Source organism: Salvelinus alpinus, chromosome 11, assembly GCF_045679555.1.
Source record: "Salvelinus alpinus chromosome 11, SLU_Salpinus.1, whole genome shotgun sequence".
Lineage (NCBI taxonomy): Eukaryota > Metazoa > Chordata > Actinopteri > Salmoniformes > Salmonidae > Salvelinus > Salvelinus alpinus.
Genome location: NC_092096.1, coordinates 63,560,131 through 63,704,309, shown reverse-complemented (window position 1 = coordinate 63,704,309; position 144,179 = coordinate 63,560,131). Strand labels below are relative to the sequence as shown.

At 44.4% G+C, this 144,179-nt stretch overlaps 1 protein-coding gene across 4 annotated transcripts; it reads left to right on the top strand.

The window, feature by feature from the left end:
• Positions 1–33,149: 33,149 nt before the first annotated feature.
• On the top strand, positions 33,150–120,553 carry LOC139534638 (stromal interaction molecule 2-like). Of its 4 annotated transcripts, none has more exons than XM_071333931.1 (12): positions 33,150–34,726; positions 86,560–86,690; positions 98,261–98,372; positions 100,105–100,216; positions 101,880–101,995; positions 102,361–102,538; positions 102,779–102,956; positions 109,828–109,989; positions 113,447–113,547; positions 114,039–114,277; positions 114,477–114,651; positions 115,323–120,553. In XM_071333931.1, exons 1-12 carry the CDS (start codon positions 34,594–34,596, stop codon positions 115,882–115,884), a joined length of 2,199 nt encoding a protein of 732 aa, XP_071190032.1. In that variant the 5' UTR covers positions 33,150–34,593; the 3' UTR covers positions 115,885–120,553. The 4 variants fall into 4 exon arrangements, with proteins under 4 accessions (XP_071190032.1, XP_071190031.1, XP_071190033.1 ...); XM_071333930.1 differs by having other exon boundaries at positions 114,474–114,651; XM_071333932.1 differs by lacking the exons at positions 114,477–114,651; positions 115,323–120,553 and having other exon boundaries at positions 113,451–113,547; positions 114,039–114,178.
• Positions 120,554–144,179: the final 23,626 nt, after the last annotated feature.

Genomic DNA, 144,179 nt, shown 5'->3' with positions numbered 1-144,179 from the left:
TCTGTGTTGTATTGATGTCTGTCCTCTCTCTCTCTGTGTGTTGTATTGATGTCTGTCCTCTCTCTCTCTCTGTGTTGTATTGATGTCTGTCCTCTCTCTCTCTCTGTGTTGTATTGATGTCTGTCCTCTCTCTTTCTCTGTGTTGTATTGATGTCTGTCCTCTCTCTCTCTCTGTGTTGTATTGATGTCTGTCCTCTCTCTTTCTCTGTGTTGTATTGATGTCTGTCCTCCTCTCTCTCTCAGTGTTGTATTGATGTCTGTCCTCCTGTCTCTCTCAGTGTTGTATTGATGTCTGTCCTCCTCTCTCTCTCTGTGTTGTATTGATGTCTGTCCTCCTGTCTCTGTGTTGTATTGATGTCTGTCCTCTCTCTCTCTCTGTGTTGTATTGATGTCTGTCCTCCTCTCTCTCTCTGTGTTGTATTGATGTCTGTCCTCCTCTCTCTCTCAGTGTTGTATTGATGTCTGTCCTCCTCTCTCTCTCTGTGTTGTATTGATGACTGTCCTCCTCTCTCTCTCTGTGTTGTATTGATGTCTGTCCTCCTCTCTCTCTCTGTGTTGTATTGATGTCTGTCCTCCTCTCTCTCTCAGTGTTGTATTGATGTCTGTCCTCCTCTCTCTCTCTGTGTTGTATTGATGTCTGTCCTCCTCTCTCTCTCTGTGTTGTATTGATGTCTGTCCTCCTCTCTCTCTCTGTGTTGTATTGATGTCTGTCCTCCTCTCTCTCTCTGTGTTGTATTGATGTCTGTCCTCCTGTCTCTGTGTTGTATTGATGTCTGTCCTCCTCTCTCTGTGTTGTATTGATGTCTGTCCTCCTGTCTCTGTGTTGTAATGATGTCTGTCCTCTCTCTCTCTGTGTTGTAATGATGTCTGTCCTCTCTCTCTCTGTGTTGTAATGATGTCTGTCCTCTCTCTCTGTGTTGTAATGATGTCTGTCCTCTCTCTCTGTGTTGTAATGATGTCTGTCCTCTCTCTCTCTCTCTGTGTTGTATTGATGTCTGTCCTCCTCTCTATGTGTTGTATTGATGTCTGTCCTCCTGTCTCTGTGTTGTATTGATGTCTGTCCTCATGTCTCTGTGTGTTGTATTGATGTCTGTCCTCTCTCTCTGTGTTGTATTGATATTTGTCCTCCTGTCTCTGTGTTGTATTGATGTCTGTCCTCTCTCTGTGTTGTATTGATGTCTGTCCTCTCTCTCTGTGTTGTATTGATGTTTGTCCTCCTGTCTCTGTGTTGTATTGATGTCTGTCCTCTCTCTGTGTTGTATTGATGTCTGTCCTCTCTCTCTGTGTTGTATTGATGTTTGTCCTCCTGTCTCTGTGTTGTATTGATGTCTGTCCTCTCTCTCTGTGTTGTATTGATGTCTGTCCTCTCTCTGTGTTGTATTGATGTCTGTCCTCTCTCTCTCTGTGTGTTGTATTGATGTCTGTCCTCTCTCTCTCTCTGTGTTGTATTGATGTCTGTCCTCTCTCTCTCTCTGTGTTGTATTGATGTCTGTCCTCTCTCTTTCTCTGTGTTGTATTGATGTCTGTCCTCTCTCTCTCTCTGTGTTGTATTGATGTCTGTCCTCTCTCTTTCTCTGTGTTGTATTGATGTCTGTCCTCTCTCTCTCTGTGTTGTATTGATGTCTGTCCTCTCTCTCTCTGTGTTGTATTGATGTCTGTCCTCTCTCTGTGTGTTGTATTGATGTCTGTCCTCCTCTCTCTGGGTTGTATTGATGTCTGTCCTCTCCCTGTGTGTTGTATTGATATCTGTCCTCTCTCTGTGTGTTGTATTGATATCTGTCCTCTCTCTGTGTGTTGTATTGATATCTGTCCTCTCTCTCTGTGTTGTATTGATGTCTGTCCTCTCTCTGTGTGTTGTATTGATGTATGTCCTCTCTCTCTCTCTGTGTTGTATTGATGTCTGTCCTCTCTCTCTGTGTGTTGTATTGATATCTGTCCTTCTCTCTCTGTGTTATATTGATGTCTGTCCTCTCTCTGTGTGTTGTATTGATGTCTGTCCTCTCTCTGTGTGTTGTATTGATGTCTGTCCTCTCTCTCTGTGTTGTATTGATGTCTGTCCTCTCTCTCTCTGTGTTGTATTGATGTCTGTCCTCTCTCTGTGTGTTGTATTGATGTCTGTCCTCTCTCTCTGTGTTGTATTGATGTCTGTCCTCTCTCTCTCTGTGTTGTATTGATATCTGTCCTCTCTCTCTGTGTTGTATTGATGTCTGTCCTCTCTCTGTGTGTTGTATTGATGTATGTCCTCTCTCTCTCTCTGTGTTGTATTGATGTCTGTCCTCTCTCTCTGTGTGTTGTATTGATATCTGTCCTTCTCTCTCTGTGTTATATTGATGTCTGTCCTCTCTCTGTGTGTTGTATTGATGTCTGTCCTCTCTCTGTGTGTTGTATTGATGTCTGTCCTCTCTCTCTGTGTTGTATTGATGTCTGTCCTCTCTCTCTGTGTTGTATTGATGTCTGTCCTCTCTCTTTCTCTGTGTTGTATTGATGTCTGTCCTCTCTCTCTCTGTGTTGTATTGATGTCTGTCCTCTCTCTCTCTGTGTTGTATTGATGTCTGTCCTCTCTCTGTGTGTTGTATTGATGTCTGTCCTCCTCTCTCTGGGTTCTATTGATGTCTGTCCTCTCTCTGTGTGTTGTATTGATATCTGTCCTCTCTCTGTGTGTTGTATTGATATCTGTCCTCTCTCTCTGTGTTGTATTGATATCTGTCCTCTCTCTGTGTGTTGTATTGATGTATGTCCTCCTCTCTGTGTGTTGTATTGATATCTGTCCTTCTCTCTGTGTGTTGTATTGATATCTGTCCTCTCTCTCTGTGTGTTGTATTGATGTATGTCCTCTCTCTCTGTGTTGTATTGATGTCTGTCCTCCTCTCTCTGTGTTGTATTGATGTATGTCCTCTCTCTCTGTGTTGTATTGATGTCTGTCCTCCTCTCTCTGTGTTGTATTGATGTCTGTCCTTTCTCTCTGTGTTGTATTGATGTATGTCCTCTCTCTCTCTCTGTGTTGTATTGATGTCTGTCCTCTCTCTCTGTGTGTTGTATTGATGTATGTCCTCCTCTCTCTGTGTTGTATTGATGTCTGTCCTCTCTCTCTCTCTGTGTTGTATTGATGTCTGTCCTCTCTCTCTCTCTGTGTTGTATTGATGTCTGTCCTCTCTCTCTCTCTGTGTTGTATTGATGTCTGTCCTCTCTCTTTCTCTGTGTTGTATTGATGTCTGTCCTCCTCTCTCTCTCAGTGTTGTATTGATGTCTGTCCTCCTGTCTCTCTCAGTGTTGTATTGATGTCTGTCCTCCTCTCTCTCTCTGTGTTGTATTGATGTCTGTCCTCCTGTCTCTGTGTTGTATTGATGTCTGTCCTCTCTCTCTGTGTGTTGTATTGATGTCTGTCCTCCTCTCTCTCGCTGTGTTGTATTGATGTCTGTCCTCCTCTCTCTCTCAGTGTTGTATTGATGTCTGTCCTCCTCTCTCTCTGTGTTGTATTGATGTCTGTCCTCCTCTCTCTGTGTTGTATTGATGTCTGTCCTCCTCTCTCTCAGTGTTGTATTGATGTCTGTCCTCTCTCTCTCTGTGTTGTATTGATGTCTGTCCTCCTCTCTCTCTCTGTGTTGTATTGATGTCTGTCCTCCTCTCTCTCTCTGTGTTGTATTGATGTCTGTCCTCCTCTCTCTCTCTGTGTTGTATTGATGTCTGTCCTCCTGTCTCTGTGTTGTATTGATGTCTGTCCTCCTCTCTCTGTGTTGTATTGATGTCTGTCCTCCTGTCTCTGTGTTGTAATGATGTCTGTCCTCTCTCTCTCTGTGTTGTAATGATGTCTGTCCTCTCTCTCTCTGTGTTGTAATGATGTCTGTCCTCTCTCTCTGTGTTGTAATGATGTCTGTCCTCTCTCTCTGTGTTGTAATGATGTCTGTCCTCTCTCTCTCTCTCTGTGTTGTATTGATGTCTGTCCTCCTCTCTATGTGTTGTATTGATGTCTGTCCTCCTGTCTCTGTGTTGTATTGATGTCTGTCCTCATGTCTCTGTGTGTTGTATTGATGTCTGTCCTCTCTCTCTGTGTTGTATTGATATTTGTCCTCCTGTCTCTGTGTTGTATTGATGTCTGTCCTCTCTCTGTGTTGTATTGATGTCTGTCCTCTCTCTCTGTGTTGTCTCTCTCTGTGTTGTATTGATGTATGTCCTCTCTCTGTGTTGTATTGATGTCTGTCCTCTCTCTCTCTGTGTGTTGTATTGATGTCTGTCCTCTCTCTCTCTCTGTGTTGTATTGATGTCTGTCCTCTCTCTCTCTCTGTGTTGTATTGATGTCTGTCCTCTCTCTCTCTGTGTTGTATTGATGTATGTCCTCTCTCTCTCTCTGTGTTGTATTGATGTCTGTCCTCTCTCTCTCTGTGTTGTATTGATGTCTGTCCTCTCTCTCTGTGTTGTATTGATGTCTGTCCTCTCTCTCTCTGTGTTGTATTGATGTCTGTCCTCTCTCTGTGTGTTGTATTGATGTCCGTCCTCTCTCTGTGTGTTGTATTGATGTCTGTCCTCTCTCTCTGTGTTGTATTGATGTCTGTCCTCTCTCTCTGTGTTGTATTGATGTCTGTCCTCTCTCTGTGTGTTGTATTGATGTCTGTCCTCTCTCTCTGTGTTGTATTGATGTCTGTCTTCTCTCTCTGTGTTGTATTGATGTCTGTCCTCTCTCTCTGTGTTGTATTGATGTCTGTCCTCTCTCTCTGTGTTGTATTGATGTTGTCTATTGATGTATGTCCTCTCTCTCTCGCTGTGTTGTATTGATGTCTCCTGTCTCTCTGTGTTGTATTGATGTCTGTCCTCTCTCTGTGTGTTGTATTGATGTCTGTCCTCCTCTCTCTCTGTGTTGTATTGATGTCTGTCCTCTCTCTCTGTGTTGTATTGATGTCTGTCCTCTCTCTCTCTCTGTGTTGTATTGATGTCTGTCCTCTCTCTCTCTGTGTTGTATTGATGTCTGTCCTCTCTCTCTCTGTGTTGTATTGATGTCTGTCCTCTCTCTCTCTGTGTTGTATTGATGTCTGTCCTCCTCTCTCTGTGTGTTGTATTGATGTCTGTCCTCTCTCTGTGTGTTGTATTGATGTCTGTCCTCTCTCTGTGTTGTATTGATGTCTGTCCTCCTCTCTCTCTGTGTTGTATTGATGTCTGTCCTCTATCTCTGTGTTGTATTGATGTCTGTCCTCTCTCTCTGTGTTGTATTGATGTCTGTCCTCTATCTCTGTGTTGTATTGATGTCTGTCCTCTCTCTCTGTGTTGTATTGATGTCTGTCCTCTCTCTGTGTGTTGTATTGATGTCTGTCCTCTCTCTCTGTGTTGTAATGATGTCTGTCCTCTCTCTCTGTGTTGTATTGATGTCTGTCCTCCCTCTCTGTGTGTTGTATTGATGTCTGTCCTCTCTCTCTGTGTTGTATTGATGTCTGTCCTCTCTCTCTGTGTTGTATTGATGTCTGTCCTCTCTCTCTCTGTGTTGTATTGATGTCTGTCCTCCTGTCTCTGTGTTGTATTGATGTCTGTCCTCTCTCTCTCTGTGTTGTATTGATGTCTGTCCTCTCTCTCTGTGTTGTATTGATGTCTGTCCTCCTCTCTCTGTGTTGTATTGATGTCTGTCCTCCTGTCTCTGTGTTGTATTGATGTCTGTCCTCTCTCTCTCTGTGTTGTATTGATGTCTGTCCTCTCTCTCTGTGTTGTATTGATGTCTGTCCTCTCTATCTGTGTTGTATTGATGTCTGTCCTCTCTCTCTGTGTTGTATTGATGTCTGTCCTCTTTCTCTGTGTTGTATTAAAGTCTGTCCTCTCTCTCTGTGTTGTATTGATGTCTGTCCTCCCTCTCTGTGTGTTGTATTGATGTCTGTCCTCTCTCTCTGTGTTGTATTGATGTCTGTCCTCTCTCTCTGTGTTGTATTGATGTCTGTCCTCTCTCTCTGTGTTGTGTTGATGTCTGTCCTCTCTCTCTGTGTGTTGTATTGATGTCTGTCCTCCCTCTCTCTCTGTGTTGTATTGATGTCTGTCCTCTCTCTCTGTGTGTTGTATTGATGTCTGTCCTCTCTCTCTGTGTTGTATTGATGTCTGTCCTCCTCTCTCTGTGTTGTATTGATGTCTGTCCTCTCTCTCTGTGTTGTATTGATGTCTGTCCTCTCTCTCTGTGTTGTATTGATATCTGTCCTCTCTCTCTGTGTGTTGTATTGATGTCTGTCCTCTCTCTCTGTGTTGTATTGATGTCTGTCCTCTCTCTCTGTGTTGTATTGATATCTGTCCTCTCTCTCTGTGTGTTGTATTGATGTCTGTCCTCTCTCTCTGTGTGTGCTGTTCCAGTGGTGAGTGAGCAGGACAGTGCAGCAGCCCAGCTGTACAGTAGACAGGGGTGTCCTGCCAGCTTACGAGCTGACCTTTGGACTCTCATCTTCATCTCTACCACTGAGCCTAATGTAACACACATACATACACACACACACACACACACACACACATAAACACACACATAAACACACAAACACACAGACTAACTGGTCAGCAGTGTTTTTGTAAATGTTACGTATCATTATGTCAATGTTAAAGAGAATGATGTTGAACCTGCTGTTGGGGTTTTTCCCTCAGTCTGCTTGTGTTTGGTCTGAAGCTGCCAGGTAAACACAGATGCTGTGTTTCCCAAGATCTGTGTGTTCTACCCTCTCGTTCACTCTCTGGACCCTCTTCAGTGTTACAGATTCTTACAATCACTTTGGCACTAATTTCAGAACCTTGTGGTCATTTTTCAAAACTCTAGACACAAAACTCAAAACGGTCATCACGTGTAACACAGGCTGTCCAATGTTAAAAACATTGCATTGTGTATTTCATAGCTTTAAAGAAACTTTGCACTTGCAGAATCATTGATTCAAATAACTCATTTATCATGAAATACCATAGGAACATTAATTTAGATCATCCTTTTCCTCTACCACGTTCCCCCACAACTCTCAAACGAGGCCCACAACCACCTCTCAGAAGGGGTGCTTGTCCCCTGCTATTCCTTTGACCACCATGTCTTGCTCGTCTTCCTCGTCTTGCTCGTCTTCCTCCTCCCACTGCTTGACCTCCATTGTGACCTGGATCCCCTGCCGGCTCCATGTTATCGCCATGTTGTTGTTGTAGGTGGATACCACTCATTTCACTATATACTCGTACCACAATGTGAAATCAATCATCAGTAACGAGTTGGCAGCGTTGGAAAAGCAATTACAAGGGCCTGCATTCATACCCTCACCGGCCACTTTATTAGGTACACCAGCGTGTAAACGCAAATAGCCTGCTCCTGCGAACAGCGAATCATGTGGCTGCCTGCAACTCAATGTATAGAGTATATAGAGTAGAGTACCAAACATTAGAACGGGAAAGATGGGTAATCTAAGCAACTTTGACCGTGGTATGATTGTTGGTGCCACACATGGTGGTTCCAGCATCTCAGAAACAGCTGCCCTCCTGGGATTTATACGCACTACAGTCTCTAGAGTTTACAGAGAATGGTGCGATAAACAAAACACATTCAGTGAGCGGCAGTTCTGTGGGCAAAACACCTTGTTAATGAGAGAGGTCAGAGGAGAATGTCCAGACTCATTCAAGCTAACAGAAAGGCCACAAATGCTCAAATAACAGCCGTTTAAAACAGTGGTGTGCAGAAGGGCATCTCTTAACGTACAACACCGTGAATAATTCAGGGTGTTGTGGAGGCAAAAGGGGGTCCTACCCAGTACTAGATAGATGTACCTAATAAAGTGGCCGGTGAGTGTACGGTAATGTCAAATCTGAAAACTTGGTCTGGAAAAGTGGTACATTGGACCATAGAAACAGTGTCTGATAAAGAATGATGATGAAATATTACATCCATAGATAATGTGGTCCAATTGGTTCATGTTCCACGGTAATTGGTGCCAATGGATCTCGTTATCCTGAAACTTTCATGATCTAAACATGGAATATTGTTCGACAGTTTCCATAAAACTACGCATTAAGAGTAATGCAACAGTTACTTATCGTTTTGAGCAGTTGTATCAATTGATAGTTAGATCGTTGTAATGAAATGAATAGACAAGTCATCTCAGATTTAATGTGTTGTTATGTTCTCATTCTCAGCGTGAAAAAACTGAACAGACATTATGATAGCTTCACCAAGTTTATTCTTCGAAGAGGATCAATACAGCTGCATTGGACAAAACATGCTTCCACCACCACAAGTATATATATACCCCAATTTACGCAGTCCTCCTTCTCTCCAACCCTTACATCTGTTATGGTCCGACAGGAAGAGGAAGTGATGGGTAATAAACCATTCCTTCTCCCTTAAGGTGACCTGACCTAAACCCCCTTGATGCCTAAACCAAAGCTCTCCACCCATATCACCTATAGCACTCCTGTGATTGCCTCCCGTCTACCCAGCACATTCCAAAGCCATCTGGCTCCTATAGATAACCATTAACTTATATATCTAAAAACCAGTCTCTATCACTCCTCAGATACTATAGTCTTACCTCTGATGCAGCGTGTCTCTAGGATAGCGATTTTCCTAGTTTTAACCCAGAATCCAACGTTGTGAATTGCATTTTGAAATGGTAATACTTTGAAGTTAAATTGTGTCAATTTGAACAGGTGATTTTAGTTCAATGAACAAATGATCTTAGCTTTATGAGTATTTTATCCAAACAATTGGAAAAAGTGTTAGAGTTTTGAGAAATTTGAATTTTGATCATTGGTTGTGAGTTTTGTGTCTGGAGTTTTGAAAAATGACATCAAGGTTCTGAAATTGGTGTCGAAGTGATTGTAAAAAACTGTAATGACAGGGGTGGAAAAAGTGCCCAATTGTCATATTTGAGTAAAAGTAAAGACCCCTTAATAGAAAATGACTCAAGTAAAAGTGAAAGTCACCCAGTAAAATACTACTTGAGTAAAAGTTTTAAAGTATTTGGTTTTAAATATACTTAAGTATCAAAAGTAAATGAGTATATCAAACATTAAGAACACCTGCTCTTTCCATGAGATAGACTGACCAGGTGAATCCAGGTGAAAGCTATGATCCCTTATTGATGTCACTTGTTAAATCCACTTCAATCAGTGTAGATGAAGGGATGGAGACAGGTTAAATAAGGATTTTTAAGCCTTGAGACGATTGAGATGTGGATTGTGTATTTTGCGTTCGGAAAGTATTCAGACCCTTTGACTTTTTCTACATGTTGTTACGTTACAGCCTTATTCTACCATGGATTAAATAAAACATTTTCCGTATCAATCTACACATGATACCCCATAATGACAAAGAGAAAACAGGTTTTTAGACATTTTTGCAAATGTATTAAATATAAAAAACAGAAACCTTATTTATTTAAGTATTCAGACCCTTTGCTATCAGACTCGAAATTGAGCTCAGGTGTATCCTGTTTCCATTGATCATCCTTGAGATGTTTCTACAACTTGGGGACAAGTCTCTGAACGTCCTTGAGTGGCTCAGTCAGAGCCCGGACTTGAACTCGATTGAACATGTCTGGAGAGACCTGAATAGCTGTGCAGTGACGTTCCTCATCCAACCTGACAGAGCTTGAGGGGATCAGCAGAGAAGAATGGGAGAAACTCTTCAGATACAGCTGTGCCAAGCTTGTACCGTCATACCCAAGAAGACTGGGGTTATATCCTGCCTGGTTGGCCTTGTCCAGGGGTATCGTCGGACGGGGCCACAGTGTCTCCCGACCCCTCCTGTCTCAGCCTCCAGTAATTATACTGCAATAGTTTGTGTCGGGGGGCTAGGGTCAATCTGTTATATCTGGTGTAATTCTCCTGTCTTATCCGGTGTCCTGTGTGAATTTAAGAATGCTCCCTCTAATTCTCTCTCTCTTTATCTCTCTCTTTTTCCTTCTCTCTCTCTCTTTCTCTCTCTCTCTTCTCTCTGAGAACCTGAGCCCTAGGACCATGCCTCAGGACTACCTGGCCTGATGACTCCTTGCTGTCCCCAGTCCACCTGGTTGTGCTGCTGCTCCAGTTTCAACTGTTCTGCCTGCGGCTATTGAACACTGACCTGTTCACCAGACATGCTACCTTGTCCCGGACCTGTTGTTTTCGACTCTCTATCTCTCTACCGCACCTGCAGTATCTAATTCTGAATGATCGGCTATGAAAAGCCAACTGACATTTACTCCTGAGGTGCTGACCTGTTGTACCCTCTACAACCACTGTGATTATTATTATTTGACCCTGTTGGTCATCTATGAACGTTTGAACATCTTGGCCATGTTCTGTTATAATCTCCACCCAGCACAGCCAGAAGAGGACTGGCCACCCCTCATAGCCTGGTTCCTCACTAGTTTTTTTCCTAGGTTCCTGCCTTTCTAGGGAGTTTTTCCTAGCCACCGTGCTTCTACACCTGCATTGCTTGCTGTTTGGGGTTTTAGGCTGGGTTTCTGTACAGCCCTTTGTGACATCAGCTGATGTAAAAAGGGCTATATAAATATATTTGATTGATTGACTCAAGGCTGTAAATGCTGCCAAAGGTGCTTCAACAAAGGACTGAGTAAAGGGTCTGAATACTTATGTGAATGTGATATTTCAGTTTTTGTTTTTAATACATTTGCAAAAATTTCCAAAAACCTGTTTTTGTTTTGTCATTACGGGGGTATTGTGTGTAGATTGATGAGGGGTAAAAAGCAATTTAATCAATTTTAGAATAAGGCTGTAACGTAACAAAATGTGGAAAACGTCAAGGGGTCTGAATACTTTCCGAATGCACTGTACGTGTGCCATTCAGAGGGTAAATGGGCAAGACAAAAGATTTAAGTGCCTTTGAACTGGGTATGGTAGTAGGTGCCAGGCTCACTGTTTGTGTCAAGAACTGTGTATCAAGAATGGTCCACCACCCAAAGGACATCCAGCCATCCTGACACAACTGAAGGAAGCTTTGGAGTCAACATGGGCCAGCATCCCTGTGGAGTCAACATGGACCAGCATCCCTGTGGAGTCAACATGGACCAGCATCCCTGTGGAACGCTTTCAACACCTTGTAGAGTCCATGCCCTGACGCATTGAGGCTGTTCTGAGGGCAAAAGGAAGGTGTTCCTAATGTTTGGTATACTCAGTGTATGTCAGTTATACGTGTGTATGTGTGTGTATGTGAGTGTGTGTGTGTGTGTGTGTGTGTGTGTGTGTGTGTGTGTGTGTGTGTGTGTGTGTGTGTGTGTGTGTGTGTGTGTGTGTGTGTGTGTGTGTGTGTGTGTGTGTGTACTTCAGAATCAAAAGTAATAGTATAAATATTTTTCATTTCTTATATTGTATAAATATTTTGCATTCTGGAAGAGAGGAACTGTTTTAGGGGGTCATTCTGGTAGAGAGGAACTGTTTTAGGGGGTCATTCTGGTAGAGAGGAACTGTTTTAGGGGGTCATTCTGGTAGAGAGGAACTGTTTTAGGGGTCATTCTGGTAGAGAGGAACTGTTTTAGGGGGTCATTCTGGAAGAGAGGAACTGTTTTAGGGGGTCATTCTGGTAGAGAGGAACTGTTTTAGGGGGTCATTCTGGTAGAGAGGAACTGTTTTAGGGGGTCATTCTTGTAGAGAGGAACTGTTTTAGGGGGTCATTCTGGAAGAGAGGAACTGTTTTAGGGGGTCATTCTGGTAGAGAGGAACTGTTTTAGGGGGTCATTCTGGTAGAGAGGAACTGATTTAGGGGGTCATTCTGGAAGAGAGGAACTGTTTTAGGGGGTCATTCTGGTAGAGAGGAACTGTTTTAGGGGGTCATTCTGTTAGAGAGGAACTGTTTTAGGGGGTCATTCTGGTAGAGAGGAACTGTTTTAGGGGGTCATTCTGGAAGAGAGGAACTGTTTTAGGGGGTCATTCTGGTAGAGAGGAACTGTTTTAGGGGGTCATTCTGGAAGAGAGGAACTGTTTTAGGGGGTCATTCTGGTAGAGAGGAACTGTTTTAGGGGGTCATTCTGGTAGAGAGGAACTGTTTTAGGGGGTCATTCTGGTAGAGAGGAACTGTTTTAGGGGGTCATTCTGGTAGAGAGGAACTGTTTTAGGGGGTCATTCTGGTAGAGAGGAACTGTTTTAGGGGGTCATTCTGGTAGAGAGGAACTGTTTTAGGGGGTCATTCTGGAAGAGAGGAACTGTTTTAGGGGGTCATTCTGGTAGAGAGGAACTGTTTTAGGGGGTCATTCTGGTAGAGAGGAACTGTTTTAGGGGGTCATTCTGGAAGAGAGGAACTGTTTTAGGGGGTCATTCTGGTAGAGAGGAACTGTTTTAGGGGGTCATTCTGGAAGAGAGGAACTGTTTTAGGGGGTCATTCTGGTAGAGAGGAACTGTTTTAGGGGGTCATTCTGGTAGTGAGGAACTGTTTTAGGGGGTCATTCTGGTAGAGAGGAACTGTTTTAGGGGGTCATTCTGGTCATTACATCTGCAAAATATGTGTACTCGACCAATACATTTGCTTTGATTTGACACACATACATTCCACTTTGACATTATGGGTTTTAGTGTGTAGGCCCGGGGGACACAAAATCTAAATTGAGTAAATGTTTAATTCAGGCTGTAACACAACAAAATGTGGAAAAAGTCAAGGGGCGTGAATAGTTTCTGTTTATAGGTTCTAATATGTTTCTGAACGTTACCACCTACGTGGCTTCAACTAGGCTCTCCAGTAAAACATAAAGTAAGGGTTGCATGCATCAGTATTTTGGAAGCTTTGCAGTTGATTGAACCGTCCTTCCGTAGACCCTAGACAATGTTTCACACACTGTACATGTAGATATGCACATACATCTTTCATTATACTGAACGCCATAGGCCTAGTTCACCGGACAGGTTTCTACAGTTGGATGCCATCCCTGGGCCATAATAAATTAGCTTGGCTTGTGTTTACCCCATCTTGCCGTAACTCGTCCCGGGGCGCTGTGACCGCCAACGTAATCAAAACGGGTGCGATTTAGCAAAGTTAGCTCAAACAAGAGGGCCAGCTCCCTGTGTGGCAAATGGCTTTGCCCCCCCCCCCCCGTGTTTGTATAACCCAGGGGAAGGACCTCCGCCTTGCCGCAGGCCCGATCAAACAAGGTCCCTGCCGTAGCTAGATTGATCCTCGATGAGATTATAGGGGTCCAGAGGAGGTCTGGAGAGTATCCCCTTCACCAGGTTTGACAGTAGGATAAACAGAGTTACGTTCAGGACAGGAGGGAAAGCAATCTGCTACCCATACTCTATGTGTACCACTGTCTGGGGTCTAGTGTGACATGGAGCTTTTGTATGACATAGAAGGACACTCGCGATATCGTGTCAATGCACAGAGTTTTATGTTACTAGAGTATAACCTAGACGTCTTCAAGGACAGCCTCCAGGTTGTATTAACCAATCACCCCCATCCTCTTACACAGAACACGCCCACTATGTCCCAGATATCAACCATCCATCAAATCTCATTCCCAGTCGGTGACACACTGTTGCCTGCATGCATCCCCCCAGTCCTTCGTGTTATGTAAGGGTAATTGTTGTCTAGCGCAGACAGGCTAATGGATGGACGCCTTTAAGGGTCCTCGCCCAAGAGACAGGGCTTTCCACGGGGTGATGGATGGAGGTGGTGGTGGGCGGCCATTCCTCACCCACTATGTATGGCATAGCCTCCTTATGTACAGTCTCGTAAAGCTGGTTTGAGGCACAGAGGCAGCTGTATGTATACTCAATGTCCCTAAGGTAAATCAAGCATGACAAAGCAGTTAAGTTGGAATGTCAAGGGCTGAAACGTCAATCCGAAAGACTTCTGCAAATATTTGTTGTGGATATATTTGCCATCTCATCTAAAGGACAGGGAGGAACGTTCATGTGAATGTTAAGTTTGATTTACAATTTAAAAAAAATTAAGTTACAAATAAATTATATTGCTAAATATCTTAATTAGTCTGTGAATGGAAATTAGCCTCATATCTAAGACAGTAAAATAAGAGAGTTATTTGTTAATGTTTTAAAGGAAATGTTAATGTCTCAAATTGACGATATCCAGAGAATTTAAAATCTCATCTTTGTGTTTTGAATATGTCTGGGAAAGCCCTACCTTTTGACTCGGACGAGAAACCCGAACCCCATCTCAACTTTCCTCCCCACCGTTCTCTCATTTCCAAAAGTGCTTGAAGTCTGTCAGAGTTGAAGTTGTATTCCTTTTTTCCTCCCTGTCTTCTGTCCCCTCGGTCTTTTATGATAGCCCATCTCAGACCGGAGACATGTCTGATGTTAACTATGTGGAGAGAAGTGTCAAAGTACTTCCCGTTGCACTAACCTCGTCTCCTTGTCTGAATAAATCACTGTCAGGTCAATGTCAACGAGCACATAAATAACAAAATACACAAGGTGATTTAAGGACATCAGACAGTAGGCTTTCTTCAGTAGATTCAGAAAGATTATTGTATTATAAGAGGGAAAACATGGAATGAATGCTGCCATCTTGAATTCAGTGGGGGCTGCTGAGGGGAGGACGGCTCATAATAATGGCTGGAACGGAGTACATGGAACGGCATCAAACACATAGAAACCATAGAAACCATGTGTTTGATGTATTTGATACTGTTTTTTGTCTTCTCATCATCAGATATGTAAAAAGAAAAATGTATATTTAAGTTACAAAAACATAAATGCAGCATGTAAAGTGTTGGTTCCATGTTTCATGAGGTGAAATAAAAGTTTTGTGCACAAATGTGTTTACATTCCTGTTAGTGAACATGTATCCTTTTCCAAGATAATTCATCCACCTGACAGGTGTGGCATATCAAGAAGCTGATTAAACAACAGGTGCACCATGTGCTGGGGACAATAAAAGGCCACTCTAAAATGTGACCGACCTGCTCGATTAGGTCTTATGTAGCAACATTTGAAATTGTGTTTTTTACATGGGATAAAAGTAGAGACTCATAGCTAGAAAATGGTATCATACACTACAGTTGAGGAACAATGGCCAAGTAATTCTGCTTTGAAAGTTGATTAACTTGTAACCCCACTTTTGAGAAAATGGCGCTTGAATGTTTTGGTACTACTATTGGAGAGCCCTTCTTTGTCTACACCCATTCAGCATTGTTTACACCCTCTTAAGCCTTAGCCCCACCCATCTCTTTAAGGGTTCACATGCATGACATCAGCAGCTTGGTGGTCCAAAATAGCATAACTGGTGTATTTTAACACCAATAACCCCATCCGTTTGAACATTAATTTAATATATATCAATCTAGCAAACCAGGCAACTAAAAGCAACTTACATTTTTGTTTGTTTTGTTTGTTTCTAGCTTGTTAGCTAGCTAGTTAAGGTTAAGTCGTTAATCCCAACTCATAATGTTACTTTACTGACTTTATTGTCCCCATGGGGAAATTTTGTTGCAGTGTCATGTACACGTTTAATGTGGTGTTTAAATACAAAATAAATTGACAATACAACTTTCATAACAGTTACATACCAATAAATAGAGACTAGCCTGCTGGCCTTACTGGGTCAATAGGAACATTAGCCTGCTGGCCTTACTGGGTCAATAGGAACATTAGCCTGCTGGCCTTACTGGGTCAATAGGAACATTAGCCTGCTGGCCTTACTGGGTCAATAGGAACATTAGCCTGCTGGCCTTACTGGGTCAATAGGAACATTAGCCTGCTGGCCTTACTGGGTCGACAGGAACATTAGCCTGCTGGCCTTACTGGGTCGACAGGAACATTAGCCTGCTGGCCTTACTGGGTCGACAGGAACATTAGCCTGCTGGCCTTACTGGGTCAATAGGAACATTAGCCTGCTGGCCTTACTGGGTCGACAGGAACATTAGCCTGCTGGCCTTACTGGGTCGACAGGAACATTAGCCTGCTGGCCTTACTGGGTCAATAGGAACATTAGCCTGCTGGCCTTACTGGGTCGACAGGAACATTAGCCTGCTGGCATTCATGGGTCGACAGGAACATTAGCCTGCTGGCCTTACTGGGTCAATAGGAACATTAGCCTGCTGGCCTTACTGGGTCAATAGGAACATTAGCCTGCTGGCCTTACTGGGTCGACAGGAACATTAGCCTGCTGGCCTTACTGGGTCAATAGGAACATTAGCCTGCTGGCCTTACTGGGTCGACAGGAACATTAGCCTGCTGGCCTTACTGGGTCGACAGGAACATTAGCCTGCTGGCCTTACTGGGTCAATAGGAACATTAGCCTGCTGGCCTTACTGGGTCAATAGGAACATTAGCCTGCTGGCCTTACTGGGTCGACAGGAACATTAGCCTGCTGGCCTTACTGGGTCGACAGGAACATTAGCCTGCTGGCCTTACTGGGTCGACAGGAACATTAGCCTGCTGGCCTTACTGGGTCAATAGGAACATTAGCCTGCTGGCCTTACTGGGTCGACAGGAACATTAGCCTGCTGGCCTTACTGGGTCGACAGGAACATTAGCCTGCTGGCCTTACTGGGTCAATAGGAACATTAGCCTGCTGGCCTTACTGGGTCAATAGGAACATTAGCCTGCTGGCCTTACTGGGTCGACAGGAACATTAGCCTGCTGGCCTTACTGGGTCGACAGGAACATTAGCCTGCTGGCCTTACTGGGTCGACAGGAACATTAGCCTGCTGGCCTTACTGGGTCAATAGGAACATTAGCCTGCTGGCCTTACTGGGTCGACAGGAACATTAGCCTGCTGGCCTTACTGGGTCGACAGGAACATTAGCCTGCTGGCCTTACTGGGTCAATAGGAACATTAGCCTGCTGGCCTTACTGGGTCGACAGGAACATTAGCCTGCTGGCCTTACTGGGTCGACAGGAACATTAGCCCAAGATATTTAGGAGGGATATCACACCTGACTACCCTGCATTAATCTGCAGGTAGCTAACCAACTAGATACAATGTTAGCTAGCTAGCTAACATTATGTTATAACTAGCAATGTAAATGGCTCTGAGATATGAATAATATTACGACACAGATCATACACGTAACGTTAGCTAGCGAGCCAGCCAGCTAACATTAGCTAGCTAAATTGCAACGATTTAAAAATATATATATACAGTGGGGAGAACAAGTATTTGATACACTGACGATTTTGCAGGTTTTCCTACTTACAAAGCCTGTAGAGGTCTGTAATTTTTATCATAGGTACACTTCAACTGTGAGAGAAGGAATCTAAAACAAAAATCCAGAAAATCACATTGTATGATTTTTAAGTAATTAATTGGCATTTTATTGCATGACATAAGTATTTGATACATCAGAAAAGCAGAACTTAATATTTGGTACAGAAACCTTAGTTTGCAATTACAGAGATCATACGTTTCCTGTAGTTCTTGACCAGGTTTGCACACACTGCACCAGGGATTTTGGCCCACTCCTCCATACAGACCTTCTCCAGATCCTTCAGGTTTCGGGGCTGTCGCTGGGCAATACGGACTTTCGGCTCCCTCCAAAGATTTTCTATTGGGTTCAGGTCTGGAGACTGGCTAGGCCACTCCAGGACCTTGAGATGCTTCTTACGGAGCCACTCCTTAGTTGCCCTGGCTGTGTGTTTCGGGTCGTTGTCATGCTGGAAGACCCAGCCACGACCCATCTTCAATGCTCTTACTGAGGGAAGGAGGTTGTTGGTCAAGATCTCGCGATACATGGCCCCATCCATCCTCTCCTCAATACGGTGCAGTTGTCCTGTCCCCTTTGCAGAAAAGCATCCCCAAAGAATGATGTTTCCACCTCCATGCTTCACGGTTGGGATGGTGTTCTTGGGGTTGTACTCATCCTTCTTCTTCCTCCAAACACGGCGAGTGGAGTTTAGACCAAAAAGCTCTATTTTTGTCTCATCAGACCACATGACCTTCTCCCATTCCTCCTCTGGATCATCCAGATGGTCATTGGCAAACTTCAGACGGGCCTGGACATGCGCTGGCTTGAGCAGGGGGACCTTGCGTGCGCTGCAGGATTTTAATCCATGACGGCGTAGTGTGTTACTAATGGTTTTCTTTGAGACTGTGGTCCCAGCTCTCTTCAGGTCATTGACCAGGTCCTGCCGTGTAGTTCTGGGCTGATCCCTCACATTCCTCATGATCATTGATGCCCCACGAGGTGAGATCTTGCATGGAGCCCCAGACCGAGGGTGAATGACCGTCATCTTGAACTTCTTCCATTTTCTAATAATTGTGCCAACAGTTGTTGCCTTCTCACCAAGCTGCTTGCCTATTGTCCTGTAGCCCATCCCAGCCTTGTACAGGTCTACAATTTATCCCTGATGTCCTTACACAGCTCTCTGGTCTTGGCCATTGTGGAGAGGTTGGAGTCTGTTTGATTGAGTGTGTGGACAGGTGTCTTTTATACAGGTAACGAGTTCAAACAGGTGCAGTTAATACAGGTAATGAGTGGAGAACAGGAGGGCTTCTTAAAGAAAAACTAACAGGTCTGTGAGAGCCGGAATTCTTACTGGTTGGTAGGTGATCAAATACTTATGTCATGCAATAAAATGCAAATTAATTACTTAAAAATCATACAATGTGATTTTCTGGATTTTTGTTTTAGATTCCGTCTCTCACAGTTGAAGTGTACCTATGATAAAAATGACAGACCTCTACATGCTTTGTAAGTAGGAAAACCTGCAAAATCAGCAGTGTATCAAATACTTGTTCTCCCCACTGTATTTAATCTTTATTTAACTAGGCAAGTTGACTTTCAGACAAAATTAGAAACGTATAATATCTAAAAATGTAGCTAGCTAGACTCTCTTGGATGGACGCTTCTCCCTCTCTGTCACAGATGCCATGGTTGCCCTTAGTTTGAAGATGTAATCCGGAGACAAATATTTTATACAACAGCATTCTGTGTGTTCTCTTTTCGACTCCCTCTGCATATTTGCAATCAAACGCCAGAATTTTCTCCATCTCCTTAGCTATCATACTCTGCTTCCACCGGCATTCCACTGATTTCAAAACTTGGTGCTCCAGAAAGCTGAAAGCAACACGTTTGCAGTTATTTGTGATATATTTCAAAAAGCAGCGTTAGAAAGTATTACCTACACATACTGAGCAGCCCTTTGTTATAGACAGAAGCGAGCTACATGGCAGACCAATCCGAACTCATCTCTTGGCATGTCCAGCCCATCCAATCATAACTAGAGGGAAGGTTCCTGTCTTTTTCTGTGGCTAAACCAATTAGGCTCGTAATTTAACAATTGTATTCGTATTTACAGATGGCATACAAGCTTGGTATTAAGGCACATGGAAGTTCACATGTTCCAGAAGACTTTTCAGCCAAAAAACGCATTTTGATTAAAAAAAAGAAAATTACGTTCAAATGCCTCCCCTGTGAAATAGTGACACTTGAGCGTGACATACGCCTAGTTTCCTGAAACAAGTCACAAATGTGCAGTTTAGTCACACAACACAATGCCATAGATGTCTCAAGTTTTGAGGGAGCATGCAGGATTGTCCACCAGATCTGTTGCCAGAGAATTTAATGTTAATTTCTCTACCATAAGCCGCCTCCAACGTTGTTTTAGAGAATTTGACAGTACGTCCAACCGTCCACACAAACGCAAACCATGTGTAACCACGCCAGCCCAGGACCTCCACATCCGGCTTCTTCACCTGTGGGATCGTCTGAGACCAGCCACACGGACAGCTGATAAAACTGAGGTGTTTTTCTGTCTGTGGGGAAAAACTCATTCTGATTGGCTGGTTCTGCCTCCCCAGTGGGTGGGCCTGGCTCCCAAGTAGGTGAGTCTATGCCCTCCATGGCTCACCCATGGCTGCGCGCCCTGTCCAGTCGTGAAATCCATAGATTAGGGCCGAATGAATTTATTTCAATTGACTGATTTCCTTATATAAACTGTAACTCATTAAAATTGTTGAAATTGTTGCATAGTGTGTTTATATTTTTGTTCAGTATAGTAGTGATGTGACAGATATTTATTTCTTCTGGATTTGAAAATAACTCAAAATAATGATGACTACAACTTTGTGTTTGAAGGTTTCCTGTATCAGGTGAGGGTGACAAATTATCCCTCTTTCATTTCTCTCTCTCTCTTTCTCTCTCTCCCTCTCTCTCTCTCTCTTTCTCTCTTTCTCTCTCTATCTTGCTCTCCCTGTCTCTCTCCCACTTTACTCTTTCTCTGCTTCCCTCTTTCTCTCTATCAACCACTCAGCAGTATGACTATACCATTACCATGTTTTTGTAACACTAGACATAAGTAAACACATCCATACAGTAGCTGGAGTGTTATCTATGTAGGGGGTGTTAGAGCGTATAGATAATGGTTATAATAATAACATGGGCCTGTATATTAATACCACTAGACTAAACTACTCCCTCTCCTACATACACAACCTTCCATTCTAACACATACAGTTTTAGAAAAAAGGTCTCTAAATGGGTTCTACGGCTGTCTCCACAGGAGAACCCTTTTGGGTTCCATGTAGAACCCTCTGGAAAGGGTTCCACATGGAACCCAAAATAGTTATACTTGGAGCCAAAAGGGTTTTACCTGGAACCAAAAAGGGTTCTTCAAAGGGTCCCCTATGGGGACTGCCAAAGAACACTTTTAAGTTCTATTTTACTTTTTTTCCCCCTGAGTGTATAGTTACACACACAATTGTACAGATGTAGGATCTTCATTTGAGCCAGTTTGCTACAACAGGATTTGTTTGTTTCAGTGAAAGATAGTAACTATTTTGCCAAATCTTGCGAGCGGTTTACTGAGTGGCGGTGGCACGAAAGGTTACGCCATCTGTATGGCGGCTTATCAGCTCGGCCCAGGTGTGACCCGATAAACCACAACATCATCAGTATTTGTTGAAGAATTCTGCCAACATGCGGCACAGGTCTGGGTCTACTCACTAAAGAGGCAGTACATCAGAGACACAATTCCATTTTATGCGCAATTAAGAGTTGAACTGCACTCCAATGTGGGAAATTCCACGTCCGATTTTACTGACTGGAATTGACCTCAGCTCAGCCGTTCAAACACAGGCCCCATCTGCCGTGACTCAACAATGTTAACTGAGAAAATCGGTTGATAAATTATTTTGGGGGATGGTGCGGTTGATTGAGCGCCTGTATATTTTTCTGAACATAATGAAACATAATCATTATTTAGTGGGTCTAAGTAATTGAAATGCATTCCCAATCGGAAAGAGAAGATGAAACTACCATGTAAAATCTCCTCTCATGTTGTCGTTTGAAGAACCGAGTTGCCACTTGAGTTTCTGGTATTTTCCCAGTGATTTCTCCTCAGTAGATCTTGGAATGCTAGAGCAAGGCTATGCAGACCTTTTTAAAAATACTTTCTCCTTGAGCGAAATGAAGAAACTCAGAGTAATTTGCCACTGACCAAATAGCATATTAATGTGTATCAGGTAAGCGGAAGTACAAATGTGTATGTGCATGCGTGGCTGTATACTCCGTGTGTGTGTGTGTGTGTGTGTGTATACTTTGTGTGTGCGTGTGTGTTTGTGTGTGTGTATATTTTGTGTGTGTGTGTATACTTTGTGTGTGCGTGTGTGTTTGTGTGTGTGTGTGTATACTTTGTGTGCGCGTGTGTGTTTGTGTGTGTGTATACTTTGTGTGTGCGTGTGTGTTTGTGTGTGTGTGTGTATACTTTGTGTGTGCGTGTGTGTTTGTGTGTGTGTATACTTTGTGTGTGCGTGTGTGTTTGTGTGTGTGTATATTTTGTGTGTGTGTGTATACTTTGTGTGTGCGTGCTTGTGTGTTTGTGTGTGTGTGTATACTTTGTGTGTGCGTGTGTGTTTGTGTGTGTGTGTGTGTGTATACTTTGTGTGTGCGTGTGTATTTGTGTGTGTGTGTGTGTATACTTTGTGTGTGTGTGTGTGTGTGTGTATTTCTATAGTTGCTGCTATGTTTTTTTGAAGACACTGCTTAGCAGTGTTGTAGCTAAGGAGCACCTACAGTGTTTTCTACCTTCTATATCATGATACCAGCTGAAATCAGAGAGAGAAAGAGAGGCTGAGAGAGAGAGGCTGAGAGAGGGGCAGGCTGAGAGAGAGACAGGCTGAGAGAGAGACAGGCTGAGAGAGAGAGACAGGCTGAGAGACAGACAGGCTGAGAGAGGGACAGGCTGAGAGAGAGACAGGCTGAGAGAGGGACAGGCTGAGAGAGAGACAGGCTGAGAGAAGGACAGGCTGAGAGAGAGACAGGCTGAGAGAGAGACAGGCTGAGAGACAGACAGGCTGAAAGAGGGACAGGCTGAGAGAGAGACAGGCTGAGAGAGGGACAGGCTGAGAGAGAGACAGGCTGAGAAAGAGACAGGCTGAGAGAAGGACAGGCTGAGAGAGAGACAGGCTGAGAGAAGGACAGGCTGAGAGAGAGACAGGCTGAGAGAGAGAGGCTGAGAGAGAGACAGGCTGAGAGAAGGACAGGCTGAGAGAGAGACAGGCTGAGAGAGAGACAGGCTGAGAGAGAGACAGGCTGAGGGAGAGACAGGCTGAGAGAGAGACAGGCTGAGAGAAGGACAGGCTGAGAGAGAGACAGGCTGAGAGAGGGACAGGCTGAGAGAGAGACAAGCTGAGAGACAGACAGGCTGAGAGAGGGACAGGCTGAGAGAGAGACAGGCTGAGAGATGGACATGCTGAGAGAGGGACAGGCTGAGAGAGAGACAGGCTGAGAGAAGGACAGGCTGAGAGAGAGACAGGCTGAGAGAGAGACAGGCTGAGAGAAGGACAGGCTGAGAGAGAGACATGCTGAGAGAGAGACAGGCTGAGAGAAGGACAGGCTGAGAGAGAGACAGGCTGAGAGAAGGACAGGCTGAGAGAAGGACAGGCTGAGAGAAGGACAGGCTGAGAGAGAGACAGGCTGAGAGAGAGACAGGCTGAGAGAGAGACAGGCTGAGAGAAGGACAGGCTGAGAGAGAGACAGGCTGAGAGAGAGACAGGCTGAGAGAAGGACAGGCTGAGAGAGAGACAGGCTGAGAGAGAGACAGGCTGAGAGAGAGACAGGCTGAGAGAAGGACAGGCTGAGAGAGAGACAGGCTGAGAGAAGGACAGGCTGAGAGAGAGACAGGCTGAGAGAGAGACAGGCTGAGAGAAGGACAGGCTGAGAGAGATAAAGGCTGAGAGAAGGACAGGCTGAGAGAAGGACAGGCTGAGAGAGGGACAGGCTGAGAGAGAGACAAGCTGAGAGACAGACAGGCTGAGAGAGGGACAGGCTGAGAGAAGGACAGGCTGAGAGACGGACAGGCTGAGAGAGAGACAGGCTGAGAGAGGGACAGGCTGAGAGAGAGACAGGCTGAGAGACAGACAGGCTGAGAGTGAAAGAGAGATGCACAAAGTGATCATCATCGAGAGAGAGAATTGAATTGAATTGAAATTGAGAGAGAGCGAGGGGGAGATGGAAAGAGAGAAATTAAAGAGGAAAATGAGAGTTGAGAGTTGTCTGTCTCTTCTCTGTTCATACTTGTGTTTCTATGTATATGTGTTTATGTATTCACTAAAGTATGTTGTCTTTGTTGGTTAAATGTTTGGTTAACTGTGTTAGTATGGTTCAGTGTTTCTCTGTTTTATGAAGGTTGGTGTGTGTGTGTGCGTGTGCGTACCCACGGCTGGATCTGTAGCAGCATCTCAAACTTGAGGCACAGAGACACACACCACACACACACCAACCTTCATAAAACTCTTTCGAAATGTGGCAGTATTTTAAGCAATGCTTCCATCTAGTGGCAAAATACCGCAAACAAGTTATTTTGGGGCTTTTTGGAAATGAATGTGGCTTCATATAAAATATAATGTTGTTTGTCACATGCTTCGTAAACAACAGGTGTAGACTAACAGTGAAATGCTTACTTACGGAACCTTTTTCAACAATGCAGAGATTAAGATAAAAAAAATATTTGAAATAGTGACACGAGGAATAAATACACAGTAAATAACGAATAACGAGTAAAAATAACATGGCTTTAAGTCAAGTCAAGTCTATTTGTCATATGCACAGAATGCGCATGGTACACAGTACAATGAAATGCTTACCTGCAGGTTCACCCTCGACAATGTGAATAATATAAGGAATAATAAAATAAGCTCAATGGAATAAAATTACACTAATTTGCAGGAATAAAGATACGGAGAAGGCACTCAAATGTACAGTAGGTTTAGAGTAGGGTTTTCACACGTGCCGGGGAGGGGGAGAGGGGAGCAAAGTGTTGAGCTGTAATAAATGGTGCAATAATAGTATGGTCAGTTTGCCGCATTCTACGCGAGAAAATAATATTAATCTCAAGGAGCTTTCAAACTGCAAGTTCCCCACAGGGAGAGAAACACGCCCTGTCATTGTACCACATTCTTAAGAATGCAATCGTGGGAAAACACACCTCTGGAAAGCAGCTGATGGCCACTGTTAAAAGTGGGAGGAGCACAGAGCTTTTTAGGGTCACGACACTTATTTAACTAGCAACAAGACAATGTTTAGAGTTTGCGATCTAGCTAATGATTGGCCCAATGAGGTAAATGCAGATAGCAACCGTCAGTCTATTTTTAGCCACTCTACTGCATCAGTTGGGCTAACGATGATGCTTTTTGCTCAATAGCACACCTGCCTGATAATATGGACCAATATGTTATTGGGCTCATTTCTGGAGGAGGAAATTATATTTTAGATGTCCTTTTAAAATGTCACCAGAATTGACCTTCTCACAGTCATTCTCCCCAAAGAAATTGTAGGTCCCTCCACGACCTGTAAAATGCTGTGATATGTACTTTTGTCAGTACAGTGTCTTCAGAAAGTATTCACACCCCTTGACCTTTTCCACATGTTGTTGTTGTTACAGCCTGAATTGAAAATGGATTAAATTGAGATTGTTTTGTTACTACCCTACACAGAATAACCCCATAATGTCAAAGTGAAATTATGCTTTTAGATTTTCTTTTTACAAATTAATTAAAAATTAAAAGCTGAAATGTCTTCAGTCAATAAGTATTCAACCCCTTTTATTATGGCAAACCTAAATAAGTTCAAGAGTAAACATTTGCTTAAAAAGTCACATAATAAGTTGCAAGGACTCCCTCTGTGTACAATAATAGTGTTTAACATGACCTCATCTCTGTACACCACACTGTAAGGTCCCTCAGTCGAGCAGTGAATTTCAAACACAAATTCAACCACAAAGACCAGGGAGGTTTTCCAAAGCCTTGCAAAAAAGGGCACCTATTGGTAGATGGGTATATAAAAAAAGACATTCAATATTCCTTTGATTTTGGTGAAGTTATTAATTACGCTTTGGATGGTGTATCAATACACCCAGTCACTACAACGATATAGGCGTCCTTCCTAACTCAGTTGCCGGAGAGGAAGGAAACTGCTCAGGGATTTCACCATGAGGCCAATGGTGACTTTAAAATAGTTACTGAGTTTAATGGCTGTGGTAGGAGAAAACTGGATCAACAGCATTGTAGTTACTCCACAATACTAAACTAGTTGACAGAGTGTAAAGAAGGAAGCCTGTACAAAATATTCCAAAACATACATTATGTTTGTAAATAAATGTGACAAAGCAATTAACTTTTTGTCCTGAATACAAAGTGTTATGTTTGGGGCAAATCCAGTAGACACATTACTGAGTGCCACTCTCCATTTTTTCAAGCATAATGGCGGCTGCATCATGTTATGTGTATGCTTGTAATCGTTATGGACTGGGGAGTTTTTGAGGATAAAAAGAAACGGAATGGAGCTATGCAGGCAAAATCCTAGAGGAAAACCTGGTTCTGTCTGCTTTCCAGCAGACACTGGGAGATTAATTCACCATTCAGCAGGACAATAACCTAAAACACAAGGCCAAATCTACACTGGAGGTGCTTACCAAAAGACACTGAATGTTCAAAGTGGCCGAATTACAGTTTTGACTTAAATCTACTTGAAAATGTATGGTAAGACCTGAAAATGGTTGTCTAGCAATGATCAACAACCAATTTAACAAAGCTTGAAGAATTTTGAAAAGAATAATGGGGAAATGTTGAACAATCCAGGTGTGGGAAACTTAGAGACTTACCCAGAAACACTCCCAGCTGTAATTGCTGCCAAAGGTGCTTCTACAAAAGTATGGACTCAGGGGTATGAATCCTCAATAAATGAGCAAACATTAAAAAAAACTATTTTTTTATGGGGTATGTGTAGATGGGTCATTTTATTCAGGCTGTAACACAACACAACGTGGAATAAGTCCAAGGGTGTGAATACTTTCTGAAGGCTCTCTATATAGTGTTTAGGCTAGTATATTATGTCACATCGGGGCCATCTGGGCAAACGGCTTTGTGAGTGTTCACTCTTGAGAGTTTTCCTCACGTCTGCCTCGGAGAGCGAAATCACATGGTCGTCCAGAGCAACGAGAGTCTTCCAGGTTAGTTCAGTGTTGTCCGCCTCGAAGCATAACATGTATTATGGGAGCGCAGCCTCGATGGACATCACACGGCTGGATTTTCCTCTGCAGTCCGTAATAGCCGGTAATCCTTGCCACATGCGCCACACGTCTTCGTTGTCATACTGTGATTCCAGTTTGAGTCTATATTTTATTTGATCCTTTTTGTGTCCCTAATGGATTTTCGGAGTTCGCGCCTGCTTGCCTTGTACACGTCGAGGTCACCGGTGATGAATGCTGCAGTACGGGCCGTCAGCCCGGATCTCACTGTTAATCCAGGGTTTTTAATTGGGGTATGTCCGGATTGTTATTGTAAGTTCAACATCATCAACACATTTCCTGATGAAACCTGTGACTGATGATGTCTAATCCATTGATGCTAAAGGATGAGTCCTGGGTGGATGAGTCTTGATGAGTCTTTGAACATATTCCAATCAATACCATCAAAGCAATCCTGCAGCATTGAGTCCACCTCCTCCAGTCAGCGCCTCACTATTCTCTCTGATGGTTGGTCCTCTTGAGTAGCTGTTTGTAGGCGTGGAGTAGGAACAGAGATATGTGATCTGATTGGCCGAAGTGGGGGTGGAGGATTGTTGCGGATGTTTATGTAAACATGGTCTAGTACACGTAGCTCTCGTGTGGGACAGGAGACATGCTTATGATATTTTGGAAGGACTCGTTTTAGGTTTGCCTAGATTAAATATCCTGCGATGATAAAGACTGCTTCTGGGTGAGAGGATTCTTGCTGGCTAATGGTCTCATACAGTCCGCTGAGTACCACCGTGGTGTTGGCTTGTGGCGGTATGTAAACATTGGTGTTGATAACAGACGTGAATTCCCGCGGCAGATAGTAGGGCCGGCATTTTAACATCCGAAACTCCAGTTTGCGTGAGCAGGAGCTTGGGATGACTTCCACATCATTACACCAAGAAGAGAAAGCTCCTCCCCCTTACTCTTGCCATAGGCCGCTGTTCGATCCATGAGAAAAATGGAGAACCAATCTTTCGGTGTAGTTTCCGTCAGCCATGTTAACTTGAAGACAAAAACACAGCATTCCTTGATGTCTCGTTGTGATGTTAGCCGCACTCTGAGTTCGTCTACTTTATTATCCCGTGATCGGACATTAGCCAGAATAATACCAGGAAGAGAAGGATGTTTTGCCCGACGTTTCAGCCTCGCTCGGAAGCCTGCTTTTCTTTCTCTTCTTAGCTGGCGCTTGCTTCGGTCGCCTTGATCGTGTGATCACATAGCAGTTAAGCCCTTTGTACAGGGCACTTGCTTCGGTCGTCTCGATCGTGTGATCACATAACAGTTAAACCCGTTGTACGGGGGCGCTTGCTTCGGTCGCCTCGATCGTGTGATCACATAACAGTTAAACCCGTTGTGCAGGGACGCTTGCTTTGGTCGCCTCGATCGTGTGATCCAGATGGCCAGAAGAGTTTGGCGGTTGTAGGAAATTCGAACAAAAGCGGCTTAACGTAGAAATACACATGAAATAGCCAGGTGGAGCGGGAGCCGGCATCATACGTTTAAATATGGAGGAATCCAATTGGTTGTCTTTCATTCAGATATAAAAGGTGCATGTGCAAATATACAGCACATTTGGACCCAGAAGATGGTACATGAAAGCACGATGCAACAGTGTCTAACTGTTGTGTGGTTGTAAACGTACCCTCAGGTTGCGTATTGGTTTCAAGTGGATGGTGAGGGCGTTTTCTGGGTACCTCTCCACTGACCGGCTTCTACTGCAGTAGGACTGAATCCTGGGTTACGATTCACTGGAGATAGCTGCAGGTATGGCAGCCCTCATAGAGATATATAGTCACATATTAATAACACAATACACTTTGTGACAGTGCATTCTAGTGTTAAAAGTTAGTTCACTAGTTGCTACATAATTATTTAGATGTGTGTTATATGGTATTATCAAAGGGCTGCATTGATGCTTAAGTGTAGTGAGGGCATTGCCCCTCTCTCCTCTCTCCCTCTTTGGCCTCAGCTGAGGTGAGTGTGCCTTTCACTGATGAGGAGAGGGGGTGAGAGGGGGTGGGTGACTCTCTGGTTCCAGCTCGGTCCGCTTACCACCCACCTACTGGGACGCAAGCAGCCCCCCCCCCCCCCCCCTCTCACACACGCGTGCGCACAGGCACACACACACACTGGCCTCCACTCTGGCCCGGGGTGACTCAAATAGCCCCAGACTCCCAGCACCAGTAACCCAGTCTTCTGCATGCACATGCCCTAAAAACGCTGAGTGGTCATTTCAAACCTCCTGCCCCTCAACACCCTGCTGCCCGCCTTATCCCCCAATAGCCCCGACATGCTCACGGGTCTGTACACAGGTTGTGTGTCTGTCTATGTGTGTGCATATGAGAGAGAGAGAGAGAGAGAGAGAGAGAGAGAGAGAGAGAGAGAGAGAGAGAGAGAGAGAGAGAGAGAGACAGAGACAGAGATAGAGACAGAGACAGAGACAGAGACAGAGACAGAGACAGAGACAGAGACAGAGAGAGAGGTGACATTTTATTTTTACAGACGACACGAAAACATACAAAGAACACATGTATTGAGCATTACTAAGATCCCAATCTGTACGAACCATGAACCCACTTAAGACAGACCGTACACTGTTTCCCCATTAGACTGACAGCCATAGTAAACCTTAAACCAGGTGAACCTCCCACTGTCCTTTCTTACCTCCCCCCTCCAGAATGTGACACACGGGCATCAGGTTGACCTAATGCTAAGATGCTGGCCCACAGTATTTCCTTGCTCATTTACCACCTGATCCACTGGAGAAGGTATCATAACATGGCTTCTTATTTTTAGAGTCAGAGCCGAGGGCCTGAAATATTAGACCCTTTCTGTAAATCCCAAAAGGCCAGGGCGGGGGAACGGCACATTCCCTGCATGAAGCATGCGAAAAGGCAATCTGCAGCAAATAGTGTTTTTAAAAATGTGCCCCTAAAAAGAGTTTCTGGAGAGACTTTATTACATGGAACTTTTTCACTGGTTGGTTTGTGTGAGTCTGCTGTTGGTGTCTGTGTTTTGACAAAATGGCCGCTGACTGACGTGTGTTCTCTTTGACGACCACCCTCACCACAGGCCGTCCTCGCCGACCTTTCAACTATGAAGGTCATGCCCCTCATCCAGATCTTTCTGTTCTACACTGTCATCTGAAGACCTGTGTGTGTGTATGTGTGTGTGTGTGTGTGTGTGTGTGTGGGGGGGGGGGGGGGGTGGGGGTGGGGGGGGGGCATGTTTCCATGCCAACGCCAGCGATCATCCGTCAATCAGAGATGCCAACCACACCTTGTATGAAAAGGCAAAAAAAAGACCTCTGAAACCGTGTATATTCATCCTGCCATATTCCTTTGACTGTGTCAAAGTTGCATGTCCTTGCATTTCTGCATGCTACAGAAATAGTTATTGACATGTATCATATTATTAGATATATTATACAGTATGTAAGTCTAGCCCTCAGATAAGCTAAGCTAACCTAACCTCCTTAAGCTATGCCCTCTAAGTAAGATGATACATACAGTATGCCAAATTCTTGGAACCAGCTTGAGGAGTCCAATGAAAGCTGGATTGCATGGAACAGTATTGTATTGGGTTGTAATTGGCATTGTGAGAGAGGACAGTGGTAGCTATCTACAGTGTGACCATTGATAAGTGTTAATGAAACACTGATAAGTGTTTGAATGGGGTCTTAAAAGTCCTATTTTAGTGAAGCGCACCCTACAATAATAATCCTGTGTTAGGAGCAGATCAGAAGCTGCCGTGTGCCGGGTAACTCAAACGAATTACATCAGTTCATTATCTAGGTCTTAATTCATCATCTTAATAATTAATAGGTCTTAATTCATCATTCTTAAACTAATATTGTGTTTGTTTTTAATATGCAAGATATTATAATAAGACATGACTTGTGTTTATAAGTATTACAATACTACGAGTTTTTGTCTCAGTATTGCTTTATACATAAAACAATTATGTTGTAAAAAATGTTTTAATGGGTTTCTTGAATTATTGCATTCACATTCTATATTTAAGCAATAAGGCACGGGGGGGGTGTGGTATATGGCCAATATACCACAGCTAAGGGCTGTTCTTAAGCACGAAGCGTCGCGGAGTGCCTGGACACAGCCCTTAGCCGTGGTATATTGGGCATATACCAAAACCCCCCGAGGTGCCTTATTGCTATTATAAACTGGTTACCAACGTAATTAGAGCAGTAAAAATACATGTTTTGTCATCCCTGTGGTATACTGTCTGATATACCATGGCTTTCAGCCAATCAGCATTCAGGGCTCGAAACACCCAGTTTATAATTGTATTTGTCTCATCATACTATTTGATCCCATAACCTATTTTATTCAGTTTTGTACCCATTGTCAAATGTATCTGCCCAGATTACGTACGTTTCTTTCTATGTCAATGATATCAATGTCGCTGAGTTAAGGGGATATAAATCAATCATAGCATGTTTTATTTTATTTTTTCAATTAAAATACAATGAGAATAACTGTATATCTACTAGTTTGTATCTTCAATTTGACTTCTCCTCTGTAGAATAGCTTAAAACCTTGACAAACTCATTATTTCATCGCCCCCTCCCCCCAAGATGTAACATATGGCTCCAGGATCTATGTTTGGCAGCCTCCTTCCATTCTGCCACAGCAGTAGCATACTCCATCGTCCAACATAATTAAATGTCAGTCTTCTTATTGGATAGGGTAAATATTTGGACGTGGCGTACTGTACTTTGGCCGCTCACCAGAGCAATGAGCCTGAGGAGTCAGTAGGCAGAATCAGTAATTGACAGGTACCAGCACTGAGCGACTACACATGATCCGCCCCCAGTACACCCGGGCATCTGCGCTGCCTTCCCCCCATCCATTCTGTACGCTCCTATCCAATTATGCTGCTCTTCTTTTTACTGCCCTCCTTCTCTCCCTCATTCCTTCTTCCTTCTTCCCCTCTCTCATGCTGGTCGCTGCGGTCTGGTCATGCCTGCTACCTGTCTAACCCAGACTCCCACGGCCTTTCCTGCTTATCGCCGCCCTCCCCGGGGGCCGCTGGCTTCCCTTTTGGTTTCCCTTCGTCCCACCACTGGACAAGACACCACCTTTGGCTCCTTGCAACAGCGCCCCTTTGGTTGAAACGATGCACTGCAGGAGCGATGTGCCATGATGACTGTTATTCCATCCGTCATCACTCTGGCTCTTCCCGTTGTTGAAAGATTACATGTAGATGGCTCTATCAGGTTGCCTGTCTCACTCACTGTGGCACTCTCAATATAAAATGTGCAAGTATGGTCCAGTTGATAGTAATGATACAGATATGGGAATAGTGGGCCAAATATATTCATTTCAATGTCAAACAAGCAGAGGGGCGGACTGGGACTAGAAATCGGCCCTGGAATTTCTATCACGTCGGTCCATTTTTTTCCTTGAGGCCCCCATAAATAGCTAGATTATTTTGCCTGCCTAAACAAAACAAGTTAGACTGGCCCACTGGGCTAATGATAAATCTGCCCATCTGGCATTTGCCCGAAATGCCAGATGGCCAGTAAGCCCCTGAAGAAGCATCTAAGAAAGCATATTGGCATACATTTTAATTTGTTTTAAGCTATAACATGAAAATGTAGCCTATAATTTGCCACTTTTCGAATTTACAGAAGCCTATATGCATATGAGTTCGAATTTACAGAAAACTATAACCTGCTATATGAGCAGCTAACCGATCGCTGCAGCTGTACATTGTCCATCTGTAAACAGCCCACCCAATTTACCTACCTCATCCCCTTACTGTTTTTATTTATTTACTTTTCTGCTCTTTTGCACACCAGTATCTCTACTTGCACATGATCATCTGATGATTTATCACTCCAGTGTTAATCTGCTAAATTTTTATTATTCACTCCTATGGCCTATTTATTGCCTACCTCATGCCTTTTGCACACAATGTATATAGACTCATTTCTTTTTTTTCCTACTGTGTTATTGACTTGTTTATTGTTTACTCCATGTGTAACTCTGTGTTGTTGTCTGTTCACACTGCTATGCTTTATCTTGGCCAGGTCGCAGTTGTAAATGAGAACTTGTTCTCAACTAGCCTACCTGGTTAAATAAAGGTAAAATAAAATAAATAAAATATGCATATGAGTCATTACTATTAGTCTAATGAAATGTATAGCCTAAATGGGGATATATTAGCATACTGTAGCCTGGCTAACAATTTTCTTCAGTCCATGAATGCAAACTTCCCACAGGGCACACACTGGTTTAATCAACGTTGTGTCCACGTCATGACGTCTGTGCCCAATGGGTCTATGGGCTACTGCATTAAAATCGGTCTCCTAATATCATTTAAAAAAATGTTTTAATTAAATCCGCTGTCATCTGACAGCTAATACTATGATTTTATTTTGTTGCCAATAGGCTACATTACATCTTGTGGGTTTTAGCTCCAAACCCAGTTGTTACTAACCTGATTGTTTATCAACTTATCAACCAACTATCTATACGCATCGTGTATGCTAGATTTTGGTTGGAGTGAAAATGTACAGGATGACTCGCCGAAAACTGGGTTAGAGAGTTCGGGGCTACAGAAATGCTGGCCAATGCATGTTTGATCTATACATGTACGAAACGCTTTCTCCCCCGCGTGTTAAAAAGTGGCAAAGGGTGTCTCGATTAACCAATCACACTCTGCCATGTTGGACAGTCTGACCAATGACAGCGCTCAGCAAGGAGGAAACCGTGGATGATTCGATAAGTGTCGCACGATGGGAAGCAAAACAAAAGGGGAAGTGGCGGATGAACCTCGTTAAGGTGGCGAGAAAACACCCACGAAGTTGCTGAAAATTCCTCTGCTTTGAAGGCAGTTGAACATAGGGAAAAGCCCCGGGGGGAAAGTGAGTCTTTGGCGTGGGCTTCTGCAGTGTTCAGAACACGACACTATGTAACCGCCAAACCCCCATGGCAAATTGTTACTATGTAGCCTAGCATATCATCCCCACGTAAAAAAAATTCCTCCACACATCAGGGAGAGAATAGGCAAGTTCGTTTTGAATCGGCCGGTGCCCCGGGTGAACCGTGTTTACGTATTTTGGACGATTCCATTCGTCCTAAAGAGAGAGATACCATTCCGGGGCAGCGGGCAATGCAAAACGAACTCGCTCAATCCATTTGCTGTGGCTGATGTCAAGTGACCGACTTCCGCCCCATGTCTTCAGTTCTGCATCAGCCGGCAAGCAGTTGAGAAACGACGCCAGGGGAGGTAGACGGACAGATGTTGTCAAACGAAGGAATGGAAACCTGACATTAACTTTGAATAGGAAAAGAGAGTAAACGTCGCCGTGGGCAGCTGTCGTATGTGGACGCGGTGGTGAACCTGGAGGGAATAGGGCGACAGAGAGAAGCTGATGAAAACGTTTCATTTGAGGAGGCGGACCCCTGACTGCGTCTTCGATATGCTGAAAGCAGGCCCGGTGTGTTCATACTGTATGTGGAAGTACAGATAGGCTACAATTTTGTCTTTATTCAATCATGAGGATCGGATACATTGTACTTTAAACCGCGTTGGACACACCGCGTATTATTTCCTGGCCGCGAGCTAGAGCCAATTTATTTGGTCGTGTGTTTTTTCAGATAGAAGATACCATACTTCTACCCATTTGCACTTTTTTCTTTGGAAGTTGACTTTAAAGTAGAGTATGCTACCGGTTTGTCTCAGAGCTAGCTTTAAATCGTTCTATAAGATCTGAGTAACGGATGAGGGGAATCGCTTGAGGTCTAGCCTACTTCATGCCACGCACCTGAGCAGGCCTATCATTTTTGGATGGAGTTTTGAAGTACTATGGCCTAATTTTTGACGTTGCGAACACTTGAATTAGATACCTTTTGTAGATAGGCCTAGCCTATTCATTGTCATTATCTATAGCCTATAGATGCAAATAGTGGAGCATTTCTAAACACCAACAGCTCCTAGTCTATTTCGCTGTTATCTATTCATATGTGGTATTTATCTAAACACAGCGGGTTTTTTAAAGGTGATGCATTTTATCTAACTGTCGTCTGACGTTTCATTCTTGTGGCTCGACATATTCGAATATTTATATCCCAAACGCAATTCTCCGGGTAGTCTTTACACCCGGCGGAATCCTTGGACAAAGCGTTCCATTTCGGAATAGCCATTATTTTTGTATTTATTCCCTCTTCACACGGAAAATAATTAGTGGCTTCCCCCACAATGAGTTACTTCTACCAAGCAGTGCTTCTATTGCTACGTGGACTCGTCATCTCTGCGGTACTGGGATTGGAAAGCAGTTACTCAACCGATCTGTCGACCCGTGCTTCTAATGCCGCAATTGTAGCCACTACAGGTAAGTGTGCCAATCCAAGATACACTGTTACCGATTATTCACGCATGTTTATCGCTTCGCATTCTCACATAATGCCACCCTGACGCACAGTCCTTCTGAGAGACTGATGGTAAGCGGGAGTTGTGTCTACGTAGGCAGTCACCTTTCCCCCCCTAGCTAGCAGGTTGTAACGGGCTAATGTGATGCTACCAGTGGTGTGGTGCATGGAGAAGTCGGTATACTGTCATTTTGTCAAAACATTTCTAAAAGGCCTCCCGGCAAGGAAAGGCTTGGAACGGTTCTACCTGGAACAAAAACGGTTCTTCATAAGGTTCTAGATATCACCTTTTTTCTAAGAGTGCAACCGAAGCTGTACTGTATATGATAATAGTATAGGCTAATAGTATAGGCTAATAGTATAGGCTAATAGTATAGGCTAATAGTATAGGCTAATAGTATAGGGAAATAGTATAGGCTAATAGTATAGGCCTACTATTGAAATGGATAAATGCGGCTGTCCGCTCATTCACAGGATTTCCCATTGTTTTCAGGTTTTTGCTCTGTCACACTGTTTTAATAGAAAGAACATCCAACTTTGTTCTAAGTCCACAACAATGCTTAAACCACCTCAGACATCTCTAAAGGCATTTTCACACTGCGTTGTTCTTAGTCCCAGGCTATCTTGGGCTCCCGAGTGGCGCAGCGGTCTAAGGCAATGCATCTCAGTGCTGGAGGCCTCACTACAGACACCCTGGTTCGAATCCAGGCTGTATCACAAACGGCCGTGATTGGGAGTCCCATAGGGCGGCGCACAATTGGTCCTGCTTCGTCTGGGTTTGGCCGATGTAGGCGTCATTGTAAATAAGAATTTGTTCTTAACTGACATGAAAGTAAAACATTTTTTTTGTCCTGGGTTAGACTGGCCTTGGGCCAGTTTAGCCTGTGTTCACACAAACATTTATTTACCCTGGACTAAACTTTAGCCCTGGGCTAAGGATTCACACGTATATTCCAAAGCCCTGGGATAACTGACAAGCACAACATGCACCCAACATTCTATCTCTGTCTCGCACCAATGTTATAAGCAATAAGACCGTTATTAACACATTTTTCCCCCTCTTCTGGATTAGCATTTGATTTCCAACAGTGATGGTTTGTATAAATGTTACTGTCTAACCTCGGAAACAATGTTTTGAAATTCGATCTCGCCCCTGTACAGAGAACGCTGTGCAGTGCACAAACGAGGCATCAACTTTTCGGATTCAGGCCGAAATCATACAATAAGTATTATCTTGGATATATCCAATTAAATGTCAATATAAAAGCTATGGAAACAGAGGAAAAGGTAGCTTTTTCTGTCCTTCGAGCTGCAGAGTTTGGGGGAGGTTCTACTGATGTTCAGTTTGAGAGGGAGTGCGAAGATGAGGAGGACCAGGGGGAAGCTTGCTACTGCTTGAATTGATTTTAATAAAAACAATATGTTTCGTTGCCCATAATGAGGCTATTTATGAGAGTTATTGACCTCACAATAAGCCATTTTCAAGTAATTTACACATCTTCCATCACTATGATGCGGCAGCTGCGGAGATGGACAGTTCATGGGTGCTGAAAGTAGGCTAATTCGAGAAGATTTAAACATTTTAATTTGACTTTATGCTACTAACAACAAGAGGGCCTTGTGTTGGAGCCCATTTCTTCCTATTTAAGAAGAGGTAGGACTACCTGTTTGATATACAACATTATAGTCGACTATCCATGGACTTTGTCAGCCAATTCATTCAATCACCGTGCACCTCTTCAATAGCTCCGTGTCAGTGAAGAGCTTAGTGTGTTAAGTTAAAACCAGGGCTTGAATTGAACGGTGTATGTGAGGGTACTGTGGGTTTTGTTAAAGAAAATGTCTAAAAGCATAGGCCTACCCTTTGTTAGCTTAAAATAAAACAAAAAATATTGGACCTGATTATATAAAGCGATCTATAACGACGCTTTAGTTCACAATGCTTTGAACTAGAAACAAGCTGTAAAATGTCGGTGCGGGGCGGCAGGTAGCCTCGTGGTTAGAGTGTTGGGGCGGCAGGTAGCCTCGTGGTTAGAGCGTTGGGGCGGCAGGTAGCCTCGTGGTTAGAGTGTTGGGGCGGCAGGTAGCCTCGTGGTTAGAGTGTTGGGGCGGCAGGTAGCCTCGTGGTTAGAGCGTTGGGGCGGCAGGTAGCCTCGTGGTTAGAGTGTTGGGGCGGCAGGTAGCCTAGTGGTTAGAGTGTTGGGGCGGCAGGTAGCCTCGTGGTTAGAGCGTTGGGGCGGCAGGTAGCCTCGTGGTTAGAGCGTTGGGGCGGCAGGTAGCCTCGTGGTTAGAGCGTTGGGGCGGCAGGTAGCCTCGTGGTTAGAGTGTTGGGGCGGCAGGTTTGCCTCGTGGTTAGAGTGTTGGGGCGGCAGGTAGCCTCGTGGTTAGAGTGTTGGGGCGGCAGGTAGCCTCGTGGTTAGAGTGTTGGGGCGGCAGGTAGCCTCGTGGTTAGAGTGTTGGGGCGGCAGGTAGCCTCGTGGTTAGAGCGTTGGGGCGGCAGGTAGCCTCGTGGTTAGAGAGTTGGGGCGGCAGGTAGCCTCGTGGTTAGAGTGTTGGGGCGGCAGGTAGCCTCGTGGTTAGAGCGTTGGGGCGGCAGGTAGCCTCGTGGTTAGAGTGTTGGGGCGGCAGGTTTGCCTCGTGGTTAGAGTGTTGGGGCGGCAGGTAGCCTCGTGGTTAGAGTGTTGGGGCGGCAGGTAGCCTCGTGGTTAGAGTGTTGGGGCGGCAGGTAGCCTCGTGGTTAGAGTGTTGGGGCGGCAGGTAGCCTCGTGGTTAGAGCGTTGGGGCGGCAGGTAGCCTCGTGGTTAGAGAGTTGGGGCGGCAGGTAGCCTCGTGGTTAGAGTGTTGGGGCGGCAGGTAGCCTCGTGGTTAGAGCGTTGGGGCGGCAGGTAGCCTCGTGGTTAGAGTGTTGGGGCGGCAGGTAGCCTAGTGGTTAGAGTGTTGGGGCGGCAGGTAGCCTCGTGGTTAGAGCGTTGGGGCGGCAGGTAGCCTCGTGGTTAGAGCGTTGGGGCGGCAGGTAGCCTCGTGGTTAGAGTGTTGGGGCGGCAGGTAGCCTAGTGGTTAGAGTGTTGGGGCGGCAGGTAGCCTCGTGGTTAGAGCGTTGGGGCGGCAGGTAGCCTCGTGGTTAGAGTGTTGGGGCGGCAGGTAGCCTAGTGGTTAGAGTGTTGGGGCGGCAGGTAGCCTCGTGGTTAGAGCGTTGGGGCGGCAGGTAGCCTCGTGGTTAGAGCGTTGGGGCGGCAGGTAGCCTCGTGGTTAGAGCGTTGGGGCGGCAGGTAGCCTCGTGGTTAGAGCGTTGGGGCGGCAGGTAGCCTCGTGGTTAGAGTGTTGGGGCGGCAGGTAGCCTAGTGGTTAGAGCGTTGGGGCGGCAGGTAGCCTCGTGGTTAGAGCGTTGGGGCGGCAGGTAGCCTCGTGGTTAGAGTGTTGGGGCGGCAGGTAGCCTCGTGGTTAGAGCGTTGGGGCGGCAGGTAGCCTCGTGGTTAGAGCGTTGGGGCGGCAGGTAGCCTCGTGGTTAGAGCGTTGGGGCGGCAGGTAGCCTCGTGGTTAGAGCGTTGGGGCGGCAGGTAGCCTCGTGGTTAGAGCGTTGGGGCGGCAGGTAGCCTCGTGGTTAGAGCGTTGGGGCGGCAGGTAGCCTCGTGGTTAGAGCGTTGGGGCGGCAGGTAGCCTCGTGGTTAGAGCGTTGGGGCGGCAGGTAGCCTCGTGGTTAGAGCGTTGGGGCGGCAGGTAGCCTCGTGGTTAGAGCGTTGGGGCGGCAGGTAGCCTCGTGGTTAGAGCGTTGGGGCGGCAGGTAGCCTCGTGGTTAGAGCGTTGGGGCGGCAGGTAGCCTCGTGGTTAGAGCGTTGGGGCGGCAGGTAGCCTCGTGGTTAGAGCGTTGGGGCGGCAGGTAGCCTCGTGGTTAGAGCGTTGGGGCGGCAGGTAGCCTCGTGGTTAGAGCGTTGGGGCGGCAGGTAGCCTCGTGGTTAGAGCGTTGGGGCGGCAGGTAGCCTCGTGGTTAGAGCGTTGGGGCGGCAGGTAGCCTCGTGGTTAGAGCGTTGGGGCGGCAGGTAGCCTCGTGGTTAGAGCGTTGGGGCGGCAGGTAGCCTCGTGGTTAGAGCGTTGGGGCGGCAGGTAGCCTAGTGGTTAGAGCGTTGGGGCGGCAGGTAGCCTCGTGGTTAGAGCGTTGGGGCGGCAGGTAGCCTCGTGGTTAGAGCGTTGGGGCGGCAGGTAGCCTAGTGGTTAGAGCGTTGGGGCGGCAGGTAGCCTAGTGGTTAGAGCGTTGGGGCGGCAGGTAGCCTCGTGGTTAGAGCGTTGGGGCGGCAGGTAGCCTCGTGGTTAGAGCGTTGGGGCGGCAGGTAGCCTCGTGGTTAGAGCGTTGGGGCGGCAGGTAGCCTCGTGGTTAGAGCGTTGGGGCGGCAGGTAGCCTCGTGGTTAGAGCGTTGGGGCGGCAGGTAGCCTCGTGGTTAGAGCGTTGGGGCGGCAGGTAGCCTCGTGGTTAGAGCGTTGGGGCGGCAGGTAGCCTCGTGGTTAGAGTGTTGGGGCGGCAGGTAGCCTCGTGGTTAGAGCGTTGGGCCAGTAACCTAAAGGTTGCTGGATCAAATCCCCTAGCTGACATGGCAGTTAACCCACTGTTCCCCGGTAGGCCATCATTGTAAATAAGAATTTGTTCTTAACTGACGTTCCTAGTTAAATAAAAGTTCAATGTAAAAAAAAAAAAAATGTGTGACTCCAGTCCAGTTTGTCTCTGCCATTTGGACCTTCAATAGCCCAGGAGACATAAAAAAATAAAAAAATAAACGTTGTTTGGGAAGTAATTTGTGATTCTGTCACTATCAATTGATGTTTGACATTTCAATAGGCTATTAAACAACATACTAACTCTAAATGTGACCTGTTTAAAGAAGTTAGGTGTATGTTGCCAGTCACTACTTTACAGGAGAGGCATTATATATATATATTTTTTAATCAAAATGCATTTTTTGGGCTGAAATGCCTTCTGGAACATGTGAAATTTCAAGTGCCTTAATAACAAATATGCCATCTGTAAATACGAATACAATTGTTCAATCACGAGCCTAGTTAGTTTAGCCACAGAAAAAGGCAGGAACCTTCCCGCTAGCCATGATTGGATGAGACCTACACCTTCTCTGATTGGTCTGCCATTTAGATTGCTTCTGTCTATTACATTAGATGCTCAGTATGTGTAGAAAATCCTTGCTACTGCAGCTTTAAAAAAAAAAAAAAGAAATAACGTTAGCCACGGAGAACTGCAAAAGTGTTGCTACTGCTCTCAACAACAACAACATTGCTGCCCTAAATTCAGCAGGTGTTATCGACAAAGATCAGTGGGAATAAGTTGTGATGGACAACTTTCTGCACACAGTCAGTGTAAACCAGAGTGACTTGACACAACAGTCCAAACAAGCTGTAGCTAGCTACAAACAACGGAAAAGACAGGCTGCTATGAATCGTTCATCCATGTATATGGGTAAGAGTCTAGCTACATTTTCAGATATTATACGTAAAAAAAAATTCTCAGTCGTGTTTATTGCAAGTTAAAGCGTACTGTTACCTAGCTAGCAAACGTTAGCTTGCTGGCTCGCTTGCTAACATTACGTGTATGACATCTGTACTAATATTATTAGTATGTCAGAAAGACATTTGCATTGCTAGTTATAGCCTAATGTTAGCTAGCTAGTTAACATTGAACCAAGTTGGTTAGCTTTAGCTACCTGCTGATTCATAGTACAGCATTTTATGCATGTGGCTAGCTATGACAATCCGTTTGTACTGTAGCTATGGGTTGGGATTATGGTTTATTGTTTAGCTAGCTAGCTATCTACATGTCTAAACAAAAGTCTCCACTTCGCCAGATGATTACATGACCCATCAAGTTAGCCAGATGTGTCTGGGGGTGATTACAACCATCTATTGTATTTCATGAACATGTGAACATGTTTAGACAATAGTAACCCATCCACTTAGCTAGATGTGGCTGGGGGGCGGTTAGCTATAGCATGTACTTCACATGACCCATCAATTTAGACAAGTTTGTCGGGGTAAGCATCATCTAACAATTATAAAATATGTTTATCTGGACACTTTATTTTTGATATTGCTATTATGCAAATGTAAAAGTAACCATTTCACTATACCGTTTACAGCTTCTGTATCCTGTGCATGTGAAAAATAATTATTTCATTTGATAGTGTGTGTTTACCGGAGACGGTAATGTAAAGAACAACACGACCTGCACCAACGTCAGATTAGGACAAAGGCCAAGGACTAGATCAAGTGTATTTATACCTGGAGATTTTCCTTATTGTAGGGTACTACTTTCACCACTTTTAGTCTTAATCTTTGGTTGTTTACTATACTACTCCCTCTGTTTAGCACATGGCCTCACATGTGAACACTTAAAGAGATGGGTGGGGCTAAGGCTTAAGAGGGTGTGAATGATGTCGAATAGGTGTAGACAAAGAAAGGCTCTGAGGTGTAACAAAATATTCAAGGGCCATTTTCTCAAAGTGGTGTTACAAGTTTATCTACTTTCAAAGCATAATTACGTTCCCATTGTTCCTCATTTGCAGTGTATGATATACTATTTTGTAGCTCTAAGTTTTTACTCTTATCCAATGTAAAAAAATCAAAATAAGGCGTCGGTCCCAAATCAGTCAGGATCAAGCCAGGTAGCCTGAAAAGGAACAAAAATGAATTGTTCATGGCTTTATTCTGTCATTTAAGAAATAAATTGTGACGCATTTGTGACATGCTACAGGCTGACAGGAGCACTCAGGATTTCAACAACTCATCAACAACAGCACTTCAACATGCCTATATATTAAGCATTTAGGATGTAAAAAATACCTTATTAGGCTATACATTAATTCTACAGTGGATTTGAATTCACTTTTAGAAACAAGACTTTGGGCAGTCTTTGGTTTGAGGATCATGTGGTGAGCTATGCATGCCTAGTTTGTTCATTTAGGCTAGCAGCTGCTCTTATATTCCCCATAACCTAATCACAGTCAACACATCTATTTTGTAACAACAATATCATGGAATAAAATAGAATAATTTAGAAAATGATAGTTTCCCAAATTAAAAAGGTTACTGCATATAGACCTACCTGATGATATGTGGCTGCTGTGTTAAACAACTAATGGCTTTTTATCGAATTCATTGTTGATCAGATACTTCAGTTGTAACTGGTTCTGTTGAGCTCCATTTTTACAGTTGATAGACGACTTCATCACAGTTCCAAACTTAGACTATCGTCCGTTTTAGTTTTTTTAACAACAGCCTGTATAGGAATCAGAAGGTACCTGCTGCTGCAGCATGCGCTCATTCGTTGTCATGCTCTGTTGTGGTATTAAGAAATATTCTGCTTATCTCCAGTCATGTAAAACGACGTAGAATTGAATGAAATGCGTTTATAAAAGTTTTTTTTTCTTTCTCAGACTGCAAATAAGATGATAGATTCATGCAGTGCTTTTATTCTAATGGATATCTTTTCATCCACAACCTTCCATATAATGCTTACAAATAAAAAACAGTTTCTGAAAGTGCATCTCTAAGGCTCTGGTCTGTCCTAGGTGTGATGGTAAACGGTAGGCATGTTCTCTGCTATCCACTAATAATGAAAACAAATGGTTCTTTCTAGTGTTCAGGTAGAGTCGTGTAAAATATATATTTTACTGAATGCAAGGCCATCCATTTTCATTTCACAGAGGTCTGATTTTTCTCCAGGTATCCCTCATTTTATAAATAACATTTATAACACTTGGCTAAGTGAGAAGATTTTAGCCAGCCTGCATAGTCACCATTTTTGTTAGGCACAGCGACCAATGTTTCTGCATGGATGAAAGTATTTAGTTTTTTGTCCTCAGGTGGAAGGATGAAATGGTATGTCACGCTACTTATCAAAATAAGATGCAGAACGTCTTGCAGCATATGGAAATGAAGTGACAGGGCAGATTTTGTGATTGGACAGCGAGCATTCTAGGTGTTCTTGACCTTGTTTGGCAATGTGTTTCTGGGGCTAACCCTCAAAAGTCGGTGCTAACCCTGCTCCGGAACAGGGCCAGCTAGCCCTGGGCTAAGGTTGGTGCTAGCCCACTTTAGAATGTGCGAGTGTGAACACTCGCTTAGCCCCGGGCTAAAATACCCCCTTAACCCCGGGCTAAAATCCCCCCTTAACCCCGGGCTAAAATCCCCCCTTAACCTAGGGCTAAGGAGGCTCTTAGCCCTGGGCTAAGGTGCAGTGTGAACGCATTAAGACATTTAGATTTTTGAGTGTAGTTACCCTTTAATTCAAGTGTTCAGGCACCTAGCACTGTTTGGTAAGCAGTGTTTCTATAGCACACATGGAGATGGAGTTTGCAAAAAAATAAAATAAAATAAAAAGGCCACCGGATAGAAGCAAATGATCATGATGTCATTCTGCCAGGTCAGCATAGGCTACTTTGTAGCTAGTTAACATTTCATAGAGAAGTTTTTTGGTAAAGGCTTTCCATCTACCAGAAGACAGTTAGGTTGATCATTACCATCTCTATATTTTTCCTGTTCCTAATTTGTTTGAAACCTGGATGTTTTACTTCACATTGAGGCATGTCTTACCTTCTTCACAGTAGCTGAGACAAAACCACACCATTAGAAATGATGAGGGAAATGTTTTATGAACACTTCCTCATACGCGTTCTCCAGTATTGGTTTTCTTATCAGCTTTCTTTCATTGTCTAGCAGCCAAGGGCATTATCCTAGTCATATTAGCTTGCCATGACAGTTGTTGGAACTTTAGATCTGTCAACATTTCTAATGGGTATTGCCATCTCTGTCCATCAAATCGCTCGTGTGTGTGTTTTTAGAACTGTGTTTTTTCCCCCGCAATTTGCATTTAGGAACATTTGCGCATAGTCAAACCGCCGTGTGCACATTGCTGACCTTAAAATGTGAAGAAATAATGGTTTGTCAACATTTTTTAAGCTAAATATTCTGATCTGTTCCATCAGCCTTATTAAGTTATATGGCGTATACCTCCATTACACTATTTTGATACGCATCAGTGGGGATTAAAAAGTGAATATACACGTTGTCTACTGGGGAAAAGGTTGGGTGCTGTTGGGTGTAGTGCAGAGACTTTTCATCCACCGTTAGTGGCACTCAGGTCTCCTTCCTTTTATCACCTCATATAACACCTGGTTTACTTAACCTTGTTTACTTCTCTATTGGTCGATGACATCACAACTTCCCATCAGGCCAACTCCTTGCCCAAGACATGCAGGACTTTGGAGTTATGAGTAACTGCATACGTGGAGTGTGTCTGAAAGTGGGCATTGTGAAATAAGTGGGAGGATCAACACAAGTGGGTGTATGGAAACCTAACAGGTAATTGGGCAGATTGGTATGCATTGTCTATTGTTTTTGATGGTAGGTCTACATTATGATCAAATAGCCACAGTAACCTACTTGGCCACTGTTTAAAACTAACTTAAAGTGGGTGCAGACTCAGTGTTCACAGTAAAACTGTAACTTAAAGCGGCTACAGCCTCAGTGTTCACAGTAAAACTGTAACTTAAAGCGGGTACAACCTCAGTGTTCACAGTAAAACTGTAACTTAAAGTGGGTACAACCTCAGTGTTCACAGTAAACGTGCGCTGGAAGTTGCACAGAATTTTCACAACGTTGAAGTTTGCGCTCAGCAGACCTGAAATTTGCTCAGTACCGGGAAAAAATAGAGGGAACATGGCTGGTAACCCAGTATCAGGTCTGGATTGGGTTTTACAGTGGTGATGATGATGGGGGTTTGGTTTACGCCCTCGCAGGACAGGAGCCTGTAGGATCAGTGAGGGACACGCAGCCAGCTTAACAAAAGGCCGTTCTACTGGGATGGGCACCCTGTCACTTTCACACACGTCTTTATGTAAGTGGGAAGGCAGATTAGGTAGTAACTACTTATAGATGAAACGTGCTCATTGGGTTTCTCTTATAGATGAAACGTGCTCACTGGGTATCTCTTATAGATGAAACGTGCTCACTGGGTATCTCTTATAGATGAAACGTGCTCACTGGGTTTCTCTTATAGATGAAACGTGCTCACTGGGTATCTCTTATAGATGAAACGTGCTCACTGGGTATCTCTTATAGATGAAACGTGCTCACTGGGTTTCTCTTATAGATGAAACGTGCTCACTGGGTATCTCTTATAGATGAAACGTGCTCACTGGGTATCTCTTATAGATGAAACGTGCTCACTGGGTTTCTCTTATAGATGAAACGTGCTCACTGGGTATCTCTTATAGATGAAACGTGCTCACTGGGTATCTCTTTTGGCACATGATTTTGAATCGTGATAGAAGTGGTCTGTGGAAGTCTCTAACGTTCATTAAGTACACCCTGAACAGCATCATAAGTGAAATGGAGCCGTATTTGGAGCCATGTCAAAATAAAGTCCTACAAGCGTCAAGTGCTCTTCTCCACTGAATGGTATGAAGGTTGTCAGGTCCTATTGAAAGTACACTGGCTTGCCACACAGCTTTCAAAGAAATCGGAGTAAATATTTGTTTGAAAGTGTTCAGTCCCCTGTGAAATATTGTGGGTTGTTCTAAGCAGTATGGTTGTAGACCTACGACACAGACAGACCCAGTGTGGTTGAATATGAGTTCGACAGTAGGCATGCTTCTCCTGTCATCCTTATCCAGACCAAATAGACGAGGCCTCCATAAACAAGGCTCACTTTATGTGACTTGCATAACTCATATTTACATATAGTGACTTGTGTACTCAGCTGGGTATTAGCTGAAGTACAGGAGGTTACCTGCCCAGATAAACTCTCTTCTTCTAGATTTTTCCTTATTGGCTGTTAGTTGACAATGATCTGTGATGAAATAAGAGATGAAAGACACTCATTTCTGCAGAACTGCCACTTCCCACAGTTTAAATATTTATGGAGAATTATTATTCAAACTTAAAACTAGGACATGAAATTTGTACAAAAAAGAAAGAAAAAAGGTTTAGCTCACACTTGAAAGATAAGCCTATAAACCCAGTCTCAAAAGTTTTCAAAACATCTCTCCTCTGTAATATCTGTTTAAGCTATTTGTGAAATAAATCATTTACATCTGTTTTAAAATGACAAAACCATGGCCTTAAAATAAAGTGATATCTTTAATTAAGGTGAAAGCATGCTTGCCTTTTCCACATCAGCTGTGGAAAGGGATTTCTTACAGCATAGGAGTCAGGAGGGCTGTCCGCTTTTCAGGAGGGCTGTCCACTTTTCAGGAGGGCTGTCCACTTTTCAGGAGGGCTGTCCGCTTTTCCTCCCAGTGGGCCTTGTACTGACCACAGGAGGTTGGTGACACTGATTAGGGAGGACAGACTCATGGTAATGGCTGAAGTGGAATCCTATCAAATACATCAAACACATGGTTTGATACTATTCCATTCGCTCTGATCCAGCCATTATTATGAGCCGTCCTCCACTCAGCAGCCTCCTGTGATGCTGATGGTGGCGTGTGTGTGTGTCAAATTAAATGTATTAGTCGCGTACACATATTTAGCAGATGTTATCGCTCGTGTAGCGAAATGCTTGTGTTCCTTCCTGTCGCCAACCACACAAAACAATACACGCAAATCCCAACAATAAAAATAAAGGAATTAAGAAATATGTAATAGTCCGGAATATAAATATATGTACAGTATATGATGTGTATAGACGTTATGGACAGTATACAGTATGAATAGAAATGGTGTGTATAGACAGTACTTATAAAGGATGGTGTGTATGGACAGTAGTTATATAGGATGGTGTGTATGGATGGTAGTTATATAGGATGGTGTGTATGGACGGTAGTTATATAGGATGGGGTGTATGGACGGTAGTTATATAGGATGGTGTGTGTATGGACGGTAGTTATATAGGATGGTGTATAGACAGTATGGACGGTAGTTATATAGGATGGTGTGTGTATGGACGGTACTTATATAGGATGGTGTATAGACAGTATGGACGGTAGTTATATAGGATGGTGTGTGTATGGACGGTAGTTATATAGGATGGTGTGTGTATAGACGGTAGTTATATAGGATGGTGTGTATAGACATTAGTTATATAGGATGGTGTGTATAAACAGTAGTTATATAGGATGGTGTGTATAGACAGTAGTTATAGGATGGTGTATAGACAGTATAGACGGTAGTTATATAGGATGGTGTGTGTATAGACGGTAGTTATATAGGATGGTGTGTATAGACTGTAGTTATATAGGATGGTGTGTATAGACTGTAGTTATATAGGATGGTGTGTATAGACGGTAGTTATATAGGATGGTGTGTGTATGGACGGTAGTTATATAGGATGGTGTGTGTATAGACGGTCGTTATATAGGATGGTGTGTATAGACAGTAGTTATATGAAATGTCTTGAGTGAATAAGTATTCAACTCTTTTGTTATGGCAACTCTAAATAAGTTCAAGAGTAAGAATGTGCTTAACAAGTTACATAATAAGTTGCGTGCAATAATAGTGTTTAACATGATTTTTTTCAATGACTATCTCACAGCTGTACCCCACACATACAAATATCTATAAGGTCCCTCAGTTGAGCAGTGAATTTCATACACTGGTTAAACCATCAAATCAAATGTTATTTTTCACAAACACATGGTTAGCAGATGTTATTGCGAGTGTAGCGAAATGCTTGTGCTTCTAGTTCCGACAGTGCAGCAATATCTAACAAGTAATATCTAACAATTCCACAACTACCTAATACACACAGATCTAGTAAAGGGATGTAAAACCCTCCCCCCAAAAAAAGCAGACATTGAATTTCCCTTTGAGCATTGTGACGTTATTAATGACACTTTGGATGGTGTATATTAATACACCCAGTCACTACAAGGTACAGGCGTCCTTCCTAACTCAGTTGACGGAGAGGAAGGAAACCGCTCAGGGATTTCACCATGAGGTCAATGGTGACTTTAAAACAGTTAGAGTTTAATGGCTGTGGTAGGAGACAACTGATGATGGATCAACAACATTGTAGTTACTACAGAATACTAACCTAAATGACAGAGTGGAAAGAAGGAAGTCTGTACAGAATAGAACAATATTCCAGAACATGCATCCTGTTTACAACAAGGCACTAAAGTAATACTGTACGAAAATGTGGCAAAGCAATTAACTTTTTGTCTGGAATACAAAGTGTTATGTTTTGGATTTCCCCCCAACACATTACTGAGTACCATATTTAAAGCATAGTGGTGGCTGCATCATGTTATGGGTATGCTTGTAATCGTCAAGAACTGGGAGTTTTCAGGATAAAAAAGAAACTGAATGGAGCTAATCACAGGCAAAATCTTAGAGGGGAAAACCTGTTTCAGTCTGCTTTCCACCAGACACTGGGAGAATAATTCACCTTTTCAGCAGGACAATAACCTAAAACACAAGGCCAAATCTACACTGGTGTTGCTTAACAAGAAGAATGTTCCTGAGTGGCCGAGTTACAGTTGTGTCTTAAATCTGCGTGAAAATCAATGACAAGACTTGAAAATGGCTGTCTAGCAATGATCGACAACCAACTTAACAAAGCTTGAAGTATTTTTAAAAGAATCGTATGCAAATATTACTCTTAGACTTACCCAGAAAGACTCACAGCTGTAGTCGCTGATTCTAACATGTATTGCCTTAGGGGTGTGAATACTTATGTAAGTGAGATATTTCTGTATGTCATTTTCAATACATTTGCAAACATTTCTAAAAACACGTTTTCATTTTGTCACGATGGGGTTTTGTGTGTAGAAGAAAAAGTCAATGTAATCCATTTTAAAATCAGGCTGTAACACAACAATATGTGGAATAAGTCAAGGGGTATGAATACTTTCTGAAGGCAAATAGGATGATCATTGACGAGAAACCCCCAAAATATATATAGACATGAATAAATATCAGAACGAGCAAGGAGTCCGTAATATATGTAAGGGTGTGTTGCCAGTATATGAATAGAAAAGGTGCGTACAGCAGTAGTTTATATAGGATGAGCCTTGACTAGAATACCCACGGACCCCTCACACCCCATGCCAATCCCACCCCGGCAACCAGAAAACAGTATCGGTTATCTATGCTTGACAAGTAGTCTGAAGCTGCGGATTGGATTATTGCTTCTTCAACCTTTTTTTTGTAACGTATTCCCTGTGAATCTGGTGATGTTTTTCCCCTGTGATGTTTCGCAGTTCAAGGAAACTAAGATGGTTGAGAATTGATGCCTGATGTGGTTATTATTAGGGTTACTAGTGTGCTAGAACTAATGATCACATGGACCGTCAGACCAAGCGAGGTTAGAGGATATGTCACGGAGCTAAGCTCATGTGCTTTTATACGTGGTGGGGCCGACTGACATGTCTTACCACTCGGTCGTTGTTATGGTTGACCAGAGTGGTTTTCTGTGGTTCGTCAGTGTAAAGAGGCCTTTCTGGGATGTTCATATAGGATAGTGGTGGGTAGCTCATGCTGCACCTGCTGAATGAATGTGGTTGTTATATCAAAGTTCCGCAACTGTCTAACTCTAACAACTTGTTATATGAGAAAACCTCCCAACTCAGAAAATGTATGAAGTTTATGGTGAAACTTGTCGTCTAATGAGCATATACTGTACAGTACCTTCAGATAAGAGGAGAGAGGATGTATAAGGGGGTGATTTTGAATCTCTAAGGGTGGTTGGTGGCTGGGGCTTGCTTGAGTGACAATGGGTGTTTCTCAAAAGTGGTCAACCGCGTTATCTTGAGTACGTTCTTGTGAGGACGAGTGTGTGGAGAATACATAAAACAATACATTTGAGAAGCACTCCCACTTCCCCTACTGTATTAGCTCACTCATGACAGATTCACTGAACCGTCTTCCCGCCACGACAGCAATGGCGGAAACAAAACAACATGTACACAAAGCAACTCTTTTACTTCATAACTATCAGTTAGCTATATGTGAATCGTTATGTAGCTAACCAGCTAGTTAAACAGGCAAAAATGACACTAAAACGAATATTATGCAAGATGGATGTCAATTATTCGTAGGTAGCTAGCTATCAATTCTTTGTGGCTAACGGAAAGTGCTAGTAGCTAGCCAGTTATCCCTATTGACTTATTATGGACTTGCTATCTACGGTATGTAGGCAGGTAAACATGCCAAAATTAACACGGAATGTATTTATTAACGTATCAAGATAAAATATTGTAGACAGGCAACATATGAGATGTGAATAGGCAACATTTCATTTTGAGGTCCGAGTGTATTTTCTCTCGCTTTAGCTCAAATAATAACTGCCATTGATTTTAAGAAATTGTGCGTAATTTTTTTACGTGGTTGAGTCATATTTCTTTGCATACTTCATGTTGAAGCTTGCATCGACGCATGATTCCAAATGTGTACAAACGGAGTACACGTTCGACAAGTGCCCTCCGTGCTCCTTTTCACATACTTTGATTTGGACTCGATGCTGCAATTTGCGTGCTCACTGCACGGTAGTATGCATTTTGAGAAACACCACATGTCTATGTGGACTTCCTGACATTTGAATGAAATGCGGCTGTTTATTTAACTTGTTTAGTGTTTCAACAAAGCCCTTGCCTCTTTCTCCCAGAGTGGAACACAGTGTTCTGAAATGATGTCTGGAAGATGACAGTCCTTAAGAGAGAAGTAACTTTTCATTGGACTCCGAGAAACTCCTGTCTTTACTGTAACAGGTTTTATGAGTGGGTTACTCATAGATGGATGTTTATAACATTTTGAAGAGGCTGAAATATTTTTTGGGCTATTTTTACAGTGTTCGTCCCTCAACGTTGTTAGTAAGAGCCTACTAAAAGCCTGTGAGTTTGGAGAAAACCCACTCTTTCTATTGCTCTGTTATGAAGCTAAGTGCACAGCGTCCATCTCAGCATTGATATGGTTATCTCTCTGAACAGAGCGGGAAATAATGAGGTGATTTGTTTGAAAGGAAAGTGAACATTTGCCTCTCCCCTAGATCTTGTTGACTCGGACTCGGAAGTTTGGTGGAAGGAATTGGAATCAGGATTTGCATTTTAGGGACTCTCATTTTGTTCTTCGTTTCTTTATTTTTTATTTTTTGACCAAAACCAGGTATTATCTGCTGCTGCAAGGTCAGGGGTCAGGGGTGAATTTCAGGGTTCAGCGTGGCCGTCGAAAGGGGACCGCCTCACAATTCTGTGGCTCTATGTATAAGCTCCTTTAGTGTTTGAACAAACTAACCCATTCTGTCTCTACAGAGAGGAACACAGTTCTCAAGTGATCCATCCAGAGGAAACTAACACTTCAAACGGAATGAACATTCAGTTCAACCGTCCAATGATATCAAATCCATAAAAAAACGGACCTCGCCAAAGAACTCAACAGTCAAGCCACCAACTCAATAACTTTGAAACATTAAACAGAGATTCCTTCTCCAAACTAATGTCTTGAACAACCCCTTGTCTCAATTTCCATACTGAATGCACTTATTGTTAGTCACTCTGGATAAGGGTTATCTGCTAAATGACAAGATTGCATACTGTAACCCTGCCCTGACCACAGAGTCCATCCATTGAGAGTTCTCTTAGGTAAGGTTGGTGGGACTGTGACACAGGCCCAGAGTTTCACGTCACTCCGTCAGACTGTTCTGCTGACCCTAGGCAGCTGGGTGTGATCTCCATCAGGGGCTTCAGGGGTAGAGAGCCGCCCTATTAGGGACAGACTCCAGGCCCAATGAAACCAGGGTGTATTTATAACCAATGTTCCCTCTAAGCTGCACGCTTGCGTGGGCGTGCAGCTCCCCGGGACTGCTGTGCAGAAGCAATATCAACGCGTGCAGAGAACCACGAGATTGGACTCCTCTCAACGTTCTCGAGATTTCCCTGTTAACACTATCAACGTTTCCCTTCACTGTGGAAATTGCGATTGAATCAACGCAATATTAGCCACTTTCAATGCAACGTACTGAAACTAAATGAACTATGCAAGACTTAGAATGCAAAACTAACTATACAAGAGATTTTTGTTGTAGGCAGAATGCATTGACTGGCACCACTCAGGCATGTGCTCTACACAGACCGAGGAAGCGAGAGCTTCATGAAGTGCCATGTGCACTTGTGCTCATATCCTTTGCGAGTGAGTGAATTATTAGCCCAGTTATAGGTCATTTGTAGTCAGCAATGGGGGAGTGATTTTGCTTCCTACAAGAGCACAAAACGTGTGCATTTCTTATGGAGCCAGATAGCTGTCAAAAGGTTGAACGTACGTATCGTTAGGATCGTAAGAAAATCCATATGTAAATTGTTAGGATCGTAAGGAAAACCATGCTTGAAACATGAAACGTTAAATTACATCTGTAAACGTACAAACCCTATGAATGAACACTTACACATTCACTTCTTACTGCATGCCTCCAGAAGGGCATCTTTTGAGACTGAGGGGGGCTTTCCTGAAGGCGCATGGCGCTGCATGGAGATCACAAGCTATTCAACTGGGCAGCAGTGTCGCTATGAGAGGGAATAGCCGAAACGGAGACTACCTAAGACCACTGCAACAGAGTTATTGTAAAGTGTGAGAATAAGATTATGCCAGACTAGCCTACGTTTTAACCTCTCCCTTGTTCATTTCAATGTCCTATATATATGTTCATGACCCGATTCATATAAATCATATCAAAATATTCTGTTAAAAATATTTTGAGTGGCAAAGACTCCAGTGGGTCATACATAATTCATAGATTTAACAAACATCTATTATTATGCTGTTTCATTATCCTGGTAGATACTACTGGTTATGATTAATTATTCCTGGTAGATACTACTGGTTATGAGTCATTATTCCTGGTAGATACTACTGGTTATGAGTCATTATTCCTGGTAGATACTACTGGTTATGAGTCATTATTCCTGGTAGATACTACTGGTTATGAGTCATTATTCCCGGTAGATACTACTGGTTATGAGTCATTATTCCCGGTAGATACTACTGGTTATGATTCATTGTTCCCGGTAGATACTACTGGTTACGATTCATTATTCCCGGTAGATACTACTGGTTATGATTCATTATTCCTGGTAGATACTACTGGTTATGATTCATTATTCCTGGTAGATACTACTGGTTATGATTCATTATTCCCGGTAGATACTACTGGTTATGATTCATTATTCCCGGTAGATACTACTGGTTATGATTCATTATTCCCGGTAGATACTACTGGTTATGATTCATTATTCCCGGTAGATACTACTGGTTATGATTCATTATTCCTGGTAGATACTACTGGTTATGATTCATTATTCCCGGTAGATACTACTGGTTATGAGTCATTATTCCCGGTAGATACTACTGGTTATGAGTCATTATTCCTGGTAGATACTACTGGTTATGAGTCATTATTCCTGGTAGATTCATTATTCCTGGTAGATACTACGGGTTATGATCCATTATTCCTGGTAGATACTACTGGTTATGATTCATTATTCCTGGTAGATACTACTGGTTATGATTCATTATTCCCGGTAGATACTACTGGTTATGAGTCATTATTCCCGGTAGATACTACTGGTTATGATTCATTATTCCTGGTAGATACTACTGGTTATGATTCATTATTCCTGGTAGATACTACTGGTTATGATTCATTATTCCCGGTAGATACTACTGGTTATGATTCATTATTCCCGGTAGATACTACTGGTTATGATTCATTATTCCTGGTAGATACTACTGGTTATGTTTCATTATTCCTGATAGATACTACTGGTTATGATTCATTATTCCTGGTAGATACTACTGGTTATGATTCATTATTCCTGGTAGATACTACTGGTTATGATTCATTATTCCTGGTAGATACTACTGGTTATGATTCATTATTCCCGGTAGATACTACTGGTTATGAGTCATTATTCCTGGTAGATACTACTGGTTATGATTCATTATTCCCGGTAGATACTACTGGTTATGATTCATTATTCCCGGTAGATACTACTGGTTATGAGTCATTATTCCCGGTAGATACTACTGGTTATGATTCATTATTCCTGGTAGATACTACTGGTTATGATTCATTATTCCCGGTAGATACTACTGGTTATGATTCATTATTCCCGGTAGATACTACTGGTTATGATTCATTATTCCCGGTAGATACTACTGGTTATGATTCATTATTCCTGGTAGATACTACTGGTTATGATTCATTATTCCCGGTAGATACTACTGGTTATGATTCATTATTCCCGGTAGATACTACTGGTTATGATTCATTATTCCCGGTAGATACTACTGGTTATGATTCATTATTCCCGGTAGATACTACTGGTTATGATTGCAGACAGAGCCCAGAGAATGGGATGGTGCAATATTGAATGAGTCATATGTTGATAAGGTGCATGCATGGGGATGTCCACTTTACCCAGATATATGTCCATGATGTAGAGATACACCTAGCGGACTGAAACTTCACTGTTGTAGACATAATACAGCCAGTGCGATCTAGACACGCGCTGGCAAACAAATCCATTACATTAGCTACCTAAATGTGAAGTAAACTCAACTGACGAGTAATGGAGAGAACATGCAGGATACCTTTTTCTGGTTTCCCTGTTTTTTTTATACTGTGTTAAATTTGTTTGCGTAGCACTCCTCACAGGCTGTTTGGTGCATGTTTTTTGTTGTTGTTGGTGAGATGAAACTGCCAAAACTCTGAAAGGTATTATTGTACATCAGAATTGCAACACAAGATTTGTTCGAGCCTAAAATGTTAGTCCGTAATCGTAACATGGTGTTTGTCAAATCAAATCACATTTTATTGGTCACATACACATGGTTAGCAGATGTTAATGCGAGTGTAGCGAAATACTTGTGCCTCTAGTTCCGACAGTGCAGTAATATCTAACAAGTAATCTAACAATTTCACAACAACTACCTTATACACACACATCTAAAGGGGTGAATGAGAATATGTACGTATTAATATATGGTTGAGCAATGGCCGAGCGGCATAGGCAAGGTGCAGTGGATGGTATAAAATACAGTATATACATGTGATATGAGTAATGTAAGATATGTAAACATTATTATAGTGGCATTATTTAAATTACCATTGTTTAAAGTGACTAGTGATCCATTTATTAAAGTGACCAGTGATTGGGTCTTAATGTAGGCAGCAGCATCTCTGTGTTAGTGATGGCTGTTTAGCAGTGTGATGGCCTTGAGATAGAAGCTGTTTTTCAGTCTCTCGGTCCCAGCTTTGATGCACCTGTACTAACCTCACCTTCTGGATGATAGCGGGCTGAACAGGCAGTGGCTCGGGTGGTTGTTGTCCTTGATGATCTTTTTGGCCTTCCTGTGACATCGGGTGCTGTAGGTGTCGTGGAGGGCAGGTAGTTATCCCCGGTGATGCGTTGTGCAGACCTCACCACCCTCTGGAGAGCCTTGCGGTTGAGGGCGGTGCAGTTACCGTACCAAGCGGTGATACAGCCCGACAGGATGCTCTCGATTTGTGAATCTGTAAAGTTTTTTAGGGTTTTGGGTAGAGGTTGACCGATCATGATTTTTCAACGCCGATACTGATTATTGGAGGACCAAAAAAAGATGATACAGCAACGAATGTGCTTTTTTCGCGAATGTGCTTTTGTTAAATCATCACCCTTTTGGCGAAGGTGAAGTAGGCTGTGATTCGATGATAAATTAACAGGCACTGCATTGATTATATGCAACGCAGGACAAGCTAGTTAACCTGGTAATACCATCAACCATGTGTAGTTAACTAGTGATTATGTGAAGATTGATTGTTTTTTGTAAGATAAGTTTAATGCTAGCTAGCAACGTACCTTGGCTCATTGCAGCCACAAGGTCCTTTTGACGCTGCACTCGTGTAACAGGTGGTCAGCCTGCCACGCAGTTTCCTCGTGGATTACAATGTAATTGGCATCTAAAAAGGCTGTTTACTGATTGTTATGAAAACTTGAAATCGGCCCTAATTAATCGGCCATGCCGATCAATCGACCTCTAGTTTTGGTGACAAGCCAAATTTCTGTTGCACCTTCTTCACCACACTGTCTGTGTGGGTGGACCATTTAAGGTTGTCTGTGATGTATTCGCCCAGGAACTGATAACTTTCCACCTTCTCCACTGCTGTCCCTAGAGGTCAATGTTGTTCCCTGAGGCTCCAAAACGTCTAGACATCTTTGAAAAGCTAGTCAGATGAAGAGCTTTTTTTTTGCCTTAAAGGGGCAGTGTTGTGTTTTTAGGTAGGCTTGATTAAGCTAAGTAGCCAATAGGCAGAGGGTAGCATAATTTGTCTCATTCTCTGTAATAATGTCATGGGAATAATGATGCATTTTATTTTGTAAAGTGGTTTCTTGCATTAAAAAAACACAACATGTCCAGTCACCACCTTGTCCGAAGGACAAGTGGATAAACAGGTTGATGTCAAGCCCTGCATTTCTCATGGAATGTAGACCTACATTGAACACCACACATTGGTTGCTACTGTAGGCTGAATGATAGAACAGCTATTTCCATGTTAAAATGTTATGGGATGCATTTTCTCCATTGTTTTTGATGGTAGGCCTCTCTGGTAGACCTACATTATGATCAAATAGCCACTGTTAGAACTGTAATTTTAAAGCAGCTACAGCCTCAGTGTTCACAGTAAAACTGTAATTTTAAAGCGGCTACAGCCTCAGTGTTCACAGTAAAACTGTAATTTTAAAGCAGCTACAGCCTCAGTGTTCACAGTAAAACTGTAATTTTAAAGCAGCTACAGCCTCAGTGTTCACAGTAAAACTGTAATTTTAAAGCAGCTACAGCCTCAGGGTTCACAGTAAAACTGTAATTTTAAAGCAGCTACAGCCTCAGTGTTCACAGTAAAACTGTAATTTTAAAGCAGCTACAGCCTCAGTGTTCACAGTAAAACTGTAATTTTAAAGCAGCTACAGCCTCAGGGTTCACAGTAAAACTGTAATTTTAAAGCAGCTACAGCCTCAGTGTTCACAGTAAAACTGTAATTTTAAAGCAGCTACAGCCTCAGTGTTCACAGTAAAACTGTAATTTTAAAGCAGCTACAGCCTCAGTGTTCATAGTAAATGCATGCTGGAAGTTGCACAGAATTTTCACAACGTTCAAGTTTGCGCTCCGCTGACCTGAACATTTTTCAATGATGAAAACAATTGTTTATAACCCCGGTAATTTGTTCCCGATAAGAGAGCAGCCTTGCGTTTTCCTTTCCGCGGTCCGTCATTAAGTGTGCCGGCAGTATCCGGGTCGGGATGGTTGACCCGACGATGATACGGACGCAGGCTCCGAGCGTTCCTCATAGCTGGGCTCTGGTATCACTTACACGGGGCCTACTCGGCTTTCAACCTCGCTCGCCGGCCGGAGAACTAATTGGACTTTAATGGCTTACTTTGGGCCGCTCTGTTTCTAATCACTCAACACCCTGCCACCAGGACAGCTTTAAATGGGACAGGACTAGGTGCTTAAACATGTCATTAACATGTACTTTAATGTATAATTAATATGAACTTTAATGTATAACTAACGTGTACTTAACATGTATTTGTTAAGCATTGATCACATTTGTGTGGCCTGAAGGGATATTGGCTATCTGAAATATCAATTATATTGTAGAGCAAGTACTTTCTATAGAATTCATTTGATAAAAATGTAATTGATAATGGCATTGTCCATCCTGTCGTAAGAGGTCACATGTAAATACACGGAGTATCTCCCAGTGTCTGGGTCAGACAGTCCTTTCCCATGGTGTCTCCATCAGATCATGAGGAATGGCATCCTCACTATGGTGCAACACTGCCCCGGTGAGACGCCAGGCCATTTTGAGTCGTTAACCACAATTTGGTCATCGAACTGCCGGTTGTATTCTGACTGTCGTGTCATGATATGTTGTGGACTACGCACGTGATGCATTCAGTGTTTAGTTTACTAACAACAGTCAAAATATGGATGATAGATATGTAAACCTGTAATGTTTTGAACTCTTTACAAGCTTATATTTACAGTATTTACACAAACCAATGCACCATTATTATCTTCTAATAACTTTCTGGTACTCCTTCTTCCTGACAGTAAAGTAGAAACCACGACCAACCGCCCACTGGTTGCTTAAGTGACCCCTGGATTTAGGTCACCAGCTGTACTGTACTGGACTTCCTGCTGTGAGTGGCCTGTTAGCAACAGTCAGAGCAGAGGAACCTGGCCTCTCAGCCAGGCCGGCTGTCAGACAGGGCTTTTGTTGTTCCACGTCGCAAGGCGTTGATCCCTGAGCTGGCGTCTGCTCGGCTCCTGTCTGTCTCTCTGTCTTCCGTTGTGATGCAGATCGGTCCCCTGAAGGACACACTCATTGACTGGCATGTAAACACACACTTGTACAAGCTGTCAGTATTTGTTTTGATGATGTGGGACACATGTTATGTAAATACTGAGACATACACATGAATGTATTTCACATGGTGTGGCATGACTATACACACACACACACACACACACACATAAAACACACACACACACACACACACACACACACACACACACACACACACACACACACACACACACACACACACACACATACATATATAGGGATGGCACAGTTATTGTATAACTGGTTAAAAAAAAACGACCTCATGAAGTTGGTTGAGAGAATGCCAATAGTGTGCAAAGTTGTCATCAAGGCAAAGGGTAGATACTTTGAAGAATCTCAAATATGAAATATATTTTGATTTGTTTAACACTTCTTTGGTTTCTACATGATTCCATATGTGTTATTTCATAGTTTTGATGTCTTCACTATTATTCTACAATGTAAAAATAACGTGTCTGTATTTTGGAACGAACAGCTGACTGAAGACGGTACGGCCCGACATTCGTGCGTTTGAGTCTGTTTCTGCGATAATATAGACTCTTAACAACGTGATGAAACTTTGTTGCCCCTTGCTGAAACAAGAAAGCTGTTATAGTAAACAGTGAATAGAATGGGCTTGGAACCTTGAACACTGGCAGAATGACTGGTAAACTCATGGCTGCAATGGCTGCCTGGTATTGTGATGCAGTCATTTCCATGGTAATGTAGAATGTTCATTCAAATCATGGTAACTGATGTGGCTCATGCAATGGAATGTCTTTTTTTGTAATGTCCGTTGAATCAACAAATCACAGCACATATTGATGGGTACACTTCCTGATTTTACTTCCTGCTTTGCTCCTACAGTATGGGTACAGTCCGCCCATTACGCTATCATTGACTTGAATATGGACGCCGTTCTACTCATTCTATTTATATGGCAGCACATACAGTCAGGAGCGGAGGAAAGGAGAAAATGTGCGACACAAATAAACACAAAATTCTATTATATATATTTTTTGGGCCATTCGGACGGTTGTTATGGAGACCGCAGTCATTTGGCTGGCCAATTACCGTCATCCAAAATTACATCCCATCAGACACATGCACACGACACACACGTGTCTGATAGATGGGGGTCATAGTGGTGGCTGAAGTAAGATAAGGAGGGGATTATGGCATGTTAATACCGAGTACAGGAACAACCCACTGTGAAGGGGTGGCGTGTTGGACGAGGGCTTCATGATGACATGTCCTTCACTGTGACATGTTACTATTGGCAGCCAGTCTTCTCATTGTGACATTACAGGCATATTTATCAATCCTAGACCACTGACCAGGCCTCTCTTGCAGAAGAGATTTCTATCTCAACGAGACTAGCCTGGATAAACGCAGCTGTAGAGACCTGTTGTAGTCTCCATTTTTCTTTTTGAACGTGTGAAGAAGAAAGATACAGGAAGCCATTGACATCTCGCTGCTGGTGTTGCCACCCCACATATAGAGTGGGTGTGAAAAGAACCACAACACCCTACACTAACTTCACTGCTGTCTGCTGTCAACAATATTGCACAAATGGAACTCTCTTCAACCGTACAAGGGCAGAGTGTTTTGCCTTCCACCAGCTCCCCATGCAAATCCAGTCAAATGACAACGGCTGTGAACATCTGGACGGAGGAGAGGTTCTGGTATGCAGGTTAGGCCATGGATGTTGGGGGGGGGGGGGGGGTTAGAGTGGTGTGATGAATCACACTTGGTCCTCCAATACCAACAAGACCAAAGAGATGTGCATAGACTTGAGGAAGCACCAACCTCTGCAACCTCAGGACATAGAGATCGTAAAGCAATCTGTAAATGTACAGACCTGATCTACAGAAATAGTAAACAGATCTTTAATGTTGACTGTACTACATTGACTCTGTTTTTACAAATCTTTCATTTGAGAATATTTAAACTTTTCGTGTTTGTTTGTTGGTTTGGCAATCCCACCGTCAGCCAGAGAAATATGTTGAGAAGGATTGTCACCACAGCAAGCAAGGTACTAGGAGTCAAACAAACAGGCTTGGATGAGATCTTTAAGGTCAGGGCCTTCAGCAAGGCTCACTAAATAATTTTTGACCAATGCCACCCCCTGTACCCGGACTTTGAACTCCTCCCCTCTGTTTGCAGGTACTGTATAGCCCCCCCCCCCCCCCTGCAGGAAAAACACAACTAGATAATAATTTGTGCCAGGTGTGATATCCCTCATAAACAGCCCGGGCTAATGTTCCTATTGACCCAATGAGGCCAGTAGGCCTCGAAACAAAATGTCCACATGGGGACAAAGTCAGTTAGGTAGAATTTTGGATGGGCATAGCAGTGCCCTCTGATTTCAGGGACTTTCCCTTGGCAGGAGGATGTGGTGGGGTCGGCGGGTAGGGGAACGAGGGGACCGGGTGCAGATTTCTTAGGCATGCTCTCTGCCCTGGCTCCTCTGTAGCTCATATAACTCAGCTATGCATACTCACTCACAATCCAAGTCTAAGCATAACCTCTCACTCCCACACGTGGGGAGAAAGAGAGGTGGAGTGATGTTTTGTTATGTGTCTCTGGCATACAGTTAGTTGCATGTGGAACGCGTTAGGGATTCTATATAGGTTTTCTAAGGACTGCTCTCTCACTCAATGATGAGAGGTGTGTGAAAGAGATGTCCCCTCAAGACTCACAACTACATCCAGACTATAGTAGTGCGGGTGCCACCCTTTAGAACTGCTGTGGGCTAGGATTCCTGTGTCACCACATAACCAATCCACCATTCAACAATGCCGTTGTCTGACTGTGGGAAGTGCTAGCTGTCTATCGAGTACATCAAATACATGTGTCATGCTGACTAACTAGTAGATACACTACATGACCAAAAGTATGTGGACACCTGCTCGTCGAACATCTCATTCCAAAATCATGGGTATTAATATGGAGTTGGTTCCCCCTTTGCTGCTATAACAGCCTCCACTCTTCTGGGAAGGCCTTCCACTAGATGTTAGAACATTGCTGCGGGGACTTGCTTCCATTCAGCCGCAAGCATTAGTGAGGTTGGGCACTGATGTTGGGCGAGTAGGCCTGGCTGTCAGCATTCCAATTCATCCCAAAGGTGTTTTGATGGGGTTATGGTCAGGGCTCTGTGCAGGCCAGTCAAGTTCTTCCACACTGATCTCATCAAGCCATTTCTGTATAGACCTCGCTTTGTTTATGATGGCATTGTCATGCTGAAACAGGAAAGGGCCTTCCCCAAACTGTTGCCACAAAGCTGGAAGCACAGAATCATCTAGAATGTCATTGTATGCTGTCGCATTAAGATTTCCCTTCACTGGAACTAAGGGGCCCAAACCATGAAAAACAGCCCCAGACTATTATTCCTCCTCCACCAAACTTTACAGTTGGCATTATGCATTGGGGCAGGTAGCGTCTCCTGGCATCTGCCAAACTTTACAGTTGGCATTATGCATTCAGGCATGTAGCGTCTCCTGGCATCTGCCATACCCAGATTTGTCCGTCGGACTGCCAGATGTCGAAGCGTGATTCATCACTCCACAGAATGCATTTCCACTGCTCCAGAGTCCAATGGCAGCAAGCTTTACACCACTCCAGCCGACACTTGGTATTGCACATGGTGATCTTAGGCTTGTGTGCGGCAGCTCGGCCATGGAAACCCATTTCATGAAGCTCCCGACAAACAGTTTTTGTGCTGCTGTTGCTGTCAGTTTGGAACTCGGTAGTGAGTGTTGCAAACAATGACAGACAATTTTTGTATGCGCTTCATCACTTCGTGGGACCCTCCTGTGAGCTTTTGTTGCCTACCACTTCGCGGCTGAGCCGTTGTTGCTCCTAGACATTCTCATTTCACAATAACAGCACTTACAGTTGACCGGGGCAGTTCTAGCAGGGCAGAAATTTGACGCATCCTATGACGGTGCCATGTTGCAAGTCACTGAGCTCTTCAGTAAGGCCATTCTACTGCCAATGTTTGTCTATGGAGATTGCATGGTTGTGTGCTCAATTTGATACACTTGTCAGCAGTGAGTGTGGCTGAAATGGAAGAATCCACTATTTGAAGGGGTGTCCACATACTTTTGTCTGTCTGTTTAATGTAATGTCCTTTGACTACTTCCTCTTAGCTACATGTTGTATTGTCTTCTAGAAAGGGGGAGGAGGAAGTAGACTGGTTCCAAGGTGATTGAAAGGTCACTCAAACCCATTTCGTAACGTGGCGTTGTGGATTTAGTTGGCGGCCGAGGGTGGTAATCCATTTCAGCGCTAGAAAACAGAGGTGTGTGTCCGGGCGAAACAGGTGCCTTCTCAGGAGCTGCTTAGCCACCCCCTTGATCACTGTCCAAAACTCACCGCGGCTATTATTACACATCGAAGGAGACCCAGTAGCACTGAAAATAATCACCTTTTATTTAGCTTTTTCTGCCTCTCTTGACTCTTTTCAAAAGGCACTGGGGTCGTGTAGGTTATGGGTTCAGTTTTTCCATCAGCACCTCGTTTGTAAGGGCTACGTTTCACTCACAGTACGGTAGCTAGTGCTTTCCTCTCTGAGCCCTCACTGCTGTCTGTTCCAGTTGTTGAGCGATCGGTCTGGTAACCTTCACAAGTGTGGAGATGCTAATCGCCTGTTTCATGTCACTTGACGGCTTGACATTTTGTGTCTCAGATTCCGCCTGTGGAGTTGGAGGCGTCTGTTTCATGTTTGTCATTGGCATCAAATGGAGGAGAGAGATGTAGGTCTTCACACATCACATGTGTAAAGAGTCATCACATTTTGCCCATGAAGCTTTGCAAATGGTACAGATGCAATTCTGAGGTAAAGTACAGTAGAAAATGAATAAAAAAAGTTTCTAATTTTAGTGTACCGTGGAATGCTAGCACCAGTTGCAGCGTTGAAGAAGCATCAGATTGACAGGAAGAGTCCGTTCTTTATTAAACAGGAAGTTCATCCAATGTGACAGAAGTGAGACAAACCAGTAGGTGTCGTCTTACTGGCTGTCGATATGGCCGGGTGCTCTGCTGTTTCTCAGGACATCTAAGCCTGGAGGTTCCCATTAAAGTCCAGGGAAGAGGAGAGTATATGCTGAAATAACATTGAAAGTAGAGCTGGGTACAAAGATGCACAACTTAACTCTCATTCACCCTGCTGCTGCTTACAGGAACAGGAAACCAATATGTCATTTTGTAATTTGGATGTACTATCCCTTTAAGACCTCACAAAGCCATGGAACATTTTAAAGTTGCATACAATTAAAAAATATATATATTAATTCAGGTATTACAGTTATCTCATTATAAACTGTGTTTTGAGCACTGAATGGTGATTGGCTGACAGCCGTGGTATGACAAAACATTTATTTTTACTGCTCTAATTACGTTGGTAACCAGTTTATAATAGCAATAAGGTACTTTGGGGGTTTGTGGTATATGGCCATTATACCACGGCTAAGGGCTGTATCCAGGCACTCCGTGTTGTCGTGACTAAGAACAGCCCTTAGCCGTGGTATATTGGCCATATACCACACACCCTCTGGCCTTATTGCTTAAATATAGAGTTTAGTATTTATTTGCTTGTTAGTTGGCAGTATCAACTGGTGTGTGTGTTGGCTGCCTTGCTGCTCACTGGACTGTTTGTTTTGGTGTACTACCCAGGTTAATGGGTCCAATGTGGAGGGACTGTTTGTTTTGGTGTACTACCCAGGTTAATGGGTCCAATGTGGAGGGACTGTTTGTTTTGGTGTACTACCCAGGTTAATGGGTCCAATGTGGAGGGACTGTTTGTTTTGGTGTACTACCCAGGTTAATGGGTCCAATGTGGAGGGACTGTTTGTTTTGGTGTACTACCCAGGTTAATGGGTCCAATGTGGAGGGACTGTTTGTTTTGGTGTACTACCCAGGTTAATGGGTCCAATGTGGAGGGACTGTTTGTTTTGGTGTACTACCCAGGTTAATGGGTCCAATGTGGAGGGACTGTTTGTTTTGGTGTACTACCCAGGTTAATGGGTCCAATGTGGAGGGACTGTTTGTTTTGGTCTACTACCCAGGTTGATAGGTCCAATGTGGAGGGACTGTTTGTTTTGGTCTACTACCCAGGTTAATGGGTCCAATGTGGAGGGACTGTTTGTTTTGGTGTACTACCCAGGTTAATGGGTCCAATGTGGAGGGACTGTTTGTTTTGGTGTACTACCCAGGTTAATGGGTCCAATGTGGAGGGACTGTTTGTTTTGGTCTACTAACCAGGTTGATAGGTCCAATGTGGAGGGACTGTTTGTTTTGGTGTACTACCCAGGTTAATGGGTCCAATGTGGAGGGACTGTTTGTTTTGGTGTACTACCCAGTGTCGTGTTGTTAATTATTCCAGATTAAGTGATATGACCTGCTATTCTATAAAATTATTTCTCTGTAAATTAATAATACCTGATTTAAGCTAATCAGGTAGGTAATTAACTAGAAAGTGGAGGCACCACGAAATAATGTTTATAGAGCTGTTATCTTCCGAATAAACTCTTAAAGACCTGGTAATCTTTTACGTCAATTAGCAGTCAATATTTAATCGGCACCTTATTCAGTCTCATCTGAAAGTGGTAAATTATTGGTTATCTTCACAAACCCTAGCTAACAAGTTAAATCAGCAATACAAAATTGGGTTTAATTATTTACTAAATACCTAACTAATCACACAGATTTACATATAACGACTAGATAATACATTGATTACAAATTGTCATAAAGAAAAAGTCCCTGGCGGACGCAGCCGACGTTTTAGTAACGTCGTTGTGTGGTAGACGGTATACTCTGTCTGTCCTTTCCCAGTCCTCGCTTGGCGGCTGGAGTGAATCAGAGTTCAAAGTTCCTACCCCGTTGCCATGCTTATATGCTCATGCTATATTCTGGCTGGTATTGTCGAAATTCATCATATTCGACGTGTCGATCGTCCTCTTCACGTGGGAATTCAATGCTAATTTCGTTAGGTAGCGGAGATTGGCTTTGCTCTGTAGGTGTCACCTGTCCTTCTAACGTCAAGGCCGTCGCCTTAATGTCCCCGGAACAGGAAGTTCTATTGTTGTCAAGGCTTTATATAGGAATGCAGAGGAGGGCGTGTTTCATAGTTTATAAGCAATGTCTCTTTACGTGGGCGGGCCACTGAGTCGGGCCTAATTCACTCATGAAAACCCAATTCTCACATTTTAGAAGCTAAAATTACATTTAATCTTTTCACAAATAATTTCATATTTAAACATTTCAATTGCACAACAATTCCATGTGAATCTGATAACTTTAGTGTGTAGACTTTCCACTGTACAGTTTGTCATCCTATCATTGAGTATGTCTCAGATGACAACCGAACTGACATCATATTTATTAAGTACCAACGCATATGTTCAACTGGTTGGATTACCAAAATATGGTTCATTTCCCCCCACCTTCTGATGTTCCCAGAATCTCTATGTTAACCAAGGCATTTTCAATAGTCACATCAGTAGGGTAGAGAGAGGAAAAAGGGGGGAGAGGTATTTATGACTGTCATAAACCTACCCCCAGGCCAGCGTCATGACACCAGTTTAATGGGTCCAATGTGGAGGGACTGTTTTGGGGTACTCCCCAGGTTAATGGGTCCAATAAGTACCGGTGGGGGGACTGTTTGAGCTGGCTGTTGTCTCTCTCTCTCGGCTTCTTAACACAGACGTGTGTTACAGTTATAGTCTTCCCCATATTAAACACAGACCTGTGTCATAGTCATTGGGGGCGTTCGAGCAGATCACTTTTGTCAAGTCTGTGACCATCGTCTTTCACCGCCTTTCAAAGTGTGTTGCATTATGGGGATGAAAATTGTCCGACTTGCACCTACATGTCGACTGCATGAACTTTAAATAAAAAAAATCCTGTGATCAAAGGTCGTGAAGTTCTGAGTTCAGTCGACTGCAAGTTTCTGCAGTTGGTCTTTACCAGCTTCATCCTGCAGCCAAAACCTGCATTGTGGTAGGCTCTATTGTCAACCAATCATCATTAGGCTGTTTTTGTTTGACCCACACGAACGTGACTGAAAAAGGAACCAACTTTGCCGCAATTGATATACAGTATATACAGTGGATATGTACAAATGTTGATATTTGAGGCTCGGTCTCACCAATTGATTGTACAATATGTACACACACTTTCAGTTTGCAAGTGTGTGATATGGGGGTTGGAGACATGTTTGTATTCTTTATTTGTATTTATCGGTCCCCATTAGCTGTTGCCAAGGCAGCAGCTACTCTTCCTGGGGTTTATTATGGATCCCCATTAGCTGTTGCCGAGGCAACAGCTACGCTTCCTGGGGTTTATTATGGATCCCCATTAGTTCCTGCCAAGGCAGCAGCTACTCTTCCTGGGGTTTATTGTGGGTTTACAATGTTTGTCTTTTTATAATTTGGTCAGATATACTTGGATGTGTAGTGTTAGCCTTGACATGCCAGCAATAAACGCTAAGTTTGCTAAAGTAGTTGGGAACATCAGTGGGTTTTGACACTGAATTGGAAACAATTGGCTTTGAATGTGTTGCGTTCTGTCACGTCACCATTATATACAATGGTTATTACTATGTAGTTAAGTAATATTGTACATCAGATTTTTCAGCTTGGTCTGGTGGTTGATGTAAATAACAGAGCGATGGGGACATCATATGGACAAGTGGCTGAAAGGGTTCACAATGGGAGCACTTTGTGTACCTCGTGCGCAGGGCTACTGAGTCAAGTGCACCTACCGCCAGCAGCGCAACACGAATGAAAAGAGGAGCGCAAAGCCTTTATTCTGATCTTAAAGTAGTTCTGTGTAGCTCTGTTGGTAGAGGATAGTGCTTGCAATGCCAGGGTTGTGGGTTGGATTCCCACGGGGGACCATTATTAAAATGTATCCACTCACTACTGTAAGTTGCTCTGGGTAAGAGCGTCTGCTAAATGACGTGAATGTAAATGCAATCTACTGGTTGGTGACCTCTGGTCTAAGGGGTCACTTAAGAGGAGTAGAATAGTAGCCTGGTTCCAGATGTGTTTGTGCCATCTTGCCAACTCCTATATGAGAATGGTGTGACAATGATCGTAGGAGTTAGCAAGGTAACACACACACATCTGGAACCAGGCTAGCATTATCACCCTCTGCATTAGCATTCATTATCATTCAAAGCTAGCATTATCACCCTCGGCATTAGCATTCAAGGCTAGCATTATCACCCTCTGCATTAGCATTCAAGGCTAGCATTATCACCCTCTGCATTAGCATTCAAGGCTAGCATTATCACCCTCTGCATTAGCATTCAATGTTGTGTCTCATGAGTTCATAGGGAGAGGAGCCTGGCTCTTTGCTGCTTCACAAGGCTCTTCCTCCCCTAGGCCATGAGACGCATGAGGAAACCGTTAGGCTCAGACCAGTGCTTAGTGTGTATACTCTGTTTGTTCTCTCTCTGTTTGTACTCTACTCTCTCTGTGTGTGTTCTCTCTGTGTACTCTCTCTGTGTGTACTCTCTCTCTGTCTCTCTGTCTCTGTCTCTGTCTCGCTCTCGCTCTCTCTGTGTGTCTCGCTCTCGCTCTCTCTCTCTCTTTTTTTTTGTTGCCCGGCTGGCTGCACACATCACATCCCGTGTTCCGTCGTTGATCCAAGCATTCCAGGGACGCCAGGCCATGAGGAGTGTCTCCTTTTCTGGAAGTTTTTGGATCGGGAGGCCTCGTGTGCTACCTGGTTGCATGTAGCTTAATTTCCCTCCCCTCTCCTTTTGTTTTTGCCCATCTAGGCAGATGTTGATGAGATTTATAAGGATCCCCATTAGCGACAGCTTGTCTTACTGCGGTCCGACAGATAACAAAAAATACATTTTTACATTTTATTCATTTAGCCGACACACTTACAGCAGCGAGTGCATACGTTCTCATACTATTCTGTTGTACATTACAGACAAAATACACCACTCTGTGGTGGACTGGGGTTGTCTTGGCTGGTGGTGGGAGGTTGATAGGCGGTGGGACTGGGGTTGTGTTGGCTGGTGGTGGGAGGTTGATAGGCGGTGGACTGGGGTTGTGTTGGCTGGTGGTGGGAGGTTAATAGGAGGTGGGACTGGGGTTGTGTTGGCTGGTGGTGGGAGGTTGATAGGCGGTGGACTGGGGTCATGTTGGCTGGTGGTGGGAGGTTGATAGGTGGTGGGACTGGGGTTGTGTTGGCTGGTGGTGGGAGGTTGATAGGTGGTGGGACTGGGGTTATGTTGGCTGGTGGTGGGAGGTTGATAGGTGGTGGGACTGGGGTTATGTTGGCTGGTGGTGGGAGGTTGATAGGCGGTGGACTGGGGTTGTGTTGGCTGGTGGTGGGAGGTTGATAGGTGGTGGGACTGGGGTTGTGTTGGCTGGTGGTGGGAGGTTGATAGGTGGTGGGACTGGGGTTGTGTTGGCTGGTGGTGGGAGGTTGATAGGTGGTGGGACTGGGGTTGTGTTGGCTGGTGGTGGCTGGTGGTGGGAGGTTGATAGGTGGTGGGACTGGGGTTGTGGTGGCTGGTGGTGGGAGGTTGATAGGCGGTGGACTGGGGTTGTGTTGGCTGGTGGTGGGAGGTTGATAGGTGGTGGGACTGGGGTTGTGTTGGCTGGTGGTGGGAGGTTGATAGGCGGTGGACTGGGGTTGTGGTGGCTGGTGGTGGGAGGTTGATAGGTGGTGGGACTGGGGTTGTGGTGGCTGGTGGTGGGAGGTTGATAGGTGGTGGGACTGGGGTTGTGGTGGCTGGTGGTGGGAGGTTGATAGGTGGTGGGACTGGGGTTGTGGTGGCTGGTGGTGGGAGGTTGATAGGTGGTGGGACTGGGGTTGTGGTGGCTGGTGGTGGGAGGTTGATTGGTGGTGGACTGGGGTTGTGTTGGCTGGTGGTGGGAGGTTGATAGGTGGTGGGACTGGGGTTCTGGTGGTGGGAGGTTGATAGGCGGTGGGACTGGGGTTGTGTTGGCTGGTGGTGGTGGGAGGTTGATAGGTGGTGGGACTGGGGTTGTGTTGGCTGGTGGTGGGAGGTTGATAGGCGGTGGACTGGGGTTGTGGTGGCTGGTGGTGGGAGGTTGATAGGCGGTGGACTGGGGTTATGTTGGCTGGTGGTGGGAGGTTGATAGGTGGTGGGACTGGGGTTATGTTGGCTGGTGGTGGGAGGTTGATAGGTGGTGGGACTGGGGTTGTGGTGGCTGGTGGTGGGAGGTTGATAGGTGGTGGGACTGGGGTTGTGGTGGCTGGTGGTGGGAGGTTGATAGGTGGTGGGACTGGGGTGAAGAGACTCCTATATTACATCATGTTCTTTAGTACAAAACTTAGACTCACGTGTAGCTTGTTAGCAGCTTGTCTTCAGTACAGGATATTCCAGTGTGTTTCAACAGAGCACATTCAGACCCAAACTTCTGTAACAGCCTGTGTCAGCCTCAGCCAAGATCAGAGCTGCTTTGCCATTTCGGCCCCTCAATCCCCTTACTATGCAGAGGTGTGTGTGTGTGTGTGTGTGTGTGTGTGTGTGAGCCAGTGATCGGCAGGGCTTGTATTTTACAGGAGAAACTTGATCCTTTTGACTCTGTATGGGCGGCACTTGAGAAATGTGGCTTGTGTTTGCACCCGTGTGAATTTCGAAGTGTTGACCCCTGTCTGGGAAAGCAGTGTGTGTGGCGCCCCAGTACTGCGCACAATTACCGTCTATCAGACCACCATGAAAATAAAATATCCTCCATAATCATTTAATAAATACAGATTCCAGATGTGACGCTTGGCATTCAGGCCAAGGAGTTCAATCTTGATTTCATCAGACCAGAGAATCTTGTTTCTCATGGTCTGAGAGTCTTTAGGTGCCTTTTGGCAAAGGACAAGAGGGCTTTCATGTGCCTTTTACGGAGGAGTGGCTTCTGTCTGGCCACCCTACCGTAAAGGCCTGATTGGTGGAGTGCTGCAGAGATGGTTGTCCTTCTGGATGGTTCTCTCTTCTCCACAGAGGAACTCTGTCAGAGTGACCATCAGGTTCTTAGTCATCTCCCTGACCAAGGCCCTTCGACCCCGATTGCTCATTTCGGACGGGCTTCCAGCTCTAGGAAGAGTCTTGGTTGTTCCAAACTTCTTCCATTTAAGAATGATGGAGGCCACTGTGTTCTTGGGGACCTTCAATGCTGCAGAAATGTTTTGGTACCCTTCCCCAGATCTGTGTCTCCACACAATCCTGTCTCTGAGCTCAACGGACAATTCCTTCGACCTCATGGCTTGGTCTTTGCTCTGACATGCACTGTCAACTGTGGGACCTTATATAGACAGGTGTGTGCCTTTCCAAATCATGTCCAGTCAATTGAATTTATCAGAGTTGGACTCCAATCAAGTTGTAGAAACATCTCAAGTATGATCAATGGAAACAGGATGCAACTGAGCTCAATCTCATAGCAAATTATCTGAATACTTATGTAAATGTATTTCAGTTTTTTAAATTTATAATACATTTGCAAAAATGTCTAAACCTGTTTTTCGTGTGTGTGTAATGAATAGAACTGAATCTAACCCTGGCAATTTGACTGGTAAACTCATAGGTACGCTCACAATGGCTGCCTGGTATTGTGATGCAATCATTTTCATGGTAATGTAGAACGTTCATTCAAATGATGTTAACTGATGCAGTGGAATGTATTTTCAGTTGAGTTGAATCAACAAATCACAGCACGATTGATGGGTTCACTTCCTGATTTTACTTCCTGCTTTGCTCCTATGGGTACAGTCCACCCATTATGCTATCATTGACTTGAATGGGGACACCTGTTCTATTCATTCTATTTCTATGGCAGTACATGCAGTCAGGAGCGGATGAGAAGAGAAAATGTGGGTCTTTAAGAACTGATCTATTTGAACGGTTATTACGGTGACCACGGTCATTTGGCTGGCCAATAAGCGTCACAGCCATACCCACAATTCCAGCTGCTTTTGTATCAGTTCAGTGAAGATTCTGCTGTAATACCACACGTCTGACAATGACTTTCGCCATGCCTCAAGGCACCATGGGTAGGAGAGTGTCCAGTTGTCACCGTTGCCACGCCGCCTCACTAACTCAGATTTAGACTCCCGTCAAACAGAAACCAAAATGTTGGCGGCAGTTCAACCATAACAAAAACTGACAGCCGGGCTTATATACATTAGCTGTGTATTTAAACGGGGAATCAAGATACATCTCCTCACTGTCATTTCATTAAGGAAGTTAACACACAGGGACATGGAACTCTTTAACACGTTTAACAATGTGCTTTGTTCCACTTATCAAGTACTGTCAAGTCCAACTTCAGTTTTATGGGCTCTGGATTTGGCTGAATAACTTTGGAAAATATTTCATTTTGCAGTAACTCGAAGAGACACTAAGTCTGTTTGTTCCTGTTCTAAGTGGAAGACCAGTGTCAGGTGTTTGTTCCTGTGGAAGACCAGTGTCAGGTGTTTGTTCCTGTTCTAAGTGGAAGACCAGTGTCAGGTGTTTGTTCCTGTACTAAGTGGAAGACCAGTGTCAGGTGTTTGTTCCTGTACTAAGTGGAAGACCAGTGTCAGGTGTTTGTTCCTGTACTAAGTGGAAGACCAGTGTCAGGTGTTTGTTCCTGTGGAAGACCAGTGTCAGGTGTTTGTTCCTGTACTAAGTGGAAGACCAGTGTCAGGTGTGTGTTCCTGTACTAAGTGGAAGACCAGTGTCAGGTGTGTGTTCCTGTACTAAGTGGAAGACCAGTGTCAGGTGTGTGTTCCTGTACTAAGTGGAAGACCAGTGTCAGGTGTTTGTTCCTGTACTAAGTGGAAGACCAGTGTCAGGTGTGTGTTCCTGTACAAAGTGGAAGACCAGTGTCAGGTGTTTGTTCCTGTACTAAGTGGAAGACCAGTTCCTGTTCTAAGTGGAAGACCAGTGTCAGGTGTTTGTTCCTGTGGAAGACCAGTGTCAGGTGTTTGTTCCTGTTCTAAGTGGAAGACCAGTGTCAGGTGTGTGTTCCTGTACTAAGTGGAAGACCAGTGTCAGGTGTGTGTTCCTGTACTAAGTGGAAGACCAGTGTCAGGTGTGTGTTCCTGTACTAAGTGGAAGACCAGTGTCAGGTGTGTGTTCCTGTACTAAGTGGAAGACCAGTGTCAGGTGTTTGTTCCTGTACTAAGTGGAAGACCAGTGTCAGGTGTTTGTTCCTGTACTAAGTGGAAGACCAGTGTCAGGTGTTTGTTCCTGTACTAAGTGGAAGACCAGTGTCAGGTGTTTGTTCCTGTACTAAGTGGAAGACCAGTGTCAGGTGTTTGTTCCTGTACTAAGTGGAAGACCAGTGTCAGGTGTTTGTTCCTGTGGAAGACCAGTGTCAGGTGTTTGTTCCTGTGGAAGACCAGTGTCAGGTGTGTGTTCCTGTGGAAGACCAGTGTCAGGTGTGTGTTCCTGTACTAAGTGGAAGACCAGTGTCAGGTGTTTGTTCCTGTACTAAGTGGAAGACCAGTGTCAAGTGTTTGTTCCTGTTCTAAGTGGAAGACCAGTGTCAGGTGTTTGTTCCTGTACTAAGTGGGAGACCAGTGTCAGGTGTTTGTTCCTGTACTAAGTGGAAGACCAGTGTCAGGTGTTTGTTCCTGTACTAAGTGGAAGACCAGTGTCAGGTGTGTGTTCCTGTGGAAGACCAGTGTCAGGTGTTTGTTCCTGTGGAAGACCAGTGTCAGGTGTGTGTTCCTGTACTAAGTGGAAGACCAGTGTCAGGTGTTTGTTCCTGTACTAAGTGGAAGACCAGTGTCAGGTGTTTGTTCCTGTACTAAGTGGAAGACCAGTGTCAGGTGTTTGTTCCTGTACTAAGTGGAAGACCAGTGTCAGGTGTTTGTTCCTGTACTAAGTGGAAGACCAGTGTCAGGTGTTTGTTCCTGTACTAAGTGGAAGACCAGTGTCAGGTGTTTGTTCCTGTACTAAGTGGAAGACCAGTGTCAGGTGTTTGTTCCTGTACTAAGTGGAAGACCAGTGTCAGGTGTTTGTTCCTGTACTAAGTGGAAGACCAGTGTCAGGTGTTTGTTCCTGTACTAAGTGGAAGACCAGTGTCAGGTGTTTGTTCCTGTACTAAGTGGAAGACCAGTGTCAGGTGTTTGTTCCTGTACTAAGTGGAAGACCAGTGTCAGGTGTTTGTTCCTGTACTAAGTGGAAGACCAGTGTCAGGTGTGTGTTCCTGTACTAAGTGGAAGACCAGTGTCAGGTGTGTGTTCCTGTACTAAGTGGAAGACCAGTGTCAGGTGTGTGTTCCTGTGGAAGACCAGTGTCAGGTGTTTGTTCTAAGTGGAAGACCAGTGTCAGGTGTTTGTTCCTGTGGAAGACCAGTGTCAGGTGTTTGTTCCTGTACTAAGTGGAAGACCAGTGTCAGGTGTTTGTTCCTGTACTAAGTGGAAGACCAGTGTCAGGTGTGTGTTCCTGTGGAAGACCAGTGTCAGGTGTTTGTTCCTGTGGAAGACCAGTGTCAGGTGTGTGTTCCTGTACTAAGTGGAAGACCAGTGTCAGGTGTGTGTTCCTGTACTAAGTGGAAGACCAGTGTCAGGTGTTTGTTCCTGTACTAAGTGGAAGACCAGTGTCAGGTGTGTGTTCCTGTACTAAGTGGAAGACCAGTGTCAGGTGTGTGTTCCTGTACTAAGTGGAAGACCAGTGTCAGGTGTGTGTTCCTGTACTAAGTGGAAGACCAGTGTCAGGTGTGTGTTCCTGTACTAAGTGGAAGACCAGTGTCAGGTGTGTGTTCCTGTACTAAGTGGAAGACCAGTGTCAGGTGTGTGTTCCTGTACTAAGTGGAAGACCAGTGTCAGGTGTGTGTTCCTGTACTAAGTGGAAGACCAGTGTCAGGTGTGTGTTCCTGTACTAAGTGGAAGACCAGTGTCAGGTGTGTGTTCCTGTACTAAGTGGAAGACCAGTGTCAGGTGTGTGTTCCTGTACTAAGTGGAAGACCAGTGTCAGGTGTGTGTTCCTGTGGAAGACCAGTGTCAGGTGTTTGTTCCTGTGGAAGACCAGTGTCAGGTGTGTGTTCCTGTACTAAGTGGAAGACCAGTGTCAGGTGTTTGTTCCTGTGGAAGACCAGTGTCAGGTGTGTGTTCCTGTGGAAGACCAGTGTCAGGTGTGTGTTCCTGTGGAAGACCAGTGTCAGGTGTTTGTTCCTGTGGAAGACCAGTGTCAGGTGTGTGTTCCTGTACTAAGTGGAAGACCAGTGTCAGGTGTTTGTTCCTGTACTAAGTGGAAGACCAGTGTCAGGTGTTTGTTCCTGTACTAAGTGGAAGACCAGTGTCAGGTGTTTGTTCCTGTACTAAGTGGAAGACCAGTGTCAGGTGTTTGTTCCTGTACTAAGTGGAAGACCAGTGTCAGGTGTTTGTTCCTGTACTAAGTGGAAGACCAGTGTCAGGTGTTTGTTCCTGTACTAAGTGGAAGACCAGTGTCAGGTGTGTGTTCCTGTTCTAAGTGGAAGACCAGTGTCAGGTGTGTGTTCCTGTGGAAGACCAGTGTCATGTGTGTGTTCCTGTACTAAGTGGAAGACCAGTGTCAGGTGTTTGTTCCTGTACTAAGTGGAAGACCAGTGTCAGGTGTTTGTTCCTGTACTAAGTGGAAGACCAGTGTCAGGTGTTTGTTCCTGTACTAAGTGGAAGACCAGTGTCAGGTGTTTGTTCCTGTTCTAAGTGGAAGACCAGTGTCAGGTGTTTGTTCCTGTTCTAAGTGGAAGACCAGTGTCAGGTGTTTGTTCCTGTACTAAGTGGAAGACCAGTGTCAGGTGTGTGTTCCTGTACTAAGTGGAAGACCAGTGTCAGGTGTGTGTTCCTGTACTAAGTGGAAGACCAGTGTCAGGTGTTTGTTCCTGTACTAAGTGGAAGACCAGTGTCAGGTGTTTGTTCCTGTACTAAGTTGAAGACCAGTGTCAGGTGTTTGTTCCTGTTCTAAGTTGAAGACCAGTGTCAGGTGTTTGTTCCTGTACTAAGTGGACGACCAGTGTCAGGTGTTTGTTCCTGTGGAAGACCAGTGTCAGGTGTGTGTTCCTGTACTAAGTGGAAGACCAGTGTCAGGTGTGTGTTCCTGTACTAAGTGGAAGACCAGTGTCAGGTGTTTGTTCCCGTGGAAGACCAGTGTCAGGTGTGTGTGTGTCTGTTCCTGTGGTGCTAAGTGGAAGACCAGTGTTTAATTTGACACATGCCCCTCTGGATTTTAAGCGCTTGTGCAAGTTGAGTGACAGCCATACATTTGTGAAATTTTACTCTCTCTCGCTCCCCGCTCTCTCTCTCGCTCCCCGCTGTCTCTCTCTCTCGCTCCCCGCTCTCTCTCTCTTTCGCTCCCCGCTCTCTCTCTCTTTCGCTCCCCGCTCTTTCTCTCTCGCTCCCCGCTCTCTCTCTCTCTCTCTCTCCCCGCTCTCTCTCTCGCTCCCCGCTGTCTCTCTCTCTCGCTCCCCGCTCTCTCTCTCTTTCGCTCCCCGCTCTTTCTCTCTCGCTCCCCGCTCTCTCTCTCTCTCCCCACTCTCTCTCTCGCTCCCCGCTCTCTCTCTCTCTCGCTCCCCGCTCTCTCTCTCGCTCCCCGCTGTCTCTCTCTCTCGCTCCCCGCTCTCTCTCTCTTTCGCTCCCCGCTCTCTCTCTCTTTCGCTCCCCGCTCTCTCTCTCTCTCGCTCCCCGCTCTCTCTCTCTCTCGCTCCCCGCTCTCTCTCTCTCTCGCTCCCCGCTCTCTCTCTCTCTCGCTCCCCGCTCTCTCTCTCTCTCTCGCTCCCCGCTCTCTCTCTCTCTCTCGCTCCCCGCTCTCTCTCTCTCTCTCGCTCCCCGCTCTCTCTCTCTCTCCCCGCTCTCTCTCTCGCTCCCCGCTCTCTCTCTCTCTCCCTCCCCTCTCTCTCTCTCGCTCCGCTCTCTCTCTCTCTCTCGCTCCCCGCTCTTTCTCTCTCGCTCCCCGCTCTCTCTCTCGCTCCCCGCTCTCTCTCTCGCTCCCCGCTCTCTCTCTCTCTCGCTCCCCGCTCTCTCTCTCGCTCCCCGCTGTCTCTCTCTCTCGCTCCCCGCTCTCTCTCTCTTTCGCTCCCCGCTCTCTCTCTCTTTCGCTCCCCGCTCTCTCTCTTTCGCTCCCCGCTCTCTCTCTCTCTCGCTCCCCGCTCTCTCTCTCTCTCGCTCCCCGCTCTCTCTCTCTCTCGCTCCCCGCTCTCTCTCTCTCTCGCTCCCCGCTCTCTCTCTCTCTCTCGCTCCCCGCTCTCTCTCTCTCTCTCGCTCCCCGCTCTCTCTCTCTCTCTCGCTCCCCGCTCTCTCTCGCTCCCCGCTCTCTCTCTCTCTCGCTCCCCGCTCTCTCTCTCTCTCTCGCTCCCCGCTCTCTCTCTCTCTCGCTCCCCGCTCTCTCTCTCTCTCGCTCCCCGCTCTCTCTCTCTCTCTCTCTCGCTCCCCGCTCTCTCTCGCTCCCCGCTCTCTCTCGCTCCCCGCTCTCTCTCGCTCCCCGCTCTCTCTCTCTCTCGCTCCCCGCTCTCTCTCGCTCCCCGCTCTCTCTCTCTCTCTCGCTCCCCGCTCTCGCTCTCTCTCTCTCCCGCTCCCCGCTCTCTCTCTCTCTCTCTCGCTCCCCGCTCTCTCTCTCTCTCTCGCTCCCCGCTCTCTCTCTCTCTCTCGCTCCCCGCTCTCTCTCTCTCTCGCTCTCTCTCCCCGCTCTCTCTCTCTCTCGCTCCCCGCTCTCTCTCTCTCTCGCTCCCCGCTCTCGCTCTCTCTCGCTCCCCGCTCTCGCTCTCTCTCGCTCCCTGCTCTCTCTCGCTCCCTGCTCTCTCTCTCTCTCTCCCCTCTCTCTCTCCCCTCTCTCTCTCCCCGCTTTCTCTCTCTCTCTCGCACCCCGCTCTCTCTCTCTCTCGCACCCCGCTCTCAATCTCCTCTCTCTCTTGGTCCCAGCTAGCCTACAGTTAACGACTAGCTGGCTAATGAAATGTGTCTTAATAGCTGTGCTGAGGACCTGAAATAGTAGACCCTTGAGAATCGTTATTTACTGTTCTTTAAGAGTGGCTGGCCTGTCCAGTTGAGTTATGACACTGCCATGTGGTTACAGTTGACAAGGAGCTAGTTTGTTCCAAGTTCACGTCACGCCACTTGTATACATGTGCTCACATGCTATTGTTGCCTTGATAGAGTCGGGGGGCCTTGATAGAGTCGGGGGGCCTTGATAGAGTCGGGGGGCCTTGATAGTCGGGGGTGTTTTCCCAGTCCTCTGTTTGGTTTAGACCCCCTGCTCCATCTCTCCAGAAACACCGGATCCTTAGATTACGGGAGATCCAATATTGAGTTAAGGGATCAGAATGTGTTAACATAACACAGTGACGTGTATGAAAGTGTTCACGTACAGGTGAGAGTAAAGTACACATGTCGTGTTGTCATTGGATAATGCTAGCTAGCCAATGAATGAAGCCACAGGAATTTCTGGTGAATAGTGCCATCTTTGGCCAGGGTACGTTGGAGAAGTCCTGGTGGGAAAGGCTGTCTCTTTTGGTATCAATACAATGGACCCATGTGTCTGCCGAGGCTGGGTAGACTCATGGCATTTTAGGGTGGCGTGGATGTTTTAAAGGTTACATGAGACTGTGTGTGACCTGACAGGTAGGAGGTCCCTTGCGTTGCATGTCAGGTAATATTTGTCTGTGTCAGCATATGGCCTTTGACCTCTTTTCTCTCCTCTGACTACCACGTAATCTACACCATCCACCGGAAACCCACAACCACACGCAGATCCAGTTCCCCTGCTCATAGGGACCCAGCGTCCCCGGTGTCTGTGTGCATGCTTGTGTTGTTAGTGTGTGTGTGTGTGTGTGTGTAAGAGAGTGATCTGTGCCTAAGGACAACTACAGAATGAGAACTACAATGCTTTATCTTTTAGCTCGTCCCAGTTAGTAACTCTGGTATTAGCTGTCTGAGTAGAAGTGGTGGTTACTACTGCTTCTCTCTGCTTCAGCTCTTTGACATTGCTGTTCTTTCACCTTGTAATAAAGAGGTGTATTGTGATGTGCTGACTACAGTTGTTCTCTCTGTTTTGGTGGTTTATGTATATACATGGGGAGGGGAATTAGTGTCATGTTGATAACTTCAATAATTGATATTGTCGTTAAGGTAAGGAGAACCGGTACACTGTATCAGTTAGAAGACAACAGGATAACACCAGGAACAACAAATAGCACAAGCAACCAACACATCTCACATGAATGGAAAACAACTCGTTTATGTCATCTCGAAATAGACTTCTTCCTTTATGCCCATTCATCTTGCCGCCCACTCACCCAGAATGCTTTGTGACCCTGCGAGCGCTGAGTTGATAGGTTTTCCCTGTGAAGCCAGAGACGGCGTACCACCAGACGACCGCCACACACAGGAAGTTGTCTTCATAAACAACGCGTCCTCATAAACCCACAAACAGATGTGTCGTCGGTCAAACCCACAAACACTCAAATTTGACTCGGTGTTTCACACCTTTTACAAACAGCACCAGAACAAGATGTATCTGCTCTGTCAGCAATACTTAATAGATTCAGATGTTTCCATATGCATTCAGGACGTCTTTCTTCAGAAGTGCAGATGGGCCATTTTACTGCAGATGTTTAGCATAGTTTCATTGGCAGTAGATCTGCTGTAGTTGTGACAGGACTTCACAGGACTACAGTACACATTTGCTCTGAAACAAGCTGTTTCCTTCATGTTGTGAGTTTGTTCGCGTGTGTGAGAGAGCGAGCGAGCGAGAGGGAGGGAGACGTTCCATTGTTGAGGTTTTACAAGATAAGCCAGCTGGTTTCCAGGGACTATTTTTAGCTCAAATTGGACCCCTTTTGGGCCGTATTCTGACGGGTGTTTTTATTTAGCATGAGTCCCCCGGAACACCGTGTCACCACGGATCACTTCACTTCCTGTCACATGGGTCATTGTAGGGTCAACACGTCACACACATACATACACTCGCGCACTGAGAATGATGTGACACACACACTGAGAATATGACATCTGAGAGGAAAGGAATGGGAAGGTGAGTTTTATTTTCCTGAATTGCAGCAGGTGGCCTACCCAAGTTCCATTGTTATTTTCCAAGACTTTTGATAAAACACTTCTCAAATTGGGCTCAACTTAAACAAATTAGTAGTATTACTGTACAAGGTCTACAGAGTTTCTGTCTTCTGTACAGCGATAAAACATGAACCTTTATCACCATCTCTTTCCTCGGGTGGACAACATAACATGTCTTTGTAGAACGGATGTTCTGTAAGAAGTGGTGAGTGAGTTGGACTTGAGACCCGATCAATGGTTGTTGTCACACTGATGCAATACGGAATGCACTTAGCTGGAAGTCGTGCTTAAGATATCACCAGGTAGCCAAATAGATGCTATGTAAATATGTACATTTCTGTGACGGAGGGCGCCTGCTAAGCAAATGGATTATATGACCTTTGTAAACATCATTTAGATATGATAAGCCTCCCTCAAAAAAGTTTTGTCTTCATGACAAGTTGCTTTTCATTATTTAGCTGCATTACTTTGGTTATGTCAATGATTTACTGAACATATTTTCTATCTATTTTTTCCAGTTAAGTGTTATCGTCCAATCACGCACCCTTGCCAATAGTTTTGCCAAGTAACATGGGTTTCTTACCCAGTGTCCTCTCACATGAACTTAGCCTGGGCTGTGGTCCAATCAAAAGTCTCCGTTAGCTATTGCGTTGGTGCTTGACAATGTGGCAGCTAACGTGTCAAGTCTTGTTTCAGTAAACAGATCCTAAATAAAAAAAATAAAAAACATCTTACCCTGCCTACACTTACTTTGAACTTTAACTTTCTAACCTAAGCAATATGTTACTAATGGTATGCATTTTATTTTCCCTTTATACATCTTGTCTCATCGCTGCAACCCCCCAACGGGAGAGGTGACGGTGGAGTCATGTGTCTTCAACACCCGCCCGCTTAACCCGAAATCCAGCCGCACCAATGTGTCGGAGGAAACACCGTTCAACTGGCGACCGGGTCAGCCTGCAGGAGTTGCTACGACGTGATGGGCCAAGTAAAGCCCCCCCCCCTCTGGGCCAAATCCTCCCTTAACTCGGACGACGATGGGCCAATTGTGCGTCGTCTTATGGGACTCACAGCCGGGTGTGACACAGCCCGGGAATGAACCTGGAGCCTTAGACCGCTGCGCCACTCGAGTGGCCCCATTTTACCTTTAATTTAACAGGGAGTCGGAAGGAGTCCTGGATCTTAAAATTACCAACAAATTACACATTGGAAATACACACACAAACAAAACAGACAATACAAAAAAAAACAATCACATTCCTCAGCAAAGAGGTCCTCAATCAACACTCTGAACTGCCGAAAGACACCATTTGTAGGGAACTCTGAAAATTGCACACCATGCATGGAACAAAGTAACTAAAGGTATACAGTGGAAATGCCCAGATATTTGTAAGCATGGACATGATCAATGTGGGTACCATCCAAGGTACATATGCTTAAATCATTAGAATAAGTTTTGTGTGCTCAAGAAAACATCTACTTTGTTTTACCCGCATTCAATACTAATTTAAGGTCAAAGGTTTTCTGTAAAACAATGAAAGCAGACTGGAATACACAACAGTATCATCCACATACAGGTTCAGGTTAATGTTATTGACAGAAAAGCCAATATTGTTAATGTATACAGTAAAAAGTACTGGACACAGAACTGACCCCTGTGGGACACCTTTTGTTATATTCAGAAAACTTGATTTAACACCATCCGTAGACATGCAGTTCGATCTGTCAAGTAGTTTCTAAACCAGTTACATGCAGCCTGGTCTAGGCCAATTGAAGAAATCCTCTGAATTAGCAATGAGTGATCAACAGTATCGAAGTCCTTCGACAAGTCTGTGAAGAGGGCAGCACAATGTTGCCTTTTATCCATACAGTTAACTACATCATTTATAAGATAGGGACGCAGCAGAGATAATGCTATGACCTGGTCTAAAGCCAGACTGATGAACATTCAGAATACAATTCATAGATGAGAAGGATCTTAGCTGAGAATTAATCAAGAATTCTACACCGAACAAAAATATAAATGCAATATTCAACAATTTCAAAGATTTTACTGCGTTAGTTCATATCAGGAAATCAGTCAATTGAAATTAATTAAGCCCTGTTCTATGGATTTCACATGACTGGGAATACAGATATGCATCTGGTCAAAGATACCTTTAAAAAAGAAATTAAGTAGGGGAGTGGATCATAACACCAGTCAGTATCTGGTGTGACCACCATTTGACTCATGCAGCACGACACAACTCCTTCACATAGAGTTGATCAGGCTGTTGATTGTGGCCTGTGGAATGTTGTCCCACTCCTCTTCAATGTCTGTGCAAAGTTGCTGGATTTTGGCAGGAACTGGAACACGCTGTTGTACACGTTGTTCCAGAGCATCCCAAACCTGCTCAATGGGAGACATGTCTGGTGAGTATAAAGGCCACGGAAGAACAGGGACATTTTCAGCTTCCAGGAATTGTGTACAGATCCTGGCGACATGGGGCCCGGCATTATCATGCTGAACCATGAGGTGATGGAGGCGGATAAATGGCACAACAATGGGCCTCGCTCGTCACAGTATCTCTGCATTCAAATTGCCATCGATAAAATGCAATTCATCCATGAAGAGCACACTTCTCCAGCGTGCCAGTGGCCATTGAAGATCAACATTTCACTGAAACTGATTACGATGCCAACCTGTAGTCAGGTCAAGACCCTGGTGAGGACAACGAGCTCGCAGATGAGCTTCCCTGAGACGGTTTACAGTTTGTGCTGAAATTATTTTGGTTGTACAAAACCCACAGTTTCATTAGCTGTCCAGGTGGCTTGTGAAGAAGCCGGGTGTGGAAGTCGGATTTTAACACATTTTTAGAGAAAAATGCTTTTTGTGCGTATTGAATATTTCTGGGATCTTTTATTTCAGCACATGAAACATGGGACCAACACTTTACATGTTGATGCAGTGTTTACGTTTCTGTGTTATTGTGTATTGTTCAACAGATAATGCCTTACTCATTGTATGCAGTGGAATATTGTCTTATTCTATAGATCCCAGCTGGTTTGACACTGCACTCACTAGCCTGTCTGTCCTGACTAACATAGTCTGGTTTAGAGTAATGACTGGTCCATGTGCAGTATACACTACATTATCAGCTGTGTGTAGGTTGTCAGCTGTGCATGTGTCTGCTCACTGTGTGTGTGTGCACTTTTGTGTGGTTATAGTGAATACGTAGACATGCTTTTGTGAGTGTGTATGTGTTCTATTGGACTGTATAGATAATGTGTGTGGCACTCGCTCAGACAGTTTGGTGCAGGCCTAGATCACACTGTCCTTTTGAAAAGGATACAGTGGCTTGCGAAAGTATTCACCCCCCTTGGCATTGTTCCTATTTTGTTGCCTTACAACCTGCAATTAAAATTGAAAAAAAACAACATTTGGGGGGGGGGTTGTATCATTTGATTTACACAACATGCCTACCACTTTGAAGAAGCAAAATATTTTTTCTTGTGAAACAAACAAGAAATAAGATAAACATAACTGAACTTGAGTGTGCTTAACTATTCACCCCCCCAAGTCAATACTTTGTAGAGCCACCTTTTGCAGCAATTACAGCTGCAAGTCTCTTGGGGTATGTCTCTATAAGCTTGGCACATCTAGCCACTGGGATTTTTGCCCATTCTTCAAGGTAAAACTGCTCCAGCTCTTTTAAGTTGGATGGGTTCCGCTGGTGTACAGTAATCTTTAAGTCATACCACAGATTCTCAATTGGATTGAGGTCTGGGCTTTGACTAGGCCATTCCAAGACATTTAAATGTTTCCCCTTAAATCACTAGAGTGTCGCTTTAACAGTATGCTTAGGGTCATTGTCCTGCTGGAAGGTGAACCTCCATCCCAGTCTCAAATCTCTGGAAGACTGAAACAGGTTTCCCTCAAGAATTTCCCTGTATTTAGCACCATCCATCATTCCTTCAATTCTGACCAGTTTCCCAGTCCCTGCCGATGAAAACATGGTGTTCTCGGGGTGATGAGAGGTGTTGGGTTTGCCTCCAGACATAGCATTTTCCTTGATGGCCAAAAAACTCAACTTTTGTCTCATCTGACCAGAGTACCTTCTTCCATATGTTTGGGGAGTCTCCCACATGTCTTTTGACGAACACCAAACGTGTTTGCTTTTTTTATTCTTTAACCTCTCTAGGGTAGGAGGCGTTCCACCTCATCAACAGCCAGTGATACGGCAGGGCGCCATATTCAAAACAACAGAAATCCCATAATTTAAATTCCTCAAACATACAAGTATATTACACCATTTTAAAGCTACACTTGTTGTAAATCCAGCCAAAGTGTCCGATTTCAAAAAGGTTTTATGACGAAAGCACACCAAACGATTATGTAAGGTAATAGCCAAGTCACAGAAAAAGACAGCCATGTTTCCAGCTAAAGAGAGCATTAACAAAAAGCAGAAAGAGATAAAATTAATCACTAACCTTTGATAATCTTCATCAGATGACACTCATAGGACTTCATGTTACACAATACATGAATTTTATGTTCGGTAAAGTTCATATTTATATCCCCAAATCTGAGTTTAGGCAAGACGCTACTGTATCACTTGGCAAAAAGCCTGAGAAAATGCATAGCGCCACATTAAAATGAATGACTATGAAAATTACTATAAAATCAAACTTTCATTAAATCACACATGAAAGATATCAAATCAAAGCTACACTGGTTGTGAATCCAGCCACCATGTCAGAATTCAAATAGGCTTTTCAGCGAAAGCATACGATGCTATTATCTGAGCATAGCACCATTGTAAACAAGAGAGAGAACATTTCAACCCAGCAGGAGCGACACAAAACGCAGAATAAAATATAATTCATGCCTTACCTTTGACGAGCTTCTGTTGTTGGCACTCCAATATGTCCCATAAAGATCACAAATGGTCCTTTTGTTCGATTAATTCCGTCTATATATGTCCAAAATGTCCATTTATTTGGAGCGTTTGATCCAGAAAAACACCGGTTCCAACTTGCTCAAACATAATGACAAAATATATCAAAGGTTACCTTTAAACTTTGCCAAAAAATGTCAAACTACTTATGTAATACAACTTTAGGTATTTTTTAACGTTAATAATCAATAAAATTGAAGACGGGATGATATGTGTTCAATACAGGATTAAAACGATATGTAGCATGCCTTCTGTTTGATTGAAACGCATGTCTAGGACACCAGGAGTGTCTCGACTTCAAGATGGCCGTATTTCTTCATTACACAAAGGAATAACCTCAACCTATTTCTCACGACTGTTGACATCCAGTGGAAGCCGTAGGAACTGCAAGCAAGTTGCTTAGATATCTGGTGTCCCAATAAAACTTAATTGAAAAGACGGTGACCTAAAAAAAATAAAAAAAATCTGAATGGTTTGTGCTCTGGGTTTCGCCTGCTAAATAAGTTCTGTTATACCCACAGACATGATTCAAACTGAAGTTTCTAAAACAGAGTGTTTTCTATCCAAATCTACTAATAATATGCATATCTTATCTCCTGGCGATGAGTAACTGGCAGTTGAATTTGGGTATGTTTTTCATCCAAACGTGAAAATGCTGCCCCCTACCCTAGAGAAGGTTTTCTGGCCACTTTTCCGTAAAGCCCAGCTCTGTGGAGTGTGCGGCTCAAAGTGGTCCTATGGACAGATACTCCAATCTCCGCTGTGGAGCTTTGCAGCTCCTTCAGGGTTATCTTTGGTCTCTTTGTTTCCTCTCTGATTAATGCCCTCATTGCCTGGTCCGTGAGCTTTGGTGGGCGGCCCTCTCTTGGCAGGTTTGTTGTGGTGCCATATTCTTTCAATTTATTTATAATTGATTTAATAGTGCTCCGTGGAATGTTCAAAGTTTCGGATATTTTTTTATTACCCAACCCTGATCTGTACTTCTCCACAACTTTGTTCCTGACCTGTTTGGCGAGCTCCTTGGTCTTCATGGTGCCGCTTGCTTAGTGGTGTTGCAGACTCTGGGGCCTTTCAGAACAGATGTGTGTGTATATAATGAGATCATGTGACAGATCATGTGACACTTAGATTGCACACAGGTGGACTTTATTTATCTAATTATGTGACTTATGAAGGTAATTGGTTGCCCTAGATCTTATTTAGGGGCTTCATAGCAAACGGGGTGAATACATATGCACACACCACTTTTCAGTTTTACATTTTTTTGAATATTTTGAAACAAGTTTTTATTTTTATTTCACTTCACCAATTTGGACTATTTTGTATATGTCCATTACATGAAATCCAAATAAAAAATCGATTTAAATTACAGGTTGTAATGCAACAAAATAGGAAAAACGTCAAGGGAGATCGCAAGGCACTGTAGGCTGTACTGTTGGACTCATTTGCTGTAGGATTCTCTAGAGCACAAATGAAAACAATGTGGCCTCTTGGGATGTGAGTGGAATATCATACCAGAGTGTAAAATGGAAACATTGCTGGAAGAGGGTATCTCAGACCTGATGTTTTTGACAGGGTACAATAGTGCCCATGCTGAAATCCAATGACACAGTTTTGCTCTCTGATGCTGTTAAATCTCTTCAATACAATCTCTAGAATGAAGTTTGAAAATTGCAGACACTCCATTTTTGAGACGTTCTGTTCTTTGTGACTTGGAGTGACGTGACCTTGTGGTCCAGCAATATTCACTCATCCCATTTGCAAAGCACAGTGTTTTTAAAAACAGATCATGTCAAATAAATATGTACATAATACATTATGTAAATAATAAATTATGTAAATCTGTCTGGACGTGAATTGTGAACCTCTGTCAACGTCTTGCCAAATGAATGTTTATAGATGTGATTATACCATGGCATTATGGAATTCTCATTTCTGATTGGCTTGAAGGGCATTCTAGAGCGTTCATTATTTCCTTACAGTGCACGGTTTATCTGCACGGTCAAATTCAATGGCTATAGTTCATTCTTACATGTTCTATATTTGAGCTGCTTTTGAAAGCAAAAGTCAAATTTGTCATTGTTGAGTTAGATTTTCCTAATAGCAAGCTAGGACTGATGGTTTGGTTAGCTAAACGAGCAAGTCTGTGTTTGGTTATCAAGGCAACTACTGTATCTATCTAGTCAACTCGCTAGCTACTTCAGTGCATGTTGAACACATTTCTAGTGCCAAATTAACGCATTTCTGGCAGAAAATGTGTTAAAATATATCCATGGTATAATAGGGATAATCAATTAGAGGCTCTATGCATTTTCTGGAAAATAATATAACTCTGTGGAAGGTGAGTTCCACCTCTTCCACGTCATTCATTATTTTACGCATAGGCCCTCGTTCATTATCCCTTACTTAATACACAAGACTTGACGCCTGCGACCTTTAACCTGAGTATGACCTTTAACATTTGATCTTTGAACTCTCTCTCCAGACCCCTGTCTGACAGTGATGCCTCCATGCATGGGTGATGCAGACCGTTTCAGCCTGGAGGCCCTCCGGGTCATTCACAAACAGCTGGATGACGACAATGACGGGGGAATCGAGGTCAACGAGAGTGTAGAGGTGAGTAATACTAAAACTGGATTAGTCTATGTACGGGACATTCGCTGATCATTTGTGATACCAAGTCATTGGTGTTATCAAGTCATGTATGTGACCTGCTTATTTCTGTTACAAATCATGTGTGTAATTTGGTCATTGTTGTTATGAAGTCAACACCAGTGACTTGGTAACAGAGATATCAAGTCGTCATTGTTCCCTGGTCATTTCTGTTTTCCAAATTATTTATTTTTTATGATATTGTTTTGAGTATGCATTGTTAAGGTGGGAATGATTTGTGGCTTTAAAGGTTGACCTGAACTTGGCCTTAAAGCCTTACAGCCTCATAAACAACGCCATAAACTAATGGAATAATGTTTGCAAGCCATTATCAGCTTAGGAAGCTAGTGGATAGATAGTGGAGATAAGAGAGGGAGAGAGATAATTATAATATGATAGGCCTTTTTCAGTGTGATTGACAGTAAGACCACCATGACCTGGTCTGACCTATACCCTCTTAGTGCCCTCTTAGTTGAATAAAAAAACACATTTATTGTGTGTGTGTGTGTGTGTGCTTACACATTTGTGTTTGTGTGCCCATGTGGGATGACGGAGCAAGGTATTGCCCTGCGACTTTAAGGGTAAAGAGAAGCTGCGTAAAAGCCCATGTTTATGGCCCCAGTAGGATTTGATGGCTCTTCTGGAGTGCAAGGAAGCAAAGAGTTGCCCATTCTGCCAAGACATGAGCTGTCTTCAGATCAGCCCTTAAGATGACGGTTGTAGTGCCACTAGAGATCCCCAGTGGTGTACGACTAGGTGTAGGGTGAAGTTGCACCTAGATGCTGATCTTGGGTGATTTTTATTTTTTTCCCATTTTCTCCGCTAATGGTTAAGGTTAGGATTTGGGGAGGGGAATTTGATCCTACATCTGTACCTCAAGCGAAACTTGACCCTAGAATGTGTGACTATTCCCAGGGAGATTGGATTGACACACTCAGGCCTACATGTGACATGGTCTGCTCTTTTCTGTTCATGCTGTGTTAGGAGCCTAACCGTCTGAGAAAATTCACTGAGTGTACAAAACATTAAGAACACCTGCTCTTTCCGTGACATAGACTGACCAGGTGAATCCAGGTGAAAGCTATGATCCATTATGGATGTTAGATGAAGGGGAGGAGACAGGTCAAAGAAGGTTTTTTAATCCTTGAGACATGGATTGTGTATGTGTGCCATTCAGAGGGTGAATAGACACAAGATTGAAGTGCCTTTGAACAGGGTATGGTAGTAGGTGCCAGGCACACCAGTTTGTGTCAAGAACTGCAATGCTGCTGGTTTTGTCACTCTCAACAGTTTCCAGTGTGCATCAAGAATGGTCCACCAGCTACAGGACATCCAGCCAACTTGACACAACTGTGGGAAGCATTGAAGTCAACATGGACCAGCATCCCTGTGGAACGCTTTCGACACCTTGTAGAGTCCATGTCCCGACGCATTGAGGCTGTTCTGAGGGCAAAAGGAAGGTGTTCCTAATGTTTGTTATACTCAGTGTATATACATTTTTCCCAATAACTTAAATGCCTTTTTGAGAGTTTGTTAGAAAATTGGTGAAGTAGGTGTTGACGGGGTTGACGGGGTCGGGGTTGACGGTGACGGGGTTGACGGTGACGGGGTTGACGGTGACGGGGTTGGCGGTGAGGGGGTTGGCGTGACGGGGTTGGCGTGACGGGGTTGACGGGGTTGGCGGTGACGGGGTTGACGGGGTTGACGGTGACGGGGTTGACGGGGTTGACGGTGACGGGGTTGGCGGTGACGGGGTTGACGGTGACGGGGTTGGCGTGACGGGGGTGACGGTGACGGGGTTGACGGTGACGGGGTTGGGGGTGACGGGGTTGGCGGTGACGGGGTTGGCGGTGACGGGGTTGAGGATACAAGGGTTGGGGAAAGGGGGCCACTTTAGGGATGTCCTCACCCCCTGCCACACACATCTTGGCCCATAATGTGGGAGTGACACCAGCGTTTCCCCTCTACACACACACACACACACTCACATACACACACACACACACACACACACACACACACACACACACACACACACACACACACACACACACACACACAACCTCAATCTCTCTTCCTGGCAGTAGTGAGGTAACGGGTGACAGTGATGACGTAACAGGGTTGACAGTAACCTTGTCACAGAGGGACAGGGGACATAATATGGTGATAGTGACATCAGTAGTGAGGTGGTTCTAGTGTAGTGTAGGGCTACTGGATAGTGACACCAGTAGTGAGGGGGTTCTAGTGTAGTGTAGGGCTACTGGATAGTGACACCAGTAGTGAGGTGGTTCTAGTGTAGTGTAGGGCTACTGGATAGTGAAACCAGTAGTGAGGTGGTTCTAGTGTAGTGTAGGGCTACTGGATAGTGACACCAGTAGTGAGGTGGTTCTAGTGTAGTGTAGGGCTACTGGATAGTGACACCAGTAGTGAGGTGTTCTAGTGTAGTGTAGGGCTACTGGATAGTGACACCAGTAGTGAGGTGGTTCTAGTGTAGTGTAGGGCTACTGGATAGTGACACCAGTAGTGAGGTGGTTCTAGTGTAGTGTAGGGCTACTGGATAGTGACACCAGTAGTGAGGTGGTTCTAGTGTAGTGTAGGGCTACTGGATAGTGACACCAGTAGTGAGGTGGTTCTAGTGTAGTGTAGGGCTACTGGATAGTGAAACCAGTAGTGAGGGGGTTCTTGTGTAGTGTAGGGCTACTGGATAGTGACACCAGTAGTGAGGTGGTTCTAGTGTAGTGTAGGGCTACTGGATAGTGACACCAGTAGTGAGGTGGTTCTAGTGTAGGGCTACTGGATAGTGACACCAGTAGTGAGGTGGTTCTAGTGTAGGGCTACTGGATAGTGACACCAGTAGTGAGGGGGTTCTAGTGTAGGGCTACTGGATAGTGACACCAGTAGTGAGGGGGTTCTAGTGTAGTGTAGGGCTACTGGATAGTGACACCAGTAGTGAGGGGGTTCTAGTGTAGGGCTACTGGATAGTGACACCAGTAGTGAGGGGGTTCTAGTGTAGTGTAGGGCTACTGGATAGTGACACCAGTAGTGAGGGGGTTCTAGTGTAGTGTAGGGCTACTGGATAGTGACACCAGTAGTGAGGTGGTTCTAGTGTAGTGTAGGGCTACTGGATAGTGACACCAGTAGTGAGGTGGTTCTAGTGTAGTGTAGGGCTACTGGATAGTGACACCAGTAGTGAGGTGGTTCTAGTGTAGTGTAGGGCTACTGGATAGTGACACCAGTAGTGAGGTGGTTCTAGTGTAGTGTAGGGCTACTGGATAGTGACACCAGTAGTGAGGTGGTTCTAGTGTAGTGTAGGGCTACTGGATAGTGACACCAGTAGTGAGGTGGTTCTAGTGTAGTGTAGGGCTACTGGATAGTGACACCAGTAGTGAGGTGGTTCTAGTGTAGTGTAGGGCTACTGGATAGTGACACCAGTAGTGAGGTGGTTCTAGTGTAGTGTAGGGCTACTGGATAGTGGACCATCACCTGTTTGACTGAGTGCGAGTTGGACCTCAGTCAACAAAGTTATACGAATAGATTAGCTATTTTTTATAGACGTGGATTATTCATATTATGACCAATTTTCTTAATATTAAGTTACTTTTTACTTCAGTTGGGGGTTGTTGCTTTGTTGTGATTTCCTAGCTGGTCTCCAGTGTAAATCATAAGGGCTCTGTGGTACCCATAGACATGCCTGGAAACACACACACACACACACACACACACACACACACACACACACACACACACACACACACACACACACACACACACACACACAGGCATAATTTATTGAGGGAAGGATAGCTCAGCGAGTTGTTGACATGTGCTACTGGTCACCACCAGAGGATCCATGGCTAGATATTCAGACCTCCTAAAAACACACACACTGCCCCCCTGCCCCACCCAGCCCCTTCATCTCTCACGCACACACTGCCCCCCTGCCCCACCCAGCCCCTTCATCTCTCACGCACACACTGCCCCCCTGCCCCACCCAGCCCCTTCATCTCTCACGTACACTGCCCCCCTGCCCCACCCAGCCCCTTCATCTCTCACGCACACACTGCCCCCCTGCCCCACCCAGCCCCTTCATCTCTCACGCACACACTGCCCCCCTGCCCCACCCAGCCCCTTCGTCTCTCACGCACACACTGCCCCCCTGCCCCACCCAGCCCCTTCGTCTCTCACGCACACACTGCCCCCCTGCCCCACCCAGCCCCTTCATCTCTCACGCACAACCTTACAGAAGTTCAGAGTGTGTTGTTTGAAAGGGCAGGAGAGGCTCATGGGATGACTCCTTCGACCCAACTGGAATCCAACTCAGACAACCAGCCCCTTTGTATTGTGTGCGTGCGTCCTGTCCATTTGAGCTAATGTCCTAGTCATTTGTCAGGTGACTCAGCTATTTTCAAAAACTCCCGTTGGATAACAACATCAATAGTAAAAAAACTGAAGTTGTGCAACTTGTCAATGTGTTTGTTAACAAATAAACGTCCACTGTTTTAACTTTGTCATTGTGTTTGCTAGGAAACCAACTCAAGTGGAAATGGCAATCATTTCTCCTGTTCAGCCATTTAGGAGAATTACAGCTGATAGATTTGACTAAAACACTGAATACTAACACTCCCACTTGTCTCACTAGCACTGACTTTACTGACAGTTGGTTTGAGTAAAGATTTTACGTAATTCACTTACCTAGCTACCTTGAGATAAATACACTGGTTGTGGCTCTGGATAAGATCGTCTGCTAAATGACTAAACCATCTACTGTATCTATGACCCATATTCATTGCTGAAACATGAAGAAGTTATTTATTCTCAGTATGCTTGACATTGCCTTCCAGTCACTGATCTCAACCCACAGCAAGACCACAAATGATCACAGCAATTAATACCGTAGACGGCCCAACCCACAAAACCCACACTGAGAACCACGTTGAGCTAATCCTCGAAGGTAACCTCTGGTTTAGAACCACGTTGAGCTAATCCTCGAAGGTAACCTCTGGTTTAGAACCACGTTGAGCTAATCCTCGAAGGTAACCTCTGGTTTAGAACCACGTTGAGCTAGTCCTCGAAGGTAACCTCTGGTTTAGAACCACGTTGAGCTAGTCCTCGAAGGTAACCTCTGGTTTAGAACCACGTTGAGCTAATCCTCGAAGGTAACCTCTGGTTTAGAACCACATTGAGCTAATCCTCGAAGGTAACCTCTGGTTTAGAACCACGTTGAGCTAATCCTCGAAGGTAACCTCTGGTTTAGAACCACGTTGAGCTAATCCTCGAAGGTAACCTCTGGTTTAGAACCACGTTGAGCTAATCCTCGAAGGTAACCTCTGGTTTAGAACCACGTTGAGCTAATCCTCGAAGGTAACCTCTGGTTTAGAACCACGTTGAGCTAATCCTCGAAGGTAACCTCTGGTTTAGAACCACGTTGAGCTAATCCTCGAAGGTAACCTCTGGTTTAGAACCACGTTGAGCTAATCCTCCAAGGTAACCTCTGGTTTAGAACCACGTTGAGCTAATCCTCGAAGGTAACCTCTGGTTTAGAACCACGTTGAGCTAATCCTCGAAGGTAACCTCTGGTTTAGAACCACGTTGAGCTAATCCTCGAAGGTAACGTCTGGTTTAGAACCACGTTGAGCTAATCCTCGAAGGTAACCTCTGGTTTAGAACCACGTTGAGCTAATCCTCGAAGTTAACCTCTGGTTTAGAACCACGTTGAGCTAATCCTCGAAGGTAACCTCTGGTTTAGAACCACGTTGAGCTAATCCTCCAAGGTAACCTCTGGTTTAGAACCACGTTGAGCTAATCCTCCAAGGTAACCTCTGGTTTAGAACCACGTTGAGCTAATCCTGGAAGGTAACCTCTGGTTTAGAACCACGTTGAGCTAATCCTCGAAGGTAACCTCTGGTTTAGAACCACGTTGAGCTAATCCTCGAAGGTAACCTCTGGTTTAGAACCACGTTGAGCTAATCCTCGAAGGTAACCTCTGGTTTAGAACCACGTTGAGCTAATCCTCCAAGGTAACCTCTGGTTAAGAACCACGTTGAGCTAATCCTCGAAGGTAACCTCTGGTTTAGAACCACGTTGAGCTAATCCTCGACGGTAACCTCTGGTTTAGAACCACGTTGAGCTAATCCTCGAAGGTAACCTCTGGTTTAGAACCACGTTGAGCTAATCCTCGAAGGTAACCTCTGGTTTAGAACCACATTGAGCTAATCCTCGAAGGTAACCTCCGGTTTAGAACCACGTTGAGCTAATCCTCGAAGGTAACATCTGGTTTAGAACCACGTTGAGCTAATCCTCGAAGGTAACCTCTGGTTTAGAACCACGTTGAGCTAATCCTCGAAGGTAACCTCTGGTTTAGAACCACGTTGAGCTAATCCTCGAAGGTAACCTCTGGTTTAGAACCACGTTGAGCTAATCCAGGAAGGTAACCTCTGGTTAATAACCACGTTGAGCTAATCCTGGAAGGTAACCTCTGGTTTAGAACCACGTTGAGCTAATCCTCGAAGGTGACCTCTGGTTTAGAACCACGTTGAGCTAATCCTCGAAGGTAACCTCTGGTTTAGAACCACGTTGAGCTAATCCTCGAAGGTAACCTCTGGTTAATAACCACGTTGAGCTAATCCTCGAAGGTAACCTCTGGTTTAGAACCACGTTGAGCTAAACCTCGAAGGTAACCTCTGGTTAATAACCACGTTGAGCTAATCCAGGAAGGTAACCTCTGGTTTAGAACCACGTTGAGCTAATCCTGGAAGGTAACCTCTGGTTTAGAACCACGTTGAGCTAATCCTCGAAGGTGACCTCTGGTTTAGAACCACGTTGAGCTAATCCTCGAAGGTAACCTCTGGTTTAGAACCACGTTGAGCTAATCCTGGAAGGTAACCTCTGGTTTAGAACCACGTTGAGCTAATCCTCGAAGGTAACCTCTGGTTTAGAACCACGTTGAGCTAATCCTCGAAGGTAACCTCTGGTTAATAACCACGTTGAGCTAATCCTCGAAGGTAACCTCTGGTTTAGAACCACGTTGAGCTAATCCTCGAAGGTAACCTCTGGTTTAGAACCACGTTGAGCTAATCCTCCAAGGTAACCTCTGGTTTAGAACCACGTTGAGCTAATCCTCGAAGATAACCTCTGGTTTAGAACCACGTTGAGCTAATCCTCGAAGGTAACCTCTTGTTTAGAACCACGTTGAGCTAATCCTGGAAGGTAACCTCCGGTTTAGAACCATGTTGAGCTAATCCTCGAGGGTAACATCTGGTTTAGAACCACGTTGAGCTAATCCTCGAAGGTAACCTCTGGTTTAGAACCACGTTGAGCTAATCCTGGAAGGTAACCTCTGGTTTAGAACCACGTTGAGCTAATCCTCGAAGGTAACCTCTGGTTTAGAACCACGTTGAGCTAATTCTCGAAGGTAACCTCTGGTTTAGAACCACGTTGAGCTAATCCAGGAAGGTAACCTCTGGTTTAGAACCACGTTGAGCTAATCCTGGAAGGTAACCTCCGGTTTAGAACCACGTTGAGCTAATCCTCGAAGGTAACCTCTGGTTTAGAACCACGTTGAGCTATTCCTCGAAGGTAACATCTGGTTTAGAACCACGTTGAGCTAATCCTCGAAGGTAACCTCTGGTTTAGAACCACGTTGAGCTAATCCTCGAAGGTAACCTCTGGTTTAGAACCACGTTGAGCTAATCCTCGAAGGTAACCTCTGGTTTAGAACCACGTTGAGCTAGTCCTCGAAGGTAACCTCTGGTTTAGAACCACATTGAGCTAATCCTGGAAGGTAACCTCTGGTTTAGAACCACGTTGAGCTAATCCTCGAAGGTAACCTCTGGTTTAGAACCACGTTGAGCTAATCCTCGAAGGTAACCTCTGGTTTAGAACCACGTTGAGCTAATCCTCGAAGGTAACCTCTGGTTTAGAACCACGTTGAGCTAATCCTCGAAGGTAACCTCTGGTTTAGAACCACGTTGAGCTAATCCTCGAAGGTAACCTCTGGTTTAGAACCACGTTGAGCTAATCCTCGAAGGTAACCTCTGGTTTAGAACCACGTTGAGCTAATCCTCGAAGGTAACCTCTGGTTTAGAACCACGTTGAGCTAATCCTCGAAGGTAACCTCAGGTTTAGAACCACGTTGAGCTAATCCTCGAAGGTAACCTCTGGTTTAGAACCACATTGAGCTAATCCTCGAAGGTAACCTCTGGTTTAGAACCACATTGAGCTAATCCTCGAAGGTAACCTCTGGTTTAGAACCACGTTGAGCTAATCCTCGAAGGTAACCTCTGGTTTAGAACCACATTGAGCTAATCCTCGAAGGTAACCTCTGGTTTAGAACCACGTTGAGCTAATCCTCGAAGGTAACCTCTGGTTTAGAACCACATTGAGCTAATCCTCGAAGGTAACCTCTGGTTTAGAACCACGTTGAGCTAATCCTCGAAGGTAACCTCTGGTTTAGAACCACGTTGAGCTAATCCTGGAAGGTAACCTCTGGTTTAGAACCACGTTGAGCTAATCCTCGAAGGTAACCTCTGGTTTAGAACCACGTTGAGCTAATCCTCGAAGGTAACCTCTGGTTTAGAACCACATTGAGCTAATCCTCGAAGGTAACCTCTGGTTTAGAACCACGTTGAGCTAATCCTCGAAGGTAACCTCTGGTTTAGAACCACATTGAGCTAATCCTCGAAGGTAACCTCTGGTTTAGAACCACGTTGAGCTAATCCTCGAAGGTAACCTCTGGTTTAGAACCACATTGAGCTAATCCTCGAAGGTAACCTCTGGTTTAGAACCACGTTGAGCTAATCCTCGAAGGTAACCTCTGGTTTAGAACCACATTGAGCTAATCCTCGAAGGTAACCTCTGGTTTAGAACCACGTTGAGCTAATCCTCGAAGGTAACCTCTGGTTTAGAACCACATTGAGCTAATCCTCGAAGGTAACCTCTGGTTTAGAACCACGTTGAGCTAATCCTCGAAGGTAACCTCTGGTTTAGAACCACATTGAGCTAATCCTCGAAGGTAACCTCTGGTTTAGAACCACATGATTTAGCCTCTGTAGTCCTTATATCCTACCTTTATGGTGTACAGCGCTGTTATTGGTCAATGCAAAGGGGTAGGAGGGGAGGGGTGGGGTGGGGTGCAGAATAGCAGTGCTTTATTATGACGTAGCAACACAACTCGTGCCAAATCAACTCATGCTGTTCCCAAGGCGATTGGAGCTTTTAAGGTTTTGTTGTGTTGCCCATACCTGTTTCCTTGGCAATGGCGGTTGTTGCTGTGGCTATTCAGGGGCTGTTGTGAGGGCTAGAGAAAAGCAGGTTGTTGATGGTAGGGTGTTATGGAGGAGATCTAGTGTACCAGAGAAAGACCTCTGGCGGTTAGGCTGCTATGTGGGAGGAGAACACAGTCTAGTCTGCTCAAACACCATATTCACAACACCTGTGGTCTGACCATAGACTAGAGGTCGACCGATTAGGATTTTTCAACGCCATACAGATTATTGGAGGCAAAAAAAGCTGATACCGATATATCGGCCAATAAAAAAAAAAAAAAAAAATTATTTTTATATATATTTGTAATAATGACAATTACAACAATAATGAATGAACAATGAATCCTTTTATTTTAACTTAATACATAAATAAAATCTATTTAGTCTCAAATAAATAATGAAACATGTTCAATTTGGTTTCAATAATGCAAAAACACAGTGTTGGAGAAGAAAGTAAAAGTGCAAATGTGCCATGTAAGAAAGCTAACGTTTAAGTTCCTTGCTCAGAACATGAGAACATATGAAAGCTGGTGGTTCAATATTCCCTGTTAAGAAGTTTTAGGTTGTAGTTATTATAGGAATTATGACGCGTCGACTATTTCTCTCTATACCATTTGTATTTCATATACCTATTGGATGTTCTTATAGGCACTTGGATGTTCTTATAGTATTGCCAGCCTAATCTCGGGAGTTGATAGGCTTGAAGTCATAAACAGCGCTGTGCAACAAGCATTGCTAAGAGCTGCTGGCAAACGCAGTAAAGTGCTGTTTGAATGAATGCTTATGAGCCTGCTGCTGCCTACCACCGCTCAGACTGCTCTATCAAATATCAAATAAGACTTAATTATAATAAACACACAAATACGAGCTTTTGGTCATTAATATGGTCAAATCCAGAAACTATAATTTCGAAAACAAAATGTTTATTCTTTCAGTGAAATACAGAACCATTCCGTATTTTATCTAACGGGTGGCATCCATAAATCTAAATATTGCTGTTACATTGCACAACCTTCAATGTTATGTCATAATTACTGTAACGGCAGCCTTCCTCCTCTTCACGAGAAGAGAAGGTGTAGCAAGGATCGGACCAACACGCAGCGTAGCCAGTGCTCAACATGTTTAATTACGAAAATGTGAACACTTACAAATAACAAAATAATAAATGTGGCAAACCGATACAGTCCTAGCTGGTGCAGAGAAACACAAAGACAAAAAACAACCACCCACAAAATCCCAACACAAAACAAGCCACCTATATATGATTCCCAATCAGAGACAACACAAAACATCTGCCTCTGATTGAGAACCATATTAGGCCAAACATAGAAACAGACAAACTAGACACACAACATAGAATGCCCACCCAGCTCACGTCCTGACCAACACTAAAACAAGCACAACACACAAGAACTATGGTCAGAACGTGACAATTACGTACAATTCTGGCAAGTTAATTACGGTCTTTGTTAGGAATAAACAGTTCGCAACGAGCCAGGTGGCCCAAACTGTTGCATATACCCTGACTGCTTGCACTGAGCGCAAGAGAAGTGACACAATTTCCCTAGTTAATATTGCCTGCTAACATGCATTTATTTTAACTAAATATGCAGTTTTAAACATATATACTTCTGTGTATTGATTTTAAGAAAGGCATTGATGTTTATGGTTAGGTACATTTGTGCAACGAATGTGCTTTTTTCGCGAATGTGCTTTTGTTAAATCATCACCCTTTTGGCGAAGGTGAAGTAGGCTGTGATTCGATGATAAATTAACAGGCACCGCATTGATTATATGCAACGCAGGACAAGCTAGTTAACCTAGTAATATCATTAACCACGTGTAGTTAACTAGTGATTATATGATGATTGATTGTTTTTTATAAGATAACTTTAATGCTAGCTAGCAACTTACCTTGGCTCCTTGCAGCCACAAGGTCCTTTTGACGCTGCACTCGCGTAACAGGTGGTCAGCCTGCCACGCAGTTTCCTCGTGGATTACAATGTAATCGGCCATAATCGGTGTACAAAAAGGCAGATTACCGATTGTTATGACAATTTGAAATCGTCCCTAATTAATCAGCCAACTTCTAATAGATCTCACATCACACTGAAAGTCACGTCTGCTGGTATCCATGATTCTCTACAATGTCATAACTCTATACCTCTATTTAACTTCAGTTAGTTTATGTTCACACTGTGTCAGTTTTATTGCCGTCTGTAATGATAGAATAACCAGTAATAATAACCAAATGTATTTTTCTTTTTGCAGTTTATTAGAGAAGACATGAAGCAACAACAAACTAACAAACACAGTAACCTTCACAGGGAAGACCAACACATCACTGTGGAGGAGCTGTGGAAGGGCTGGAAAACCTCAGAAGGTAGGAGAGAGATAGAGGGAGGGGTTGTTTAAAATAGTGAGGGAGAGAGGGTAAATGGGAGGGAGGAAGGGAGAGAGGGTACATGGGAGGGAGGAAGGGAGAGAGGGTACATGGGAGGGAGGAAGGGAGAGAGGGTACATGGGAGGGTACATGGGAGGGAGGAAGGGAGAGAGGGTACATGGGAGGGAGGAAGGGAGAGAGGGTACATGGGAGGGAGGAAGGGAGAGAGGGTAAATGGGAGGGAGGAAGGGAGAGAGGGTACATGGGAGGGAGGAAGGGAGAGAGGGTAAATGGGAGGGAGGAAGGGAGAGAGGGTACATGGGAGGGAGGAAGGGAGAGAGGGTACATGGGAGGGAGGAAGGGAGAGAGGGTAAATGGGAGGGAGGAAGGGAGAGAGGGTAAATGAGAGGGGGTAAATGGGAGGGAGGAAGGGAGAGAGATGGAGGGGTTGTTTAAAATAGGGAGGAAGGGAGAGAGATGGAGGGGTTGTTTAAAATGGGGAGGAAGGGAGAGAGATGGAGGGGTTGTTTAAAATAGGGAGGAAGGGAGAGAGGGTAAATGGGAGGGGGGGTAAATGGGAGGGAGGAAGGGAGAGAGGAAGGGAGGGGGGCTAAATGGCAGAGAGGAAGGGAGGGGGGGTAAATGGGAGGGAGGAAGGGAGAGAGGGTAAATGAGAGGGAGGAAGGGAGAGAGGGTAAATCAAATCAAACTTTATTTGTCACATGCGCCGAATACAAGCCCTTAACCAACAGTGCAGTTCAAGAAGAAGAAAATATTTACCAAGGTGTCTAAAATAAAAAGTAATAATGAAAAGTAACACTAACAATAACGAGGCTATATACAGGGGGCACCGGTACCGAGTCAGTGTGCAGGGGTACAGGTTAGTAATGAGGCTATATACAGGGGCCACGGTACCGAGTCAGTGTGCAGGGGTACAGGTTAGTAATGAGGCTATATACAGGGGCCACGGTACCGAGTCAGTGTGCAGGGGTACAGGCAGGTTGAGGTAATCTGTACATGTAGGTGGGGGCGTAGTGACTGTACATAGGTAACAAACAAACAGTGAGTAGCAGCAGTGTACAAGACGGGGGGGGGTGTCAATGTAAATTGTCCGTTGGCGATTGTTATGAATTGTTCAGCAATCTAATTGCTGGGGAGAGGGGGTAAATGGAAGGGAGGAAGGGAGAGGGGGTAAATGGAAGGGAGAGGGGGTAAACAGGAGGGAGGAAGGGAGAGAGAGGGTAAATGGAAGGGAGAGGGGGTAAACGGGAGGGAGGAAGGGAGAGAGAGGGTAAATGGAAGGGAGAGGGGGTAAATGGAAGGGAGAGGGGGTAAATGGAAGGGAGAGGGGGTAAATGGAAGGTAGAGAGGGAAAATGGAAGGGAGAGAGGGAAAATGGAAGGGAGAGGGGGTAAATGGAAGGGAGAGGGGGTAAATGGAAGGGAGAGGGGGTAAATGGAAGGGAGAGGGGGTAAATGGAAGGGAGAGGGGGTAAATGGAAGGGAGAGAGGGGGTAAATGGAAGGGAGAGAGGGGGTAAATGGAAGGGAGAGAGGGGGTAAATGGAAGGGAGAGGGGGTAAATGGAAGGGAGAGGGGGTAAATGGGAGGGAGAGAGGGTAAATGGAAGGGAGAGGAGGTAAACGGGAGGGAGGAAGGGAGAGAGGGTAAATGGAAGGGAGAGAGGGGGTAAATGGAAGAAGCAAATGTCAATTTCAGTCTCTCTGTCTGTAGTTCATAACTGGACGACGGAGGACACGGTCCAGTGGCTGAAGGAAGCTGTGGAGCTGCCTCAGTACGAGAGGAGCTTCAGAGAGTTCCGGATCGTTGGAAACACTCTTCCCCGGTGACTACATTACCACACAACACAAGACTGATGGGACACAGAATCATTACCACACCACACAAGACTGATGGGACACAGAATCATTACCACACCACACAAGACTGATGGGACACAGAATCATTACCACACCACACAAGACTGATGGGACACAGAATCATTACCACACCACACAAGACTGATGGGACACAGAATCATTACCACACCACACAAGACTGATGGGACACAGAATCATTACCACACCACACAAGACTGATGGGACACAGAATCATTATCACACAACACAAGACTGATGGGACACAGAATCATTACCACACCACACAAGACTGATGGGACACAGAATCATTACCACACCACACAAGACTGATGGGACACAGAATCATTACCACACCACACAAGACTGATGGGACACAGAATCATTATCACACCACACAAGACTGATGGGACACAGAATCATTATCACACCACACAAGACTGATGGGACACAGAATGTCACAGACAACATCCAGAACACCACTGAACTGAATCGTGTCTTACATGATGCGTAAACAGTGGTGATTTTGTGTGATGGGGAAGATGTCGCCTTGCGCTGCTTTATCAAGATGTAGATATATGCTAAACGGTTTCAGGTTCAGGTTGAAAAGTTGAACTGGCACATCATAAACACAGCTCAATATGTTACTCGGACCAATGCTTCCTTCTGCTGGATATGTGAGGTAGTGCAGGTGGGATGGGAGAGAAGTGATCAAATATCACACACACATAAAACATATGCCCACTTCGACTATCAATCTCCCCACCCGTGTAGTCAGATGGTCACGTTAGTGCAGTTTAGACATCCCAGTTCATGTCATGACCCCGGAGTCAGCAGGTGATTGTTATATCAAGGTGTCACCTTTAAATGGACTTGAACTTGTTTAGACGGGACCAATGACACGAAGGGGAGAGTCAGAGCAGTTATATTAGAATCTCTTCAGGAACGAGACTCGCTGAGACTCCATGTACTCATGTATGGAATGACTACATGGGTTGAAGAGGAGGGTTGAAGGGGGTCAAGGGTGTTGTTTTACCCCCCGTACCCGTGGGGTGCTGACTCATTAAATGATGTCACAGGAGTGGATTGGGTGTCGCTGGCTGCCATGTTGTCTGACCCTGTTTATGATGGTGGTGGTGGTGGCACGAGTACACCGACATGTTCAGACACACACAGGCACACACTGATGCACACGCAGACACTGACACACACGCACACACTGATGCACACTGACGCACACACACGCATGCACGCACACTGACACACACACACGCATGCACGCACACTGACACACGCACGCACACGCATGCACACCTACGCATGCACGCACACTGACACACACACGCACGCACACTGACACACACACGCACGCACACTGACACACACACACACGCACGCACACTGACACACACACGCACTGACACACGCACACACTGACACGCACACACTGACACGCACACACTGATGCAGGCACACACTGACACACACTCAGATGCCAACGCCTGTTCAAGACAGACCTTGTCTGACTTGGTCATGTATCACATACTGTGTAGTTGGTTGATCAGAGTTCTATTCTAGTTCTCAGTGGAGGATGTCGTTCTCAACACGTTTCATTTTCTCTCTCTGTTTCAGATTAGCGGCGAACGAACCATCGTTTATGTCGGGTCGGCTAAAGATATTAGACCAGCGGCACAAACAGAAACTGAATCTCAAAGCGCTAGACGCTGTGCTCTTTGGCCCTCCCTCACGTAAGTACAACATACGTGTATATATGAGAGTGTTTGGTGCCACTACTGGGGTGTCTGGGTAAGAACCATGGTTACTCATCATATGTCTTCTTCCATCAAGGAAATGATCAACAATATTACTCTGATCTGCAGACCCCCATCTCTACATTCACCAGGACCTTTTTACCAAACCATCAATCCAAAGATACCATACATACTATAGTATAGTTTTCCTGTAAGGTCAATACGTCCGTAATGCTTTTTAACGTATGGGTGGTCACGGGAATCGAACCCACTATCATGGCATTGCAAGGGTCATGCTCTACCAACTGAGCTGTGCTGGACCGCCAATAAACAATGTTTCATTCCATCCCTCTCTCCCCCAGGTCCGCAACACAACTGGTTGAAGGACTTTGTGTTGATGGTATCTATAGTGATTGGGGTGGGAGGCTGCTGGTTCGCTTACATCCAGAACAAGTCTTCCCGGGTCCACATGGGACAGATGATGAAGGACTTGGAGAGCCTGCAGAGTGCTGAGCAGAGCCTCATGGACCTACAGGGACGGTACGTAACCTAGTAGTTTTTATTAAGGTTTTATAAAGGGTGTGTATACTTTTATATAGATGTTACAGGTATTACAGGTATTGTCCTGACCTCACTAGAACACCTAGCCACCTTGTTAAAAGGTTCCGATCTCTTTGTGTAACGTCTGATGCATTGGACTGGGCCCAAGGTTCGGGTATATTACGTGAAGTAGGTTGTTTTTGGATGGTGAAGATGTCAGGTCTTCATGGCTCTCCCCAGGTTGGAGAAGGCCCAGGAGGAGAACCGCACGGTGGCGGTGGAGAAGCAGAACCTGGAGCAGAAGATGAGAGACGAGATCAGCGGGGCCAAGAAGGAGTCGTACCGCCTCCGGGAGCTCCGCCAGGGGGCCGAGTGTGAGCTCAGCCGCCTCAAATACGCAGAGGAGGAGCTGGTGCAGGTAGGAACCATTGAGAGTGTGTCGCATGTCATTAAGGTTGCAAAACTACCGGTCATTTACCAAAGTTACCAGAATGTTAACTAATTTTGGTAACTAACAGGTCATTTATGGAAACCGGTAATTTAATTTGGTAATTTTTATAAGTATCCTCATTAGCTAACGCCATAATTAACAAGACATTACAAACAACCACAATCAAGACATAAACATTCAACAAGTAGACAATACAGATAATTAAAATACCACACAGGAAACGCATCTAAACTTCTTATGGATCAAATCTCTGCGGGATCGATTTGACAACATCCGGTAAAAATGCAGAGCGTGAAATTCAAAATAAAAAATTTAAATATTTAACTTTCATACATTCACAAGTACAATACACCAAATTAAAGCTTAACTTCTTGTTAATCTAGCCACTGTGTCAGATTTCAAAAAGGATTTACGGCGAAAGCAAACCATGCGATTATCTGAGGACAGAACCCCATCAAACAAACATTTCAACCCGCCAGGCGCGACACAAAACTCAGAAATAACGATATAATTCATGCCTTAACTTTGAAGAGCTTCTCCTGTTGGCACTCCAATATGTCCCATAAACATCGCAAATTATACTTTTGTTCAATTAATTCCGTCTTATATCCCCAAAATGTCAATTTATTTGGCGCGTTTTATTCAGAAAGACACTGGTTCCAACTCGCCCAGCATGACAACAAAATATCTAATAAGTTACCTGTAAACTTTGTCCAAACATTTCAAACAACTTTCCTAATCCAACTTTAAGTATTTTAAAACGTAAATAATCGATCAAATTTAAGACGGGATAAACTGCGTTCAATAGCAGATAAAATGAAAGTGGAGCTAGCTTCAGGTCACGCGGCCCCAAACAAAAGAGTACACTTGGCTATACACCCAGAAAGGAAAGGAAAGCTACTTCTTCATTTCTCAAAAGAAAAACATCAACCAATTTCTAAAGACTGTTGACATCTAGTGGAAGCTATAGGAACTGCACGCATATTTCTATTAAAACGGGCTTGCCATAGGAAACCAATGGAAAACAGATTGACCTCAAATGTTTTCCCTGGATGGATTGTGCTCGGGGTTTCACCTGCCAAATCAGCTCTGTTATTCTCACAGACATTATTCAAACAGTTTTAGAAACTTCAGAGTATTTTCTATCCAAATATACTAATAATATGCATATCCTAGCTTCTGGGCCTGAGTAGCAGGCAGTTTACGTTGGGCACGCTTTCCATCCGGGACGTGAAAATACCACCCCCTATCCCAGAGAGGTTTTAACATTCAGTTGATACTTTCTATTTCCTGTCCAGTCATAGTGTCTATCACAATAGATGTTCTTTTATTTTTTTCTTGAAGGTGGATTTACTTTTTGCCTGAGAAATATGGATTGGTAAAAGTTCCATTCAGCTATAGCTCTATATAAAACTCTAGATTTTTAGGCGATTTGTCCTTGGCTTGAGTTGTTTCTAGCTGCCCTGAATTTGGCTGTCTGGTTTTGTGGTTATGCGTGTTGCTAGTACAGTATGTACTAATTGGACTGAAAAAAAAATATTCCTAAAGAAAATCAGAAGACTAGATAGTAATTTGTTATTAGATTCTGATGCATTTGGATAATATTCATATGGTTAGAGCAATGAAGAGATAATCTACCAACCCTGTTTTGAGCCATTTGGAGCTTTTTATATCTTTCTTTGCTGCAGATTACCATATAACTGGACAGTACTCTAAGTGTGATGGGACCAGGGATTAACCATATAACTGGACAGTACTCTAAGTGTGATGGGACCAGGGATTAACCATATAACTGGACAGTGTTCTAAGTGTGATAGGACCAGGGATTGAATCACCTGATTCAGTGTGCTAGATGTTACATACTCTGAACATTTTCTTGTAACAGCAATTCCCTTACCCATCTTAATAACAATATGATCTATGTGTTCTAGTAGTTGTTTTTTTCCACTTGCTCTACATGTATTCTATTCATCAACAAATTCAATTGGGGATCATCAGCAAGCACATATCTTGAACCAAATACAATACATTTAGTTTTAGAAATGTTCAACACCAATTTGTTCATATCAACCCACTCAAACACCATTCTTAGTTCACTGCTCAGTACATCTGTTAGCTCATTACATTCTGATGCTGCGGTATACATTGTAGAGTCATCAGCATACATGACCACTCTTGCTTTGTTCATTACTGAAGGTAAATCATTAGTAAAGATAGAGTAGAGCAGTGGGCCTAGGCAGCTTCCTTGAGGAACACCACAATGTATATCTTTATTATTTGAAAAGCTACCATTTTAAAGAACACTTTTTGCATTCTCCTGGATAGATAGCTTTCTATCCAGGACAGAGCTACATTCTTAAAACCATAACATTTGAGTTTTCCTAGTAACAGTTCATGATCAATTACATCAAAAGCAGCACTGAAATCCAGCAACACTGCACCAACTAACTTCCTGTCATCCATACTCATTAACCAATCATCTGTCATTTGTGCTAAGGTCGTACTCATAGAACGCCCTTCTTTGCATGCTGGAAACCTGTTATCAGACCATTACATGAGAAATAATCCACGATTTGTACAGATACAATTTTTTCAAATAATTTACTTAACACAGGCAGCAAGTTTATAGTACGACTATTAGGACCAGTGAATGCAGATTTTTTTATCCTTAAGTAGTGGAATAACCTTTGACTCTTTCCAGACTTCTGGGCACACCCCATACATCAAGCACTTATTAAAAATATGAGAGATTGTGTAGATATTTGGTTAGCTGTAACTCTAAGCAATTTGGTGTCTAGATTTTCTGTACCAGGTGACGTGTCATCAGAAAGAGACAACAGCATCCTTTCTGCCTCTTCTTCTTCTACTTGATGACATTTGAACCTGCATAGCCTCTCCTTCATGATACAATCTTTTATAAGGCTATATGACATGGAGCCATCAGTTGGAATCATAGCATTCCTCAATTTGTCCACTTTGCCTGTAAAATATTAATTAAAGTAGTTTGCGTTGTCATGTGGTTTTGTAATAAATATATCCTCTGATTCAACAAAAGAGGCAGACATGTTTGAATTCCTACCCATAATAGTGTTCAACGTTCTCCACAGTTTTTTCCCATCATCCTTCACTTCATCAATTTTGTGCTGATAGAATCCCTTCTTCTTTTCTTTGTTTAGCTTGGTCACAAGATTTCTTCATTTACAATAACTTTGCTTATCAAACAAAGTACCAGATTTATCTGCTACTTTTTTGGCATCATACCGTTGAATCATTAAATTTCTCAGCTCATCATCAATCCACGGGGCACCGTTTGACGTCACAGTGCATTTTCTTAAAGGGGCGTGCTTATCAGCTATACTCATAAATAATTCATAAACAAGTGTGATAGTGACATTTCAGGATCATCCTTACTACACACTTCTAACCATTGTACATTCTTAATCTCATCCACAAATGAGTCCTGATTGAACCCTCTGTAGGACAGGCGGTAGATTACCTTAGAGACAGCCTCTGGTATTTCCAAAGTGAGTGCAACCAAGTTATGATCACTGTAACCTAGAGCCACTGATACAGCTTTAGAACAACGTTCAGCCATGTTAGTAAAAATGTGATCGATACGAGTTGATGATGTAATACCAGACCTACAGTGGGGAGAACAAGTATTTGATACACTGCCAATTTTGCAGGTTTTCCTACTTACAAAGCATGTAGAGGTCTGTAATTTTTATCATAGGTACACTTCAACTGTGAGAGGCGGAATCTTAAACAAAAATCCAGAAAATCACATTGTATGATTTTTAAGTAATTAATTTGCATTTTATTGCATGACATAAGTATTTGATACATCCGAAAAGCAGAACTTAATATTTGGTACAGAAGCCTTTGTTTGCAATTACAGAGATCATACGTTTCCTGTAGTTCTTGACCAGGTTTGCACACACTGCAGCAGGGATTTTGGCCCACTCCTCCATACAGATCTTCTCCAGATCCTTCAGGTTTCGGGGCTGTCGCTGGGCAATACGGACTTTCGGCTCCCTCCAAAGATTTTCTATTGGGTTCAGGTCTGGAGACTGGCTAGGCCACTCCAGGACCTTGAGATGCTTCTTACGGAGCCACTCCTTAGTTGCCCTGGCTGTGTGTTTCGGGTTGTTGTCATGCTGGAAGACCCAGCCACGACCCATCTTCAATGCTTTTACTGAGGGAAGGAGGTTGTTGGCCAAGATCTCGCGATACATGGCCCCATCCATCCTCCCCTCAATACGGTGCAGTCGTCCTGTCCCCTTTGCAGAAAAGCATCCCCAAAGAATGATGTTTCCACGTCCAGGCTTCATGGTTGGGATGGTGTTCTTGGGGTTGTACTCATCCTTCTTCTTCCTCCAAACACGGCGAGTGGAGTTTAGACCAAAAAGCTCTATTTTTGTCTCATCAGACACACATGACCTTCTCCCATTCCTCCTCTGGATCATCCAGATGGTCATTGGCAATTTTCAGACGGGCCTGGACATGCGCTGGCTTGAGCAGGGGGACCTTGCGTGCACTGCAGGATTTTAATCCATGACGGCGTAGTGTGTTACTAATGGTTTACTTTGAGACTGTGGTCCCAGCTCTCTTCAGGTCATTGACCAGGTCCTGCCGTGTAGTTCTGGGCTAATCCCTCACCTTCCTCATGATCATTGATGCCCCACGAGGTGAGATCTTGCATGGAGCCCCAGACCGAGGGTGATTGACCGTCATCTTGAACTTCTTCCATTTTCTAATAATTGCGCCAACAGTTGTTGCCTTCTCACCAAGCTGCTTGCCTATTGTCCTGTAGCCCATCCCAGCCTTGTGCAGGTCTACAATTGTATCCCTGATGTCCTTACACAGCTCTCTGGTCTTGGCCATTGTGGAGAGGTTGGAGTCTGTTTGATTGAGTGTGTGGACAGGTGTCTTTTTTACAGGTAACGAGTTCAAACAGGTGCAGTTAATACAGGTAATGAGTGGAGAACAGGAGGGCTTCTTAAAGAAAAACTAACAGGTCTGTGAGAGCCGGAATTCTTACTGGTTGGTAGGTGATCAAATACTTATGTCATGCAATAAAATGCAAATTAATTACTTAAAAATCATACAATGTGATTTTCTGGATTTTTGTTTTAGATTCGTCTCTCACAGTTGAAGTGTACCTGTGATAAAAATGACAGACCTCTACATGTTTTGTAAGTAGGAAAACCTGCAAAATTGGCAGTGTATCAAATACTTGTTCTCCCCACTGTATTAGTGAACGTTCTGGTTGGTAATGTCATAACTTGGGTCAGGTTACATACATTGGAAACAGAAATAACTTTCTCTTTGGACAGTTTGTATTCAAAGAATCACCCATTAATCCATTGACCGTTAAGTCCTTACGTTGTTTTGCTTGAATATGCCTCTGGATGTAAACTGGAACTCCACCTCCATATCTATGTCTGTCCCTCCTGAACAAGTTGTCTCCATGTATAGAGAGATCTCAGCATACTCAAAAGAAGAGTCCAAGTGAGTCTCTCATATTGCCAATACATGAATATTGTTTGACTGCACTAGACAGCATATTTCATGAATTCTGTTCCTTAAACTACATATATTCAAGTGAGCAATTAACAGACCTTTCTTTGGTATATTTACAGTATTTATACGTCCAATCATGAATCAGTAGCTGGAATCTGAAAGAGAGATACTCAGTGTATGTGTATGTGGGTAATGTATACTTGAATAACAGAATTTTCTTATTTTTCATAAAAAAATATTCATTTTGGTATAATCTATGTGTCAATATTGTCCACGAGTTTTAGTGGATAGACCATTTGGTGAAAGAGAAAATAGCCTAATTTATTTAAAAAAGCATCTAATGAACATTTAGAAAGCTTTTATAGAAATCAGACGCAACAATGTGGAGTGGCTTTCTAGTTCGTTGCGTGATGACATTTGAGTACCTTCAAAATTATTTGGTAAAAATAATTTATTTGAAGAACCGTCTTATTCATCATCATTTGTCGCAAAAAAAGAAAGTTAGACAAAATAATAATCCATCCCTGCCGAACAGCATTTTTATTTTAGCGTTCTTTAGAGCGTTTCTCCTATCTGCCGTTTCCATTACACACGTCACGATGTTTTAGTTGTGAGATATTGCTTTTGTCAATGGAGACCTGCCTAATTACATAATTAGCTATTAACTCTGCTACTCTTCCAACTATAGACTACTTCTGCCCCCAGTTTAGCCCTAAAACATTGACAACAAAAACATATAGACATAGTCAAATAAGTTTAAAAATTATAAAGGGTAGTTCATGCTGAAACCCTCATATTAAACACCAATGGTATTCACTAAGTTGATGTTTATATTCAAGATAATGTTTTACAGCTTGGTCAATCTATTTTTCATATTTAAAACATCTTGTTTTATTATTTGATCTTTTACATGTTATGAAAATGACCTAAAATCCTTGAACGTTTCTGTACATCTGCTAGTTTACTGGTACATTTTCTCACCAGTAAAATTCCCTCCCTTTGAAACGCTAAACAGAATACTGTCCACCTGTGTCATGTGAAATACTGTCCCCCTAGTGGCGCGTACAGTACAATGCAATCCCAATTACCATATGAATGCAGTGTGGAATTCAGATCATATGCTTACCACACATAGAATACTATTCCTCTGTGTATACTGGTATTCCACAGTAAAGCATTTGACACCGTTCCCCTGCGCATTGCATAATACCATCCCTTATGTACAGTAACAGTACTGCCCCCACTTTTATGCCATGATACCGTTTTATTTCATACGTGTGCGACGCCTAAATGTGTCCCCCCCTCCTGTCTCCAGGTTCGTATGGCCCTGAAGCGGGCGGAGAAGGAGATGCAGACAGAGTGGTCGGTGCCAGACGCCCTACAGATGTGGCTACAGCTCACCCACGAGGTGGAGGTCCAGTACTACAACATCAAGAAGCACAGTGCGGAGCTACAGCTCATGGTCGCTAAGGAAGAGGTAACTTCCTGGAGAACAAATGACATCGCTAAGACATCACTTCCTTTGAGAGAGTTTTTCTAAGTAGGAGCAGACTTTAGGGGGATTTTGGGGTGTAACAGGATTTGGTTCAAACCTCACTGGGTTCTGACTTTGTAAACGAGTTGAGTGTTCAATTCTGAGGTGCAATTTGGAACAAGCGTTGCCCTTGTATAATTGAAAACGTACACGCACGTAAGCACACACACACACACAAGCACGCACACAGATACACGGACAGGCAGACGCGTGTGCACACAGATACACGGACAGGCAAACGCGCCCACACACACACACAAAGAAACAAAATTAAAGTTTTTTTCCCCTAATGAGTTTTTTTAATGACACAGCTAAATTACTTTTTAATTGCATTGTTTGTTTTTGCCTTTGTTTTTGCCTTTGCAGCGAGACTGACTCATCAGGCAATTTCAGAAGTCAATTAAATGCGGCGCTGTGATAGCAGAAACCAGGAGACACAGCAATATGTTGCTCTCATTAAAGTAGATGTGGCCCAATTTGAGGACTTATTGATAAAACTAGTCGCTGTAGTAAATTGTATTGTGTATCAGTCTAGATACCAGTCTGTTTCTGCTCTAGCCAACAGATTGTGGTCTTGGCAAGAGATGTACAGCACTTTCAGAAAGTATTCATACACAATATGTATTCATATACAATATGTATTCATATACACTTATTCCACATTTTGTTGTGTTACAGCCTGAATTCAAAAAATGGATTACATTGACTTTGTATCTCACCCATCTACACACAATACCCCATAATGACAAAGTAAAAACATGTTTTTAGAAATGTTTGCAACTGTATTGAAATGCAGAAATACTGTATCTCATTTACATACGTATTCACACTTCTGAGTCAATACATGTTAGAATCACCTTTAGCAGCGAATACAGCTGTTAGTCTTTCTGGGTAAGTCTCGAAGAGCTTTGCGCACATGTATTAAACATTATTCAAGCTCTGTCGAGTTGGTTGTTAATCATTCTAGCCAGCCATTTTCAAGTCTTGCCATTTTCAAGTCAAGCCGATTTTAAGACAAAACTTTAACTGGGCCACACAGGAACATTCAATGTTGTCTTGGTAAGCAACTCCAGTGTATATTTGTCCTGGTGTTTCAGGTTATCATCCAGCTGGAAGGTGAATTTGTCTCTGTGTCTGAAAGCAGACTGAACCAGGTTTTCCTCTAGGACTGTCCTTAGCTCTATTATGTTTCTTTTTATCCTCGAAAAACTCCCTAGTCCTTGCCGATGACTAGCATACACTCAACTTGATGCAGCTACCACCATGCTTGAAAATATGAATAATGGTACTCAGTGATGTGTTGTGTTGGATTTGCCCCAATACATAACACTTTGTATTCAGGACATAAAGTTAATTTCTTTGCCACATTTTAGCAGTTTTGCTTCAGTGACTTTATTGTAAACAGGATGCATGTTTTGGAATATTGTTCTATTCTGTACAGGCTTCCTTCTTTTCACTCTGTCATTTAGGTTAGTATTCTGGAGTAACTACAATGTTGTTGATCCATCATCAGTTTTCTCCCATCACAGCCGTTAAACTCTGTAACTGTTTTAAAGTCACCATTGGCCTCATGGTGAAATCCCTGAGTGGTTTCCTTCCTCTCCGGAAACTGAGTTAGGAAGGATGCCTGTATCTTTGTAGTGACTGGGTGTATTGATACACCATCCAAAGTGTAATTAATAACTTCACCAAAATCAAAGGGATATTCAATGTCTACTTTTAGAAATGTTTTACTCATCTACCATTTAGGTGCCCTTCTTTGCGAGGCATTGGAAAACCCCCTTAGTCTTTGTGGTTAAATCTGTTTGAAATTCACTTCTCGTCTGAGGGACCTTACAGATACTGTAATTGTATATGTGGGGAACAGAAATTAGGTAATCATTAAAAAAATCATGTTAAACACTTTTATTGCACACAGAGTGAGTCCATGCAACTTATGTGACTTGTTAAGCACATTTTTACTCCTGAATGCATTTAGGTTTGCCATAACAAAGGGATTGAATACTTATTGACTCAAGACATTTCAGCTTTTCATTTTTTTAAATACATTTTTAAAAAGGTCTAAAAACATCATTCTACTTTGACATTATGGGGTTATTCTGTGTTGGCCATTGACCAAACATCTCAGTTTAATCCATTTTCAATTCAGGCTGTAACATGACAAAATGTGGAAAAAGTCAAGGGGTGTGAATACATTCTGAAGGCACTGTTGGAATGTATTCATGAACAGCTGCTACAATGGGCCGATTTTTCACAAGATAAGGCATGAACATGTAGCATAGAATGGATAATATTGAATGATAGTGGAGATCAGCCATATAGTGTTGTTAGGTTCTCAGTCTCAGAGTGAAAACTCAACCGACACTATGAAAGCTTAAAGATATACTTCTCCTTAATGCAACCGCTGTGTCAGATTTCAAAAAAGCTTTACTGAAAAAGCACACCATGCAATAATCTGAGTACAGCGCTCAGGCACCAAAACAAGCCATACAGGTACCCGCCATGTGGAGTCAACAGAAGTCAGAAATAGCATTATAAATATTCACTTACCTTTGATGATCTTCATTGGAATGCACTCCCAGGAATCCCAGTTCCACAATAAATGTTTGTTTTGTTCGATAAAGTCCATGTATGTCCAAATACCTCCTTTTTGTTCGCGCGTTTAGTTCACAAATCCAAATTCACGACGTGTAGGCACTTAGTCCAGACGAAAAGTCAAAAAGTTCCTTTGTCTTTAGAAATGAAAAGGAACAGAGCTCGCTCTCACGGCCGCGAGCCTGACTTGGCTCATGGCATTCTGCCAGACCTCTTAGTCAAACAGCTCTTATTCTCTCCCCCTTCACAGTAGAAGCCTGAAACAAGGTTCTAAAGACTGTTGACATCTAGTGGAAGCCTTAGGAAGTGCAATCGGACCAAATTTACACTATCTTGGATAGGCAAAGACTTGAAAACCTACAAACCTCAGATTTCCCACTTCCTGGTTGGATTTTTTCTCAGGTTTTTGCCTGCCATATGAGTTCTGTTATACTCAGACATCATTCAAACAGTTTTAGAAACTTCAGAGTGTTTTCTATCCAAATCTACTAATAATATGCATATCTTAGCTTCTGGGCCTGAGTAGCAGGCAGTTTACTCTAGGCACGCTTTTCATCCGAACGTGAAACTAGCACCCCCAGCCATAAGAAGTTAACCTGACCTGATCTCGATGCCCCTTCATCACAAATCCATGTCTCTTTCCCCTTATCAATGCCTGCCATATGTGATCACTTCCCTGCACTCAATATTTCAATAGGATACCTGACATAATGTAAATGTTCTACATTACCCTCTCTCCCTCAGTGACATGAATACGTCTATTTCATATTGTCAGAACCCAACAGTGTCTATGTCTTTGTGTCAGGCAGAGAAAATCAACAGAAAGAGGAGTAGTGTGTTTGGGACCCTTCACGTCGCTCACAGCTCGTCACTGGACGAGGTGGACCACAAGATCCTAGAGGCCAAGTAAGAGAAGACGCATGCTCACCATTCATTTACTCTGCTGTCAAGTCATGGTGCTGTGCATTGTCACCTTGATCCGTATGTCTTTGTCCATTGAGCTGAATGGATGTGAGACGGCTGATGTGGAAAGGCTTGGGGATTTATGCCAGATCTATTGCTTACTGACGGAGGCTAGCAGGATCCCCACACATGTCAAACTCTACCTATCAGGTATAAATACCTATTAGAGTAACTTGTTGTCCATGCATTAGTGGTAACTGCTTCAAATATAAACACACAAACCCAGGTGTCTGGATAAAGGCCAGTACTGCCAGAAGAGGATGGACCTCCCCTCTGAGCTGGGTTCCTCTCTAGGTTTCTTCCTTCTAGGGAGATTCGCCACCGTGTCTCAGCTTCTGCTTGCTCTTTGAGGTCTAGGCCGGTTTGCTGTGAAAGCACATAGTGATAACTACTGGTATAAAAATGGCTTTCTAAATACATTTGATTGTTTCCAGGAAGTCCCTGTCGGAGGTGACGGCCTGCCTGAGGGAGCGCCTCCACCGCTGGCAGCAGATGGAGAAGCTGTGTGGTTTCCCCTTGGTGCACAACGCTGGGCTTCCCAGCCTGACTGCCACCCTGTACTCAGACCACAGCTGGGTGGTCATGCCCCGCGTCTCCGTGCCCCCTTATCCCATCGCCGGTGGGGTGGACGACCTCGATGAGGACACTCCTCCAATCATTCCACAGTTAACCTGTAAGTGTGGAGGTTGTCATGGAAATGCAAAAATACTCCATTTACAGTTGTAAAGTGACAGAGTGTGTCAGTATGACCTCAACAAGGCTCAAATAGATTTAAAATGTGTGTTTTTTAATTTGTGTGTATTCAGTGTCCACTATGTATGATTATGATAGTAACCATACAAACCCCTCTCTCTCTGGTTTTTTCCCAGCAGCCTCTATGATGCGGCCCCCTTTAACACGCAATAGCAGCCTGTGCCGTTCCCGCCGGAGCCTCTACAGCACTTCAATGGCGTCAGCAGACCCTGACCTGCTCTCCATGACCAGCTCACCCCTCTCCTATCATCCCGAGGGGGAAGAGGGATACATCTTCTTCATGGAGAGAAAGGGGTATGTTACCTTAAACCACTTCTGCCCTATTTTTGTGCGGGTCCGTTTATGATAATGCGTTCAGAATAGAAAGGGGAAAGGGAGATACCTAGTCAGTTGTATGACTGAATACATTCAACTGAAATGTGCCTTGTGTATCTGACCCAACCCCTCTGATTCAGAGGGGTCTGAATCTTTGAATATGTGCTGATCTGACTTTCAGTTTCTTGCTCCCTCCTTTATTTTGCTCTCTGCTCTCTCTCTCTGCGCTCTGCCTCTCTGCTCTCTCTCTCTGGCTCTCTCTCTCTGCCTCTTTGGCTCTCTCTGCCTCATACTCGCTCTCTCTGCTCTGTCTCATACTCTCTCTGCCTCTCGCTCGGCCTCTCGCGCTCTGCTCTCTTTTTTTTCTTCTCTCTCTCTCTCGCGCTGTGCCCTTTCTCTCTTACTCTCTCTCTCTCTCTCTCTCTCTCTCTCTCTGTGTGTGTGTGTTCTGTCTCTGTCTCTTACTCTCTCTCTCTCTCTCTCTCTCTCTGTGTGTGTGTGTTCTGTCTCTGTCTCTTACTCTCTCTCTCTCTGTGTGTGTGTGTGTTCTGTCTCTGTCTCTTACTCTCTCTCTCTCTCTCTCTCTCTCTCTGTGTGTGTGTGTTCTGTCTCTGTCTCTTACTCTCTCTATCTCCCCCTCTTGGAGACAGGGATACTCAGGACACGTGTTCAGACACAGACTCTCTCAACTCCTCCAAGGGGCGTAAACAGTCCTACACCAACCCCTGCACACCGGGCCCAGAGACCCCCTACCGCAAGATCTCCCGTGAGGAGCTGATGATGCTGAGCAAGCAGGAGCCTCAGTCTTATGTCCGGGACTCACCTCCTCCTCAAGGGGGATCCTCGGCCCCCTCCCCAGCCCTGGAGCACCACAGACACAAACACAAGGGTTCGCCCGACCTCACCCGTGGATCTATCCCAGAGTCCCACAGCATGTCCTTCTCCACTTCGTCAGCAGGCAACAAGGCCATGTACAACGGCATCCTGGAGAAGTCCTATAGCATGGGCCAGCTGCACGCGAGCATGACAGGGGCAGGCGGGGTAGCGGTCGGGCGCTACCCGTCCCTCACCTCAATGGACAATGAGGGCAGGGGGGCGGGGGCCAAGGAGCAGAAGCAACAGAGTACCTCCTCCCAGGACTCCAGTGGCAACGGAGACAAGGCCAAGAGGTCCTCGTCCAAAATCAAGAGCTTGTTCAAGAAGAAAAAATAGTCCTACACACAGAGAGAGAGAGATTCTAGCCTTAATAAAAAATGGCCGTCATCAAACGAAGCCAAAACATTATTTTTGTTCCTTTTTTTTTCTCTTCCAAGATGGAATGTATCTCTGGCTGGACCCCTCAGACCTCTTCCAGATCGGTAGCCTTATTTTTCAATAATGCCTTTTTTTTTTCACTCACAGGGCGCTGCTGATGCATACCAGATCTTACATACACCTGGATAGGTATTTTACTTATCAGCTGACCACATCTTATGTTGTAGCAATCTGTCAGTCGATGATGTGGCGCGCAAGCATTGGTTGATGCATGCAACGTATGAGTAGGGTAACGCGACCATAGCCTCACATTTAAGCCTTCAAAGGTCACAGAAAAGTCAAAAGGTCAAGGGTCGTGCCAGCTGCCGTCGCCCAGGCAATCGTGAAGAGCATTAGCCTGGTCACTTCTCTTGTCTTCTCTTGTTCTTTTTGAGTTAAAGAACCCCAAAATAAATAACACTTGTTCTATCGGGAAACTGAGGGGGTTTACATGGTGGGCTTGTTAGCTTGACATCACTTCCTGTCTGACAGAGGCTCCTGAGCTCTGGACTCATTTCCTTTGAGAAATAAAAATCCTGCTGAGTTTGTTGCACTACTGCCTTCCTGTTTTCTGGGAAAGGACCGCCGCAGCGTGCGGAGTAAATATTGATGTGTAGAAGAGAATGATGTATGGATAGAGGCCTTGGGGAGATGCAACATGTGGTAGACTATTGCAGCCAGAACCAGTTGGTGCGTTTTCCAATGTCTCTCGTTATGGATTGTTCTATATATATATATATATACACACACACACACACACACACACACACACACACACACACACACACACACACACACACACACACACACACACACACACACACACAGAGAGTGAGGTTCGAAATTATTGACACCCTTGATGAAGATGAGCAATAATGACTAAAATAAATAATTCAAATAATGAGCTATATTCTATTCTAAAAACAATTCTACTATACTGAACAAAATATAAACAACAATTTCTATGATTTTATTTAGTTACAGTTAAGGAATTCAGTCAATTTAAATAAATGCATTAGGCCCTAATCTAGGCCCTAATCTAGGCCCTAATTTCACATGACTGGGAAATACAGATGTGAATCTGTTGGTCACAAATACCTTTATAAAAGGCAGGGGTGTGGATCAGAAAACCTGTCAGTATCTTTTGTGACCACCATTTGCCTCATGCAGCGTGGCACATCTCCTTCGTATAGAGTTGATCAGGCTGTTGATTGTGTTCTGTGAAATGTTGTCCCATTCCTCTTCAATGACTGTGCGAAGTTGCTGGATATTGACGGGAACTGAAACACGTTATCGAACATGTCAATCCAGAGCATCCCAAACATGCTCAATGGAAGACACGGCAATGGATGAATGGCTCGACAACGGGCCTCAGGATCTCAACACGGTATCTCTGTGCATTCAAATTGCCATCGATAAAATGCAATTGTGTTCGTTGTCTGTAGCTTATGCCTGCCCATACCATAACCCCACCTCCATCATGGGGCACTCTGTTCACAACGTTGTTCTCAGAAAACCACTCGCCCACACGACGCCATACCCGTGGTCGGCGGTTGTGAGGCCGGTTGGATGTACTGCCAAATTCTTTAAAACGATGCTTACGGTAGAGAAATAATTTAATCTGGCAACAGTTCTGGTGGACATTCCTGCAGTCAGCATGCCAATTGAACGCTCCCTCAAAACATCAGACATCTGTGGCATTGTGTTGTGACAAAGAAACTGCACATTTTAGAGTGGCCTTTTATTGTCCCCAGCATAAGGTGCACCTGTGAAATGATTATGATGTTTAATCAGCTTCTTGATATGCCACATCTGTCAGGTGGATAGATTATCTTGACAAATGATAAATGCTCACTAACAGGGATATAAGCAAATTTGTGCAGAAAATTTGAGAGAAATACGCTTTTTTGTGCATATGGAACATTTCTGGGATCTTTTATTTCAGCTCATGTTGCGTTTATATTTTCTGTTTAGGGTAATACAATTGCTCAGAGGAAGAGATTTTGTTTAATAACTTATACATTTTTTTAGTTGCTGACAGCCCTAAGTTTCTTATAAATAAATAGTCAAAGTTTAGTATTTGGTCCCGTATTCCTGCCACGTAACGACCACATCAAGCTTGTGACTACAAACTTGATGGATGCATTTGCAGTTTATTTGGTTGTTTCACACACTTTTTTGTTGTTGTTGTTTTTCCCAGGAAAAATGAATGGTAATTAATTTATTCTGTCATTTTGGAGTCACTTCTCTTATAAATAAGAATATAATAGTTTCTTAACTTCTATTGACTTTTGGTTCTGAACGCCTAATGAGTCAAAGACGACTTCCACCCTACACATCCTCAATGTGATGTAACAATGCTTTCATTCTATGACGTAATTCCTTTGAAGCCTCTTGGAGTGACAAATACTGGAGAAAAAAGTCTAAGTAATTTACTGAAGACAGTATTGTTATAGAATATGTTTCTGAACATTTCTACATTAATGTGGATGCACAATTCATTCAGGATTTTCCATAATCACGGTACCAAGTGTTTAGAAACATATTCTATTTTAGAAATGAGGCCCGGGGGGGTGTGGTATATGGCCAATATACCACGGCTAAGGGCTGTTCCTGAGCACGATGCAACGCGGAGTGCCTGGATACAGCCCTTAGCCGTGGTATATTGGCCATATACCACAAACCCCCGAGGTGCCTTATTGCTATTATAAACTGGTTACCAATGTAATTAGAGCAGTAAAAATAAATGTTTTGTCATACCTGTGGTATACGGCTGTTAGCCAATCAGCATTCAGGGCTCGAACCACCTAGTTTATAATCTTATTTATAATAAAAGTGACTACAAAATGACACAATACATTATTTACCAATCATTTCTACTGGGCACAAAATAATCTGAAACGCAACCAAAACGAACAGCAAATGCATCCAACAGGCTTGCGGTAGTCCTTACGTGGCAGGAATATGGAACCAAATACTAAAATGTTGACTCATTTATTTTTTAAGAATCTTTAGGGGTGCCAATAATTTTGACCCTTTTTTGAGGGTAAAAAATAATTACTTGTTAAACAAAATCTACTGAGCAATTTGAATTCGTATAAAAATATTTATAATTTTCCTTTTCCTTTTATTTATGTTTTGTTGCAATATAGCTCAGTGTTTGAATTATTTATTATAAGCAATTATTATTGATCATCTTTATTGAGGAGGTCAATAATGTCAGACCTCACTGTTTATACACTTTGTTTTGACATTTTGTTCTTGTAGATGTTTTGTAGACAATGTGATTTCTATTGGTGGGGGTTCACAAGGACTGACTGGTGTTTACTGAGGAGAGCTAAATACTATCCAGATTTGACCTGTACTTGTCGTTGTAAACTTTCCTAAGCTTTTCCTGAATATTTTACCATTACTTTCACCTGTTACATCTCAACTTCCTTTTCCATCATTTACATACGCTATGATAGGGACTGGTCACTAGCAACATACATAGTAGGAGACGAGCTAAACTGAAGAGTGAAGTTAATTGTTTCTATTTTACGATATACATTTGTAATATCAGAAGTCTGCAGATGTGACAAATTAGCTTTCATAGCACATCCCTACATTCTTATACCTACAGTCACCCATTTACCCCTACAGTCACCCATTTACCCCTACAGTCACCCATTTACACCCACAGGCACCCATTTACACCCACAGTCACCCATTTACACCCACAATCACCCATTTACCCATCTACCCCTACCGTCACCCATCTTCCCATTTACCCTGTCTGTCCATCAAATCCCTGCCTCACCCCTGTTCCCTCTAAACCTCCCTGTCCATCAAATCCCTGCCTCACCCCTGTTCCCTCTAAACCTCCCTGTCTGTCCATCAAATCCCTGCCTCACCCCTGTCCCCTCTAAACCTCCCTGTCTGTACATCAAATCCCTGCCTCACCCCTGTCCCCTCTAAACCTCCCTGTCTGTATATCAAATCCCTGCCTCACCCCTGTCCCCTCTAAACCTCCCTGTCTGTATATCAAATCCCTGCCTCACCCCTGTCCCCTCTAAACCTCCCTGTCTGTATATCAAATCCCTGCCTCACCCCTGTCCCCTCTAAACCTCCCTGTCTGTATATCAAATCCCTGCCTCACCCCTGTCCCCTCTAAACCTCCCTGTCTGTATATCAAATCCCTGCCTCACGCCCTCACCCCTCTCATTGTTCTGTGTTTGCTCACCTCTGGGCCTATAGACTGAGTGCTCTGTTTCAAGGGTTCTCTGTTCTCACTGTGATTATACTGCCCTCACCCCTTCATCTCGGACAAGCCGTCATTACTGTCACGTCATCCCTGTAACCCGCGACGGAGCTGATGTCGCGGCCTGTTACGGCGATGACGCGAATGGGATGACACAACGGTTGTAGGTGGCGGCGTTCCCGCCGGGAAGGAGAGTATACGTGCTGTTACGGCACACGGACCCCAAAAATAAGGAGTTATAGATGAGCAGAACATATGAATGTTTACGAGACGTTAGGGGATTTTTGAACATTTGGTGTGTGACTATTTGTATACCGTAGACAAATTAATAAACAAAACATTGCTGTCTTCAGTGAATTACTTTTTCCCAGTATTTGCCACCCAAAGACGCATTCTTTAAACAAATAACGTCACAGTATGAAAGCATATTTTAGATTTACTTCACATTGAGGATGTGTAGGGTGGGGTTTGTCTTCGACTCATTAGGTGTTCAGGACCAAAACTGACTCTGCATTGGTGACTCACTGCCCACAGTGGAGAAATGTTTATGATTCCCAAATTGTCTTCACAGGATAGTAGAAACAAGAAGAAGAAGAAACACCATTTTGACGCTCCCGTTTGTCTTGAGAGTGGAGGAACAGTGACACATCGAAGAAAGCGATGCGTGATTGCTTTATCAATATAAACGGAATGTGATGAAAATTGCACTGATGGTTCATCAATTCCACACATAGCAGGAATGAACCGGGGCCGTCTGGCTTGGTGATGAATGTGTTGTTTGGCTGCCACTGTACACAACATCCCAGCCTTCCACACACGTACACAAGCACATTGGCTTGTCCCTCTCAGGGTGCAGTTCCAGAGACGACCACTGGGTTGCAGTAATATATTGGAGAAATCATGACTACTACCAAACACCGCCTGAGGTGGTGCACCAGTGGAGGCTGCTGGGAGAATGGGCTCATTGTAATGGCTGGAATGGAATGAATGAAAAGGTATCAAACATTGATTCTATTCCAGTCATTACAATGAGCCCATTCCTCCTAAAGCTCCTCCCACCAGCCGCCGCTGTGACACACCATGTTCCTGCTGCATGAGACATCTTCAGAAGGAACAAATGTAGGCTACAAGCTGATTCTCCTGATTCTTAGTTGTGAGAAAACGAGAAGATGCCATTTCATCTGCAGCCAAATGATTTGCTTGATATCACCGAAGGAAGACGACAGCACCTCCTGCTGTCTGTGTCCACTAGTATCGGGGAACATTATATTGCGTGTGCTTTACGTTTAGTCTTATTTCAGAGGTTATTTACCTGGTATTCTCTGAGGAATGATGTGTTACCAATGTATCAAATCACAAGTAAACAAACATGTAAACATTAGCGTGTACAGTGGGTGGTCATTATTTCATACTATCTCAAAGTAAACAGCGAACTGTAAAATACACATCATTCCTCAAGTCAAAACCAGGTAAAAGCTGAACCATTAAATCCTTACCGACGTGAAAGGGGGGATGGGTTAACACTATCCCACATAGTACTACTATCTACCCCTCTCTCCCGGTGGTGTTGATGGGTTAACACTATCCCACATAGTACTACTATCTACCCCCTCTCTCCCAGTGGTGTTGATGGGTTAACACTATCCCACATAGTACTACTATCTACCCCCTCTCTCCCAGTGGTGTTGATGGGTTAACACTAGCCCACATAGTATTACTATCTACCCCTCTCTCCCAGTGGTGTTGATGGGTTAACACTAGCCCACATAGTAGTACTATCTACCCCTCTCTCCCAGTGGTGTTGATGGGTTAACACTAGCCCACATAGTAGTACTATCTACCCCTCTCTCCCGGTGGTGTTGATGGGTTAACACTAGCCCACATAGTAGTACTATCTACCCCTCTCTCCTAGTGGTGTTGATGGGTTAACACTAGCCCACATAGTAGTACTATCTACCCCTCTCTCCCAGTGGTGTTGATGGGTTAACACTAGCCCACATAGTAGTACTATCTACCCCTCTCTCCCAGTGGTGTTGATGGGTTAACACTAGCCCACATAGTACTACTATCTACCCCTCTCTCCCAGTGGTGTTGATGGGTTAACACTAGCCCACATAGTATTACTATCTACCCCTCTCTCCCAGTGGTGTTGATGGGTTAACACTAGCCCACATAGTACTACTATCTACCCCTCTCTCCCAGTGGTGTTGATGGGTTAACACTAGCCCACATAGTATTACTATCTACCCCTCTCTCCCAGTGGTGTTGATGGGTTAACACTAGCCCACATAGTACTACTATCTACCCCTCTCTCCCAGTGGTGTTGATGGGTTAACACTAGCCCACATAGTACTACTATCTACCCCTCTCTCCCAGTGGTGTTGATGGGTTAACACTAGCCCACATAGTACTACTATCTACCCCTCTCTCCTAGTGGTGTTGATGGGTTAACACTAGCCCACATAGTATTACTATCTACCCCTCTCTCCCAGTGGTGTTGATGGGTTAACACTAGCCCACATAGTATTACTATCTACCCCTCTCTCCCAGTGGTGTTGATGGGTTAACACTAGCCCACATAGTACTACTATCTACCCCTCTCTCCCAGTGGTGTTGATGGGTTAACACTAGCCCACATAGTACTACTATCTACCCCTCTCTCCCAGTGGTGTTGATGGGTTAACAACCTGTTGAGGCTGTTTAGTGAAGCACCCGGTACTCTAATTGGCTGCAGTATGATGCCCTAAAGAGATGCGTATGTCAAGCGGACAGGAGATATAGGAATCTGACGATGGCACATTCATTCTTTAATGCATAGGAGTGAAGGTAATGCATAGGAGTGAAGGTAATGCATAGGAGTGAAGAGTGAAGGTAATGAATAGGAGTGAAGGTAATGCATAGAGGCCGTGTGTGTGTGTGTGTGTGTGTGTGTGTGTGTGTGTGTGTGTGTGTGTGTGTGTGTGTGTGTGTGTGTGTGTGTGTAGAGTGGGTCAACTGGTCTAGCTATGTCCCAGTTGGATTCCATTCTACCTTGTCTGCTGCTCCCATCTCAGTGTTATGGGTTAATTAGTGGGGTTAATGAACTGGGACCCTGGTGGCCAGTCCCTGTACCTTTCTCCTCACATGGAGGGAAGGAAGGGGGTGTTTTTGAAAGGGTGAAAGGACTGGGGAGGGGCCGAACAGAGAGAGAGAAGAGAAACAGTGATTGCTTACATGAAAACCCACTGGTTTCTTTGTTACTAAACATGAGGGCCTTTTCAAAGTGGCTTTCCCTCCTTGGCAATAGACACACTCCTCAACGTTTGACTCAGTCCCAACCCCATTGTAAATAGACAGGAACAGCCAAGGTCGATTAGTAGCGATGTTTATCCACGCGAGGCAAGACAAAGTCAGCTTTGGCAAAGGCAGACCGGGTGCAAACAGACTGATGCTACTGTAGCATCTTATGACTTGTCTGACTCTGAGGCACATTAGGAGACTGAATACTGTAGGGTTGGCTGGGATATTAGTAGGAGACTCAATACTGTAGGGTTGGCTAGGATATTAGTAGGAGACTCAATACTGTAGGGTTGGATAGGATATTAGTAGGAGACTGAATACTGTAGGGTTGGCTAGGATATTAGTAGGAGACTGAATACTGTAGGGTTGGCTGGGATATTAGTAGGAGACTGAATACTGTAGGGTTGGCTAGGATATTAGTAGGAGACTGAATACTGTAGGGTTGGCTGGGATATTAGTAGGAGACTGAATACTGTAGGGTTGGCTGGGATATTAGTAGGAGACTGAATACTGTAGGGTTGGCTGGGATATTAGTAGGAGACTGAATACTGTAGGGTTGGCTAGGATATTAGTAGGAGACTGAATACTGTAGGGTTGGCTGGGATATTAGTAGGAGACTGAATACTGTAGGGTTGGCTGGGATATTAGTAGGAGAGTGAATACTGTAGGGTTGGCTGGGATATTAGTAGGAGACTGAATACTGTAAGGTTGCCTGGGATATTAGTAGGAGACTGAATACTGTAGGGTTGCCTGTGATATTAGTAGGAGACTGAATACTGTAGGGTTGGCTGGGATATTAGTAGGAGACTGAATACTGTAGGGTTGGCTGGGATATTAGTAGGAGACTGAATACTGTAGGGTTGGCTGGAATATTAGTAGGAGACTGAATACTGTAGGGTTGGCTGGGATATTAGTAGGAGACTCAATACTGTAGGGTTGGCTAGGATATTAGTAGGAGACTGAATACTGTAGGGTTGGCTAGAATATTAGTAGGAGACTGAATACTGTAGGGTTGGCTAGGATATTAGTAGGAGACTGAATACTGTAGGGTTGGCTAGAATATTAGTAGGAGACTGAATACTGGAGGGTTGGCTGGGATATTAGTAGGAGACTGAATACTGTAGGGTTGGCTGGGATATTAGTAGGAGACTGAATACTGTAGGGTTGGCTGGGACATTAGTAGGAGACTGAATACTGTAGGGTTGGCTGGGATATTAGTAGGAGACTGAATACGGTAGGTTTGGCTGGGACATTAGTAGGAGACTGAATACTGTAGGTTTGGCTGGGATATTAGTAGGAGACTGAATACTGTAGGGTTGGCTGGGATATTAGTAGGAGACTGAATACTGTAGGGTTGGCTGGGATATTAGTAGGAGACTGAATACTGTAGGTTTGGCTGGGATATTAGTAGGAGACTGAATACTGTAGGGTTGGCTGGGATATTAGTAGGAGACTGAATACTGTAGGGTTGGCTGGGATATTAGTAGGAGACTGAATACTGTAGGGTTGGCTGGGACATTAGTAGGAGACTGAATACTGTAGGTTTGGCTGGGATATTCAAGTTAAAGTGTCTATATTTGCATTACAGGAACAAGACAATACACTTGGTTATGGTTGAGTCTGACATGACATCTCGGTCAGGAGTGTTGCTGCTTTACTTTGCTCCTAGTTGATTGATTAACATCATCGAGTCCACTGCACTCACCTGGGGACCCAGGTCTGAATCAGTCCCTGGTTAGAAGGAGAGGGGGAACTGTAGACATGCTGTCGAAGGCCAGATTTGAATACTGCCGTTTAGCCTCTGTCTTCCTGATTCTTCAACAGCGTGGCAAGCTGTCTCCCGAATGGCAGTCAAATGACAGTGCTTTGAATGTAGCTGCTTTTCAATGACATGTTGATGACTGTGTTTTGAAATGACACACCTTTGAATGATGGTCTTTGGAATGAGCTGAGTGACGACCTTTCTGAATCACAGAGAAGGATTGACAGTTGTCAGGCTTCAACAGAACAAGATGGCTGGTGTTTTAACAACACGATCCTGAACCCTGAGGGTGAACCCTTTCGCTTGAAATAATAATGTCTCACCATATAACCGCACACTGTATGTACATTTGCAGTAAAATCCTTTCTCGTTGAATTGGAGTGGCGTTTCACCTGCAGTTGTAGGCCTATTGCAATTGAGCAGGCAACACACAGTCCCAGCACAAGCCTTTCGCCCGCAAAAACAAATAAAATCAGCATATGCAAATACCATGATGTTATCATCGTTAGCCATAAATTGGGGAGGGGTCAGTGCTGTCTAAGAGTACCAGCTGTGGTTCGGGGACTAGCGCTCTTGCCTTGCCCGCTATGAGTAATGCACGGTGGGGTTAAAACGAACGTGACACCCTCCCGACTGACTGGAGCTCCCATGAGTAAGAGATGAGCTTCTGCTTCGAGTTTCCAACGAGAGAGAGAGAAACGTAATCAGAGCTGCTACCCAGAGACTACAGCCAAGGACATCTGGACCTGTGCTTATTGACTGGGAAAGATATGTGTTTGTGTCAGAGAATAGTTCTCTCTCTCTCTCTCTCTCTCTCTCTCTCTCCTTTCTCTCTCCTCTCTCTCTCTCTCTCTCTCTCTCTCTCTCTCCTCTCTCTCTCTCTCTCTCTCTCTCTCTCTCTCTCTCTCTCTCTCTCTCTCTCTCTCTCTCTCTCTCTCTCCTCTCTCTCTCTCCTCTCTCCTCTCTCTCTCTCTCCTCTCTCTCTCTCTCTCTCTCTCTCTCTCTCTCTCTCTCTCTCTCTCTCTCTCTCTCTCTCTCTCTCTCTCTCTCTCTCTCTCTCTCTCTCTCTCTCTCTCATCTCTCTCATCTGGTCTCCAGCCTTTTAGAGCTCAGTGGGAAAGACCTGCCCCAGGCCTCACTAGACGGCGAGAGAACAGCCTTTTAGAGCTCAGAGGGAAAGACCTGCCCCAGGCCTCACTAGACGGCGACAGGACAGCCTTTTAGAGCTCAGAGGGAAAGACCTGCCCCAGGCCTCACTAGACGGCGAGAGGACAGCCTTTTAGAGCTCAGTGGGAAAGACCTGCCCCAGGCCTCACTAGACGGCGAGAGAACAGCCTTTTAGAGCTCAGTGGGAAAGACCTGCCCCAAGCCTCACTAGACGGCGAGAGGACAGCCTTTTAGAGCTCAGTGGGAAAGACCTGCCCCAGGCCTCACTAGACGGCGAGAGGACAGCCTTTTAGAGCTCAGTGGGAAAGACCTGCCCCAGGCCTCACTAGACGGCGAGAGGACAGCCTTTTAGAGCTCAGAGGGAAAGACCTGCCCCAGGCCTCACTAGACGGCGAGAGGACAGCCTTTTAGAGCTCAGAGGGAAAGAGCTGCCCCAGGCCTCACTAGACGGCGAGAGGACAGCCTTTTAGAGCTCAGAGGGAAAGACCTGGTCCTCACACACACCGTAAGCTTCTGACTGTGCTTTTCACATCCCTCCATAGAATGGGAGGGAGAGGTTTTCAATCTGGATCATCAATTCTCCCTCAGCTCACTGGCTCCCCTGCCGACTGCACGTCTCCTCCGCCCTCAATGTATATATTCACACCACCCACAACTTTCCCCTTTCCTCACCTCTCTCAATCAAATAAATTGAATCTATTCTATATGTGTCAAACCGCAGACTTGATCTCTCAAACAAAGGCGGACAAATCTGATTTGAGTGAATACAGGAGATGTCTGCCAAGGAAAAATACATGGCTTTCTCCTTGAAGTTACTCTGACTTATTAAGTCCCAGGTTCCCCCTGAGTTAAGTTACTCTGACTTAAGTCCCAGGTTCCCCCCGAGTTAAGTTACTCTGACTTATTAAGTCCCAGGTTCCCCCTGAGTGAAGTTACTCTGACTTATTAAGTCCCAGGTTCCCCCTGAGCTCAGCTGGCTGAGGCGTGTACGTGCTGAGAGCTGTGGCTGAGGTGGCTGGAGCGTGTACGTGCCGAGAGCTGTCGCTGAGGTGGCTGAGGCGTGTACGTGCTGAGAGCGGTCGCTGAGGTGGCTGGAGCGTGTACGTGCCGAGAGCGGTCGCTGAGGTGGCTGGAGCGTGTACGTGCCGAGAGCGGTCGCTGAGGTGGCTGGAGCGTGTACGTGCCGAGAGCGGTCGCTGAGGTGGCTGGAGCGTGTACGTGCCGAGAGCGGTCGCTGAGGTGGCTGGCGCGTGTACGTGCTGAGAGCGGTCGCTGAGGTGGCTGGCGCGTGTACGTGCTGAGAGCGGTCACTGAGGTGGCTGGCGCGTGTACGTGCTGAGAGCGGTCGCTGAGGTGGCTGAGGCGTGTACGTGCCGAGAGCGGTCGCTGAGGTGGCTGGAGCGTGTACGTGCCGAGAGCGGTCGCTGAGGTGGCTGGAGCGTGTACGTGCCGAGAGCGGTCGCTGAGGTGGCTGGAGCGTGTACGTGCCGAGAGCTGTCGCTGAGGTGGCTGGAGCGTGTACGTGCCGAGAGCTGTGGCTGAGGCGTGTATGTGCCGAGAGCTGTGGCTGAGGTGGCTGAGGCGTGTACGTGCTGAGAGCGGTCGCTGAGGTGGCTGAGGCGTGTACGTGCCGAGAGCTGTGGCTGAGGCGTGTACGTGCTGAGAGCGGTCGCTGAGGTGGCTAGAGCGTGTACGTGCTGAGAGCTATCGCTGAGGTGGCTGGAGCGTGTACGTGCCGAGAGCTGTGGCTGAGGCGTGTATGTGCCGAGAGCTGTGGCTGAGGCGTGTACGTGCTGAGAGCGGTCGCTGAGGTGGCTGAGGCGTGTACGTGCCGAGAGCTGTGGCTGAGGCGTGTACGTGCTGAGAGCGGCGCTGAGGTGGCTGAGGCGTGTACGTGCCGAGAGCTGTGGCTGAGGTGGCTGGAGCGTGTATGTGCCGAGAGCTGTGGCTGAGGCGTGTACGTGCTGAGAGCGGCGCTGAGGTGGCTGAGGCGTGTACGTGCCGAGAGCTGTGGCTGAGGTGGCTGGAGCGTGTACGTGCCGAGAGCTGTGGCTGAGGTGGCTGGAGCGTGTACGTGCTGAGAGCTGTCGCTAAGGTGGCTGAGGCGTGTATGTGCTGAGAGCTGTCGCTGAGGTGGCTGGAGCGTGTACGTGCTGAGAGCTGTCGCTAAGGTGGCTGAGGCGTGTATGTGCTGAGAGCGGTCGCTGAGGTGGCTGGAGCGTGTACGTGCTGAGAGCTGTCGCTGAGGTGGCTGGAGCGTGTACGTGCTGAGAGCTGTCGCTAAGGTGGCTGAGGCGTGTATGTGCTGAGAGCTGTCGCTGAGGTGGCTGGAGCGTGTACGTGCTGAGAGCTGTCTCTGAGGTGGCTGGAGCGTGTACGTGCTGAGAGCTGTCGCTAAGGTGGCTGAGGCGTGTATGTGCTGAGAGCGGTCGCTGAGGTGGCTGGAGCGTGTACGTGCTGAGAGCTGTCGCTGAGGTGTAGCATGGGGAGAAAAAGAGGAATCTTTCTCAGTACCACATATATGCAGACACACACACCTACACTCTTTCCCCCCTCCACACCAACTATACATGTATACCTCCCTCCCCAGCAAGAACGACAGAGGTATTCAAATAAGATCACATGAAAACAAACCGTAATCCAGGTAGGACTGAAGCGCGGGTTAATGCTGATGTCTGGTGAATTTTCAGAGAATGTTTTATGTTTTATGTGTAACCATGGTGATGAGAGTACTGCTGTTGCATGTGTTTGACTTCACTGTTCCTCCTATGGAGAGAGAAAAGAGACAGAAGGGGAGAGACAGACAGACAGAGAGCCGGAGAGCCGGGGCCAAGGACATTCAATGCCAGATGAAGTGATGACTGTCAGGAGACTCCTTTGAAGACGATGAGGGCGATAGGGCCTTGAGAGATCAAGACGCTCCTCTCTCTTTTTCCCTCCACTTTATGTCTCAGCACTGACTGTACGTGCGTGCGCATTCCTCCACAATGCCCTAGCAAGACACTAGCCTACTTGATATTAATAGCGCTCACTGTTGCCCCTAGTGGCGGCTTGAAGGCATGTCCTGATGTTCTGGGAACCTGGACGGACGTTGAATTTCTAAGTGGATTTTAAGCTACCTGTCTGGTCTCTCAGTAGATGACAGGCTTACCCTGTAGAGGCCCAACATGGTTGCTGCAGTGTGTGATAACACTAGTCCCTCTCTTCTGCTCCGGCTCCGGCTCGCTCTCCCTGCTGCCTCCCCCTATGTCTCCCCCGCTCCCCCTCCCGGGTCCTAATCCGGCTCCCTCTCCCTGCTGCCTCCCCCTATGTCTCCCCCGCTCCCCCTCCCGGGTCCTAATCCGTCTCCCTCTCCTGCTTCCGCTCCCTCTCTGGCTCCCGCTCCCTTTCCGGCTCCCTCTCCCCGCTCCCTCTCCCGGGTCCTAATCCGGCTCCCTCTCCCTGCTGCCTCCCCCTTTGTCTCCCCCACTCCCTCTCCCGGGTCCTAATCCGGCTCCCTCTCCCTGCTGCCTCCCCCTTTGTCTCCCCCGCTCCCTCTCCCGGGTCCTAATCCGGCTCCCTCTCCCTGCTGCCTCCCCCTATGTCTCCCCCGCTCCCTCTCCCGGGTCCTAATCCGGCTCCCTCTCCCTGCTGCCTCCCCCTATGTCTCCCCCGCTCCCTCTCCCGGGTCCTAATCCGGCTCCCTCTCCTGCTTCCGCTCCCTCTCTGGCTTCCGCTCCCTCTCTGGCTCCCGCTCCCTTTCCGGCTCGCTCTCCCGCTCTCTCTCCTACTCCCTTCCCGCTCCACAGTCCATAATAAACCAACACTGGTTCTGCTACATGGGACATGTGTGTGTTTGTGAGAGAGAAAGTGAGAGAAGGTGTGTGGTGGTCCCGTGTGGCTCAGTTGGTAGAGCATGGCGCTTGCAACGCCAGGGTTGTGGGTTCATTCCCCACGGGGGGACCAGGATGAATATGTATGAACTTTCCAATTTGTAAGTCGCTCTGGATAAGAGCGTCAGCTAAATGACTTAAATGTGTGTGTACAGTCGTGGCCAAAAGTTTTGAGAATGACACAAATATTAATTTCCACAAAGTTTGCTGCTTCAGTGTCTTTAGATATTTTTGTCAGATTCAATCAGCATGACAGAGTGATCTCCAGCCTTGTTCTCATCAAACTCACACCTGTGTTAACGAGAGAATCACTGACATGATGTCAGCTGGTCCTTTTACACACCATGTAGTATAGTTGCACGGTGTGTAGTAGCATGGTGTGTGGTACAGTAGCGTGGTGTGTAGTATAGAGGTCGGCCGATTTATGATTTTTCAACGCCGATACCGATTATTGGAGGACCAAAAAAAGCCGATACCAATTAATCGGACAATTTTTTTACATTTTTTTTATTTGTAATAATGACAATTACAACAATACTGAATGAACACCTATTTTAACTTAATATAATACATAAATAAAATACATTTTGCCTCAAATAAATAATGAAACATGTTCAATTTGGTTTAAATAATGCAAAAACAAAGTTGGAGAAGAAAGTAAAAGTGCAATATGTGCCATGTAAGAAAGCTAACATTTAAGTTCCTTGCTCAGAACATGAGAACATATGAAAGCTGGTGGTTCCTTTTAACATGAGTCTTCAATATTCCCAGGTAAGAAGTTTTAGGTTGTAGTTATTATAGGAATTATAGGACTATTTATCTCTATACGATTTGTATTTCATATACCTTTGACTATTGGATGTTCTTATAGGCACTTTAGTATTGCCAGTGTAACAGTATAGCTTCCATCCCTCTCCTCGCCGCTACTTGGGCTCGAACCAGGAACACATCGACAACAGTCACCCTCGAAGCAGCGTTACCCATGCAGAGCAAGGGGAACAACTACTCCAAGTCTTAGAGCGAGTGACGTTTGAAACGCTATTAGCGCGCACCCCGCTAACTAGCTAGCCATTTCACATCGGTTACACCAGCCTAATCTCGGGAGTTAATAGGCTTGAAGTCATAAACAGCACAATGCTTGAAGCATAGTTAAATAAAGGTGTAAAAAAAAAAAAATCGGCGTCCAAAATTACCGATTTCCGATTGTTATGAATACTTGAAATCAGCCCTAATTAATTGGCCATTCCGATTAATCGGTCGACCTCTAGTGTAGTATAGTAGCACGGTGTATAGTATTACGTTGTGTAGTATAGTAGCACTGTGTGTAGTATAGTAGCACGGTGTGTAGTATAGTAGCACTGTGTGTGGTATAGTAGCACGGTGTGTAATATAGTAGCACGGTGTGTAGTACTATAGTAGCACGGTGTGTAGTACTATAGTAGCACGGTGTGTAGTATAGTAGCACTGTGTGTAATATAGTAGCACTGTGTGTAGTATAGTAGCACTGTGTGTAGTATAGTAGCACTGTGTGTAGTATAGTAGCACTGTGTGTAGTATAGTAGCACTGTGTGTAGTATAGGATCACGGTGTGCAGTAGTATAGTAGCACGGTGTGCAGTAGTATAGTAGCACGGTGTGCAGTAGTATAGTAGCACGGTGTGTAGTACTATAGTAGCACGGTGTGTAGTACTATAGTAGCACGGTGTGTAGTACTATAGTAGCACGGTGTGTAGTACTATAGTAGCACGGTGTGTAGTACTATAGTAGCACGGTGTGTAGTACTATAGTAGCACTGTGTGTAGTATAGTAGCACTGTGTGTAGTATAGTAGCACAGTGTGTAGTACTATAGTAGCACTGTGTGTAGTATAGTAGCACAGTGTGTAGTACTATAGTAGCACTGTGTGTAGTATAGTAGCACCGTGTTTAGTATAGTAGCGCTGTGGGTGGTACTATAGTAGCACGGTGGGTAGTATAGTAGCACTGTGTGTAGTATAGGATCACGGTGTGCAGTAGTATAGTAGCACGGTGTGCAGTAGTATAGTTGCACGGTGTGCAGTAGTATAGTAGCACTGTGTGTAGTACTATAGTAGCACGGTGTGTAGTACTATAGTAGCACGGTGTGTAGTACTATAGTAGCACGGTGTGTAGTACTATAGTAGCATGGTGTGTAGTACTATAGTAGCACGGTGTTTAGTACTATAGTAGCACTGTGTGTAGTATAGTAGCACAGTGTGTAGTACTATAGTAGCACTGTGTGTAGTATAGTAGCACTGTGTGTAGTATAGTAGCGCTGTGGGTGGTACTATAGTAGCACGGTGGGTAGTACTATAGTAGCGCGGTGTGTAGTACTATAGTAGCACGGTATGTAGTATTATAGTAGCACGGTGTGTAGTACTATAGTAGCACGGTGTGTAGTACTATAGTAGCACGGTGTGTAGTATAGTATCGCTGTGTGTGGTACTATAGTAGCACTGGGTGTAGTATAGTAGCACTGTGTGTAGTATAGTAGCGCTGTGGGTGGTATAGTAGCACGGTGTGTAATATAGTAGCACGGTGTGTAGTAGTATAGTAGCACAGTGTGTAGTAGTATAGTAGCACGGTGTGTAGTATAGTAGCACTGTGTGTGGTATAGTAGCACGGTGTGTAATATAGTAGCACGGTGTGTAGTACTATAGTAGCACGGTGTGTAGTACTATAGTAGCACGGTGTGTGGTAGTATAGTAGCACGGTGTGTGGTAGTATAGTAGCACGGTGTGTAGTAGTATAGTAGCACAGTGTGTAGTAGTATAGTAGCACGGTGTGTAGTAGTATAGTCGCATGGTGTGTAGTAGTATAGTAGCACGGTGTGTAGTAGTATAGTAGCACGATGTGTAGTAGTATAGTAGCACTGTGTGTAGTATAGTATTACGGTGTGTAGTATAGTAGCACGGTGTGTAGTATAGTAGCATGGTGTGTAGTAGTGTAGTAGCACGGTGTGTGGTAGTATAGTAGCAAGATGTGTAGTAGTATAGTAGCACTGTGTGTAATATAGTAGCACTGTGTGTAGTATAGTAGCACTGTGTGTAGTATAGTAGCACTGTGTGTAGTATAGTAGCACTGTGTGTAGTATAGTAGCACTGTGTGTAGTATAGGATCACGGTGTGCAGTAGTATAGTAGCACGGTGTGCAGTAGTATAGTAGCACGGTGTGCAGTACTATAGTAGCACTGTGTGTAGTACTATAGTAGCACGGTGTGTAGTACTATAGTAGCACGGTGTGTAGTACTATAGTAGCACGGTGTGTAGTACTATAGTAGCACGGTGTGTAGTACTATAGTAGCACGGTGTGTAGTACTATAGTAGCACGGTGTGTAGTATAGTAGCACAGTGTGTAGTACTATAGTAGCACTGTGTGTAGTATAGTAGCACCGTGTTTAGTATAGTAGCGCTGTGGGTGGTACTATAGTAGCACTGTGTGTAGTATAGGATCACGGTGTGCAGTAGTATAGTAGCACGGTGTGCAGTAGTATAGTTGCACGGTGTGCAGTAGTATAGTAGCACTGTGTGTAGTACTATAGTAGCACGGTGTGTAGTACTATAGTAGCACGGTGTGTAGTACTATAGTAGCACGGTGTGTAGTATAGTAGCACAGTGTGTAGTACTATAGTAGCACTGTGTGTAGTATAGTAGCACTGTGTGTAGTATAGTAGCGCTGTGGGTGGTACTATAGTAGCACGGTGGGTAGTACTATAGTAGCACGGTGTGTAGTACTATAGTAGCACGGTATGTAGTATTATAGTAGCACGGTGTGTAGTACTATAGTAGCACGGTGTGTAGTACTATAGTAGCACGGTGTGTTGTATAGTATCGCTGTGTGTGGTACTATAGTAGCACTGGGTGTAGTATAGTAGCACTGTGTGTAGTATAGTAGCGCTGTGGGTGGTACTATAGTAGCACGGTGGGTAGTACTATAGTAGCACGGTGTGTAGTACTATAGTAGCACGGTGTGTAGTTGTGTAGTAGTGTAGTAGCACGCTGTGTAGTAGCACGCTGTGTAGTAGCACACTGTGTAGTAGCACGCTGTGTAGTAGCACGCTGTGTAGTACTATAGTAGCACGGTGTGTAATATAGTAGCACGGTGTTTGGTAGTATAGTAGCACGGTGTGTAGTAGTATAGTAGCACGGTGTGTGGTACTATAGTAGCACAGTGTGTAGTATAGTAGCACGGTGTGTAGTACTATAGTAGCACGGTGTGTAGTATAGTAGCATGGTGTGTAGTACTGTAGTAGCACGGTGTGTAGTAGTGTAGTAGCACGCTGTGTAGTAGTGTAGTAGCACGCTGTGTAGTAGTGTAGTAGCACGCTGTGTAGTACTATAGTAGCACGCTGTGTAGTACTATAGTAGCACTGTGTGTGGTATAGTAGCACTGTGTGTGGTATAGTAGCACGGTGTGTAGTATAGTAGCACGGTGTGTAGTATAGTAGCACGGTGTGTAGTAGTGTAGTAGCACGCTGTGTAGTAGCACGCTGTGTAGTACTATAGTAGCACGCTGTGTAGTACTATAGTAGCAAGCTGTGTAGTACTATAGTAGCACTGTGTGTGGTATAGTAGCACAGTGTGTGGTAGTATAGTAGCACAGTGTGTGGTAGTATAGTAGCACAGTGTGTAGTACTATAGTAGCACGGTGTGTAGTAGTATAGTAGCACAGTGTGTAGTAGTATAGTAGCACGGTGTGTAGTAGTATAGTATCACGGTGTGTAGTACTATAGTATCACGGTGTGTAGTACTATAGTAGCACGGTGTGTAGTACTATAGTAGCACGGTGTGTAGTACTATAGTAGCACGGTGTGTAGTACTATAGTAGCACGGTGTGTAGTACTATAGTAGCACGGTGTGTAGTACTATAGTAGCACGGTGTGTAGTACTATAGTAGCACGGTGTGTAGTAGTGTAGTAGCACGGTGTGTAGTACATTTACATTTAAGTCATTTAGCAGACGCTCTTATCCAGAGCGACTTACAAGTTGGTGCATTCACCTTATGATGTCCAGTGGAACAACCACTTTACAATAGTGCATCTAACTCTAAGGGGGGGGGGGGGGGGTTAGAAGGATTACTTTATCCTATCCTAGGTATTCCTTAAAGAGGTGGTGTTTCAGGTGTCTCCGGAAGGTGGTGATTGATTCCGCTGACCTGGCGTCGTGGGGGAGTTTGTTCCACCATTGGGGTGCCAGAGCAGCGAACAGTTTTGACTGGGCTGAGCGGGAGCTGTACTTCCTCAGAGGTAGGGAGGCGAGCAGGCCAGAGGTGGATGAACGCAGTGCCCTTGTTTGGGTGTAGGGCCTGATCAGAGCCTGAAGGTACGGAGGTGCCGTTCCCCTCACAGCTCCGTAGGCAAGCACCATGGTCTTGTAGCGGATGCGAGCTTCAACTGGAAGCCAGTGGAGAGAGCGGAGGAGCGGGGTGACGTGAGAGAACTTGGGAAGGTTGAACACCAGACGGGCTGCGGCGTTCTGGATGAGTTGTAGGGGTTTAATCGCACAGGCAGGGAGCCCAGCCAACAGCGAGTTGCAGTAATCCAGACGGGAGATGACAAGTGCCTGGATTAGGACCTGCGCCGCTTCCTGTGTGAGGCAGGGTCGTACTCTGCGAATGTTGTAGAGCATGAACCTACAGGAACGGGTCACCGCCTTGATGTTGGTTGAGAACGACAGGGTGTTGTCCAGGATCACGCCAAGGTTCTTAGCGCTCTGGGAGGAGGACACAATGGAGTTGTCAACCGTGATGGCGAGATCATGGAACGGGCAGTCCCTCCCCGGGAGGAAGAGCAGCTCCGTCTTGCCGAGGTTCAGCTTGAGGTGGTGATCCGTCATCCACACTGATATGTCTGCCAGACATGCAGAGATGCGATTCGCCACCTGGTTATCAGAAGGGGGAAAGGAGAAGATTAATTGTGTGTCGTCTGCATAGAAATGATAGGAGAGACCATGTGAGGATATGACAGAGCCAAGTGACTTGGTGTATAGCGAGAATAGGAGAGGGCCTAGAACAGAGCCCTGGGGGACACCAGTGGTGAGAGCACGTGGTGCGGAGACAGATTCTCGCCACGCCACCTGGTAGGAGCGACCTGTCAGGTAGGACGCAATCCAAGCGTGGGCCGCGCCGGAGATGCCCAACTCGGAGAGGGTGGAGAGGAGGATCTGATGGTTCAGTATGCTACTATAGTAATACTATAGTAGCACGGTGTGTAGTACTATAGTAGCACGGTGTGTAGTACTATAGTAGCACGGTGTGTAGTAGTGTAGTAGCACGGTGTGTAGTACTATAGAAGCACGGTGTGTGGTAGTGTAGTAGCACGGTGTGTAGTACTATAGTAGCACGGTGTGTAGTACTATAGAAGCACGGTGTGTGGTAGTGTAGTAGCACGGTGTGTAGTACTATAGTAGCACGGTTTGTAGTAGTGTAGTAGCACGGTGTGTGTATTAATGTAGCACGGTGTGTAGTACTATAGTAGCACGGTGTGTAGTACTATAGTGGCATGGTTTGTAGTAGTGTAGTAGCACGGTGTGTAGTACTATAGTGGCATGGTTTGTAGTAGTGTAGTAGCACGGTGTGTAGTAGTATAGTATCACGGTGTGTGTATTAATGTAGCATGGTGTGTGCAGACCAGGGCTCTCCAACCCTCTTCCTGGAGAGGTACCCTCCTGTAGTTTTTTTGCTCCAACCTTAGTTGTAACTAACCTGACTCAGTTTAGCAACCAGCTAATTATTAAAATCAGTTGTGCTAGATTAGGGTTGGAATGGAAACCTGCAGGATGGTATCTCTCCAGGAACAGGGTTGGAGAGAAATGGTGTAGACCTGTTAACCCTTCCCCTGCTTGGTTCTCTTGTGTATCGTGTTCAGCCAGACAGTCTCTCGTCATTGCTGTGTCTGGCTTCTGCTATGTTGCTCACCCCCCCCCCCCCCCCCGCATGTCTACAAGGTTTTTCCATGCCAATGAGAGAGCTGTTTTATGTCATGCCAATGTACCCCTTCTCTTCCACTAATAGACACTCTGTCCTCCAGGGCAAAGGGCTGGGTATGGTCCATGTCCCCTTCTTAGTTAACGCCACGGAGTGACAACGCACGTGCACACGCACACACACTCTCCAGGGAGAGTGTATGGAAAAGTGTATACTACAGTCGTGGCCAAAACTTTTGAGAATGACACAAATATTTATTTTCACAAAGTCTGCTGCCTCAGTTAGTAGCACGGTGTGTAGCACCTGTCTCTTCAGTTGGGGTTTCTCAGGGGTCTCCAAAAGCTGGGCCTACAAGAGAATACAATCCCACAATGACAGTAGTGAATCATTGGGCAACTTTAGTTCTCCTGTCATCATAATATCAGGTAGATCAGGTGAGAATAGGGCACAGCATAAATTCCAGCTCTTAAAGTGACAGTACGCTACCTTGGGTGTACAATTTTCAATGAAACCGTTATTTATTCTGCAGTTATTCTATTGCTATGTATTCTATTAGCAATAAAATGTACAGTACATGTTAAAACCTCTTGTGAATAGGGGGCGCTGTTTCCACTTTGGGAAAAAATCGTTCCCAAATTAAACTGCCTCGTACTCTATTCTAGCTTGTACAATATGCATATTATTATTACTATTGGATAGAAAACACTCTCAAGTTTCTAAAACCGTTTGAATTATATCTGTGAGTAAAACAGAACTCATTTTGCAGCAAACTTCCTGTTAGGAAGTGAAAAATCTGAAATCGAGGCTCTGTTCCAGGGCCTTCCTATTCATTTGCTTGAAATCTATGGATATACATGCACTTCATACGCCTTCCACTAGATGTCAATAGGCAGTGGGAGGTGAAATGGGGTGTCTAGCTTGATCTGAAGTTGAACAAGAGCTCTTGGAATGACGTGACACCAAATTTCCTTTGTCCAGCAAGGCGCGGGAAGGAACCGTGGATTTCCTTCTGAAAAGCTTTCGTTATAGACGGCTAATATCTCCGGCTTTGATTTTATTTGATACTTTACGATGATATTATCACATGTATGTTTTTTCAATATAGTTTTATCAGATTATTGAAAGTTTATCGGGAGTTTTGGCGTTTTCCGTTCTCTGCGTTTGGCGAAGATGGACAGCTTCGCGCCACTTGGCTAGCTTTGGTTGCTAATTCGACAGGAGACAAGGACATTCTAAAACCAAACAACGATTGTTCTGTACAAAGGACTCCTTGTACAAGATTCTGATGGAAGCTCAGCAAAAGTAGGAACCATTTATGATGTTATTTCGTATTTCTGTGGAAAATGTTTAGTACTATTTTCCGCCCTCATTGCAGGCGCTGTCTCGCTATAACGTAAGCTGTATGTCGTACTAAAGTTATTTTTAGAATTCTAACACGGCGATTGCATTAAGAACTAGTGTATCTTTCATTTGCTGTACAACATGTATTTTTAGCTTGCAGGTCCCAGATCTGTTCTGCTGTCTGACAACTCCTAAGGTCATTGTCATTTCTAGCTTGATAATAACCAAACTACCATGAACAAAACTATGAACAAAAATATGAACAAAACTATGAACAAAAATATGAACAAAAATATGAACAAAACTATGAACAAAACTATGAACAAAAATATGAACAAAAATATGAACAAAAATATGAACAAAAATATGAACGCAACACGTAAAGTTTTTGGTCCCATGTTTCATGAGTTGAAATAAAAGATCGCAGAAATTCTTCATAAGCAAATAAAATTTGTTTACAAACCTTTTAGTGAGCATTTCTCCTTGGCCAAGCTAAACCATCCACCTGACAGGTGTGGCATATCAAGAAGCTGACTAATCAGCATGATCACTACATAGGTGCACCTTGTGCTGGGGACAATAAAAGGCCACTCTAAAATGTGCAGTTTTGTCACACAACGCAATTCCACTGATGTCTCAAGTTTTGAAGGAGCTTGCAACTGACATGCTCACTACAGGAATGTCCACCAGATCTGTTGCCAGAGAATGTAATATTACTTTTTCTCTCATTAGCTGCCTCCAACATCATTTTAGAGAATTTAGCAGTACTTCCAACCGGCCTCACAACCGCAGACACCATGTGTGGTGAAAATTCACCTTCCTACAGGACAACAACCCTAAGCAGACAGCCAAGACAATGTAGGAGTGGCTTAGGGACAAGTCTCTGAATGTCCTTGAGTGGTCCAGCCAGATGCCGGATTTCAAACCGATCGAACATCTCTGTAGAGACTTGAAATATTTGTGCAGCGACGCTTCCATCAAACCTAATAGAGCTTTTCGAGGATCTGCAGAGAAGAATGGGAGGAACTCCCCAAATACAGGTGTGCCAAGCTTGTAGCATCATACCCAAGAAGACTCAAGGCTGTAATCACTGCTAAGGGTGCTTCAACAAAGTACTGAGTAAAGTGTCTGAATACTTACGTAAATCTAATATTTCCATTTTTATTTGTAATACATTTGTAAAAAATTCTAAAACCTGTTTTCTTTGTCATTATGGGGTATTGAGAGTAGATTGATGAGGGGAAAAAACGATTTAATCCACTTTATAATAAGGTTGTAACATAACAAAATGTGGAAAAAGTCAAGGGGTCTGAATACTTTCCCAAATTCACTGCAGACCATAATATAAAATATAATATAACCTTTCATCCAAAAGTAGTCAAGCATACATTTTCCATATTGGTGGCCTCAGAGGAAACAAACCAACAATCCTGGCATTGAAAGCACCATGTTCTACAAACTGAGCCACACAGAACCACAACACACATGAGAGTTGGCAAGAGGCCACAAACAGATCTGAGACCAGGATCGTTACTGATGTCACATCATTGTGTGTTGCAGGAAATATCCTGGGTCTGGCTTGATGTGGTAAAGTTCCCCTCTGTCTGGTTTGAGGAAGTTATGTAAAACGTAACTAAAACTCTGGTCAGCAGGACATGGTTCTAACTGGTACCAGTGTGTCAGAGTCCTGAAGAGAGGACTTGATTACACATTATGTCTAGCTGTCTTTATCATTAAGGTAAAATGTGTCAAATAAACATTTAAATAATATTAAGTTGAAACTTGAAGAATCACAATTCTAGACCTATACTGTCAATCTGCAACAAGTATTTATTTGATCATCAGAAAAGACATCTTCATTAATTAACCAATTAAAAACATGCTGAGACTACATTTACTATGCACTATGTAAACTATGGTCTAAATACATTTTCAATTAAAGAAAGTTACATTCCAGTTAGAAAAACACATTGATACTTACAGTTCTTTGAAAAAGTATTTGCCCCCTTTCTGATTTTCTTAATTTTTGCATATTTTTGATACTGAATGTTATCAGATCTTCAACCAAAACCTAATATTAGATGAAGTGAACTTGAGTTTACAAATAAAAACAAATATTTATACTTATTTTATCTATTTAATTAACAAAGTTATTTAACACCCAATTCCCCTGTGTGAAAAAGTAATTTCCCCTTTACACTCAATAACTGGTTGTTCCACCTTTAGCTCTAATGACTGCAACCAAACGCTTCCTGTAGTGGTTGATCAGTCTCTCACATTGCTGTGGAGGAATTGTGGCCCACTCTTCCATGCAGAACTGCTTTAACTCAGCAAAGCATCCTCAAACCATCACACTACCACCACCATGCTTGACTGTTAGTATGATGTTTTTACTGTAGAATGCAGTGTTTGGTTTTCATCAGACATAATGGGACCCATCTAGTCCAAACAGTTGACTAAAGTTAGCCAAAATGCACCTGGAAGCACATGGATGATCATCCAGACTCTTAGAAGAATGTTTTATGGACAGATGAGTCAAAAGTGAGTCAAAACTTTTTGAACGACATGGGTCCCATTATGCCTGGTGAAAACCAAACACTGCATTCTGCTGTAAAAAAAACCCTCTACCAACGTTCAAGCATGGTGGTGGTAGTGTGATGGTTTGAGGATGTGTTACTGCCTCAGGACCTGGACGACTTGCCTTTATAGAAGGAACCATGAATTCTGCTCTGTATCAGAGAATTCTACAGGAGAATGTCAGGCCATCCGTCTGTGAGCTGGTGCTGAAACGCAGGTGAGTCATGCAGCAAGACAATGATCCAAAACACACAATCAAGTCTACATGAAAATGGTTAAAAAGCAACACATTTGAAGTATTGGAATGACCTAGTTAAAATCCAGACCTAATGATCCCATTTGAGATGTTGTGGCTGGACTTGAAACAACCAGTTCATGATTGAAAACCAACAAATGTCCCTGAGTTGACTTTTTAACACATGAACATTGGGTGTTACATAACTTTGTTCTGAAATAAATTAAATAAGTATGTAATTGTTGTGTTATTTGTTCACTCAGGTTCCCTTCATCTAATATTCTGTTTTCTTTGAAGATCAGATAACATTCAGTATCAAAAATATGTAAAAGTTGAGAAAATTAGAAAGGAGGCAAATACTTTTTCACAGCACTGTATATCAACATAACTACAGATAACTCATTTACAGACATGATGTGTGAAAAGTCTATCTTGAGAACACGCCCTGTAATAAAACAACCAAGTCAAGAAAATTATAGAGAAAAACATGTCATGATAAAACAATATTAATGTTTATAATTAAACAATTTACTTAATAAAACACATTTAATTAGGTTGAGAAAATACATCCCAGTACAGATTATTAATGTAAATAAAAAAGAGAAATGTAAAGAGAACATTTTACATAATTAGAGTTCTCTCTTTGTCATCATCCTCTTCACCTTCTTCTCCTCCTTTTCTTTCCTGGGAGACCCCTCTTCCTCCTTGTGGAAGACCTTCCCATCAGGCTGCTTTTTCCATGTCACTTTGGTGTCTGCAGGTAACCCCTGCTCCTTCAGCGTGTTCCTTATCTGGAGAAACACAAAGACACACAGAGACCCACACTTTTATACCATCTCTTGCATCTCGTCTATACCGGTCGGTCATGGGCCATCCATATATTTATATGTACATATTCTTATTCCATCCCTTTAATTAGATTTGTGTGTATTAGCTAGTTGTTGTGGAATCGTTAGATTAGTTGTTAGATACTGTCAGAACTAGAAGCACAAGCATTTCACACACTTACAATAACATCTGCTAACCATGTGTTTGTGAAAAATGAGATTTGATTTGATTTGAATATTTCACTCTGTATTAGTCAGTCTGAAGATCTACAACTACCATTCCTTCCTGCTATACTGAGACGTTCTTCACTTCAACCCTTTGACTCTATGAGGAGACGAGGCTTATATTTGACCTATTTCACAGATGTACAAGTGTGCTTTAATATACATATGTGAATTGGAAATGTGTTTTTGGATATCCCACTCTCCCTGAGACACCCTTTGAGAGCGGGGTCACAGCCAGGGTAGAAGGTCGTCCACAAACAGACTAGGACCCAGACCAGAGAGGAGGACATCCACAACAGACTAGGACCCAGACCAGAGAGGAGGACATCCACAACAGACTAGGACCCAGACCAGAGAGGAGGACATCCACAACAGACTAGGACCCAGACCAGAGAGGAGGTTATCTTCAAACAGACTAGGACCCAGACCAGAGAGGAGGACATCCACAACAGACTAGGACCCAGACCAGAGAGGAGGACATACACAACAGATTAGGACCCAGACCAGAGAGGAGTACATCCACAACAGACTAGGACCCAGACCAGAGAGGAGGTCATCCACAACAGTCTAGGACCCAGACCAGAGAGGAGGTCATCCACAACAGACTAGGACCCAGACCAGAGAGGAGTTCAACCACAACAGACTTGGACCCAGACCAGAGAGGAGGTCATCCATAACAGACTAGGACCCAGACCAGAGAGGAGGTCATCCACAACAGACTAGGACCCAGACCAGAGAGGAGGACATCCAGAACAGACTAGGACCCAGACCAGAGAGGAGTACATCCACAACAGACTAGGACCCAGACCAGAGAGGAGTTCAACCACAACAGACTTGGACCCAGACCAGAGAGGAGGTCATCCACAACAGACTAGGACCCAGACCAGAGAGGAGGTCATCCACAACAGACTAGGACCCAGACCAGAGAGGAGGACATCCACAACAGACTAGGACCCAGACCAGAGAGGAGAACATCCACAACAGACTAGGACCCAGACCAGAGAGGAGGTCATCCACAACAGACTAGGACCCAGACCAGAGAGGAGGTCATCCACAACAGACTAGATCCCAGACCAGAGAGGAGGCCATCCACAACAGACTAGGACCCAGACCAGAGAGGATGTCATCCACAACAGACTAGGACCCAGACCAGAGAGGAGGTCATCCACAACAGACTAGGACCCAGACCAGAGAGGAGGTCATCCACAACAGACTAGGACTCAGACCAGAGAAGAGGTCTGTACAGTTGGTATCATTGCTGAGTTGGTTCTTCATGATCAGGGTGAAACTCACCTCTTGTAAGATGGAGTCCTGAACAGCAGGATCACTGAAGTTCAGATTTTGATCCTTTGGGGTCACTTTCATTCTCACCACCTGTCTCTTCAGTTGGGGTTTCCCAGACGTCTCCACAGCTGGGCCTACAAGATAATACAATCCAACAATGACAGAAGTGAATCATGGGGCAACGTTAGAGTTCTCCTGTCCTCATAGTATCTGGAGGAGAATATGGTAACTTACCATAGCAGATGAAAGGATTGCGGACGTCACAGGGCAGATTTCTCAATTTAAGATAAGAATAATTATCATCATAATAAAAAAAATATTCATAAAAATAAAGATCATTAGACACCACAGTGCAGTTGTATCTCTGATCTGTTGAAGGCCATCCTGGCCACCAGTTTCTGAATGAGCAGTCACTCTGGTCTGACCATCTCCAGGAGTCTTGAAACAGACCGATCCACACAGGAAG

What these genes read in the sequence shown, in the direction of transcription:
- LOC139534638 (XM_071333930.1), top strand. Translation starts at nt 34,594, where the DNA reads ATGAGTTACTTCTACCAAGCAGTGCTTCTATTGCTACGTGGACTCGTC. An exon ending in CACAAGATCCTAGAGGCCAA is followed by an intron (nt 113,548 to 114,038) that starts GTAAGAGAAGAC and finishes GATTGTTTCCAG; the next exon opens with GAAGTCCCTGTCGGAGGTGA. An exon ending in TTCTTCATGGAGAGAAAGGG is followed by an intron (nt 114,652 to 115,322) that starts GTATGTTACCTT and finishes TCTTGGAGACAG; the next exon opens with GGATACTCAGGACACGTGTT.